General features: G+C 40.6%; 2 protein-coding genes across 3 annotated transcripts; one reads left to right on the top strand and one right to left on the bottom strand.

Moving 5' to 3' along the window:
- Positions 1–51,133: 51,133 nt before the first annotated feature.
- On the top strand, positions 51,134–57,071 carry VGLL2 (vestigial like family member 2). Of its 2 annotated transcripts, XM_053974327.1 has the most exons (4): positions 51,134–51,214; positions 53,401–53,692; positions 55,442–55,960; positions 57,031–57,071. In XM_053974327.1, the coding sequence occupies exons 1-4, from the start codon at positions 51,134–51,136 to the stop codon at positions 57,069–57,071; spliced, it is 933 nt and encodes a 310-aa protein (XP_053830302.1). The 2 variants fall into 2 exon arrangements, with proteins under 2 accessions (XP_053830302.1, XP_053830303.1); XM_053974328.1 differs by lacking the exon at positions 55,442–55,960.
- A 12,879-nt stretch (positions 57,072–69,950) lies between these two features.
- ROS1 (ROS proto-oncogene 1, receptor tyrosine kinase) lies at positions 69,951–138,536 on the bottom strand. The gene is made up of 44 exons (XM_053973624.1): positions 138,414–138,536; positions 136,673–136,726; positions 135,073–135,132; positions 134,374–134,400; positions 131,505–131,565; positions 130,763–130,911; positions 129,451–129,589; positions 128,767–128,968; positions 128,008–128,084; positions 125,712–125,834; positions 124,582–124,766; positions 123,313–123,410; positions 122,266–122,777; positions 121,447–121,659; positions 120,478–120,588; positions 119,814–119,995; positions 118,666–118,857; positions 113,590–113,690; positions 111,797–112,011; positions 111,257–111,414; positions 110,526–110,688; positions 109,492–109,754; positions 108,607–108,670; positions 107,814–108,016; positions 107,113–107,324; positions 106,446–106,732; positions 105,357–105,533; positions 103,351–103,568; positions 102,789–102,930; positions 98,564–98,796; positions 97,573–97,749; positions 96,432–96,606; positions 95,837–95,954; positions 93,661–93,848; positions 92,919–93,011; positions 92,412–92,547; positions 91,839–92,001; positions 91,506–91,570; positions 88,661–88,790; positions 87,570–87,667; positions 86,759–86,962; positions 85,515–85,649; positions 80,216–80,379; positions 69,951–70,152 (listed from the first exon to the last, which is right to left on the bottom strand). Exons 1-44 carry the CDS (start codon positions 138,534–138,536, stop codon positions 70,007–70,009), a joined length of 6,936 nt encoding a protein of 2,311 aa, XP_053829599.1. The 3' UTR covers positions 69,951–70,006.
- Between the last annotated feature and the right edge of the window lie 5,643 nt (positions 138,537–144,179).

The following is a 144,179-nucleotide window of genomic DNA, read 5'->3' as shown; positions in this document are numbered from 1 at the left end:
TGAAGAGTTGGTATTTTAATCCAGCACCATTGCCAAAGTATAGTCTTGGTAACTTTTCACTGACCAAATTTTCCCTTACACTTGGAGCTTAAACATGGCATGCTCTCTTGAGTAAACTGGAATGTTCATCTTGGACCAGAGAAACTTGGAAGCCAGTCCTGGGTCCCACTCCAACATTTACCTCAAGTTTCCTCTGAGGTCCGAATGCTGGACTTTCAAAAGTGCTGCGAGCCTGGGTACAATTTGTTTGGCACATTTGGGCCCAGGATTCCAAATGTATGTTCAGTTCTTCTTACACACAAACTAGCCCTATAAAGCCTATTTGTTAATAGAGTTCTCTTGAAAATACTGTCTTTAGGCTCTCATAACTTCTGCTTTCAGGAAAGGTGGAATTGTAACAGAAACAGAACAGATAGGCTCTAGATTGCCTACGATGCTGATCTCTTCTATAAGACAATGATGTATACAAGACAATGTAATGAAAATTGAGTGTTCTTCCTTATTGTGCAGGAAGAGATGTTGCAGTGTTCCTGCACTGCTGGATGTGGAGGTGCAGCCATAGGGCCAGAGGCTGAATGCATTTCACAGTCCATGCCATGGTCTGCATTTCACTGCATGACTTTCCTCAAAGGTCATGGGCCTTCAGCTAAAAACACCCTACATCACTGTAATGAGGATGAGCATATAGGTTTCCCTCAGTCACTGTATGTTGACAGTCTCTGGCAGCTGTAGCAGATCTGTGTTCTCATCCTGGAGTCGGAAAAAGGGAGTCATGAGCCAGACAATGAGGAACTCAGGGAAACTCCTTAGTTTTCCTGAATTCTTGCACAGATTTTCCTTAAGGGCACAAGGCTGTGACAACAAGGATCTCTAAACACATACTAAGTGACTGTGTAAATGGCACCTGTGTGATGAAAACGTGAGATAGAAATTAAAAAAGAGTTAAGTGAGTACCAGCCTTGATAAACTGTGTCCCTAGGTCAGGGGCAGGCTTAAAGTAGACACAGCAAGAGACTTTAGTTCAGACCAGGGCTCCTAAATGCTGAGTTCTCCTTTCATGATTGACCTTGCACAATGAGGTTCACTGGGGGGAGAGAGGTGCTGTGCAAGAGTCTCCATGTGCTCCCAAAGGCAGCATCCCCACCTTGCTGCAATGGATGTGTCAGACCCAGAAGCAGCTACTGCATTCTGCAGCTGAGGGAGTTTGGGTTAAACTCTAAAGGGCAGGATGGCAACAGACACCTCTCCCACCAGAGCAACAGGAGAACATGGTAGACAGATACCAACCAGTTTTGTGTTGTGTTACCTCCTTTAGGAACCAGAGGACCAGGAGCTTCTGAGCTTAGAAAATAAGGCAGACTGAGATTTCTTTGCACACAGAATCCCTGTGGCATCTTTGCTATTCCTGGAAGCCAAAAAAATCCTCATGATTTTTGAAGGAATGATGCAAGTTAGAGAAAAAGTATGTATTGGTACACATACAGCTGATCTCTCAAAATATTTTAACTATATAGTTGCTGATTAGAATTTTAAAAGTTTCTTAAGTTGTACAATTACAATGTAATTATTTGTTTTGGAAGCACGTATAGATGAATAAGTCAGAATTGTGTATACCTTTCATTTTCTGATTTTGAGATGCTTCAGCTTCCTGCAAGGAAGTGAGAAGTAGTCTCTAGAAAAACATCTTCTCCTACCAGAAAACAGAGACCAAGCCTAGTGGCCATGCTCCTAGTGGCATGTACCAGCACTTGTACATAACTTAGTAATTTGCCACATGAACACATCTTATGCACTGAGGATATCCTTGATTTCACTTGACTTGAGTGGATGCAAAAAACCCAGTCAGCAAAAATAGCAAGATCAAGGTCATATTTATTATTGACTACTAAGTTTAGGTGCAAAATGAAACCAACCCAGAGATGTTTTTTCTTAGTATAGCAAAAAGAAGCTAAATTTGAGTGCATTTCATGAATTCAGTATTCTTTTTGACACGTTAGATACTCTGGTTTGTTGAGCTCTACCACTGTGTCCTTCCAAGTCTTCAGTTCACGTGCTCACTTCTGGTACACTAAATCCATCCTATATGTCTGTTATAAATAGGGTACTGCACATACAGCAAATGCAGCCCCCACTACACACCCTTGCATGATCTCTTCAAATAGCACACATATTCTCACGCTATATTTAGTGCTACATCCACGGTAACATATCACCACATCATTATATACAAAATGTCTTCATAAAAACAAACATTGGAGCAGAGAAATGGGTCTCTTCAGCCTGCATTGAAGTCTACCAAGCCACAAAGTCCTAACAAAACTTGTATTTTACTTAGTTTAATTCTGATTACATAAATTTTTAAAGGTTTTCCTAGTTTGTGAAACTCCCAAACAAATTCAAATTACAGTTCTCTGCTGATATTACTCCAGATAGTGCTACTACATGTGAGTCTAGCAACATGAATAAGCTGTTCAGATAATTTTTATGGTTGCATATTGCCTTCTGGTTTGAATTTTGGACTGTATGGATCAACATACTGGCAACTTGATCACCTAGTAAAGATGAAACAGTCCATAAAAATGGAGCAGTAACCTCCTTCCAACCCCCAAGTAAGAAATCTGGACTAAGGTGCTGCTCTCAGATATTGCATCAACCTAAAAAAAGATATGAGCATGAGAGGATGCACAGCAATGCTGGCTGACACAGTAGTCTACAGACTGAGCACACCAGCATTTTGTCATCTTTCTCTTTTTTCCTGCTGTAGGTATCATAGAATAAAGGAATCTTAAGAGGAGGTCTCAGGGAAGATAATAGCAGGGATATGCAGAACATGGATAACTGTGTGGTCAAGAGCATCTTGAAACTGAGCATGTGATGGCAGCAGGGCCCAAATGGAGAAGGAAGTTAATACCTGAGAGCAATTAAGATCTGTTGAGGTAGGATAAAAATGTCCAGGAAGGACCCTGAGTTTGAGGCATTTAATGCAGCAGAAAGCATGGGGAATTGTTGGAGGCTTCGTAGGGAAGTGCTGTCCAGGGAACTTGACATGCCAAGGAATGGTCATTACAGCAACACTGATGAAACAGGATGGTGTCTCCTCAAGACCAGCTGTCCTGGTTCTGGCCAGGACGAGGTAATTTTTTGCAGTAGACAGAAGGGGGCATGGCCAGGACACAGAGGTTGCTCTGTAACACCTCATGTCATTTTGATGGGATTGGAGAAGAGCCACATAGCACGGTAGAGGAAGTAGTCAGCTATTGTAGGGTGTTAATTCTTTGAGATGTGAGCAATCACGTGTGAATCACTCACTTTTTTTTTTCCTTTTTATTTGATGTTTCCAGTAAATCGTTCTTATCTCAACTCATGATCTTTACCCTTTGTGCCTCCAATATTCCTCTCCAGCCTGCTGCAGTGGGAGGAGGGAATGAGCGAACAGTGCACGGTTTGGAGAGGCTCAGTGGGAACACTAAATTGGGGAATACCGTTCCTAAACCACGACACCAGGTAAGATAATTTTGCAGTAACAAAAGTTGCATTGTGAACGGGAAAGGGTACATTTTAGATGAATTATACAGCAAAATACCATCAGCTAAGGTACCCCTCTGTAGCAGCCTAACCCAGCTGAAGTCCTGATGCTCTCTTCCTGCATGGATACTACAGTCCGTGAAACCTCACACTGAGGTTCTTCAGGGAACCTACACAGCTGAAAACCAAATCTTCCAAAAACATCTGTTTTGTCTTGAAGCAGCAGGACTCACTGAAGTGCCTGACACATTGCACGAAGCACGAACAGAGTAAGAGAGGGAGGAAGAACATGGGACTGGCATCAGGATGGGCACAGCAGCTACCAGGAGATTCGACGTGTGTCATCTGGCATTCACGCCTCTGCCAAAAGCTGAGAGAATGGAAGGCTGAGAATGGTACTGACCACAGGACAATATACTGGTATAGTGTTAGAAAAAGGTATAGAAAGTAAAAGAGTCATTTTTAGCTAGAGAAATCCTGAAACAGTGACTAAACAATCCATTAAGTATTATAGGGAGAGAAGAAAATATTTGATCTGGGCAGAAGAAAGGTTAGGAATTAAAAGGTAGATCTGTATATTATTGTTTAAGTTGTCACTGCCCTGAAAGCAACAGTCAGAAAGATGGATTTCTTAGCTCCTACCTGCAGTCCCTTGTCTTTATAACCATGATATTACCTTACCACATCCCATTAGTAATGTTTTCTTTAAAGCCTATTATGGAGAATGAGTTGAAATTCCCAAATTTCGTGTTATTATTGCTGTCATTTCTGATCTTTGGTTTTTGCAAGAAGCCTGTTTTTTAAAATGCTCCAAAACCAACTTAAACTGGGCTTAAACTCATTACTTCTGTAGTTAATTCCACTCAAAGATTTCATCCAGTCATGCTTTTTCCTTAGCTACGAAGAGTTTTATTAGGAACCATTAACTTTGTTGGCTTAAAAGAAACTGCTCCAGCTGAGATAGTTTCTAAAATACTCAAAAGATTTTTCATGGAGGCTGAGATGAGAGCTTTAAATTTGATTCAGAAACAAGGGAGCAAGTAGTTCTGTGGAATATATACACACTGTGGTCCCACTAAGAAGCCCAGCTGCTGGCTGCTGTGCAGATCATTACTTTGAAAAAATCTTGAGTGACTCTCAAAGTAACCCCCCAAAAAATAAGTAAAGATAAAAAATAAGTAAAAATTTTACTAAAAATAAGTAAAGAAGAAATTAGATAATAAGGGCAGGAAGAAATGTAGTGAGCAAACATGAGGAATGCTTATAGTCCAAGATTAAAGCATGCTAAATAACTCACATAAACAAGTTTAAATTAAGATAATTGCAATTGCATGGACTTCAAGATGTTATCTTCCCATCATGACAGAAGACGTTTTCACAATGCTAAATTAAAAGCAAACGAAGAAAACAAAGGTTTTGTAAGTAAAATACTGGAATTCTATTAACCTTTTGTCTTAGAAGAGACACCCACCACAAACCTCTGACAGAGACAGGTGCTGGTGCCCTGACAAAGCACTTCTCAGCCAACTACTCAGAGCATAACCCACACACTCAGAGCTGCACACCACACTTCTGCAGAGGACAGCAGGGCAGCCCAGATAAAACCAGTATCAATCTACTTTGCAGTAGGTTCCTCTTCTGACCTAGACTTGGCAGCTGCATCACTGACTTCAGCCTAGGAGGTGACCTCAGCCAAGTGGATCTGGAGCAGAAAGCTGGTCTGGAGCAGCTGAAGAAGACAATGGAGGAAGCTCAACTGTTGGTCCCTGTATCAGTCGATATGTAGCACAAATCACACTGTACAAGGTCTTATTTCAGTTTTCAGTAGCTGCACTAGCCCTAAGATGTTATTGCACCCCTGATAATTAGTTGCCATGTTCACTGCTGAGCATGTCTTGTGAAAAATCTGTCCTCTGCTTGAGGTCAGATTCAGCACATTCAGTAAGGATGTAATTAGCTCTTACTGGTGTCCTTCTTTGCAGGAAGAAGCTTGGGGTGAGTGTGGTTTACATACAATTTGGAAAGGGCTGTGCTTTAAATTAAAAAAAAATCATGTCTAATAGGAGAAGGGCTGTAAGAACACTGAGATTTTCACAGCACTTTTTCAGATACCTCTGAGTATATTTTACAGACAAGGTTCTTCTGAACTGTAACAGTTTCTTTCATAAGTATATATTGTCAGACATCTGTACCCTGGTTCATAAGCTACCCTTGATCATCCAAAAAAAGCAGTCTTATTCTTAACACAGTTTAAGAACACAGAAACAGATTCGTTTATCAAAAACTGACCTTCAAACCTTCACTCAGTCTATTTTTAGGACAAGGAAAATGCACTATAACTAACCCATTCATACTGTGGAATAAATTCTGAGATTGTCTCTTGTGCCCTCTGGAAAGTCTTCTTATGTACAGGCCTGAAATTGAAAGTAAAAGCTGAGCAGATTTCAGTAGCTGAAATCATGTTAAGAAGCTAGCCCATTCCCTTTAATATCTCTAATAAATTTCTCCCAACAAAATGTAGTACAGGCATCACAGTTGTAAGCTTTTACTCAAATCTCAGTCTTTAAATACTGGACTATCTGGCCATATGCTCTCATGTATTTCAAGGGCATAACGTGACTTCTTTCCACTTTAGGGTCCCAGTGGACTGGATTATGAACCAGCTGTGCCTGGCAAGCAAGGACCTGGAGCAAGACAAGTGGCCTCAGCATCACCCCTCAGCTGTGGAAAGCACACAGAAGTGCATGTGCAGAGAGGTGCTTCCCAGAGTCTCATGTTCAGCTGCAACAATTCCTCACAGCCTGTCTCTTGTGTGTTTGTGTGTGCGGGTGTGTGTGTGTGCGACCTCCATTCCCATACAGCAAAAAGCCTTTGCAGCCTGACAACATTATATCTCTGATCTGACAGTGTCTAGATGGAGGTGGTGCATGAATCTGGCATGTCCTAGGAGTATCCAAGGTAGTTCTGTGGGACTATCAGATTAAACACAGGATCAAGGCTGAGGACCTCCCAGTTTAAATGATTCTTCATTCTCTTGTTCAGGCTCCTGAGCATACGGGATACTGACCCAGAAACTCATCGTCAGTAATTCCTGGCAAGAATGTTTACTCTGGTTAAAAATTCAAATCCAGACTACTGTTTCACTCACCTTTTCCTTTTATTTTTTTTTTTTTTTCTTTTAACCTGAAGACAGGCTGGATGGGGAAGGAGAAGTGCCATGTGAAGAGACAGGCTGTATTATCATCCTGGTACAGACATCGGAACATCCAGCCATGAGAAGCAAAGTTTTATTGAACCAAACTTTATCATCTTGTCAGCTAAACATTTTACTCCAAGACTGAATCTAAAAGAGAAAAGCTTTGTTTTGCACTTGCTATTACTACTCAGTGGGCCAGCATTCCCAATTTAATTAATAATTTGGCTTCTTCAATTTCAGGCCTCCAAATCAACCCCTGGAACCCTTCCTAGGGCTTTCCTTGACATGGACACATGGAGTTTTGCTTCTTGACCATGATAACAAGCCACAGAGTACAGAGGGATGCTTTGTGCTCTATGATTTTGGGACCAAAGTGATACATTCAGACTGCCTGTTATGGCACTCACGTTCAAAAGGGCTATTTCAGCTGCCAACTGTCTAAAGCTGCCAGATGCTGGATGAAGAAAGAAGTAAACACCACACATGAGTTACACATACAGAAATACACCCTTCGGGTACAACCTGTGTCTCTTGCCACCAGTGGTAGCTAGCCCACAGTGCTGGGGAGAAAAGTTTGTCTGCACATATGGTTGTCTCTGCTTGACTGGAGGCACTTCTTTGGCCATTCCATTGTCTAGGTTACGATGTCTGTGGACAGCTACAGCAATTTTGGTAAAGTCACTCCTTGTCTCTATCCCTCAGTTGCCCCATCCACATAACTCACGTCAAATATTCTTGAAGCTGCAACTATATGGTGTGATTAATTAATTAATGAAAGCATTGTAGATCTTCAGAGAGAAGGAGCTGACAGAGTCCAGCAGGATCATTATTATTACCACAAAGTCAACATCACATATTCAGTGATGAAAGCCTCTCCGAGGAGCATTGCAAACCTATTGCTGGAATTAACACTCCCGCTCAAATTTGATAGTACCTTTTTTAGAGGATTTTCATTTGTATTCACAGAAAAACATAAATAAGTGCTCAGGCTGGCCAATCTATTTCCTCTGTAACTGGCAGCATTCACAGTCACTTTATTGTATGAAATAATGTCTTGGGTTTTCCTCCCTCTACCTTGCTTGTGCCTGACCTTCCATTAAAAGTTGCTTGGAAACTGCTTAGAGAATAGTCAGTGGTGCTTCTTATTGATATCTTCCTTTTGTGATTTCTTTGCTATTCTATCTTTTTGTGTTCTTTCCTTGAAGCTTTTTATGCTAGATGAAGATGAAAAGAAACCAGAGAATCAAAGCCTAACATTTTTCTTTTTAAAAGGAACAGGAAAACCATACTGCCTGTATACATTGACATGCTAAAGAATAAAGAAATGCTCTTCTAATAAATGCTCCAGCCAGTTTTTAATGCACATGTTATTATCAAGCAGCTTACACATTATTTTTAGCATCTTGGTAATTAGAAACAGGACATATAAAGTATGTTATGCCCCTAAATACACCCTGTAATTGCCATTGTACAGAAATGATGGAAAGTGGGCACCACTATGACAGCCATTTTATCAGAGAGGCTTTGTAAGCGTAGTTAGAGCTGTCTCCTAAAAAAAGGCTGGAGAAGTGGCTCAGAGTATTAGCCAGTGGACACCAGAGATCATGGTGGATAGTAGGAATTTAAGCAGCAGACTGAGGGAACTCAGATTCCCTTCTCCTCTGCTCATGGGAGTGTAGATATGGAATTATCAGGGACCTTCTCTGGGACCAGAAGCGGCGAGGGCTCTCCTAGGGTGAAGGGAAGGACCTGGAAGCCAGAGTTGTCCCACAACCCCAGCCAGGAGCAGAGTAGCATGGGAGTGGTTGGGTGCAGTCAGTCTGCAAATAGTCCAGCAAAGGACTGCCAGAACAGTTAGGTGTATGGAGCATCCAAGAAAAAAAGGAAAAACAGAGCGAGATGTGTTTTTCTGGCCTGGAGAAGACAAATCAAGTAGGTGAATCTAACAGCAGTCTTCTAGCAGTGTATCTACAGGGGGCTGTGGAGATGATAGAGACAGAGATAAAAGTGAAAGGACAAGAGGCAGCAGTCACAAGTGCAGCAGAAGTGCTGGGTGGACTTGAGGAAAATGTCTTTCATGACCAGCACTGACACACTTGCCCAGAAAAGCTGGTGAACCTCCATTCTTGAAAATTTGGCTTGATAAGTCTTGGGAAAGCTGTCCACACATGTCTTTAGTGAAGATCTTGATAGTCATTTGAGAGAAAGTGATTTTTTTGCATAGGAATGTATTTCACCGTGCTTTGCATGAACTTTCAGCCTTCAGCTTTTGGCCACATGCTTGCTCAATACTTCTACACTAGGACACAAAAAATGTCTCCATACAGGGCTGAAAATAGCTTTTCAGGTCTAAAGAGTTAATTACCTAAATAGTTAAATAGCAGGTCTAGGTAGTTTTCTCCCATAAATATTTGTCTTTATTCACTGAACTACATCAGATGCAGGTTGGTGCTAGGGCTTGTGATTGTCATAGGCAAATAGCACAGTACTGGAAAGAACACATAGTAAAGCCTGAATCTGACTTTATTAAAATCCATGACAAAATTCCACCTTTTGTCTAAATAACATTTCTGACCTTGGTCATAAACTTCCATGTATAACTATTACTGGAAAGGAAAACCCCAATGAAAATGCCTAGACTTTATAAATGAAGAGGAAGTACTTATTCTTTAAGATCTCTTCCAATTTTCTCTATGAAGAGTAGTGATAATACAACTTTTCATTAGTATAGTATTCTTCAAAATCATAGGATTTTAAAATTTTTATATCATGTTCATATTTCCTCATTTTCCTCATTTGCAAGGAGAAAGTGCCAAATATGATGTATTTGTAAGTGATTCTAATTTTTTTTTTTCACATGCTTGTTCTTTTCGGAACCACAGATACTGCTTTCTTGAAGATTTCTGACCAGTATGCACATTTTAATGTGATGTAGCATTTAGAAATAAGACAGTAAATTTAACCAGGAAGCAGTCCTTCTGTAAAGGAGTCTGAAAATAGCACTTCAATATATGTGGAACTTAAGTCAGACTTTTTTTAACTTAATTTTCCCAAATTTAACTCATTGAATCCTTTATCTAAGGCTTTTGATCATGGTTCTTGGTTGATCACAGTCTGATCACGTGCAAACAAAAGGTTACATCAATTCACAGATGTCAACATGCAGCTCTTATCTGTTTCAGTCCAGAAATTCCAGGAAATTATCACATGGAGTTCTCTGCGTGCCCTTCCAGAGCACAGTCTTTCAGGCTAATCTGTAAGATAGTGATTTGGGTCAGATCTACGCATATTAAAGTGTTTATTTCCCAGGAGAGAAATAGCTCAGCCCCTTGACTCTGGGAAAATTGTATTTTATTTTCTAAGTTTCTCTAGTTTTGTTCTCTTCTATTGTCCTCAGGTTTCCATATAGCTGGCTGGGGTTACCTCTTAGTTATTTTAATAAATGGGCATAATGCCGGCAAAAGTTCTTCTCAAAACCACAGTCCAACTCTGACTTGAGTCTGAAGAGAGGTTTTTACTCACAAAGTACTTCAGGGATACTGTTTTGAAAAATCAGACAAGAATGGCAGAATATTCTGGAGTTGGGAGGGATCCATGAGGATCATTGAGTCCAACTAGTAAGTGAACAGATCATATGGGGATCAAAACCGCGGCCTTGGCATTACTAGATGTTTTCTTTTTTTTTATGTATTTGCAGAATATCTTTTCTAATACCTTCAGGTCTAATATTTTGTATATACATCCTTTTCAAAAACAATATAGGAATCCTATATCTACTCCTCTGCACACAATTGGCAGTAAATTTTGATATCAGCTTTTTTTTTTTTTTTTTAGTGGAAACAGAGCAAAGGTCTATTGCAATCAAAGAGCACTAACTATTGGGAGAGCTTCAAACTTCTACATTTTTCTTAGTCTGGAAATGAATTTTGCTTTATTTTACTGCCCTACTTACTCTTAAGTACCTTCTAGGTACATCTCACCTGTTTCATAACAGAGGCTATGCTCAGGTCACCACAGACTCAGACTCAGAGATGCCGTGCCCAAATCCCTGGCAGGACAAGCAACTAAAATAACATGGAGGAATAGGATCTGTGTTGGTAGAAATCATCGACCATCTCCCTTCTGGGATAAAGTCTAACAAGAGAACATGAAAAATTTATGCAGCTAGGCAGGTCCTGCTCCACAGGTCATGGAACTCATGCGCTTCCATGCAGCCAGCCTTTCCCAGTGGGTGAACAATTTCTGTCCTCCAGGCCTTGTTTCCTCAGCTTGCACAAGGTTCTTCAAACTTCAGATTTAGGTGTCTCTCCTAATTAGTGATCATTTCACTCTGTCTTCAAAAGCCATTGGATTTTGATTAGCCAGCAAATAAAAATGGCTTCATTTTCTCCTCTGGGTACATATTTCCTCTGTCTCCTTGGCAATTAATTGAGTAGGCGAATAATAGTCGGTGCACTTTAACAGCCCCTGTGAGGAAGGCAATACCAGCCTGGTCACCAGAAGAACCTCACTACCATTAAGCACTTAGAAAATCTCATCCTCCAAAGGGAGAGAGAAGCTAGATCAGTGCACCCTGTTACATGGAACCCTGATGGCTCCTGTGCAGCTGGAGCATGGAAAACACAGCATGCAGCCTGGCTTTGTTGTGGATACTCATTCTTCCATGGAGATGTCAGTCTGGAAGCTGCTATAAGAGGGAATCAGAAAACATATTCTTGTTTCTCCTTAATCAAATGTGAAAATACTTACCTTTGGAGAAGTCTAGACTAATTCCACTGAAAATGATGAAGTGGTTCTAGCATGCCTTGCAGACAGAAATCTGCAAATCAATGAGATATCCTTCCTTTTATTTATTATTACTCCTAAGATGTTGTGCATGTCAACAGCAAGTTTTTTCCAGGGCAGAATGAGGGCAGAAGAAGTCCCCCAAATGTTTTGCTATTCTCAGCACAGTGTTTAGGCAACACATATGTGAGAACAGTGAATGAATATGCCAACCATCTCATCACACAAATCAGGCAAAATGCAGAATGTGAAATCAAATAGGTATTACATTTGTCCTGTGATGAAGACATCAAGAACAGGGAGTACTGGATAGTTTCCAGTTTATCTTGATACATTGTGCCTTATTGAAATACTGCTAGCACAGAAAACTTGCTGTCATGCTTCCCAATGAGGTGCTGAGTTCAGAGGAACAAGCTGGAGGAAAGAAACCTTTCAGCAAGTGCCGTTTTTTGAATTCTCTTGGCCTTGGAGTGTATTAAGGCATTGTATATTAAGTGTAAGCAGATCCATGTACATATAATTAAATTGACATCAAGAGGTGCTGAACTTGTTTCCACAGTACTTAAAGCAGGCCTTCAGCTTTCATAGGGATGAGAGGTGTTTCTGTCATTAGCTTCAGGCAAGACCTGAATGCCAAACTCTCTGAATGCAGCAAAGTGTGTACAGTGATTCAACAAGCAGAAGTATTTTTAAACACATTCTGGAATCCTTTTTATTGTCCAGTCCTGTTTGTTGGATTGCAATAGAAAACACCGAGAGTTTTCATGGGATGTCAATGATCAGGAGATGCTTTGTTGCCAGTGACATTTGTGCATCTCTCTAGATGTATTAAAATACTAGAAACAGAATGCTGTGAAGATTAATGATTCATCATCAACAGCCACCAGGATACAAAGTTAATTGACACCCACTGGCGCATCGTGGGCACAGCCATGAACATTTCCCTTTCACATAGGCTCCCATCTGTACACAGGTGGGCACAGAAATCAGCTCTTGTATTTTTCCTCTCTTCTGAGAAAGGATCCCTACAACATAAACTATTTCTCTTCTCTGTAGCAGTTTAAAACTAATTAGTAACTTCTGCTTTTAAGAGTGTTGGCATTATGAAATTGATCTGGCAACTGGTCTGCTTTCTACTCTCCAGTCTCTACCAGTTATGCTCATGAAATAAAACCTGCTTATGCATGTTGCCAGTCTCAGGACCTTGTATTATCAATCCTACAGGAGAAAGGCAGGCTTCCTTTTGCTTTGTGTTCATCCCTAGCTGCATTACCAACAGCAGAAATTTGAACATAACCACACTCTGCACCCAGTGAAGAGCAGCTAGGAGAGGTTTCAGCAGACAAATCACTGTTTTGTGCAGTCAACTCCCCATGATTACCACTACTGACATTTTTCTTCTGTGTAATTAATTCAGCATCACAAGCTGCTCAATACTGAACAGTTCTATATTTTCTACTATTCTACTACTTTTAGTTATGACCCCATAACTAAACTGGAGGACTAAGAAGCACAGATTGAGACAGAGGCCTCATATTCACTCAATGGAGGTTGAAGTTGATGAGAAAAGAAAGCAGAGAGAAGGGAAACAAAGACTTTGGGACTTTAAATTACTTCTTTAGGGATATGCAGGAAGCATGGGTGTGCCACAGAGCAAAAATAAAATTAGCTGTCACCTGATGTCATGCTCTAATTTGACACAGCAATACTGACTTTAGGAGGCAAGTGCAATCCTAGAGCATCATGGTTTTAATAGTTTAAAGGATCCATTTTCCATTGATTTCAGAACAATGCTGACTCAGTCCAGAAGTTCTGCGTAAAGGCAAAAAGCTCAAGTATTAATTCTTTAAGCCCCATATTTTATCTCAGCTGTGTGATCTCACCTGCAGAAATACCATAATCTCCACCTTCTTTAATAACTACCATAACCTTTTTCCCTGAAAAATTTACTCCAGTGGATGGTTCCTTATTTCCATATTACTGCTAATCTGACAAAGGCAGCTGTAGGTGCGAATAGATCAGTGCAACTAGGTCTGCCTTCTTTTCCCCAAGGCAATCTGAGACCAACCTTTGCTGACATACTCAACACTTTAGTCCAACAAAGGCGTGGGGAATTCTTGTGCTCCTCTATCACTGGGGTGATGCCTTGCTTTGGTTTAAAATATTTGTTAGCATCACTCATGGGTGACAAATAGATGATCACCTTGGCAATGTCTTCATTGCCTCAAGATTTGAAAAGATGAGAGGTGATATTTTTCCAAAGTTTATTGACGGTACTGTTTTTGTGAGTGCTTTCCATTAGGAAAAGACAAGAAGAAAGCAAAACTGTGACAAGGCAAGATAAATTTATGTCCTGTGCTAAAGAGTGATCTTATTACTAATGGGCTCTTTCCCATTTCTTTTTCCCTAGTGTCATCATGTCTCAGCCCCCACTGATCTCTCCTGCAGCCCTACAATTTCCCCTTCCTACCATGAGGCCCTGCTCCAACGCCCAGCAGGCTGCTCTGTCCCAGTCCCCTGCCTGCCTGCTGGGAGCAGCTGTTGGGCCAGCAGATGCCTCTGAGACCTCTGAAAGCCTCCTCCCAGGCCCCAGCCACCCTGGCCAGGGGCCAGGAGCTGCTGACACCACCAGACCCATAGGAAAGGAGGAAGGAGGTACATTCCCTGCTGGCACACTGCCCAGCTCTGCACCAGGTGGGGCAACTGGGAAGGGTATGTCACAGGGGCAGGAGCTGGCCCCTCACTCTGCCAGCAGCAGAGCAGCCTTCCCCAGAGACAATTTCATCTGGATTTCCTATCTACCTATAAAATGTTACCAGATGCAGGGATGGGATGATAGATCTTTTAAGGCTTTTAAGGCAGAAGGTCTCAAAGTGTGTGTGCCCACAGTCTTACTGCTGCTGCTGCTGCTACCAGCTCAAGAAAGGGACATGGAGTCCTCAATACTGCCAGTTGCCAACAGGGCTGGGAGAAGAAAAGAACTCAAAGAATACCTGAAAGGAATGCAAGGAATACCAAGAGACTTGCCAAAATACAGGATGCATCACTACCAGTAGCACTCCAGTGGATGCTTATGCATTTATTTTGAGATAGAGTATGGGAAGCATTAAATGGGACTGGGATCTTATAATTATAGTGTTCAGTTTGGATTGTAGAACTAGTGAGCAGCACCCATCTGCAGCCTTTTACTAATGAATGGGCAAGAGCATCAACCATACAATACACAGTTGTTAGAAGGAACTTAAAAGACGCCCACAAGAAGACTAGAAGAAAGACAAAAAGCAGTCTCTGTTAAAACAGAAGTAATGGATAATTTAAAAAAAAATGAGGGTCCTACTTTACTGTAATTTAGTCATCCTCCTAAGGATCCTAAGCCAACAGGGTAACAGATTTTGTTTGTGCCTCTGAAGGCAGTATCCAAGTGGTTTGAAAAGGATGCCTGATCAGCTTCTGTTCCATTCACTGCTTTTATTGCTTTTTCTGCTGGGATCTGTCATGCCAGGACCTCACTCCATACCGGGGGTCACACTAGCGCTTGTGTCCGGCAGACATAACTGTCCACAGTTATGGAGCTGAGAGGTGGCTGTGCTGCCGTGATACTGCAGGTGCAGCTCCCTGGACCTTGGGCACTACCAGGCATGGATCCTGAAATGGGTCACAACACACACCTGGGGCAGGAGCAGACAGACTGGAGCACTGGGGTGTTGCAGCTTCTCTGATTTGTCTGAGTTTCCTCACAGGTGGATGTGGTGAGAGGTGTAGGCTGAGAAGCCAGGTTTGGGGGAAAGGAGAACTCCTAAGTACTTTGCTGAATTGAAGCTTTAGGACTCTGTCAGGCTATGGAGAACATGTGTGCTGTCTGAGTGTCTACAGTGCACACTGGAAGGAGGAAAACACGTGACTTAATTAGTGCTGTGGTAAATTACGTGCCAGAGCTGTAACGGTGGAGCTGGGAGGTGGCAAAGGATAGTGATAAGTGTGCACAGGATTGCCCATTCCTTGTAGAGAGCCTGCTCCCTACTCCTCACTCTCCATCTTGCCTCTGCCAGCTCAGCTCACCCCGAGCATGCAAAGGCTGCACAGAACCCAGAGCAGCCCCTTGTTAGCCCATTGGTTTCTCCACCTTTCCCACGGGGGAAGATCACTGCCTGGGGGCCATCCCTGGCTCTCACTGGCACAGCCACATGCCCAATGGCACCAGGCTGGGCGCTGCCCAAGGTCTGCGGTGTAGCCGGCCCCCCGCTGCTGGGGCTCGCTGCCTGATGCTCAGCTGTCCCGTGCAGCAGCCCCAGGGCTTGGGTTACAGGACAGTTTCTAACTTTGTGCCTGTCCCAAGGCATCAGGGCAGAGGCACATGATTTTTAATTTATGAGGACACCCATAGAGCTGTCACTTTCAAGGCAGGTGTTGAGAAACTGGCAGCGGGCCCGAGCAAAGAAAAAGACTGACCTCACCCTGAAATAATGGTGGCCAACATGGTCACAGGACAGAGAGTATTGACATAAGCAGACTTTAAAAATAACTAGGTCATCCTGCTAGACTAGCTCACTGTCTTATACGAAGAAGCCATGAGGTACCAATTTATAGTAAAAGTAGGAGTGTAAACAGCTATTCAAGGGGTTGAACAAATGTGTAGCATTTTGAGTCATTATTTTATTTTGCTTTTTTAATTCTTCTGCCCAAATCAAGTGCTAAGTCACCACTAGACATAGCATCAGAATAAGGCAAGCTTTTAAGGTCCATGCATGGCAATAGCACTGGACAATGGGCAGCTGTTGTTGTACGGTGGTCACTGCTCTGTGTTGTGGCTGCAGCCACCTCACTTCGGATCTAAGTCAAGGCAAAAATCTAAAATGACTGTTGGACTAGATAATCCTCGTAGGCCTCTTCCAGCTGAACTATTCCAGTCTGAAAACGAAGCAAAGGTCACAAACAAATAAACATTTTGTTGCAGAGGAAAGTCAGTGAATATGTGTTAATAGAATCTGGCCTTAGGAAAAAAAGGAGAGGAAATCCAGAGAGGAAATTACTATTTCTTTACTTAATCCAAGCTTTGGAAAAAAATCTTAAAGCAGACTGTTCTCCATTCAGATTTGAGGTGGGGCTGAGTGCTTTCAGACAAATGCTGGTTTGCAAAACACACTTCACACCTCCTACGATCAGGGCATTTCATTGCAATTCCTAAGAGGCGAGAAACAAGATTTGGCTTAGACAGACACCTCAAATAGTTCCAGTAATTATGAGAGTTACAAGGCCAATAGTGACTTAGGTTTTGACATCTACATCCACAATCACCTATTCCTAGATTTCTGGCACCCATTTAATTCCACACGCAGTTGAAGAGTGCTTACTGCTGCTCCTGCCTTCTTCATCTCTGTCTGGCATTGGAGAGAAAGTGTGATTTTCTTCTAGAAAACTCTTTTACAATAACTCTTTCATACCACTTGAACAGTGCAAAGGGAGAGGACAAGAATAGACTAGATACTTGCTACTGCAGCTCTGTGAGAATACAGACACCGCATGCTCAGGAACACAAAAATTAAATTCATGTGCTGGTTAACACTATTGCTTTTGTCAACAGTATAAGTTAAAAGCAAACTCTTCTCAGTCTTTGCTTCCTAAAAGAAAACTGCTCCTCAGCAAGAGCTTACAGTCCCCTTGTAGTCAACCAAACTGTTTTTCTCAGCCAGGAAAAGAGAAACAAATAATTACAACATGGAAAACACTTGCTTTTGCTTTGACCAAGCATGGCTTTGAGTCAGCTGTTAAAGGTTTGTCACATGGTGACCGTTCCTCATCTGAGTAACTAGCAAGCTACCATAAAAAGTCCAGTATAGTTGGCATTAGGTTGTTTGTCAAGCTTGTAAGGCAGTTTTCTAAATCAAGACATCATATTACCAGAGGTCAATAGATTGTAATTTCATGCTTGATTATTTTCATGCTCCTTCTAAAAAGTACTTATTAATTTTCAATTTCTCAACTAAGCCTTAAAGATATCAAAAATATTTTGCTCCAGTAGAACACCTATTCTGCTGCTTTGCTTGTTCAGCTTTAGCATTCTCAGCTCGTCGCCCCAGGAAAAGGCAACACTGTGTCCTCTGTACCATGTTCAATTTAAATCTCATTTTTTCCATTGCAACTAGCATCACGAGCATAACTCCTATCTTTTCAGTTGTGGAAGACTTCTGTAGCTCAGCCCTGAGCAGCAAAAATATTTAAAATTAACCGGGGGAATAAAACTGAGTATGCATTTTAATGCCTTTTTTTTTATCTTTTCTGGTACCCATTTTATAAGACAGACTGAGAACAGGCCCTAAGGAGTTTGCAGCATTTCATGACAAATTGTAATTGACAGGCCAATTAAAGAAGAAATACCCTCAACAAAGCAGATTCTGTGAGCCCAAACATGTTATTAAAGTGACAGGCCACCTAATTAGCTTCAAATGGAATTAGGAGCTTGTTTCATGTTTCTTTTCCAGTAATATGGCCCTCCCAATTATCCGTATCCTGTTTCATTCATTTTGACTGTAAACACCTTTCCAATATAACAGATCCTTTCTTAATCAGTGTACTGCAGATGAGATTTGAAAAAGCCATGGTGCTATTGTTCTCACTTGGGGTATCCCTCTTTGGTGTTCTCCCTGCTGCAGCACAGCTGAGAATTATGTTGACCAGCCAAATGATTATAATTTCTCGATAAGTAATTGGGAAAAAAATGTCCCAATAAATGGCATTCCTAGGCATGTCAAAGAGTGATTATAGGCTGCCACAGATCAACAGTGGAGTCTACAAGGTGCAGACAATGTAAATTCTGAGATAGCTGTAATTTGCCAATTTAGCCATATCAGTAGATACTTTTCATAGTATCTGTCCCAGAAGGATATATATTTCAAATGATCTTTTAGTTGCTTGGCTTGCATGTATTACATTCAGAGAAAGGAAACTAAGCTGGGCTTTGATAGCTCAGCTGAAATAAACCCTGGTAAGTGTTTTTGACCCTGCAGCAAGAAACAATTAAACAAGGCATACAGAGGATATTAAAGTCTTGACTCTTCAAGTTAGTGACACATTTGGTGGTGATGACAGTCTAGGGGCAGGAAGATCCAATCTTGTACTTAATACTCATTAGTCCAAGGCTCCATGAGAATCTTTTACCAAGCATAAATGACTTCTCTAGATAATACCTATCTGACTGTTAATTATACCACTTGGTGTGGTATTAACCTTCCAAATATTGGCTAAAACAATATTAATATTTTTTAAATTCCAATATTTGGCTTACATCTGATTATGTAGTTTTCCTATGTATGTGCACCTAATAGGTTCTATATTCTTAGTTAAAGTAGAAGAACAAGTATCCCTGAACCTCTCTAGACTTGTGCTGCTAAATTGCTTAGCAAAAGGTGAAATTAACTATTTAGAATTTTGGGAGTAGGGAAAACTTTTCAAAATCATTTTACTGAAAATGCACAAGGGAGGGGCCAGTTGAGTAGTTCTCACAATAATGATCTATAACCAGGAAAGCAACCCTGGGACAGGGGGGACACAGAGTCTCTCCAGGCTCAACTCCATAATTTATCTGTTAAGTTCTTAAGTAGAGAAGGACTGAATTCAGTGATTCAGCTACCCAGTGAGCCCTTCTTTACCTCATGTCCAGGGAGAAGTGGTATGGCAGGGATGTGAAATTTGGTTGGAAATGCTTTCTTAAATGGCCAAAAAATATTTCTGGGCAAACTCACTAAAAAACCATACAAATAATAGTTCATTTTTGCTAAACCTGATCACAGTTGTGAGTCAACAATGATCCAAAATAAATGATCCAGGCAGGTGGAAGCGTTGCATTTTGGAGTTTTGTGCCAGACTACCTATACATAAATAAACTCCAAACAATAGCCAGTGTTGCTGGGTAGCCACTTGATGCTTCACAGTTATTCTCATTATGTTACAGGTTAAGTAGGTTACATGTTTGAAGGCAGCCTACCAGCAGACATTTTGATTAGCTATTTCCAGGCTGAAATCACCCACACAGTTCACTTCTTGATAATTAATTCTATGCAGCACATGTATTTTTGCAGTCACAGAAAAGCTGTTGTAATGATCTTGACACACTTGTTAAGATTATATCAAAATTTGTATGAAAGGAAGGATTCCATCTCTTTCTATTTTTATTGATAATATATATCCTCTACTCAAAGAGCAAGAGATTTAATTTTGGAAGGGCATGGTATTCTCAAGCAAAGATGATCATAGAAGTAAGATGTTGCTTGGTGGAAACACTAATATACTTCCAAGACTGTGTCAGGCAGAAGAGCATCTGAATTATTTTACACATCTGCCATTTTCTGACTATATACTGACATAATGTTGATATACTGTGCGTATGTTGATTAAAATCTGTTGTACGAAAGTGAAAACATACAGTAGCCCATGCTTATTTTTGCCTTCCATGTCTAATTGACTGGCAACACCAGTGGAGAGATGAGAACAGTGCTACTGATTTAAAGGAAATTTCCCCACTTGCTCCTAAACATTTTTCCTTGCTATGAATGCAGTCGATGAAACAGTAATACTGGGTTTGAGCCCAGTGGCTGCAAGTGTTCTGCTTGGAACCAGAGCTCCAACTTCCCTAAGAATGCTCCCAGTTTGCATTTAAGTCTTCCCAGTATATCCAGTTCCCCAGTTGCTCCTGTAGTCACTGAAGCAACTTAGTCACTAAAGAAGAATTTTATGGAAGTGCTTTTTATAGTTAAAATTCCTTTGCCAGCCTATCATATTTTTTCCATACTCTTTCTTTTTTCCTTCCCCCTTATTGTTGCAATCAGGGATATTTTCAGCTCAAATTATTATGAGGAGAAGGATACAACATAAATATCAAAGGTCTTGTACACCAAACTAGGTCCAGAAGATTTTTCCCTACCATGACAGACAGTTAGGTGGCCAAGAAAATAATAAATCTGATGCATGCAAAGCAGATGGCCTGGAATGCCTCATTACTCACAGGTGAGTGTGGGATTCACTAAATCCTCATGGCGTCCCAGGAAACTGCTTTTCTCCATAGTCTTCACTCATAAAACTTTGCAGCTTTTCTATAGACTATCTTTTTTTTCTTTCCTATACCTTCTCCTTTTTCTCCAGCACTCTGTAGTAATTTTTTTTTCTTTTTTTTTTTTTTTTTTGCCAGCCCAGAATTCCTTTGTCCTGTCTGCTTTCTGAGGCTACTTTTTCCCTTTAAGTATTCAGGGCCCTCTGTGTCTGGAGCTTCAGGGTGCTCTGTAACCTGAATTAGGCTGGCAGTGTTGCAGTTGTAAAGCTAAGCTTGACAAAAAAAGTTACACTGGTACCAACAAAGTAATAAAGCTTATTTCCAATTATTTCCAAGCTTATTTCCAATTATTAGAGGTGGCACCAATCTCAAAATTTGAATTTTGACCAGGAAGAACATACAGAAGTGTTTCTACCTGATATCCCCAATACATAAAGTGTTCAGATATTCAAAGTGTTCATATGGTGCAGTGTTCAATGTCCAATACAGAATTAGTTGAGATGTTCAGAATTAGAAACCTGCAGTGCATGCTCATCTGCAGATATTTTCCTTCATTAAAATATCCTCTCTTTCATTAACTGCAGTAATTTGTGCTGTTCTTTTACAGAAAGGTTTGCCCAAAGTGCTGTTACTCTTTAACTTCTCCTATATCCCTAAGGATTATGTAAACTGTTACCAACTCTAATGCAGCAAACATCTATTATTAAAATTTTTTTTCACTGAGGAAACATAAGCAAAAGTTGTTTAGTTTTCTGTGGGAATCAAATCAAGCTTACAGATCCATTCACTGCATTGGGTAGCAAAAAGAAAGTCAGAAAGTCAGCAGTCTAAAGTGCTGTTAGAAACTCTATTTGGAAAGATTTCTGGGATTTCGAGAAATACCTTTAGAAAGAAATCACTGTGGTACTGCTCTTTCTCACAAACATGTGAATTGATTGAAAAAAAAAAGCACCATACATCTCTGGGAAGTAAGACTTGGGAGGATGAAGTGGAATGGATACCTCTCAGTGGACATCTTGTAGGCTCACATTTCACAACCCTGTCTGTTCCCATCAGTTCCAGTTGCTAGATTAGTTCCTATTAAGTGTTCCATTTAACTCCCTATTAAGTGTTCCATTTAATTCCCTCCCCTGTACCTTTTATGCCACACTGTTCCTCAGAGGACAACTTGATCTAAAACAAATATGACTTGCATATGAGATTGTGTTTTGACATAGCCACATAAAAGGTTTTTTGCATATTACAATGAGAAGACCAGTGGTAAAAGTCTCACAACTTAGTACCATCCATAAGATAAATACACTTAGATGTTAAAAAACTTCATTTGGGGAATTAATATGACAGCTTTTGGGAAATAGGAACAGCTATATATGTGAAATAACATATATGGAAGTACTTATTAGTTCTTTAAATTAAAATATAAGTGGCTTTTTTATTTGGTGAAATACATTGCACCATTTAAATAAGGGCACAAAGTTGCACATTCCCTGGCTCTGTGCACTACAATCTTCACTACTAGAAGCATTTAACTACCTATTCAAGAGCCCTTCCTTAAATGCAGGTGTATATAGCGATACTTAAGCATAGGTTAGGTCCTTTTCTCAACTGCCATTCAGCTTTTTAAACTTAAAATACCTGTTCATTTTGTGCAGAAATAATTAGCTGTCATCACCTCTTGTGACCTAATTAAAAGATAGGATTCAGTTTGGTTGAGGTCAAAGCTGCTGAGGGCAACCAGGCTGGCACATTCTAGTAGGGAATAAACCATCCTGGTCTCAGCATTTACCTGGAAGCCTTTCATATGTAAATCCCAGGTGCAAGTGAGGTCAACCTTGGCAGCAGTAAAGCAGTTGTTGCCTCTCTGAACTGCAGCCCAGCAGGGAAAATGAGTTGGTGGTCTCAGCCCAGGTGGCTGTTCATGGCAAAAATCCCCAGCATAAATTATATCCTTGATGGCAGAAGTCACATCAGAAACAACCAGGACAAAATTATGCAGGAAAACACATAGGCCAGCACAGGACCACCCCCCCTCTAAACAGGAGGGGAAGGAGTAAAGGGAAAAGTTTCTGTAGCAAGTCATACAAACGAGTAAGCATAGTAGGAATTAGTGACAGAGTTCAGGCTGTATTTTTTTAGATGCACAATGTCCAAAGAAAACCTGAGACACTTCTCTAGACAAAGCTAAATTTTGCACAAGGAGAGAAACAGAACACAGCACACTATATGGGCATTCTGGAAATATTAAGCATACTCTAACAAATTCTAAGGTACAGTTGAAAGAGAAAAAACTGGTCCTGTGTTCCTGTAGGACAGATGAGGAGCTAGTGACTTAATAACTTGCTCCTGCATCACCTAGAAAATCTTCATCACAAATGAAAGTGAAAGTTCAGGACTACCACTTTCATCCCCTCTGAATTCTTATCAGCAAATGCATAAGTACTGCAAAGGCTAACTCACAGTCAATTTTTCTTTAATTCACCAGATGACAAAGATATGGAAGGAAGAAGCAGCAGAAAATTTCCTTTCCCCACCTCTGAGGGAGAAGGGAAACTGTTTTCTTTTATCAGAAAGATCCAAAATGGTTATGGCTGATTATGCAGGGACGCTCAAAAAAGGAAAAGCACCAGCTATTAGATAACCCTCCAGCTCCTCTCCTCTGGCTGAAGCATGTGTTCCCACATCTCTCATGCACATTCCTAGCCACCAATAACTAATTACTTTCAGACCTGCCTCCTTTGCCTAAAAATGACAGATGTCAGTGGTCTAGCACAGGTCTGCCCGGATTATTCCCCTGTTGTCCCAGCCTCTGCCTGGCCGCCCCTGCAGGAGCCTGGCCAGCATGGTGAGTTAAGCCTAAGATTCTCAGGATTCCCCACAACATAACAGCAATGCTTCAGAGAGTTTCTGCAGCTTGTTATGGGGGATGCCATGCATGGTTACCAGAGGGTATATTTTCATTTAGTCTGAATGCTTGGCACCCTCGGACCGTAAACAGAAGCCTAGGTAGGAATAGATGGAATTATTTACTTACACTTCCAGTGATGAAAATGATTAGTCAATTAACTTTACTAATATACAGTATCTTGTGAGAAGATAAGATGTCAACAGGCAAAACTAGCCTCCAGGTCATGTCAGAAAGAACAAGCCCTCTGATATTTACAGTGATTTATGGTGAACTATGACAAGTATGAAAATTATGAGAGTTGCCTTTTATGTTTACATTTGTGCATTTTTCTTTGGATATTTCTGATGATAAGCAGATTAGTGCAGCTACTTATAATTTGATATCATTGACAGGAAAGCTTTCAGCCTGGAGAGATATTCTGCAGCCCCAACTTCCTGTACTACAAGAGGCTGAGGGCACCAATATCTTCAAGGGGAAAATGGCAGCTAAAAAGCTAAAATTGGCCACAATGACATTACAGGGAGGTAATGAAAAAAAAACCAAGTCCAGATGAAAAAAGTTCACAACATGAGATAGGTTCAATTAGTTATTCAGTTCATTTAAGTAGTCCAACTGGACAATTATAGATGGGTATCAATTCCATTACATAAGCATGAAGCAATGTGTTCATGAGCTTCTATTTGTGCATCACTGTATCCACCCGGGATGTCTAAATCTCTTTTCAGTTCACTTCTACATGAGAGTTACTGGGCTATGGTCCTGCATGTGTTATGCACACCGTACAACATAATCTCTTGGTGTCTCAAACCATGGAGGTGCTTCAAGTTGCCTCCAACTGATGGGCCAGCACAGGAAGTGAACATGGTATGAACATGGATAGCCTTGACCAGAGGTTTACATTCATTCTATGCAACTGCAACTTCACCCTCTCACTGTGCACGTCCACCATCCTTAGTCTAATCTGCTTCTCTGATTCTACCAAAAGAAATAGAACCCTAGAAATTACAATCAAGCAACAGGGTTCCCTCACACACATCTATGTGAGTGAAAATATTTAAGGAATTAATTTAACAAACATTCTTTGGATCAAAACTGTCCCAAATCCTCAGCTTGGCAAAAGTCATGTGAGGAGTTCTGCCTCTGTGAACCCTCCATGTCTTTGATTTCAGTGGGCTGTTTTGGTGGAGAGTAAATCCAAGTATTATGCTCTCCAGAGATCATCCTTTAGAGATTTCCCTTTAACATTCACATTCCATCTTTGGTGAGAGCCACTCAAAACAGTTTGGACTCTCTAAAATATCAGGAATCCTTTCAGAAACAAAGGTGATTCACTCCAGCTGATGACCAGCACATAGTCCAGAACACGAGGAGCAATGTGCCTATGCTTGTCCATATAACTATAAGCCCAAAACCTGCCTGCATTTTTCTGGCCAACTCTGTACATCCAAACATCTTTTTTGCTGTAGCACCAACAACTCTGGCCTAGAATCAGCAGCAAGCATATTACTTGGACCTGATTCTACCCTGAACTTTTCTCACATATCTATAAAGAAGTTAGAAGAAGGTTCAAAGCACAGTCTACCTTAGCACAGACAGAGCTGTCATCTGCAATTTAATTATTTCCATTGGAGGCTACTTACAAAGCTATCCAGTCCCTGGCATCCCCAGATATCAGCTGTGAAGAAAACGACACATCTCAACACTCCCAAAGCTTGAATTTAGATCTAAACTTTGAGCAAGTTCACAAGCATAAAGATCATGCAAAAAAACTCTCACCTGAGTGAATCCTGAGCATTAGCCAAGCACAGTCACAATTTCTTCAGGGTACAGCAGCTTTCAGGTGAGTGAAGGGAAAGAGGCAAGGCTACACCACTGGTTTTTTCCTTCTCTTACAGCCGCCGCACGTTCCATCCAGTGACATCCTCTCTGCCAACAACTTCACAGAGGTATGGCACAACTGCTGGACCCCTTTAGGCTGCTTAAAGGTCTGAGGGTCTGGAAGAAAATCTAGAAACTACAAGGAAAAAAAAGCTATTTTGTTCACCCTTACTTTTTTTTTCTGGGAATGTCTGCCAAAAGAAATTGGAAAGCTTTGAAAAAAAAAGTTTGAAGGAAACATTTTCCACATAGAAAAGGTATTTTTTCTTGGAAGAAAAAGTAAGAGAACCTCTAGTGTCTTTTTCTTTAAGGATGTAGCTACTGAACTTCAAGCAATCAATAATCTATCTATAAAATTAAGCCTTCCACATGATGTTACTCCACTGAAAAGCTTGCAGCTTTGAGTTATTAAAATTCCTCTATTCCTTAGGTCAAATGGCTTAGTCTTGTGTAGTGTTAGCAATACAAAAACATCTCCACATACAAGTTCATGAAGTAAAGCTGAGTATTAGCTATTAGATCAGTCTTTATTATTTAAACCCAAAGAACACGTACACAAACACGAATTTCTTAGGAAGGGGTGATGTAGTTAAACAAGCACATAAAAGAGATTACTATTCTTGCAAAACTTTAATCTCTTGTATTCTTAAATCAGCCAGGATTAAGCATTTGTATTTCCACTACTTCTAGCAGAAACATGCACTTATTCATCTAACTAGAGTATAATTGACATTCTCAAAATTAGGAAAATTTTCTTTTGGTAACCAGTAAGTAGCCCACATTGGCATTTCAACATTTAGTTATTAGAAAATAAATAACTGCAAGAAAACCTGGAAAACCCTGTGGAGGAATGCTACTTCAAAACTTACAGAAACTTTGCACCTCCAACTCTAACTAGAAGCCAGAAGAAATTAACCAGGGCATCAAAAATTACATTCAATATGCTGCTGAACAAATAAGCTGTTTTGACCTCTTAGTTTAACCATGTATATAAGAGGGAGATAATGTCCTATTTTATTAAGCAGTGGCTATCTGAGAAGTTGAATGAAAGAAGAATCAAAGATTCCTGTTCCGTAAGAAAAACAACCATTGCCAGGATAATAGAAATCTCCCTCCTTTTCTTGATGGAAAGGAAGAAAACAAGAAATTAAGTCACTGATTCCAAGGAGTACTGGGCCTTATCTGTTGTCAGGAATATCTACACAAATCACTTGGAGGCAGGTCGCTGTGTTCTGCCAAATTGCAAGTAACAGAAATAATGTAAAATAAAAAAGTGAGCTGCTCATATGAGCTCAGTTATCGTAGACTAGGTCCTGAGAACAGTAACTCGGAATGGGAATAAGGGCTGGGGAAGTACCCATCATTGGGTACAGTCACAGTCTTATTAAACACCCAGTTCTCACCCCCTCCATGGATAAGTCACGCACAGTAAGTCATGGGGTAAAAAAATCCAGCACCAATATGAACAAAAAGCAAACAATGTTAATTTCTTCACATATTGTGGTAGAGACCAGTTATTCATTTTAAAAGCCAAAGTATGCCATGTCGTCTTATGTTTTACAGATCCAGCTCAGCAAAATGTCTTATCTTTAAACACGGGCTTCAACCCCAAGAAAAAGTTAGCTGTTTGAAAGCCTAGCATGATTAGTGCCAGAAATGAGAGTGTTTCAGAAGCGTGCGATACATACTACTATAAAAGTGTAACTTTGCAGGACAGCAACAGGCACCTCTCCTCTTACACAAGGCAGCTGCTCCAGAAATATACCCTTGTTTACTGCCGGCAGCGCGCACACAGAGCATCCGCCTCCGCTCCTGCGCCGCGTGTAACGAGGGGGTGCGTGCCTGCCCAATCCTCCTGTCAGCAGATCTTCTCGGTTTTCACTTCTTCTTTGCTACTTTGCAAACTCTCAGCTATTTTTTCCCGAGCTGTAACACGGGGGCTCTTAGAGATTATTGCCATTCTCCCCCTGCCTGTCATACACCTTGTTTCCAAGTATGGTCACTATGAGGGGACTGTCGCTTGGAGCCTTTGTGGAAAATTAATGGCAGACAGGAAAGGGCAAAAAAGACAGGACAGATGGCTCTGTCACCACCACCAGCCTGATGCCATGAGAACTCTTCAGTGCCTTTGCAAATGCCACTCTGTTCTGCAGACTTTACTCTGAAGTTGATCCAATTCCATCCTTGGCAGCTGTCTTTCTTCTTTTTTATAAGATTTTTCCTTGTCCTTTGACTTCCCAGGCTCATCCATGTGGTGAATTCAAAAGGTCAGTTTTTAAATTAGTGACTGGGTGCTGATGGTCTGAAATACTGTTTAACTATAAACCTATTGGCATCCTGCTAGAAGTAGTGTTGAATAGTGTTGTTAATAGGGCTTGTTTACTTGTTGGTTAAAATCCAAATCGGGTCAGCTGAGACTCGAAGATGCAGTGAGTAATCTTCTAATTCAAGTAAGCAAATGGAGTGATGTCACCTCACTTTATTCTTTAAATGGCATTCTGTCTAGTTTCACTTTCACAGTGAAACACACACCCGTAGTATATTGGGTGCACACTGGAAGCACAAAGACATGCCTCTCCTTATGTGAGCGGTGCCAGACAAATTGTGGTTTGGTTTATGCACATACTTGAGGAAAGATACGCTTCGGATTTTATGTGTTTAAAACATGACAAGCAGGGTAAATAAATTGTGATGTGACATTGCCAGGACATATAGTCAGAGTCTGCAGAAAGAAAGCTAATCCCTCTGGAGGACTGGGGTTATAATCCCTAGTTATGTAGTTTCAACCTATACGATTGTATTTATAGGAGAAGTTCTACATTGGATACATCCCAACACGGTTTGCTGTTAGACAAGAACAAGAACAATTCATGTGTTTGCAAAGCCTGGCATGTTTGTACAATTTTGTTAATTTGGGGAAAGCATTTCCAGGTTTGGTCAAAATTTTAAAAACAGGGAGAGCTAGCCTGATGACCAGAAGAGCAGGTGCGATGGTGTGATTCAGGGTGGAACCATTTGTCTAAGTGTGAAAATGTGTTACAGTCCCAAATTTATAGACGGTATTTAACTGTGGCCACTTGATGTGAGGGAATACCTGAGATTTTGAATATTGTGGGAGCATTAGTGGGAATTCTGAGGCAGAAGCAAACAAACCATTTCTCTCAAGGGATTCTTGCCATTCCCGTATCTCTGAAGGTACAGGCGGTTTCCCTAATACCAGGTATAGCCCCTGCTTGATGTCAGCTTTTCCCATGCTGGTTTTGTATTGCACATCAACACTACTGAGTACTGGAAAGTTCTTTGCTGGAAACATAGTGACAGATTGCTTTCAGGAAGTCAGCTGACACCCACCTACTGCAGTGGAAAGAGTTTTCTCTGTTACTGTGAGTCTGGAGGGAGAGGGATTGCCATCATACCAGTATATCATGCATAGTCAATAATGTCATTCCTTAGGGAGAAGCCTGCTATTTCACATGCTCAAATTTTTTTCTGCCTAATCAAACTCATCTTCAAGACTGATTGAATGAAATGTTACAATGTTGAAGTTTTAATATAAAAAGAAGATTCAATATGGGCAAAAAAAAATTACTCATTCTGTAGAGACAGGTTACAACTATGCCTTAATATGAAGTATTAAAAAAATCTACATTATCTGCCTTGATAATGGACCTGAAATAACTGAGCTTGTACTATGTTGTAGTACAGAAGCTGCCAGCTCCAAGCTTTATGACTTTAAGGCACATACCAAAGACCACTTCGTGACAGTCTGCAACAGGGGTAAACCCTGTTTTTATGAAAACAGAAACTGAGCAAGGTATGAAGCAGCAGGATTTCAGGACTATTAAGGATGAAGCACTTTTCCTGTCATAAAGATGTCATTGATTACTTTTCTAGATTCACCTGAATGATTCAATATTCCTCCTGGTTTTTTGAGCAAGAAGAAGATGTAGCTGAGTTATGCTGTTTTCAGCAGACTTCACGTCTGCTTTGTGTTCAGACAGATTAGGATGAGAGCGACTTTTGTCATTTGCATTTTACAAGGCAAGACAATGTACAGTGGCAATGCCACTTATGAAGTTAAACAGAGAAAGGTGCAAGTCATTGTATGCCAACAAGTCTGTTTAACAAAAGGTGGTCCTTTTGTTAGGCCTTATTATTGAAAGCCAAGTCTGGGCTTCACTGATATGTCAGTGCTCAATGCCATGAACAATAAACACGCTGCTCAGATGCAAAGCATGCTGTAGACATCACTATTGAATCTGTTGTAATCAAAACAGGGTCCCATAGTCATCCACTTCCAGGCCTGGAAACACCTGTTTGTGTGTTCTGCATCCTGTCCTAACTTTAGTCAGAGTCTGAAAGCAAAAAAAGATTGCTGAGAAGGGCATAAAAAACTAACTGCTGTCCAATATTCACACTTGGTAGTGGATATGCTGAATATGGGAGGTGCCCTGCCATAGTCCTTCATGAAAGAGCTTTAAACTGTGAATGTAGGTGTAATTTCACGTCTTACATTGATGAAACAGGCAGCTTCCACACTCCCTAAATTCACTGAGGGTCACCATCTTTGTCTTTTCCAGGATGGAACAGTATATCTACCTTCCTTTCCTGATATGCCCCATGATCTCTGTTCCTCTTTCTTCTTATTTTTCTTGAAACTTTCCCCAACACATTACCCCTACTCCCCCTCTTTGACTACTTAAGTATTCTGTCCTTCCTTTGTCCGGCTGCATGACTTGGCTTTCTCAGCCCTGGCCTAGACATGGTGTTTTTACTTGTTGTCCTTGCAGAATATAAATAATAAAGTGTTGTCAATAGAAGACAAGCATGGGACTTCTGTTTTTGTACGTGGAGGCTTTTGTTCATGCTTCCACCTGCTAGATATCACTTAGACATATCAAAATGCATTGGATAATTTCCTACTATTACATTTCCTTGTCAACAAATGCTATAATCCCCACAGGAAAGTTATGTCATGATGAATGGGAGGGAAGAGTCCTCTGTAATCTTCCTGGGAGGACAGACACTGTGCCATTCCTTAGCTTCTCTTTCACGTCTCAGTGGCATGGCCTCCTTGGCAGTGTTTAATTCTTATTTTGTGTTCCCTTTTTATATGGCAACAAATATATGTCACCACCGTGAGATCTTAGGAAATGGCTGCAGAAGGAGTTTAGGAATATCAGGTTCTTAAGCAATTCACAAAGCCTAACATGAGGTTACATTTTCCAGGCTGCAAGCCTGAGTCAGGTGCTTGATGGAAGGTAACCAAATAGCATCTGCCAACTTAGAAAGTACTTTTGGAAAACAAAGGTGTTGTTAGAGTAAGCCCAGAGTTATTTGCATAAAATTGGACTGCAGTTCCTCCTCTAGGCAGCAAGCCTTGGTGCTGTGAAGAGCCTACATGAGGCTTAATGAAAGAACAAGGCAAATAAAATGTGCTTGTGATTTTAATAATTTCATTTAACAGATAGAGGAAGAAAGAACATGTTCCCAGAAAGACCCTCAAATCTGAAAATGAGATTTGAATTTTGGTGGCGATTCCTCATCAGCAATGCATGGGTGATAAGATCAGGATCAAGACTGTCCACTTTAGGAAAAGACAAATCCATTATGAAGAGAGAGATGGAGACTTCCTACTTAAACAGGTTCAGCTGGGAATAAAGTATGTGCTCCCTGGACTGCAGGCTAGAAAGGAGAGTGCAACCTGGACATATAGCCAAAGTGGACCAAGAAGAGCTCCAGAAACAAATGAGGGTAGATACAGTGCCTCTTCCCCTCAGCCATGTCTCCCGTTTTCTCCTATTTCCTACTCCACTCAACTTTCTGGAAGAGCAATGCAAGCACTGCCAGTACTGTGGTCAGAGAAAAGAAAGCAGAGATTAAAAAATGGATTAAGTCTCTCCATGTTCACTACACCAAAATTTAAAAGTAACACTAATGAGCTGCTGCTACAGATTAATTGGAGAATGAGATCACACCATCTCTCTTTTCTGCTAACAATAAGTCTGTATTGATAAGCAGAGACCAAGACCCTGCCTTTCACAGAATGCTATCCTGTGGATCAAAAGTGATGCAGAGGCAGGGACAGTCATGTCACAGTGACAGTGGACCCATTTCTGTGCCTATCTGACAAACAGCTGCCTTGTACTCGTTGTAGTCTGGGGAACACAGGAGGGCAAGGGTTGCTCAACACAGCACCTTGCCAATCTTCTCATCAGGTACACTGTATTGCAGCAAGACCTGCAAATAAGGTCATGCACAGTGGCTCAGAAGTTCAGGGTAACTAAATATCAGAGAGGAGGGGGATAAGAATGGGGCTGCTGCATGGCCCTGGCAGAGAAAGTGTTACATATGAGGGCTGTATGAACATGATATACATATGCCATTAGGAAGAGAAGAAGCTTAGAATAGACAGGCTACCTAGGAGGACAGAAGCAAGGTGTTAGATAACAAGTCATTAAATGTCAGGTGAATAAAAGTGTCTTCTACACTAGGTCAGGTGAGTGCCAATTAATTCTGCCTGTGTTGGCAAGAGGGGTAAGAACTTACATCTGGTCTTGAAAAGCAGTTCCATGAGGTTGAACAAGATGACTATTGCCTGGACATTTAGAGCAAGAGACATGGTTTGCATGACGTGATGGTTACAATACCTTTCTGAGGCACATTTAGGCCTTATGAACAATAAACAGGGAAAACTTCCCAGAGTGCCCCTGTCCCTGGTGGGGGGTTGGGAATGTTGGAACTTGTTGGTCTTTAAGATCCTTTAGAACCTAAACTATTCAATTCTATGATTCTAAAACCATAGAGTCTGTTACTGAAATTACAGGATAGGAAATCAAAGTAGTCAGACTATTGACTTGAATGACATCTGTAATAGAAGAAAATTATCGAAAGGTAAAGCTGATGTAAAATGTAGTGTGTGAGTGCAGCTTAAGGAAAAATGGGTGGTGAAGCACCATTTCTCCCCTAAGGCAAAGTGCAGCCAAGGGCATGATTGCCTCTAGGCTCACCTTCCTGCTCACTAGAATTTGGAATGTACTGTTTCTTCATTCATCTTTACCTGTTCTCTGACACCAAAGATGCAGTACTCTAATATTTCGTCAAAAAGCCTGCATTACAATGGTAAGCTCATGGATAACCATCACCTCTCACCATACAATTGGTTCTTGTTATCCAAAAGAAACGTTCTAAAAGAGAAGGCAGCTGATCCCAATTTGATTTGACTCAATGATCTGAGGTCTTTTCCAACCTCTATAATTCTATACTCTATAATTCTTACATTTTATTAATCCATTTGAAAATACTATTTAGCTACCTATTCATTAATTTGTTCTTGGAAGAGCTCAAGAATCAGAAAACTCATGCTTATATTTCAGGGCTACAGAGTAGAGAAAGTCCAGAAAGGTTCATGAACAGTTCTGAACATGAAGAAGTTCCTCTGGTCAGCCGAAACTTGTCATCTCTTGGGAACAGTTCCTTGAGAAGTGAGCAAGAATTGATTAAAGATCTCCACTCTACAGAAGATTTAAGCAAGAATTGAACTATGATAATAATTCACAGAAGATTGCAGGTGCTGTATTAAAATTGCTTTTCTTTCCTCCATTTCACCAGCTCCCTTTGTCAGGAATTATGCAGGAAAGGGCTTTTTCCAGGAAAGAGTTCTCTTGATGGCATGCTTGCAGGAACAAATGTAGAGAATGAGCATATTTTTAAAGCACTGCCTCCATGATAAGTTTAATATGCTGTTCTAGCAAACCAATGGAAATAATTTACCCATATTTCAAATTGGCCCTGAGAGTTCAGAGTATCACTTGGCCACCATCAACTTTTATTATTTGATCTGACTCTTAAAACACTAGCAGTTGCAATTAGTCAATATATGTATCCAGAAAGACAAGCGTCAATAATGTCAGCCAAAAGAGATATGTGAGTAGCTTCTGTATATAGATGACATTTGTTACTACTGTGGAGACTGAGATGAATAGCTGTGTGTGAGCAGGATCTTCATGTCTGCATAAGAGCACCTTAATGACAGTTTGGCCATCTACACTGGTAGACATTTTTAAACATTTCAGGGAGCCACAATTACTGTGCTGCTTAACTCACTGAGCACACTCAGTCAACATTAAACTCTTGCTATAGGAAGGACAAAAGAAAGCAGGAAACAACTCAGAGGCAACAAGAAATAGCACCTGGGCCAACACTACTCAGGACAACTGGTAATAGAAAGTGGGAAAAGTGAAACCCAAAAGCAACAAGAATGGATTTTAAAAAATTGTACAAAGCCCCCCTACTCAATTGAACCCTCTATGTCTGAAATTATTTAGCATCTCAAATCAAATACTTAATGTGGAGGCTATAGGATTTAAGGAAGAATTAATCTTAGCTGGGAAACAAAGGATAGTGAGGGTTGCTAAATGGAGGGGAGACCCCAGTAATGAGGATGCTGAATAGCAGTTACTGACACTTTCTATGCATTGATCTTCACTGGCAAGAACAGCCCTCAGGCATCTCTGACCCAGGAAACCAGAGTAAAGGAATGCTGGAAGGAAGACTTTCCCTTGGTCAAGAAGGATTGGTTTGGAGAATATCTAGGCAAACTTTATATCCACAAGTCCATTGGACTTGATAGGATGCATCCACAAGTGCTGAGAGAGCTGGCAGACTAAAGCCAGTCATTCACAGTCATCTTTGAACACTCACAGAATATGGGAGAGATGCTTGAGGACTGGAAGAATGAAAATGTAATCCCAGTTTTCAAAAAGAACAAGAAGGATGACCCAGGGAACTACTGACCCATCAGCCTTACCTCAGTCCCTGGAAAGGTGATGGAGAACCTCATTCTAGAGGCCGTCTCTCTCCATATGGATGACAAGAAGTTGATCAAGAGTAGTCAGCTTTGGTTCACCAAAGGTAAATCCCTCTTGACCAACCCAATTGCCTTCTGTGACGTGGCAGCTACCTGGATGGATGAGGGGAGAGCAGTGGATACTGAGTTTAGTAAGGATTTTGACACTGTCACAAGATTCTCGTAGGCAAACTCAGGAAGTGTGGCCTGGATGAGTGGACAGTGAGGTGATTGAGAACTGGCTGAACAGCAGATCCCAGAGGGTCATGATCAGTGGCACAGGGTCTGGTTGGAAGCCTGTCACTGGTGGTGTCCCCACGGGTCGATACTGGGCCCAGAATTGTTTAACTTATCCATCACTTACTTGGATGAAGGGGAGTTGCCACCTCAACAAGTTCTCTGAAGACCTGGAATGGCCAATATTCCAGGGTTCTGGGCAGCGCTTCAGCAGGACCTCAACAGGTTGGAGAGATGGGCAGAGAGGAACTGTCTGAAACTCAACAAAGACAAATGCAGGGTCCTGCACTTGGGGGAAATATACCTCATGCTCCAGTACAGGTTGGGGCTGACCTGCTGGAAAGCAGCTCTGAAGAGAAGGACTTGGGGATCCCTGTGGACAACAAGTTGTTCATGAGCCAGCAGTGTCCTTGTGGCCAAGAAGGCCAATGGCATCCTGGGGTGCATTATGAAGAGCATTCCTAGCAGGTCAAAAGAGGTGAACCTGCCCCTCTACTCAGCCCTGGTGACGCCACATCTGGAGTGCTGTGTCCTGTTCTGGACTCCTTAGTAGGAGAGAGACATGGAGTTCCTGGGGCTGGTCCAGCAGAGAGCTACAAAAGGGACTAGAACATCTCTCTTATGAGGAAAGGCTGAGAGAGTTGGGCCTGAGTCTCAAGAAGAGATGACTGAGAGGGGGCATCATCAATGTCTATCAGTATCTGAAGGGGGTGCCAAGAGGATGGCACCAGGCTCTGCTGGGTGGTGCCAAGCAACAGGACAAGAGGCAATGGGCAGAAACTGATGCACAGGAAGTTCCATGTGAATGTGAGGAAGAACTTCTTTACTGTGCGGGTGACTGGTATAAGTTGCTCAAAGAGGTTATGGAGTCTTTCTCATTGGACATATTCAAGCATCACCTGGACACAATCCTGTTCCGTGTGCTCTAGGATGACTCTGCTTCAGCAGGGAGGTTGGACCAGATGATTACTGTGGTTCCTTCCAAATATACCCATTTGTACACACTTTTTGAAACTCTATATTCTATTCTATTAAAACATTTTATATGACTTGACTGAAACATACAGAGGAAAATATTTAAATCTTAAGATTTAACATCTCACCAGTGAGAATGTAATTATAATCACAAACCAGGTCCAACTCTGTCAGTCCTCTAACCCTGCTCCACTTGGTCACAGTCCCTTTGCTAACTGGACAGGTTGCTTCTGCCTTGCCTGGAATTTTCTTGATCTTCTCTTCTGAGTGACAGCTGTTGGCACTCTGCAAGCATGGGAATTTGCTGGCATATTGTGGGTTAGACAGAGAACTTGATGGAGAAGAGCAGAAAAGCCAGGTGAGACCCTGCTAACTGAGAGTGAAGACCACAGTAAAGAGAAAGAAGAGGAAAGTGGTTTTTCCACCAGACCTGAAGGTCTAATGTTTTATTTTCTGTACAAATAGTAACCAACCCATGAGCTGTTTTCTGCCTGGACCATATTGATGAACTTGATTGCAGTGGCAAGGTGTTAAAACACTCACACATGCGCTGACACTTAGCAATAAGTAAATTCGGGTGCCAACAGTCACAGCCACTTTTCCATGGTGTCAAGTAGAAGGCAGAAATATCCCAGATAATTACTTCCTTGGGGTTGTGGCTAATGCTTTAGTCCCCATATCCTTCCATCTGGCTCTGCCTGGGCGTAGTTAGCATGAGAACCACACTGGGTGCAGACCTGGAGTCAGCTGCACCTTACTGTGCCCAGAGCCCAAGATAGGGCTGGGAATACTGTGCTGAAGTGTCTGACATAGATCTGCCTTGGCATCCTCCCATCCAAAGGGTAGCACATGTTGTCACACCTGAGTTGGCACCTGGAGTTTCTCTGCCCCTGCAACATCACTTATGCCCACAAACAATAAGCAGCCCATGAGTAACCGATGCACTTCCAGTGGCTTCAAAGCTTTTGTTAGACTGGAATAATTTAAAATACCAGATTGTTAATAGCAACAAACATTTGCAAAAGCACATTTTGTTACTGCTCTGTTCTTTAGTAAGTGTATTTCTTATTAATTTCAAGTAATCTGCTTTCTGCTATAACTGAAGGTCTCTTGGAAATTTCTGCTTGAGCAATGTGTCGAGGAGAGGAGAGGAGAGGAGAGGAGAGGAGAGGAGAGGAGAGGAGAGGAGAGGAGAGGAGAGGAGAGGAGAGGAGAGGAGAGGAGAGGAGAGGAGAGGAGAGGAGAGGAGAGGAGAGGAGAGGAGAGGAGAGGAGAGGAGAGGAGAGGAGAGGAGAGGAGAGGAGAGGAGAGGAGAGGAGAGGAGAGGAGAGGAGAGGAGAGGAGAGGAGAGGAGAGGAGAGGAGAGGAGAGGAGAGGAGAGGAGAGGAGAGGAGAGGAGAGGAGGATGTATTAAATTGAGCTATTCAAAGATTTAAAAGACTGACTTGATTGGTTAGTTGTGCAATGCAAGGGCCCATTACACGACAGAAGGGATTAGTTTGCATGACATCAGCATCAGACTCCTTGGTTCAGTGCTGTTATTGAGAAACACAGATGTCAAGGGTGATGAAAGAAGGCTACAGTGCCTACATGAAAATGCATGTTCATTTCTTAAGCTCTCTACAATTATTAAGACATCAACCACTACCATAGCCTGCTCACGCAGCCTAATATTCCCTGGCTGATTTCTTGGGTATACCTCAACATGTAGAAAAGGTTTAGGAAGGGATTTCAAGGACAGCCAGTGGTCTTCATTAATGGATTCAATGAGGGTATCTCTAGGGAAGTACAATAAAGCCCAGAGAACCTTATGAGATTTTGACAGACAGACTGCCATGACCAGTGTCGTTGGTCAAGCAGATGAAGGTAGGTGTGATAAGAGCAGAAGCAAGTATAATGGCTGTAAGAGTACTGCATTCAAGAAGGTCATCCAAATGTGCACAAGCATTTAACTGTCTTGTTTTTGACAAATGGAAAATGCCTCCTTGTTAACCACCTAATCTGTTGCTGTTTCAATTGGAAATAAACTTTCCCAACAAAAGTATAGCTCTGTGTAAACCAGATGTCTTGGTTCATTATTCTCAGAAATTTTCCATCATACAACTATATAATGACAGGGTGAGGAGCCAGGGCTATGGATATCTACCATGAAAAAAATAATGGCATAATCTTCTCTTTAGCAATCATTATAGGAAGTCTTTGGTCAGAAGGAAGCCAGAAAATCCTACTAAGTCTTCTCCATGAAGTAGATCAGCTGCTATCTGAATTATAGAAGCCCAAACTGATGAATTACACATGTCGCTGACATTAAATCTTGGTGTGTCTAGATCTTTTCTGGTTTTTAAATATGTCTACCCTCTGTTGGAGAGTCAACATGTGTTGTCACAGGTCAGTTGCCTAATTTTAACCACTAGTGGGGCTTGCTTATCCTGGGCCAGAAATAGGAAGCTGAGTGATGGTCATATGTCTGACAAGGAGCCGGGCAGTGGGCCAAAACACATTTGAGCTGGATGGAATTTCTTGCCACTGTGAAAATGCAGTGCTAAATCTTCCTCCCCCACTCGCCTCTTTACACACAAGTGGATCCCTCTAGTACAGTGAACTGTCACCCGAAACTAACAAGGAGGATGTGTCTCCCAGCAATCTGAGCTTAGGTCAAAAGTTCACCACTTGCCAGCCCCCTATGCCAACTTGGACCAAGATTTCTGGAATGGTTAGAAAAATATTTTAATGTAATTCACCTTGCTATGCTATTTCATTAATAACCTCTAAAAATGCAAAGAGTGTGGCCTTAAAATTCCTTGACATCCTCAGCATATGACTAATAATAATGAAACTTTCTTGCTGTCGGCAGAGCGACTCTGTGAATGCTCTGTTTTCCCTGGAGTTTCATGGGGCCTTTAGCAAATGCAGTACATTTGCCATGTCCATTTTTTACAGCACAGTAACCGCTGTTCAGCCAGGCTTGCCTGAGCTGGCTCTTTGTCCACCCCACCACACTGCACTCTCCTTTCTCCCTGCACTGTGCTATTTTTCTCACAAGAATATTTTTTACAGGCATAATTTGGACGTGCGTGAAATACTCTTTTACATGTTATGTCTTTCTTATTTTCTCTATATTAGCTCTGAGTCCAGCCTCTCACTGTCTACCAAAATATGTCATCCATGCAAGGCATGGGGTTGTTACCAGCCCGAGACTGTGTGTGCTGAGTGAAAAGGGCTCAGTCCTCAGACTGGGACAGACCGTGTCTGACATGCCATTATATAACATGAAACCAATGTATACAAGACTGTCTTCAAGAGTACATTTTACAGAGATCCCTATCTCTATATCTTGCTCAAACATTTCTTTCTAAAATAGCCTTTGGGGAGTCAGTAGATCAGACTCTGTTCGCTGGGGGTAAATCCAGGGCTGCAGGATTGCTTTCCAAGTCACATCTGCACCCAGGCTTCTAGGACCAGTACTTCATAAAACACGGGATGGTATCTAGAATTAAAGTAAATCTAGATTAAATTTTTCTCTTTGCTCCTGATTTTGCCTCAATGGTAAAAGCAGAGCAGCGTCAAAATGTTTTTATTCTCAACACCTCCAAACTAGTAAGGAAACAGAAATCTCCTCATCATAATTTTTTTAGAAGCCTGTAGCAAGGCACAATTATGGCCCGTACAGTGTATTCCTTATCAATCCTTGATAGGTCTGTCTCTGCTGCATATCCAAATCTAACAGGATCATGTTCCACAGGTACCAGTTGGCATCTGAGTATTTAGAGATGCCATGCTAGATGACTGGAATAGATCCTTTACCCTACCGAAGCCTCCTTTGGACCTGGGAGGTCTACAGAAACATAGTTTTTATTTGGATCTGATCGTTTTCCCACCATGAGAAGCAGCTGAGATCTAATCAAGAGTGCTACCATAAAGCATGAGATTTATGAGAGGTTGTAATCCAAACATAGTCTCTCCAACAAGCTTAGCCAGAGGAACAGTTCCTTGATGGCTGTCCCTTGCCATGAACAATTGCCCAGCCACTCTATTTTGCATCCAGTGATCTGTTCATACCACACTCACAGCACACCAGAGGCACACAGGCAGGTTCAGAAAAGTGTAGTAAGGAGAAGTGACTAAAAACTATTTATATGATGACCTTCCACCACATTAACTATAAATTATCCCTTTCCCAATTAATTCCATTTCTTTCCTAACCCAGCCCCGTGCCTGTCTCAATTAACAGTTCATTTTTAGATTAAGTTTGTGCCATATGCACTGAGAGTTTGTTTCCAAAAACTTCACACACTAGCAGATGTAATCTTCTAGCACAGGTGAGACTGACCAGTGAAAGAGTTTTCCAGAGGTGAAATGAGTGTGGATTATTTTTTCCACAATGTTTCCATGTTTGCTCAGTATTTTCCTATTTGTTCAAAAATTTGGCTCAGGAAAAAAACTGAAACATTCCAACCTGCTCTAGAGGTAAGTAAAAACTAAAGAAAAAAACCCCAACATTTATCATGACAGATTAATGACATTTTAAAGTCCAGAATATTCATGAACAGATGCAAATATTTATAGCCCCAGTTGCCTTAAATTTTGTAATAACAAACAAATTAGATTTTTGGAGTGAATTTTTCATGGCATAGACATCTAATTTGATTTGTAGAAAACAGACAAAGAATAGGTTTCCTCTAAAGTATGTGCCACTGTTACACATCCACCAGACATTGCCACATGAACATGAGCAGTGCTTTTGGGTTTTTCTACACAGGTTTTGGCCAAAGTCTCCAATCACCTAGTTGTATGTGGTGCAGGAGCAGCTGCAGTCTGAGGGGATTGGAAGTGTTCCCTTGCAGGGGCTTTCTGGGAGCACCTACTTTCCATGACCTCGAGGAGAGAAAGAAAGACCTGCTTCTGGCATCTTCTGGATTCAGAGAAGCGTCAGCTGCTGGCCTGGCCACACTCTTCATGTTGAGGCAGTTCTTCAACTGAATGTTAGTTTTACAATTTTTTAAGAAAAGCACCCCTTTCCCAATTTTTTAGTGAATAATTTCATAATTTCTGAAAATCTTCATCTTCAGACTTTCATTATGGTTATCAAAGAAGAAAAAAAGACTATTTGTGTGCATATCTATCTATCTAGCTAGCTAGCTAGCTAGCTATCTAGCTATCTCTCTATCTCTCTGTTTACATACACATATGTGTGTGCATGTGTATTTGCATACATGAACATGCATGCACTTTTTAACCACTTTTACTGCCTCCTTCACAAGGAACTGTCCATCTGTGACAGCATGTCAGAATGTGTTTATCTGACCTTACATCCCGTGTGACTCATACACCAGTGGTGTGCCATTCTGAACAGCCACAAGCCCCATTTACCCAGAAAAGCCAAATGTACATGTACTGTATGCAAGCTGATCAGTGGAAAGTAGTCAATACATATAAACCAATCAGTATAACAGTCTTTTAAGAGAGCTGTGCATGTAACAAGGGCTTCTTTAGGCTCATTCTTACTGCACTTGCTGTTGGCCCACAGTGCCAACCCTCAATCACCATGCTGCTGGAATCTTCTTCTGAAAACCAAGCCTATTCCTGCACTCATTTTCTTCTCCCTTCCCTGCCTATAGCAAAGCATTTCCTTGTTTCCAGCGCTGCTGCTCACTGGGGGTCAGGGAGTCTGTGAAGCTGGAAGCCTCAGGGCACATGGGAGCAGGCTGTTAGAAGCATTTTTCACACATCAACAAGACCTGCCCTGTGTAGTTTTACATAGCGTGGTGTGAAAAAAGGTTGTAACAGCCAGCTGGCCATCCACACCAGGAATGCTGCTTATGCAGTCCTGAGATGAGGGTGCAGCTTCCTAGGAAAATGTCCAAATCCAAACTGGGCCTGCAGAAGTGAAGTACACCTGCTGAAGGCACACATAGAGTGAAGTCTCACCACAGAAACTGAAGGAACCACGCTGGGATCACCAGCTGGCTCCAGATAAAAGGGTGGAAAGGAGGACTCTGGCAGAGAAGAGAGACATAAGCTGAAAGTTCTCCCCTTTGACAGAAGGATCATCACAAAAAAACAACAGCATCGGGGAAATCTCTGTCAAAACTATCAAATGCAACAGAACTAAAGGGTGATCAGTTACAGTGCTTATAGTAATTAACGTGTGATAGGGATTTTTAAAGGTGTTCCAAAAGTTCCAAATACAGGTAGATTTCCAGTCCTTCTTGAAAATGAATTTTTGAAAAATGAGAGAAAATTATTAACTCAGTAGAGCTGTGGGAAATTAGTGGTTTAGGTTTTGATCAATTGTTTCTACAAAAGACAACAGCAACCTGGGAACCTTATGAGTCCCTGTAAAAGACTGGAAGTGAATTTTGTCCATGAAACTGCTGCATATTAGCTGTCAGGCTACCCAACACCCCCAAATGGCAAAATGCTCTTTCCTGTTTTTGATTTAGAAGTTTCCCAAACTTATCTCTTAGATCTGAAGGTATGGCTTATAGATATTAGCTGCTCAGCTTCTCTTTCCATTATATCCCTCTCAAGTTGTCTCTGCTGAGGTATTTAATAATTTTGAGAAATTTATATAATAGGCTAGTAGGTAGGTAATTAGATATTAAATGGATAGCTAATCTTGGTAGAAATAGTCTAGCAGATATGTAAACTACACCTTTCAAAACATTTGGAGCTCTTCAGTGTGAAAAACACTACATATTTTGGGCATATTTTCACACATATTTTAAATATTTTTTATTCTTTCTTAAGAGCAAAAGTATTGACTCTTTTTGTTGATAAAGAAACTTGTATCTGATTTGCATTTTAGGACAAATTGTAAGTACAGAACACTGTTGAAGAAACAAATGTGCTGGTAAAGAGATAGAAAAGTGCCTTTTTACTAAGTCAGTGAGGATGGTAATTTTTTCTGCTTAGTGTTTCATGTTTGTGTGAAATCTCTACTTAGCATGTGTTCTCTGAGATGCAGAAGAAAATATTGTTCTGGCTAAAGCACGTAAAACTAGTTGGATAAAACCATGCAGTGTCAGGATGCCCTGAATACCCTTTGGAAAATTCATTTTACCCTTGTGCCAGCTTTCTCTCATCTATGCAAAAGCTGTGAGGCAGCATTACTGATTTAGGAGATTAACACATACAATTCATGGAGTAGGAGTCATCTTGCTTTTCTCATGTAAGAGGAGCATACAGAAGGGTACCACAAGGCAGTTGCTTTTAGGATTGTGATGGAAGGATCCATGAGCAGGGCAATCTGGAGAACACTGAACTGATGGACCCTATTTCTCCGAGGCAACTGACTTTTGACACTGTGCCAGGACAATGCACAAAAGTAACATGAGAGAGAAATTGCAACCAACTTCTGAAGCTCCAGTGAAGAGCAGGGCACACACCACAACCTGTCTGCAAGCAGAAAAGAAGCAGTGTAACCACAATTCCGCACGTGTAGAATGCAGGACAAGAGAGAACATAGGAGCAAATAGGTTATATGACATCTTTTCTGACACTGGCTTCAAACACCATAACTGCACTTGCAGGTCATTGGAGCGTGGCACCTGGTGTGTTTTGCTGAATGATAAAATTTGTCCTCCACGATGAGAACACACTCACCTGGGAAAGAGCACAACACCCAGTAATGGGTGTGTGGTTTCCCCCAGGGCATGGCAGCAAGCTGTGCTCCATGTGGGAAGAGGCAGGAGCCAGGAGCAGGGTGTCCCATGCGGCAGGAATGTGAAGACTGTGGAGTTTGCTTGGTGCTGGAAGGCGAGAGACTGAAATATGGTTTGGCACGTGCTGGCTGGAGCCACACGCTGAAAGACAAGCTCCTGTCCTTGGGCGTGCAGGGGGCTGGGACAAGGCACACTGCATGTGGGAGAGAAAAGAGCTGTAAGGGGTTCCTGAGTACCTCTATCTTCCTCTGGAGCATGGAGCTGATGGCAGGCTTTCCCCAACAGCTTTTTCTTGAGTGTCTCTGGTTGCCCTGGAAATCACACTCAGCTGCTGCTTCAGCAGCTATCTGCCTTCCCCAGGAAGGTGCACAAGGGCTCCTGTAGGCAGCAGCAAAACCACTGCACAGCAAAACCACTAAAACCTACTTCCAGCCTATTCCCAGGCTGGAAGTAAAGGAGCAAATCAGGACAAGAGGCACACAGGGACAAAATTGTCCCTGTCACCAACAATAGACAGTATAACAAAAATTGATGCCTTAATGGTGGACAGGCCAGTTTACTTAATGCAGCAGTTGTATTATTTCAACAGATAGGGATTCAGAAATAACTTTGAGCTACCTTTCTGTTGCCCTCTGCATTTGGCCAGATCTTCAGCTTTCATACTCTCCTTTGCAATAAACCATGCTCCCATCTCACCAGAGAACTATCTGTATCAATTTCTGAAAAATGTCATTCAAAAATCATGCCAGATTCTGAGGCTAAATGAGTCCTGTCTATTAATTTCTTGTGAAGCAGCAGCTCCAAGTATGTGCCAAACCATGTGCTTGGCTCTTACAAGCTATATACAGAACCTCAACAAAATTAAAAGGTAATTTTTAATGCTTTCCTCAGTTGGGCTGTCTTTCTGAAATGAAAATTGCATTATGTTACCTTGCTATAAAAACTGGATCTGCATTTCAAAAACTTGATTTCTTAGAATAGTATCTCCATCAATTTAGCTCAGTAGACAAAAAGTTTCTTAATGCACACAAGTCTTCTTCAGCAGAGGTATGAGAATGGCTTACTTTCTCTAAGCTCTTGGCTCTTGCCTGCTGTGCCAGCTCACTGGCTGATTCATGTGTATGTGTAAAACTCTTGGCAGTTCAGGGAAGTGAACTCATGCCCACCTCAGCATGAGAAGAGATTCTTCTTTAAAAAGTAGGACCATCCTGCATGAAGATCCCCGCACACGAGCCCTGATATGAGCATTATGATTTGCCTTTGAAGGTGTGCTTTTGGTGTGGGATTTCATTTCATTCATGCTTATTCTAATAATTTTGTGTGCAAGCAAGGGCATGGGGCACAAACTACATGTCCTCAATAGAGTCTGGAGCATTGCTATTTATTATTGCTATAGTAAGTCATCTGCATACTAATATCTTATCTTTCCATATTAAAAGAGGTGAATTTGCAGAGATAGCAATACGAGACTACATCAGAATTCCCATCTGGGCTACAATATGACTGTGTATACAATGTTTTTCAGTGGACTGAACTGCAATATCTAGATATTATGAAAATCAAATGACATATTCTTTTATCCCCTTCTCCCTCCTACAGTGCATACCTGTAGTGTCAGTATACTTGTTGATTCTTTTCTAATAGTTTTCCTCACTCCTTCGTGTCTGTTTTTCAAGCCTCGTTTCTGAAGATGGAGTTGGATTTTGCAGCTGTGAGGACTAAGTTCTCTATTAAATACAACCATTTTTTAAAAAATTACATGTAGGCTCTGTGCAATTTCATAAAGTCAGGATATTTTCCAGGCTCCCTATTTACACTTAAACCAGGAGCTACATTATTTGGGGCACACATTCCACACAATGAGAACACAATTCCCTGTAGCATGGCTCCACCTCCAGTATTTTGCTATGAATTTTCTTTTTATTTTATTTTGCAATTTTGGTCCTTAATATATATGCTGTTACCATTTTCTAGTGGCATTCTCTCAAAGCTTAGCCAAAGACACACTGCATAAAACAGAAGTGAAGCAGTGAGCTCCTTCTGTATAATATAATATTGCCCACCCTGAGCAATTAAAGTTTCCACTTGAGGAAGACTTAATCACGGAAGTAAATGAGAGTCTTTCTTTTCCTCATCCCAGCTTCATATTGCTGGTGGTAGTATACTAAAGTCTGTACAGACATTAAAAGACACATACCTTACCTGTTTGTGCTCTGCTGAAAACCTGATTTTCTTGTTCCTTGCATCGAGCCACTTACTCTCTCAAGCTGCAGTCTTCCTCTGCCACCTACCTCCCTCTGTCTGAAATATTGTCTAAAAGAGTGGAAAGAAAGATGCTTCTAAAATGAAAGCATTCACAGGAATTAAAGCCTTTGTATAAAACCACTTTCTTTTTCAAAACAAAACTTGCAAAGGTATGACTGTGCAATCAAAATCACTGAGACTGGACATTGCTAGGGATATATATCACAATTACATCAGGAGTTTAGTGCCTATATTAATAGGGCTGGTGCTTAAGAAACCTCGAAAGAGTGCAGACACAACCTTTTTCTGCTTTCACACAAAAGCAATTAAAAAAAAAAAGTAAAATAAAACATAAATTGCTCCTGTTTTGTGCATGGAGGTGATTGTTAAGGAAACTTTTCACTGAAATTACATTACTGCTCTGAGCAGAGAAAAGAAAATGTGTTGTAGACATTACATGTAAATACAAAAAATATATATCTTGGTGAATGGATCTCAGAACAAGCCAGATTCATCTTCTGGTGGGTCAGTGCTGAGAGGGGGAAAGAGGTGCACACTAATTCAGCTCAGATCTGAATGTGCCAAAACACCTGCATCAGAAAAGCTGCTGCCTCTGCCTCTGAGGGCAAAACAGAGTCTGTTCCTATGCTGACTTGGGAAAGAAAAACTTCCATGAACTTTCCTGTCACAAAATCAAGCCCTAAATTCAATGCAGTCAGTGTGTTCTCACACGTGTGAATGTATTCCCTCATGACAGCCCTGGATTTCCCTTCGAGCCCTGCATAATGATCTCTTCATCTGCCGCCATCAGTAGAGGAGAGACAGGTGATGCCTCTGGCCCGTCAGGGCTGGGCAGGACGGGTGAGTGACACGTACCAGATGCTGCACCCTGAGCTGGGCTGCAGCTCCCCTGGAAATACATCATGGAGTAAAAATCACCGCGTACATTCCAGCTGCTGCACAGCGCGTCACTGGAGCAGACGTGCTATCACATGTACAAACGCACACTAAATAGTATCCGTGCATGGGGTTAATTAGCAGCTAACCGTTAGTTCTTAGAGATGTAGGGGGAAAAAAGAAAAGGGGAAAAAAATCATACCTTCAAAGGAAGATCAAAATTAACTATACAAGGTCTCTGAGATTGAAACACAGGTTTTTCAGGACAGTGAAGGAGACAATGAAGTCAGTGATATGTGTCTCTGATTTTTACTTTGTGTTTTACTGTATTTATAATACTGACTTTTTATCTTTAATGTCAGTTAATTCAGTATCTACAAAAACTACCAAGCCAGAAGCTCTTGAGCCTAAAGTCTTCTGGATTAATACAGACCCAGAGGCTGGACCTCAAAAACATCCCTGAGAACACCATGGTAACAGTTGCCAAGCCCTAAAAAACAAAAAGCTTTTAGGGATGTGCAGCACAAAGACTGACAAGATAAGAAAGAGGAACAGCATTATCTATCTTAATTTCATCCAGATTTGACCCACATAAACTCACAAGCAGTGCATTCAGCTATAAGTAAAGTATGTGCTGAGTCCTACAGGCCTTAAAGAGTAAAGTAGAGAGCAGGAATAGGAAGACTAGTGAAACTGAACTTATCATCTCATGGAGGAGGCATTACACAATATAAGTGATACATGCAGCAAGTAGACAAAAAATACAAGAAACAAGTCAACACACAATCTTCAGTATTTAGAAATAAGACTACTGCCACATAGGAGTACAGTATATGAACACTGTTAGGAATATTTGTGGAGTGGATTTATAGGATTCCTTTATGGACTGTGCAAGATGATCATTATTAAATTGAAAGTTGATATGAAATCACCCCAATAAATTTAGCAGGTAACATAGTAACAAGAAGACTGGTGAGTAAAGTGAGAACTGGGACATTTGGCAATACCTGAGCCCATCGCTGAGTCTCTTGGCATTCTCAAGAGCAAATAGCACATGAATGGAGCTGTTTGAAGAGTTGCACATCTACGACCAAGGAAGACAAGTGATGGAAAATGTTTTAGAAAGGATGACTAATACAAGACATCATGAGCAGATGTCATAGGCTCACATGGGACCATCACAGTTTTCAGCCCAGTTACTTGAAATCTCAGTCAGATATACGAGAGTTTAGAAGAAATTCCAGGATGTTTCCAATACCATTGGCTCCTCACCACCAAGCAGTCCAGATCTTTTATGTACTTGTAGTATCAAAACTGAAAATACAGTGGTCATCACAGTGGGAGAGCACATCAGTGTCATGTCTTTAAAATCGTGTTATGGCAAAAAAACCCAATAGTTATAAGCATCAGTTGCAAAGAAGGTACTTCTCAGCAAGAGAAGCATTAGAAAGATAACAAATCCTTGCCTCAATATTTTTAGAACAATGTTAAAAAATTACATAGGTTGCAAATAAATGGTACCAAAACTATTAGAGGAATCACAGTAGAAAGTTAAGGAGCTCCATCTATTTTGGCAGGAAAAAATATTATATGGAATAAAATCAATTTCATAAGAGAAAATATTGCATTCAAAAGGGCTGTTTAGATAAGTGAACTAAGGCATTACATGAACCAACAGCTGGAGGCTGAAGCCAAGCCAACCCAAGCTGGAAGAGAAAAACACTGAAGGCTGCTAAGCAGAGCGGCAAACGGCTGCAGCGAGGGCTGGATTCTCCAGCCACCTCATGGTATCTTCGATTTGGAAAAGCATGCCTTACTGGAAACAGTGAAAGTCTCCCTGAGCTTCTAAAGAAGTATATTATGAACAGCAAGAATGATATATGTGGTATGACTGAAAAAACAGAAATGTCCCTTCTGGATGATAAATACTTAATTCTTTAATTGAACGTGATACTCAGTGCTCAAACCTTCACACACCAGGGGCTGCCAGGCTAGCACTGGATGTAGGATTTCCAGGGAAGGTGAGCAACTAATGTGGCCAGTGCTACCACGTTTTTCTCCCAGTCTTTCTGAATGTTGATGTTTTGTTTCATGATATGTTTGCTTGTCTAGTGAACCATTCACAGTAGTACCCAATTCTTTTTTTATAAAAAGTTCCAACTTAGCTAGAACACTGACTTGCTTTGTAGGAATGTTTTCTGAGGCAAGTTGTAGATTTCTGCATCTCGCTGTATATCAGGACCTATCATTCTTTATTCTGAACAAGACTTTCTTTTCATATTACTGCTGTGAAATATTTACCAGTGTATGGCTTAGGAGTAGGCCCATGCCAGTGCTGTGATGGGACACAGCCACTTCTTTACCCATGTCCTTTCTAAAACTGTGCTTTCCTTCACTGCTGTCATAATTTTCTCTCTGAGGTAACTCAGCTGTTTCTTTCCAAGTTTTTGTAATTCCTTATGTGACTCAACCCACCTAAAATTCTTTAGTTAAGACCAAGGAAGATTGTTTTTATAGAATTGTAAATGCACAGTGAGATCATTAGTGAATATAATTTCTGACCCTGGGTTCCCAGGATGATTTCCTATACCAGGACTAATTTCACAGACTTACAGACTTTTTGCCACCAAAGAGGCAAAATACTGCCAGCATTTTTGCATGAATGTTTTTATTGCTCTGCATTAAGACACTGAAGTTTACTTGTATCTTACACTGCATAGTTTTACAGCCAAATAACTGTTTATAAAAGAGACTTAATTCATACCAAGCCACATCAGAGCCAATTCCCCCAGCATATACTTGAGCGTGAGGTAAAACCCCTGAGTTCAGCCCTCAAGGAGAGATTCTCCAGGGTACGCAAGCTAGACCGTCTGCCACACTGCAGCACCCAGCCACACGTTGCTGTTACACTTTGGGTTTTTCCACACAAGTGAATGCTCAGCCTTGGCCAGTGTTAGGTCCTACCTTTGCTATGGCACAGAGTCCTGGTGAAGTGCTGGTCCGAAGAGCAGGAGGGAATTCTGTGTCTTTGGAACAGGTGCGCATTGGATTTACCCTCTGAGAAATGGGCTTTTTTTTGGAACCTTGCCAACAACACCTTTGAAACAGGCACGAGTTTGTGTGCTGGGAAAGCTCCCTGCCTCTCACAAGCAGGGACACAGAGGAGAAGTGAGATCCTCTTGTTCCAAGGGAGATCCCTCAGTCTCTCACTGTGAGGAGAGAAGGGCTGTTCTTTAGCAGACTGCTTTAATTTGGACCCCAGCCACAGAGTGAGTCCTTCCCTCTACTGTGATTATTTGCTTACTGCTCAGGATAAATACAAATATAAGTTACATTTCTTATTTTAAAGCCTAATACCCAGAGGTCATCCCCTCCTTTTCTTGACCACCAACACAAAATTGGCTCTGATGGGGGAAGGAACAACACTGAGGCAGAACCCACAGCCACAGTATTTCAGGCTGCAGTACAGTGTGAAAAACAAATTTCCCAAACTCACAAGAATACGGAGAAAGAAATTTGTTTAAATATGAATTTTAAACCTTGCACCTGGTTCAGAAAACATTGAAACATGATCATCAGGCACTGAAATATGACTTTGGTGAATGACATGTATTCAAAACAATTTCTAGCACTTGGAATATAAAAATTGCATTTTGAAGAAAACAAAATAGAGTCAATGTTTAGTTTTAAATATGACATTTTTCTGCTAAAATTAGTTTAAATATTTCCAGGTCTTCAAAATTCAAAGTGCTCATTCTTTTCAGATTTCCCCCAACACTTCCATAACCAATCAGCATTTAAAAACTGAGAAATATTCTTTTTCTTGCATTTTCTATATTTTTTCTGCTTTATTACAGGTGCTTAAAAGAAAACAAGATGTGTCTCTTCTCACAGTAGTTGTGACCTGTACCATGAAGCTGAACATTTCAAAGAGTTGATATTGAAATGAGAACTTACATCTCTGTTAAAATATAATCTGCCTCCTATGCAACTCCTGTAAAATGATGAGCAGTGAAGATACATTCACCTATTTACAACTTTGTGTGTTGTACTCAGCAGAAAGCCAGGGAGTAAATCCAGTTTACCTTCGCGATAATTTGTTGTTTTGACGTGACTTTGCCCTCGGCGTTGTTTTAGTTTCTATTAAATGCAAAAGCATCGCTGTTCCCGGGATTTGTAATGATTTAAAAGTTTCTGGGGAGATTATTCGTCGGGAGCAACTGGTTTTTCCTCCTTCGGTTTATCAGACCTCTCAACTCCGGTAGTTTTGGTGGTGGCATTTTCCGGTGGACGCCGGACTTGGTGGAATTTGGATGGGGTCACCCAGATCCCTGCCTTTCCCGGAGTTCCACTTCGCCCGGGCAGTAGCGGGGGCCGACGAGGTGGGGGACGGCAGGGGCATCCTCCCCGGGGGCAGCGGGGCAGCACCCGGCACAGGAGGCACGTGGAATGCAATGAAATAAATGAAATACAATCAAAAGCAGCGGGAGATGGGTTGACTCGCTGGGTAAGCCCCTATCTTCTGCCGACCCCCAGTTCCCCCCGCACACCGCCAGTCTCCTGCGTGGCCGGAGCTCCCCCTGCGCCTCGAGCCCCGCTGCTCCCGGGCAGTCCCGGCTGCGGAACCGGGGTCTCCCTGTTCCCTCCGCCTCTGCCACCCGCCGGGCCCGGGGCTGAAATTCCCCCGGCGGCCGGGGAGCCCCTCCAGTCCCGGCGTATTTGCGGGAGGGAGCCACGCTATAGGAAGGGCGGAAGGCAGGGAAAGAAGGCAGGGAGGGGGTGTCAGCAAAGCCCAGCGCGTCCTCATCCCCCCTCACTCCTCCCACCAGTGCGTGGTGCCTCTTAACCCGCGGGAACCTCCCTCCCTCGAAGCATTACTCCACTTTGCAGAACTCGAGTTGATGAGAAAAAAAATACTTCTCGGCCGCGGCCAGCCATGAGCTGTTTGGATGTTATGTACCAAGTCTACGGTCCTTCCCAGCCCTACTTCGCAGCAGCCTACAGCCCCTACCACCAGGTACGTGTAGGGGACAGCGGTGAAGAGGCAGAAGGTGGGAGGGGTATCGTCTGGAGGATGGCCATCTGGGGCCTCACCAAAGGGAAAAAGGGAAAAGGAGAAGGGGAGGGGAAAGGGGGGGCGGGAGGGGGGGAGATCTGGGAGCCTGCGATGGTGAGCGGAGCAGAACCGCATCCCACCTTGGCGCGGGGCTCGGCAGGGTACGTACCCCGGCGGCAAACGACGGGCTACGGGATGCCTTTGAAGAGAGGGGACGATTTTAACCCTCAGAAGGATTTTTAGGGGGTTTGTTTGCTTGTTTGTTTGTTTTTAAATGTTTGCTTGTTTATTTTCTTTACCGGGACGGGCTACTTCCGAGCGCGGCGGGTCGGGGTAGCGATGTGTGTGGGGACCATCGGGAACTGAGATGCCGGGCTTCACGGGGCATCGTTCACCCCTGCGCGCCGGCATCCCGGCTGCTGCCACGGAAGCCTCTTGGTGCAGAGATTTTACTCCGGAGGGGTGCTCCGGAGTTACGCTCTGGAAGTGGGGGAGGAGAGAGAGACGGGAGGTTGCGGAGTTCGCCCGGTTTGGTGGTGGCGGAGGAAATCACGGCCGCGAAGGGGAGCAAGGGCTACAGGATGCTCCCTTCTGCCGGGGCGCTCTCGGCGGCGGCGGGACTCCGGGACGTCCCCCGGCCCCCGCGGCTGTCGGCAGCGGCCGTCGCCTGCGAGACCCGCGGGTGCTTCGCGAACTGCAGCCACGTCCCGCCGCCTCACTGCGTGTAGCTCTGCTCGGGCGGTCGCGGGTATCAGCTAATCCCGAGGTTTCAAGAAAAGGATGGCTCCGGCCACGGGGATGTTTCGGGCACGCACGGCCCGTGGTGCGCTGGCGCCGGGATGCGCACGGTCCCGCGTGGGTCAGGCTGTGCTCCCCAGGCTGCACCTGCTGCACACTGCTTTCCTTTTAACCCTTCTGCGTTCCCAGTTTTCCCCTCGCCCTTACCCCTTCCAAAAATTAATTCCTTCCTCCCCCAGCATAACGAAAAAGGGGATGGATATAGAGAACGGCGCCCCGGGCCTGAGCAGGGTGAAGCCCCAGCCGTGCAGCGGGCCGGGACCAGCGGCGTGGCGGTCCCTCTGCCCCCTCCAGCGCCCGGCAGCGGGGCCCAAGACCCGTCACAAAAGACAGATAATGTCTTTCCCCACCTTGCTTTCCCTCCCACTACCCTCTCAACCCCCGGCTTATGACATTATTAAGGGGGATGACCATTACCTCAATGGCCGAACAGGGAGCCAAGCGGAAAGGCGGTCGTCGCGACGAGTGACATTATCAAATATATCGCGTGTCTTGGCCCAAGACTCTGCCCCGTCTTCTCGGTTCTTCCCCGCCGGCCGCCTGCCCCAAGGCTCTGCCCACGGCGGCCAAGCTCGGGCTCCGCGTCCCATCGCTTATTGCTAAGAAACTCTCAGCAGCTGCAGACACGCTAACGCGCGTGAAGACGGGAAACATCCGGCAAACTTCACAATGCCCGCTGTTTTCCCACTCGGCGGAGTCCAGTAAAAGGGGATTAATCTTGTAGTAAATACCTGGAGCTTCTTGGTGTCCAGAGAAATGCTGAGTTTTGCCCTGAAGTGTGTTTGAGACTGTCAGTCTTTTTCCCCCCTCTTTGCTTCAACCTCGGTGCTGTGGGTCACAGGACACTCTTTGCATCACATAGATTTTCGGAGCCGGGGACCGAGCGGCTCTCGCCTTCCAGCTGCCGGCTCTGCTCCGTGGGTGCTGGGCCGTCGCCCGCCCTTGCCCCCGTATTGCAGCCCCTTGGAGGCCGCCGTCCGCACCGGAGCCAGCTGCAAAGAGCCTTTTTTTGCAGGGCTTGGTGCGGGGGACCCAGCGGTGTGACCCCCGCCCGGCCGCGCCTTCCCCACCCGGCGGCTGTCTTGCTCCATCCCCTTTGGCACCTGTGGGTTTCGGTCCCTCAGCCCTATTTGCAGTCCCTTCACTGCCCCCGGACTACAGAGGGCGATATGGGGGCGTGGGGATTGTGGTGTATGCCGAGGGGACGGCGGGCAGCCGAGGACCAGACTTGGCATCCTCTCGGAAAGCCCGCGGGAGAGGGCTGGGCGCTGCACGCCGGATGGCACAGGGCGGGCCAGCGCACCTTGGTGTGCTGCGTGACCGGCTCCGTTTTCTTTCCTTCCCTGCAGAAACTGGCCTTTTACTCCAAAATGCAGGAAGCTCCGGAGAGCAGCAGCAGCGCCAGCGCCGGCAGCTCCTTCTCCAGCCACGCCGCGGCCAGCATCAAGGAGGAGGATTGCAGCCCCGAGAAGGAGCGACCCCCCGAGGCCGAGTATATCAGCTCCCGCTGTGTCCTCTTCACCTACTTCCAGGGGGACATCAGCGCCGTGGTGGATGAGCACTTCAGCCGGGCGCTCAGCCAGCCCAGCAGCTTCTCCCTCGGCAGCGCGAAGGCGGCGCGGAACGCGGGCTCCTGGCGGGGTGAGCGCCCAGCGCGGCGCGGGGGGCGCGGGGGATGTGTGGGGCGGCGGAGGGACCCTCTGGGCCGGCACATCGTCCTCGCCTCGGCTCCGCATCCCGGCTCCCTCCTTCCTCCCACCAGCGGCTGGTGCCCGGCGGTGGCATCCCTCCTCCGAGGCTAGGAGCTGCCAGCTGCTTGGCCCTTTTAGGGTAAAAAGGGAAGAATAAAGCCCTTCAGATTATGCAGGGAGGCCACGGCTCAGGGGGAAAACAGCCTGAGAGGCAGTCGGGCAAAACAAATTGTCTTGTCACTGCAGGTGCTTTACCTGGAGAGGATTACCACCCAACTAGCCATGGAGTGACTCCCAAACTGTGACTGTGACCAGTGTATTCCCCGTTGACCCCAGCTTTCAGTTTAGAATGTTCATAGTGATGGGAGCAAAATAAAAACAAATGTGGGAACAATCCCATCAGCTTCCCAACCTCAAAAAAAAAAAAAAAAAAAAAAAAGTGGTGCGTGTCCCTGTATCTTGCCCTGCATGTATCACCACCTCAGTTGCTGCTGAAATGCTAACAAGAACTCTTACATTTCTGAAAACAAGGGCTTGCAGATCTGCCCAAGGCAATGTGCTGTCAAGGCCAAGGCCATGGCTTATGCACAGATCTCCATATCCATGCCCGATTCACACTGGATAGGCCCACGAGGGTAGTCAGGGAAGAGGGGAATATCCTTCTCCACACTCCATCTGCCAGAATTAGGGCTGGCACTTCCTTGTGGGCAGTCTTAGTAACCCTCCCTCACAGGGCCACCTGCTCGGACAGGGCTGGTTTCCCAGACCTTGCACAGATTGCTGTCTGTAGTGTCTAAGAATATTTCACGGGTGAGAGATATTTGGTGCTGGAATTGATGGCAGTAGAGGAGGTTTTTTTGCTCATGATGAACTGCTTCCCCTTCTCCCAAGCAATGCCAAGGCTCAGAGCTGACATACTTCCCTGGCAAAAAAATTATTAGGAACATAGTTTTATTTCTTTCAGGAACAGTGTGCATTCCCAATTAATCATACATAACATCTCTTTGTCATGTATATGTATATAATAATCACCAGTCCATCTTGCATGTTGCTAACTGGGCTAAGAAAATGTAGGGTCTTTGTCTTTGCCCTGCCAATCTCCAGCAAGTTCTGCTGAGTCTGTCTGAGAGTCCCAGACAATCTGACAATATACCTAAGAAACAGATGATGGTAATAGGTGGAGAATTGCCCCCAGATATTTGAGTAATTCAAACTTGTCATTAGTCACATCTCTCACTGTTCCTGACCACTTTGCTACTGCACTGAGGCAGCAGCCGCTTTCCAGGAAGTGTTGGGCATAAACGCTTAGATGAGGAGATTATTACAATAACAAACAAGAAAAAGCCAAACCTGCAAATTTAAGTGGCGTATAGTAGCCCTCAGTTTCCACTACTGAAGAAAAGAGATGTTTCTTTTGCCTTAGGTAACAACCTTTTGCCCACCTACATAGTAAGAAAAAGCTGGAGGATATAGTTGCTGCTTCATGGATAAGCCATAGGATAGATGTCTTGGATGTTTAGTTGGAGAGGAATATGTATTTGTTTGGAGCAAGTTCTCATGCTTGCCAGTTTTTCATGGAATAAAGGGAATGAAAGGACTGGTTTGGGTGGATCAGGGAGGGACAGAACCCTAGGGAAAGGAGATCAAATCCTATGGCGTGTGCTTATTGCTGACTTTCTTTCCCACTTCCTTCACCCAGATGGCTCCTTCCCAATGAGCCAGCGCATCTTCCCGCCATCCTTCTGGAACAGCACGTACCAGCCCTCCTCGGTCCCAGCCAGCCTGAGCAGCCCTCTGGCAGCTGCCGCCCACAGCGAGCTGCCCTTCGCTGCTGCCACCGACCCCTACGCGCCCACCTCTCTGCACGGCCACCTGCACCAGGGCGGCCCCGAGCCCTGGCACCACGCCCACCACCACCACCACCACCACCACCATCACCACCCCTACATTGGGACACAGAGCACTGCCTACCCCCGCCCCACCGCCATGCACGAGGTCTATGGGCCCCACTTCGACCCCCGCTACGGCTCGCTCCTGGTGCCCACCGCCTCCGTCCGCCCCCACCGCCTCACCCCTGCATCCGTATCCACACCAGTCAGCCCCCCCTGTGAACTGGGCAAGACCGAAGCGGGTGCTGCCGCGGCCTGGACGACACCGGGCCCCTTTCCCAATGCAACGGGAGACATGGCACAGAGCATTGGCCTTAATGTGGACACAGGTAATGAGCTGCTCGCAATCCCTCCAGGTCCCCTGGCTCAGCTGCACCCCTGCTCCCTGATTCCACACCAACCATAGCAGTAGGGAAGGACTCGTGGGGGGTGGCTGAGGTTCTGCTGTGGGGGAATGAAGTGAGGGTGGAAGCCCCATGTGTGACACCTGAGCTGTACCCTGGGTGCTCTTCTTGGGCTGTCAGGCCAGGCAAGTGAGGAAGGATGGGACAGGCCAACACATCACATCTCCACAACATTATTTGAATTTCTGATGCCTTCAAACATTCCCTGAGGCTACGTGTTGCTTTGAGGTACTTTTGTCCGGGCCCTGGTCTTGCTCCTGCATTGAGCAGTGAGAGCTATGAGCAGAATGGAGCAGCCCCAAAGGTCACTGCTTGGCCCCATCCACGTGCTGCCCCGAGGGGTCATTTCTAGACACCATGTAGGTTCACAAACTAGCTCCTCTCCTTATTTACCTTTTCCTTCCAGTTTTTGAGATGAAAGCACAATTGCATTTGCTGAGCAAAAAAAGGCAGAGGTCTTCCCCTGGTAGTGCCTGTTGGGGTGTCTGGAACCAAGGCTGTGGCTGTCATGCTGACAAAAATGGGTATGTAGGCACAGTCAGCAGTGACAGAACTTAAGTCAGTGATTGTGAAGGGAAGGAAAGTCTGCTCCATGCTGGTTTCATTATTGCAGCCACTAATGGCTCCTTATGATGTCCTCACTTTAAGCAGGAGGGAGTTCTCCAATCTGGTTTGGGCTCTTCTCCTTGTTTCACAGCCTTCTGGGGCTCTGGAGATCCCATGCTTTAAACTGATCTCAGCTGGCAAGAATTGCAATTTGTTTTCATCTGTTCTTAAATGCCTGTACCTATTTTTCTTCCTTTTTTTTTTTTTTTTCTTCTTTCCATTCTCAGGTTTGCAACCTCAGGATAAAAGCAAGGATCTGTACTGGTTTTAGAGCTGTCCTTCACTCTTCTTCCCCTGGCTCTCCCCTGTAGCTCTCTACCCATTAGACATGGTGGCATTCAGAGCTGAAATCGGGTCAGTTTGTAACAGCTTCTGATCTTGGTTTGCAGCTCGCCGTTACTCCTTCTGTGGAGGATCCCTTCTGAGCTGATGTGCTGACTCAAAGACTCTCAGATCCCCCCTTGCCCTTTTCCAAGCCCACCATGGCCCTGCTGCTCGGGGAAAGACAACGGGATTTAAAAGGACCTGGCATTGCAAGGGTGGTACTTTAGACTTACTTCGGAGAGGAAAGTCGTTCTGTTGCAAGAAGAGAGCCAAAGACATTGAACTTCTATTTAAGCAGACTCTACACCCAGACCTGCAGCCAGACTACTCTGAAAGAGTCAAATGACATCATGGACGGTGATGCAAAACCACTGGCCTTCATACAGGCAACAGAGGAAACTGTGGGGGTTTTTTAGTGGTGTGAATATTTTTTTATGGCAGTGAAAGTTATTTCTTGAATGGAACCATGGGAAAGCTACTCAGCAGTTTTGAACTGGATTTTTATTTTGCATTATAGAAAAGTAAAAGGAGAAGAAATTGGAACTCATGAACATTTTCAGACTATCAAGGAACTGGTCAGATTTTTTAGCTTTGTCGTTGTGAGTGGCAAGTATCTGACTGAGGCCACCTGCCCTGGACTTACAGATATGCAGCTGTTCCCCTCACAACTGTTTAAATCCCAGAAAGACGAAAACCAAGGTGGCACTTCTCAGAGTTTGGCACATTGCATTGGCTGTATAACAGTTGTTTGGTTGGGGGTGGGGTTGTTTGTTTGGTTTTGGTTGGGTTTTGGTGGTTTTTTTTCTTTTTTCCTTTTTTTTTTCTTTTTACAATAAACATTTTATGGTGGAAGTTAAACCCTCTTAAAGCAGAGGGGGAAAGGAATCCGATGAAGAATGGCTCACCTCCAACCCAACATCCTTTAAAGGGAACAGCAGAACGAAAAGTACGTGATGGACATTAGTTCTGAGTTGCCTCTAACACTTCCCTTTGTCTACTTGTTTCTGTCATTTTGCCACTTTAGTAGCTCTTTTGTTTGGGGTTTTTTGAAAGGGGGAAATAGATATTTAACAGTAGCAAAGCTGTATTAAAGGTATTTCCTTCATTCATCCTATGTACTTTAATTAAGAATTAAAGCTAAATAGGAGAAATTAGGCAAACTGGAAACTTCAGGATGAAGCAGAGAATTTATCTCTCGTATGGATGAAGTGAGTTATTCTATTATTTTGCATGAAAGATAAATAGAAATTCAGCTGAAAACAGCTGAAACTATTTTCTTGGTGAGTAAAATACACAGTGATAAATACAAAAGATAAGAAAATATGACACCATTTTAGAGTATGGTGTGGCTGTAAGATTGGTTAAAGTAAGGGAGCTGCTCCATATGTCTTCAGCTAGGAGAGGGGACTGTGGCATATAGAACTGCTATTGCAGTGGTAAATTAAAATGTTACTACCAGGTGATAAATAATGAAACAGGGCAGAAATGGCACTTATCCTACACTTAAAAGCTGACTTTTTTTATAGACAAAACATCTGATCCCAATACTACTGTGTTTTGGGGTTTTGCTCTGTTTGGGTTTTTTCTCTTAATGTAATGTCTTCGAAGCTGACAAATTTTAAAGCATATAGTAGGAAATTCCTAACATTACCCCCTGACACTGGGAGAAGTGGTAGAAAATGAACTTTTGTGCTGCGATCCGAGTTTTTACCTTCAAAACTCTCACAAAATTTGGCATCGTGTTCACCATGTCTCAAGAGTGAAGTTATGAATAACCCAAAGTTGCTTCTCCTAGGTTTGATGAAATCTCAGTTTCTGGGAAAGGATAGGAATCCTAACAGAAAGAGCTTGACAAAGCAGTGTGAGTACGTACAGTGAGAATCTGACTAGGTGCACCCCCATCCAGAGTTTAGCAAATGGCAGGGGGGACTTGCAGTGATTCCCTCAGCCAGACAAACCCACAGGCATTTTTTACTCAGCCTCCAAATTACTTATTAAACCAAAAACATTCTGAGGTGTTTATCAAGGAAGACGGCACCACCTTTTTGCAGGAGAAAAATTACTAAAAGCAGTGTTTAACTGCAGAAACTTAAAGTTAGCAGGGTCATTTTGTGAGCATTTTCCTGAGGGCTTTTTCAGGCTGTTTCTAAAGATTTTTTAAAAAAAAAAAAAGATAAATCTGAGTCTATGATTTGTTGTGCTTTACCACAATTATTTCTTTTTTCTTTCTTTTTTCCTCCCCTCTTCTCTGCAGTTCTTTATGAGGAGGGTTGAGTGACACAGCCCAAATTCATTTGGAAATATTCATGTAAGCATAAACAAGTCATTTGGCACATTGGCATTTACAATTCATTTTGATTGTGAATGTATTCAAGCACAAGAATTAATGCAATTAATCTATGAATATTGGTTTTGGCATTTGTTCTGTGGATATATTTTTTACTGTTTTATCATGAAAGCATCTAAACACAAAAGCCAAGACAGTGGCTCAAGGTGCTAAAAGTACAAGCAACTTTTTAAAAATGCTCCTACTCTGGTTGGACTGCAGCCTGAAAGCACACATGCCCTGTTTTGGCTAATCCTTGCAGTTTTGCTCACTCTGTGTTATTCTGACTCCTGAAGGAGCACCAACATTTAAGGCTTGGGCATTAGTCTTTGCAGTGCTGGTGCCACAGCTCCTAATGCAGTAACAGTGCACATGACCTCTGTGCCATTTCTCAAGTCTGTTTTACTCCTCTTTGCATCATAGGTCATTACTCCCTTAGTCATGAATGCTTGTAGAAAATCTGGAATTACAGAAGAAACCCTTCTTAGATGTTACGTAAATATTACCTGTCACATGTTTGTCACACACTGAAAGGGATGTGAGATCCCATCTCTGCAGCCTGGATGGCAGATCCTCCTGCTGTCCCTTTCTGAATGTCATGCACCACACTGTGCTTTCTAGCTGCCCACCTGACAAACAGACTAGCCCAGCTGGGACAGAAAAACAGACACAAACAACTTCAGACCCATTCGTACAGAGTCCAGCGAAGGAGGCAGAGGGACAGCATCTGGCAGTGCTGGACATAGCAAGGATATCTGCTGCTGCCCAAGGGCAAGATTGTCTTCTCCACAAGGAGTTTCCAAAATGAGTTCTGGAAGTATTCACCACAGGTATGTATTTCCCTTTCTGAAAATCAGCAAAGCATGAAGGAGTATTGTTTTAATGATCTCTGAGGTTTAAACTGATCTGTCAAGGGAAGGATGGAAGTGGGGATAGGGCATGGTATGTGTGGGTGCAGTCTCCACTTTATTTTAATGAGGTCTTTGCTTCAGTACAGCTGCAGTTGCAAGAATGAATCATTAAACTCTTAAATGCATATATGTGCCTCTACACTTACAGTCTAATGTTGGAGAGCTTTAGGATAGTGTTGCTTGCTTCTTACCTACCTTTCCAGTGTGTTTGCCATAGGAGCCCCCAGCAGAGGAGGAGGAAGGGAGGGGACAGAGGGTGAAACAGAGATTGAATTATCCCTTTTGCGTCCCCTAGACTGTGTGCTGCTGCCTCTGGGGAAATGTATCTGCCCTGTCTCCTCCTTGGGTCAGGAGCTGCCGACCCTTCTCACCTTCCCTTTGAAGTCATATTTAGGCTCACAAGACAGGCTCTAGTTAGGGCTTAAATGCTGGGCCCTTCTTAGAAGGGAGGAAAATGCTGCTGGTGGCTTTGGATGCAGCAGTGTTCTCTAACTGACAGTTGCTGTGCATCTTTTTCTGGGCAAGTGTTGTAATTAACATGTCCTTCTGATTACAGAAGGATGAGCCAGCTCTGTGGAGGATTGTAGTGTACTGGCTGTCTTCCCGGGACTGCCACCCAGAGGAGGAGTTGCAGCAGGGAAGGGAGAGAGTCCTATGGTTATTTTCAGGAGTGAGACATTGAAGAAAGAGAAAGAAAAAAGAAAGAAAAAGAAAAAGAAAAAGAAAAAGAAAAAGAAAAAGAAAAAGAAAAAGAAAAAGAAAAAGAAAAAGAAAAAGAAAAAGAAAAAGAAAAAGAAAAAGAAAAAGAAAAAGAAAAAGAAAAAAGAAAAAGAAAAAGAAAAAGAAGCAAAAAAAGTTTTCCTTCAGTCACTTCCCAAGCTTTGGGACTACAGCCTAGGGAACCATGCTGTTAATTTAGTTGCTAGCATGGTAACACTATTATCTAATCTGAATGTAGTGACAAACCTGGGTTCTTCATTTCTAGTCTTAAAGGAGGAGTTACTTTTGCAGTGCACCTTCTACTGCTTGCTTAGCCAGGTATAACCTGGGAATAATGCGCATCAAAGCTGTAAGTGCAAATTGTAGCAGAGAGTCCCTGGGGTGCTATGTCCCTATCCTTCTGCCCTTGGCCTCTCTGCATCAGGTCCTGCAAGAGATAGGGAAGGTGCTGGAAGAGCCCGTTCAGGAGTGCAGGAGTGTAGGAGTGCAGGGATGCAGAGAGCGCAAATGTAGATGTGCAGGTGTGCAGGGTGCAAGACTGTAGGAGTGTAAAAGCGCAGGGATGCAGGGTGCAGGTGTGCAGGGTACAGGAGTGTAGGGGTGCAGGTGTGCAGAAGTGAAGGGGTGTAGAGGTTCAGGGGGTGAAGATGTGCACTCTCCTGGGCCCCAGTCTTATGCATGGGCACTTCCATTCGCCATGCTCGGCTGCAGCCCACAAAAGCACAGGCTGGCCAAGGATGGGAGCATTTCTTTAGGTACATGCCAGTTGCTTATTCATTCATGGTAAAGGCAGGAAAAACACCTGGCAGGAGTGCTATCCCATTAGGAGATGTAATAGCATATTGGATATTACTGAGGGTACTCCATCTCCCTATGGCATGGCACATTTACTTCTGCCCTACCTGGCCTGGATACAGCTGCAAGGTGCCCTCCTCCCTCATCATACCCACCCCAACTTCTCCACTTCTCCTCTCCTTGACTTGTGTCCTCAGCCTGGACCCTGCATCTCATTTCCTCTCTGTTCTCCTGTCTCACCCAGGCTCTTCCCTCCTCCACTGAGTACTCTGCCCCCACACCACAGCAGCAAGTGTTAGGAGGGACACACACAGTTTCCTGACAATGTTGTTTGCATAGAATCAGTATTTACACAATAAATAGGGTTGAAATAACATGGGTCTTTTCAGGAAGAGCCAGTGCATTGGTCTCAATCCTGCATCAAACCTCTGTGGCAAGAACCAAGCCCTAGCCCCTGATTCTGATCCAGTGAAACAACTCCTTTTTTCCAGAAGCTGGGTCCTAAAGAACTGTGACAGAGCCAGTTGCACACAGACACAAATGATTATTCTCTCTTGACAGACCTACACAGCTCCCTCCTTGTATTTAACTGCAGTCCAAGTGAGCTGGATCAAGAAAGAGATACTTGATATCTGCTGTTTCCGTGGTTGAAATATTTGTGAAGTTAGCGCATAATCTGAAAGCAGAAGCTAATAAATTATAGGGTGCTAATTGGGGCCGGAGTGGAGCCGTCAATCATATTATCCTAAACACACAGAGACCCTCATAACCTAAAAAGGCAAGAAAGCCTCCAGGAACAGCTCCCAGTTGTCACTAGCCATGACCTCCACTTCAGTAACTGCACAGAGTCAAGGCAGAGAGTTTATTCTGCTAAGAAAATGCAAATCTTGTATTTAAGACAGCACTTTTATTTGATTTTGTTTGCACTCTTTGGGAGTGTATTTCCAAGAGAATGTTATTGTTTTCCTTTGCCACTTAACGTGACACTTCTGCCATTAAAAAAAAACTGTAGATCAGGTAAGAATTTGCAATTTTTATATTTGTATAGTCCTTAGAGTAACAGTCATAAGACTTTATTCACAGTTCAACCTCCTTGCACATAGGCTTGTTTCTTAAAAGCTATAATTCATATATCTTTTGTTGCTTCCCATGCCCCAGAAACATATATTCCACTTAAGACCTGCAGGATCCTGTGATCTGAGCCAAAACACAACTGTGCAAACATGGTAACTATAGGGTGTTTGCAGCTATGGTCAGTTTGTCACTGCTTTTTCTTATATTGCTTCCATCAAGATTAAGATTTACTCATAATATAAAACTGAATCAAAGAATTCTAAAGAGATTTTTAGTAACACGTTTGCCCAGAAATTTATTTCTATTTGTAGATAGGTAGGCATTCCAGAAAGCATTCCCTGAAGAAAACATCTGAATGGATCAGATCACCTCGAGAGCCGTCACATAGTGCACTCAGGACAATCAGGGGATCAGGCTCAGGCAGCATGGGCTTACAAAAGGCAGGTCTTGCTTGACTAATATGATCTCCTTCTATGGCAAGATGTCCCACTTAGTGGATGAGAAAAAGGCTGTGGATATGTTTATCTGGACTTTAGTAAAGCCTTTGACACTGTTTCCCACAGCATTCTCCTGAAGAATCTGGCTGCTCATAGCTTGGCTGGGGGTTTACCCAGCTCACTGGGTAAAAAGCTGGCTGGATGGCCAGGCCCAGAGAGCAGTGGTCAGTGGGGTTACGTCCAGAGGTCAGCAGACACAAGTGGTGACCCCAGGGTTCAGTACTGGGGCCAGTCCTATTTAATATCTTTATCAGTGACATGGATGAGGGAATTGAGTGTTGCCTCAGTCACTTTGCAGAGACCAAGCTGAGTGGGAATGTTGATCTGCTGTAGGGCAGGAAGACTCTGTGGAGGGGTCTGGAGAGGCCAGATCCATGGGCCAAGGCCAATCGTATGAGGTTCAACAAGGCCAAGTGGCGTGCCTTGCCCTTGGGTCAAAACAACCCCAGGCAGCACTACAGGCTGGGGGAAGAGTGGCTGGAAAACTGTCCAGAGGAAAAGGACCTGGGGGTGCTGGTTGGCATCCAACTGAACATGATCCAGCTGTGCCCAGGTGACCAAGAAGGCCAATGGCATCCTGGCTGGTGTCAGTAATTGTGTGGCCAGCAGCACCAGGGAAGGGATTATCCTTCTGTACTCAGCACTGGTGAGGCCATGCCTGGAATCCTGTATCCAGTTCTGGGCCCCTCACGACAAGAAGGACATTTAAGTGCTGGAGCATGACCAGAGAAGGGCAACAGAGCTGGTGAAGGGTCTGGAGCACAAGTCTTATAGGGAGCAGCTGAGGGAGCTGGGATTGCTTAGACTGGAGAAAAGGAGACTCAGAGGAGACTTTATCACTCTCTACAACTGCCTGAAAGGAAGCTGTAGTGAGGTGCCAGGCAACAAGTGGCAGGACAAGGGGATATATCTTCAAGCAGTGCAAGGGAGGCTCAGGTTGGATATTAGGAAGAATTTCTTCATGGAAAGGGTTGTCAAACACTGGAATGGATTGCTGTGGTGGCAGAGTCACTGTCCCTGGAAATGTCCAAGAAATGACATGACATGGTACTTAGTGCTATGATTTAGTTGACAAAGCGGTGGTTGGTCAAAAGTTGGATTCCATGATCTTGGAGATAATTTCCAACCTTGATTCTGTGAATCTGTGAAGGGCATCAGAGCTGGTGAAGAGTCTTGAGCATAAATCTTATGTGGAGCAGCTGAAGGAACTGGGATTATTTAGCCTGGAGAAAAGGAGGCTCAAGAGTAACCTTATCCTCTCTATGACTACCTGAAAGGAGGTTGTAAGAAGGTGGGGGTCTGTCTCTTCTCCTAAGTAAGAAGTGACAGAATGAGAGGAAACAGCATCAAGTTGCACCAGGGGAGGTTTAGGTTGGGTTTTATGGGACATTTCTTCTCAAAAAAGGCTGCCAAGCATTGGAACAGGCTGCCCAGGGAAGTGATGGAGTCACCATGCCTGGAAGTACTTAAAAGACGTGTAAATGTGGTGCTTAGGGACATTTAGTGCATTTGGAACTGCTGGGTTGATAGTTGAACTCAATGATCTTAGAAATCTTTTCCAACATAAATGATTCTATTCTATTCTAGAAAGAAAATCCAGCTATGTCAACAGAATTACAAAAGGTATTAATATCAAAAAAGGGAGTGGTTATTTTACAACTCTGTCCTTACAGTGAAAGATAGAAGGTAGCGCGGAATATCCTCCAAACTGAAGATGTCATACAAAGAAGTTAACACATCATAAAGAAGGTTATAAAGCAGTATCAGTTATGTCAGTAGCAATAACAACAATATTTTGGCATGTTCACTTGGCTTTGATACCCTGGGTTTCTGGCTATTTTTTAGAGTTAAAACATAATATCAGTTAGAGTTGCTAAGTGTCATTATAAATAGAGCCACAATTGTTGGAAAAAATCCAGCTGATTTGCAAGCTGCTGCAACTAGAAGTGTGTGTCCAACAAAGATTTTCAAAAATGAATTAAATGAAAGTGAGGTAAATTTGAATCTAAAGCTTGTCTTCACCATTAAAATGCATAGTCCTAAACCCAAATTAAAGAGAATCAATTTCACCTGCTTATGCTCAGTAAAGCCACACCTGAGGACTCAAATCATCACAGACAGCATGCCACAGATGTCAAGGAAAATTTAAAAAAAAGAGGAAATAACCTGGAGACATTAGTCAAGTCAAATAGATGGTAAAATTTTCTTTGCTGAAAACTGTTGTGGAAAGCAAGGGTGCAGTGACTTTGCTGTCAGGATATTTGTGCCCTTCTATACAAGTGGTGAGAGAAGCAAATTTTGAGGGACATTGTGATCCAGAGGGTGTTACTAGGCTCTGTTATCTAGGGTACCAGGAAAGCTGAGGAACAATAAGTTTAGTCTCAGTGCTGGACCCTGGCTTGAGGTTCTCAGACAGGTTAGGCTGAGGTGAACTTAGTCCTTGCCTTTCTTGTCCTCAGCACTTATGAGTTTCTGCAGGTAACGAAGACTAACAGAAAAAAATTGTGTTCGCAGTGTAGCTATACAACCTTCTGCTTTTCTGGTGGTAATTTTTAAGTTTCCCAAATCCTGTGATGCCATTGAATGAATGACAGTAAAGTCTCCCAGAGAAGATGAAGCCTGAATGTTAAATATAAAAAAGGCAAAGAAATCGTCTCAACACCCCAAGTTTTTCTGCCCAATGTGATAAAACCAAGGATGTCTTTTGCCTTTCATATCTCAACAAATCATCCTTTCAAGCTGTATAAATTTTCTCTTCAGACCTCTTGACAGCCACATTCCCATAGCTTATGTCACTGGGCACTCCCTCTATGGCACATGGGAATCAGAGAATGATCCTGCTAGAGCCTGGCATATCTCTCAGCTACATGAACATTTCCATAATTTTATCTTTGATCTAATAAGAACTCAATATTCTTGTCATAAAACATTGTTTTTATTTCATAATATCCTGATCATGGATCCCAAATAGAAAGCATGAGATATACAGGTTTTGGATAGCTCTGGTTATCAATATGTGCTGGCTCAAAATCTCTTGCAAGCAACCCTGAAAAACAGAAATGCATTGATGAAATGCACCTGTAGTAGACCTGAAAAGACTTAAAATTCAGAAGACTGAAAATTCTGCCTTAGTAAATAAGTAACATCTGCCATGGCCCTTCACATTTACAAAATAATTTGCAAACATTAATCAATCACCACAGCATTTTTTGTTTGGTTGTAGGAAATTCTAATCATAGGCAGAACTAGAATATTTTTCACCCTTTCATATGCATGTCAAGTCTGTAGACAAACCAGCTACAGACACACAATATACCCATGTCTATCCAAGCACAGCTCACAGTTCTGCCATGGCAATCTGATGCCACACACACAGCCCAGCATTGTGGGCTGTGTGTGTGGCATCATGCATGCAGCATGCTCACCATTGTTGCTCAGTGTTTGGGCTGGCATCAAGGAACACCGAAAAGCCTGAGACAGGAGCTAGCTATGGCCCAGAGACTCACCTGGGGCATCTCCAATCAGTGCCTGGGAGCACATGTCTCTTCTTCCCAGCAGCTTAGAGACTGTACTGGGTTGGAGTTTATTCACAGCAGCTCATCTTGTGTTGTATTTTAGATTTGCAACCAAAACAATACTGGTAACACTGTAATATTTTAGATATTGGTGAAAAGTGCCTGCACAGAATCAAAGCCTTCTCTGCTTCTCACTCTGTGCCTCCTCCCCAGTGAATAGACTGAATGTGCACAAGACATTGGAAGGGGACACAACCAGGCAGACGACTCAAATTAACCAAAGAGATATTCCATGCCATGAAATGACATGCTCAGCAATAAAATGGAGGGGACCTAAAGAGATTAGTCCTCTTTTATTTAGAAACCAGCTGGGCATAAGTCTAACTGTCTCAGGACAAATTTAAGCTAAACACTTGGAGACAGTTTTTATACTGCTGTACATCAGCTTAGCTCAACATATCTAACCTGATTTACAGCAGCTGAAAACTGAGTCCACATGCCTTATACTACCCTTATCTCACATAGAATCTTTCTGATAAACATTTATTTCCTTTAAATGATGTTATCACCTTTAAATCCATCTGTACTTATTTAAAATCTGTAGCCATGGAAGTCAAGACATTTGAACTCAAGGGTTTCTTGACTCTTTCCCTTGATCTGTGATAGAAGGAGGTAAAACTAGAGGTAAACACAGGCCAGGTAGTACCCATTTCCCCACCCAAGAGAGAATGTGTTTAAGAGGTCTTTCATTCTCATTCCTACTCTGTCAAAAAGTAGCATGAAAACTGCTGTCAGACCTGTCTGCTGGAAGGAAAAAAGTGACCTCCTGATGGAGAATAAGTGTTGCTGAAAAAAAATGTGAATCTTCAAGAAGAGTTTGAATGAAGAGATGAAGCAACACTTCAGTAAGACAGAGAAGGTGAAATAATGAAGATGTGTAAGGAGAAGGGTGATACAGAAATATGAGAGATTAAGAAACTCTCTTCAAGTAGAATCATGGGTAGATGCAAGTGAGGCTAAGTTTGCCTGCATCAAATTCAGCTTTACCACAACTCAGTGGAATAGTTGCATTTGCATACTTACTTCTCTAAGGCAGGAAAATGAGAACAATGGAGTTTTGGCCAGTGTATGGGTAGGGCCATGCTCAGAGCTCATCACTGAGCGTGACTCAGATGATTGCAATTACTGGGGAGGGTAGGTATTGTGTCTTCCACTGAATTCAACAAGTTATAGATCAGAATCCTCAAATTTGGATCAATAAGTTAATTTTTTATCATGTCCAATACATTTTTCATACTATCAGGTACAAAAGGTATAGATCACTGGTCAATATCCTAAGGTTTCATTTATTGGCAGTGTATTAAACTTGACACTTTTTTCTCATCATGCTGCGCTAAATATTTCATTAAAACTAGGCTTGCCTTGCAACACTTACAAAATGTGAACACAACAAGAATTACTCTCCCCTTTTCCCTTCCGTGCTGCTTTCTATATTTTTGACAGATTCAAGACCTGGAGGGCATTACTCCTGACTGCTCTCTGTCACTGACGCTCATCTTTCCCACTAACCCAGTTTACACATGTTGGTTAGGCTCTTCCATGATTCTTTTTTAATGTAGACCTACACAAAATTGAATTCACTTGGGATATCACATCACAGGTGCGTGAGAGGCCTGTGAAAGGTATTGTCTTGACAAAATTTTGGGAGGATTGAAAGTTTCTCCTGCTAAAGAAAAAGCTATCGTATGGAGTTCAAAACCTTTGCCTGTGGCTTGCTGACTGAGCAGTCTTCTTGACTTAAGTCAAACTATGCACACAGAACACATTCAGGTGTGGTGGCCACAGAAAAGGGATCCTCCTGGTTTCTGGCCACCACATGCCAAATGTTAGCAAACGTTAGTAATTTTTAAATTACTGAAATGGAAGGAATCACCATACAACCAATCAAGCAGCACTCAAAGAGGAAGGAAACATAAAACAGTATTTATTTGTTTATCCACTGCTCATGGCCTGGTGAGCATAGTGAAGAGCTGCAATTGTATTTATTAGCAAATCTGTCTTTTACAGTGATTTCTAGTTGAAGGAAAATATTTATATAATGCTTAAAAGAGTTTTTCAGGGAATTTGAAGAATCTTAATTCAAAATTAGGAATTTCTATTTCATTTTAGTAAAATGTTGAGACTTCAAATTTTTTTTTCATCTGTGTTGAATCTCCATTTAAGAAACTTTTGAAGCTTGATTGCAGTGGAGTTGCTTATTACAAATGTATACATTCTAACATCAGAACCTTTACTACTCTCCAGTGTGCCCCATTATCAAATATTTGCATAAAATTGTAGCATGTTTCTAGCTTCCTGAAAGACGTCAGTGAATAGCTCTGTATAATTTGCAAACTAATGCTCATGATGAAAGGTTAGAAAAAGCTTATTGCTGTCTTTTATTCAATAATTATTTGTATAAAATTCTATTATATACTTTGAGTTTATCTCCAAACACACTAAGGAAGAATACCTCCTTTCACCCAATATGATAAAAAATAAACAAGGATGATGAACATTCAAAAAGGAAAGGAGAAGAAATGTAAGAAAACAGGACTGTCTAGACTGTCAGATCAATTGCAACTTAATATGCAAGATGATTGCAAGCATTTGTTTAAATTAATTAGGAAACAGACCACCTACAGCAGTGGACAACCTGGACACCCTTCTTCAGCTGCTTTCTGATTTGGAGTTTATTGGTATTTATGTTGGCTTTTTTCAGTTTGTAAAATCCTGTTTGTGCACAGTGAAACTAGATTTCAGCTATTTGGTTTTCTTCATGAACAAGCTGGTCTGTTCTTTAAAGCAGCATGCCAGTACTCCCTTTTTGGAAGGGCTACCTTGTGCCTGAGGCATATGTGATTGCATAAACTTAATACCACAGTAAAATCCCTTACTGACTGGTACAAGTTTTTTTGCTTTAAACTATCTCCTGTGAAGCACCCAAACCATAACATGTAGAAAAGCAGAGGCTATGTAATCACTGTCTTATCCTGATACACAACATTCAGCACATATGTTTTCTGGTAGTTTTATTAAAGAGTTGCATTTTTTTTTCAGACACCTCTGTAACTATGATGACATGCAGAATATTTTCTTTGGCTTATGTCTCCTTTGATGAGTTTTTTCTCTTCTTTCACTCTCTTAAACAGTGGTAACCAGACTTAACTAATTTCAGCAGAATTGGTGCTTTCTTCATCTGGGTTGCCTTCTTTGACTAGTATCAAATAATTTAAGCCCTCTTGATTCCTTGTTTCCATTAGTGTGGCTGAAAGAATGCTGTCTGAATCTGCACATGGGATATCATTATCTGCGTTAAAAGAAAAAAAAAAAGGAAAGAAAAAAGAAAACAAAAGGGAAAAATATTCTTAAAAATAAAAGAAAAAAAAATACAACAACCCAGTAATATACATGTAGTATTAGAAAGCAAACAAAATCAGACAGCTGTTGGAGAAAGTTGGTCTAGTGACCTCATAAGAATGATGACTCAAATTTATTTTCTGCTATTGTCTGTGTAGACCAGAACTTTAAGTAAATCACTTGGGAAAGGTTGCTTATCAGTGTTCATACCTCCAGAGGCAGCAATACTGTCATGAATGCATGATTTGCTTCTTTTCCTTGTGAAGAAGCATAAAGCAAAAGTGATTTTAATCAGAACCTTTGTAGTAACCCTGCTAATAATACTGCTAAAGAGTTCTGTAACATTGGCAGTTTTCTATCGACAAAATCATTATATACTGTCTCTCTAGAGGACTAGTCTAGACTTCTGTCTCTCTAGTATTCTGCCCTTCCAGAAGCTTAAACTTGGCAATCCACTGTGCTTTTCACATTTTGAAAAACTTTCCATTTTCCCTAATTTGATGCAGTTTGCATATACCTAGTTGCTTGAAATTTTTTGCAGGGGATATAAATTTTTAAAAAGATAAAATTTTTTCACTAAGCGCTCAAGCTGTAACTGCTACTATTTTTTGCATTTATTTTTGTAATGTATACCTTCTTTTGTTACACTCTCTCCTTATTTTACTTCATAACTGAAAAATTAAGCATGTGACGTTCAGGGTTATCTGTTCAAAGAAATCACAAGCATTGTGCTATTCCACCAGGCAACACACAATTTATTATGTCACTATAATCACACATCTCCCCAAGCTATAAAGTTGGAAATTTATTCCACATGCTAGAGTCCATTAGCATAGGAAATATTATCAGGAAAAGCCTGAAAGAAAATTTTGATTTTAGAAACCTGTTAGCAAGATGGGGTTTGGGACACAGAGCAAACTGTGGTCACATACCACAGTGACTGACAGCAATGAGAAATCATTTGATACTCACTTTGTCAGTTCAGGGCTATTATGGCCATATTTAGTAATTCAATTCCAACTAAGCCTTTACCAACCAATTCAGCTCTTCTTTGTAGTTTTTTTTTTTTTTTTTTAATTTAATGGCAACTTTCAGGGACAAGTTGCTTTGGAAAGGGCACACAGGCAAATGCTGAGGGGACGTTTGCAGCAAACTCTTAAGAGGGAAATCTTAAAATAAGGACCCAAGTAAAACTGGGTATTTACAGACCAGACATATGCCGGCTGACCTGCCTAAGTATAGAACACTAGAGGAGCATTCAGATTTGTTTCCTGTATAAGTATCTGGAACTGATGAGGTGATGTTTACACAAATGTGAGTATGAGGTCACTGAGATATTTTTACCAGATATATAGATACATTACTAATTCTTTCCCCAACAGGTCTGAAGAACTACAGAATATATAAAATTTTATAATCCTTTTTCAGCTTATGCGCCACTGTGTTTCTCATTACAGAAAAAAAGAGCTAAAAAATCAAACACTTTGGTCTTGGGTTTACTTTTTGAGCTGTGGGAATGCAATAAGGAAGAAATACTATTTTTGCAGAATATTCTTATCATATCCAATGATGGAGGAAAAATATAATACTGATGACCTTTCTCCTATGACATGACATGTGTAAGATACATTGCCACTTTGACTGTACATTTTTGACTGGAAGTGCCCTTTCCTTCACTGTTGAGTCATCTCTTTCAGCACTGATGAAAGTTTAGCACCATTCTGCTATACAAGGCAAAGCTACACAAAGATCTCAAGTTATATAGGACAATGCTTGACTGTTATGTGAGTCAGCAAAGCAAACAAATTATTTTTGCTCATTTAATTGGAGCAGAAGAATGGATGGAGACAGAAAATACTAAAAATGAGCAATTGAAGAAAAAATCATGGTATGTTGTGAAATTCCACCAGAAATGTCAGGACTAGAAGCACCATCAGCACCCTGGGAAGCCATAAATCAATTCAGGGAATTCTGAATAATCTTTGGAAGGCCCTCCCAAAAAAATGTTACGAAATTGAAGGAAGATAGAAACAGGACTGGAGAGGCAGGCTGGTATATTTATGAGATATCATTATTTTCTTTTCAGTTTTAACATCGCTAAAATTAGTTGATTGATGTACAGTCATGCTGGGTTATACGTGAGTAAATGCAGGATAAACCATGTGATGTGATCCCCTCAGATTTCACAAGCAAAGCTGGGCTGAGTCAACAAAACACCCCAAGAGGAGACGTCCAAGGAGCACCTTCATGAAATCTGAAGTCATGCCGGAGAGTCAGCTCTGCAGGCTTGAATTCTGAGGTGTTGTCTACGCTGTGAAATGCTGCATAGTGTAGAGTTACCCAGGTTTGCTTTAAACAACCTACCTCAGGGTGCGAGGCAGGCTTGCTCTGTCAGTCCAGAGCTTCGTACAGCTTTGTTTTGAGGAGTACCCCACTGAGAAGCAGGATCCCACTGAGCTCTGTGCTGTAAAAGGGTGCTTCCTACAGCTAAAATGGCAAGTTCAAAGCTCTGCATTGTACTTGCACAGACACGTCTCAGGTCCTAAATGCACGTGGCTTTGACCTTGCTGAACACTTTTGCTGACACTTTTCCTTCTAGAGCTGTGATAAAGCTTAAAGCTTGTGCTTAGAACTTGTGCATAAAGCACATCTGAGCCAAACTGCAGGTAAATTAATTACATCATCTTTCTCCAGGGATAGGCAGAAGCTTGCTCTAGAGAGCCCCACATTAATTGACACACGAAACAATGATCGCCTGACTCATACTAAAGAGGAATAGAGTTTGCTTGCTTAGCCTCCTCTGAGAAGACCAGCCCTGACCTGATAAAATCTGTGCTTTCCCCTTCCCCATCCCAGCACCTCAGTCGGCTGCTTCCTGTCGCAGGGCAGCCGCAGTGCCGAGCCGGGCCGTGGGTCCTGTCTCACGACCGCAGAGTGCCTGTCCTTGCCTGCTTGGTAAACTCTGGGGGCTCACAACATATTTTGAAGTCCTGCCTGGAAGGGTGCAAATTTTTGTGATGTCTTGATAAGCAGATGAGGGGGTTTTGGTGTTTAAATTCAAGAAGGTGACAACATCTAAGAAGAGAAAGAATGTCAGTAGAAAAGCTGATTGGTTGAGACTGAATAAACTGATCTAGAGATGCTGATCTTATATTACAGCTATTTCAGGGCCAGACCCTCAGCTAGCATAAATTAATGAAGTTCCATTGAAACCAGTGGGGTGCCACCAATTTACACCAGCTAAGTAGCCAGCCTGAGACGTTACTAATTCCGGGTGACATAATCCCATATGATGCTTAGCACCTTCAGTACAGTAAGGTATTTAGAAGTCCAGCCACATTTCCTCTTTCTCATACATACTCTGTCCTTTGTCACTGCTACACAATGTATGTGGCAGTAAACAAGAGACTGGTTGACTTACTGGCATGGATGAAAGATATACCCCACAGCAAACACATTTGAGAGAAACACCTGCTGACATGTCTTTGTTAAGGGTGAAAATGGTGACTATTGAACCTTGACTTCTTTACCTCAGCCACGTTGGTTAGCTCAAGGAGACAGCTCCTGTGTAGAGAGTATTTTCCTGATACCTGATGGCCACCTGGAGCTGGAGGAGCTGTGTTTCAGTTTCTGCACATAGCCAGTAAGAATATAAATAGAACAAATATATATCCGTTTTAATACTCCACTCTGTATTATGTATCAGTGGAGATATATCTGTGTTTCCTGCCTAATGAAGCATATGATCTTGCATGGTTTGAGGGTGACTCACTGAGCTTTGCTATTCTGTCAGACACTAAAGGTGTTAAAAGTGAGAATTTTGTTCACCCTACATTTCCCCTGCACTAATCTGCTTGATGCAGTTCCTCTCTTTTTATTTTTAATGTATTTTTTAGAGAACTGTGTACTGAAATCTCTGTATCCTAGTAATTACAGATATAAACCTGTTTCTTGCCTAGTTTATTAAAATTTATAATATAAAGGCGCAAAAAAAAAAAAGTTCCACATTTGCTGCAATGCAGTAAGGCTATACAAATAGGAAAGCACTCCCTTTCTCCAGGTAACAAAACAGGATTCATTTTACCAAGTCTTAACCACCCAGGTCTTACATGCCCACTTTAAGCTCCTTGCCTAGGCTGTCTTTACAGTCAACAGAGAAAGGAGGAATGAATCGCTTTGTGGAGATGCTTAATCCACATCCTTGCCTTTACACATCAACATCCCCTGAATATGTCTACAAGTCTCTGGTGTCTGTCAAACAGCCTAGACACCCAGTGTAAATGCAGTTTTTATGTTTTAGTTGCCTATTTCTATCCACATCTGTCTACACAAATGTCAGCTCTTACAGTCTTACACCATCTGATTTTTGCTTTTGGTCTCTGGCAAAGTGTTGGTGTGACTTCACTTGCAGCATCATATGGCTCCTGTGCACTCTCTGGAATAAAACACCATTTGTCTGGAGTACAAATAAGAAATGATTACACCACCAAGCCCCTTTTACTTGCAGTGTTGTAACCACTCACTCTTTTTTGGAAGCAGCCTTTTCTCTGGCCTCTGCGGGCTTTGGGTCAGCCACTCACTAAGCTAAGAGGGAAAGATGATTACTGAATTTCAGAAAAATACAAAGGAGACTAGATATAAGGTTCTAAAAATGTTGCTTATCACCACATCTGCTTTGGAGAAGCTTCCATTTGTCCAAGTGATTATTTTACATTCAGAGGGGTGTGTGGAGTAGTTTTTAAAAGGCAGTTTGGTTTAGGAAAATAAACTGATGACTCCTACATGGGCAACAGAAAACAGGTACTCAGACAGTACAGAGTATAAACATATAATTAAAGATGAAATCGCTGATTCTAGCCTTAATATCAAGTCCTCTCAGTGCAAAATTTTGCAGAGAGATTTTAAAAAAATACAAATTAGAGCTTTAGCAAGTACCTAAACTGCTGAAGAAATAAATACACTGACTTTGAAAAGAAAAACAAAAAAAAAGAAACATTACTAAATTCTATCTCTTGTATCTTGCCATATTTTTCAAGCAATATATCCAGTTTAGGAATTTAAAAATCATGGTTTTGAGGGCAAATATGTTTATTTTGAGTCTTTTATCCTGGATTTTCTCCAACTGCCTGGCATCTCCTCTTGCCAGAGGAGCTTTTTTTTCTGAGCAATTAGGCATCTTTTCCATATAGGTCCAAAAGACATTGTGAGGAGTAGCCCTGATAAGAATAGTCCTTCTAAGTCATAAAGGCAAGAAGTCTTTCCAGCTGCTTAATGCCCAGTTGTCTGATGTCAGGAAAGGCGTTTGCCAAATCAAACAGGTGTTTCCATCTGTAAAGGGGCACTCACGGGACCTGAAAAGCTATATTGCTGTCTTATATGTGCAAATGTAAAAACTGATGTCTGAAAATAGATGGTCCAGTTATTTTTACAGCAATGCAGGGCCGTCCCTCTAGCATGCTGCACTTCTTGGAACTGGGGGAAGAACAGACTTTCTTTCAGCAATGAATGGGAACTCTGGTGACAGGGCCTGTGCTCAGTAAATTCCCATTGAATGTGTCTGGCTGGATAGTGCAGCCCTCACTCAAATAAATATTGTTACTGCTACTTTATGCCCAAAATCAAGGTCTTGGGAAAGTCTGTCAGAGCAAGAAGGAAAAACTCTAAACCAGTAGACCCTGATCCTGAGTTTGCTTCCCTCCCTTCCCGTGCAGCAGTGCCAGGAGGTGCTGGTATTGCTCAGGCATGTTTATTGACACTTGATGCCTGCTTTAGAACACAGCATGCGCCCCTTTGGCCATCTCCATGCTATCCTGCTAGCATGCTGTCCACTAGCAGCCTGTCTGTATTGGTTTACCCACACTTGCCATCTCTGTGTCATACTGCACTGGCATTAAGGTTATTGAGAAAATCTAATGTTTTTCAGCTCTCCCACCTATGAAAATCACTAACAGCATGCATGGACCTGCTAGAAGTGTGACTAGCCATGGGTAGGTAAGACTCAACAGAATTTGGAAGATGTATGATTCCCTGTAAGGCTAAGTATCTTAGCTATTTTGAGGCATGTAATTTCACTTTGCTTGACATTTGTCTCTTTCTTTTGAAACTAGGTCACCCAGTGAGAGCACGCATTTCTTGGCTGGAAGCTCGTGGTTGGAGTTTCATTACGTGCAAAGGCCAATGACCGTGTAGCATTTTTGGAAAATATTGTCGAGGACAATCCATCATGGAACAGACTTTGTTTTGTTGGATTTTTGGATTTTTGTTGGATTTGTTTGGATTATTTGTTTTGGCTGTCATCTTTCTACTATTACTATGAACACAAAAATACTCCACTTAGTCCCAGCTAAAAATGAATACAAATTTTAAAAATCACTAACTTATTATACAATGTGTTACAAATTACAGTCTGAGACATATTCCATGCCCCAAACTGTTTTTGACAGGGTCATAGTGGAGCACACATTTTAGTCTGGAAACTCAAGTAGAACCTGAATGGACTTTTCTTGCTTAAATCAATCTCACTTCTGGAGCCCAAGTCTTACTGAATTCCACTGTATGAGATTTATGTGGCAGGCAGAAAAACTGTCAAATTAATTTAAGGCTGGAGAGCTACAGAAAATTGACATGCACGTGTCCTTGATCAGAAAATTCAGCAACAATAAGACATCACAAGGACTCCAGAGCTTCAATCAAGTAAACAGAATAACATTTTAATGGGCTTATTAAGACTGTGCTTGGGGAAAGAGGGAGATAACCTACAGGTGAATTATAAATATACAGGAAAATTAGTATGGCATTATAAAGTAAAGAGCTAGTCAAGTGTTTGGTCTTTTAAAATAGCCTTTTAAATGGAAGGATGATATGTAGATGAATAAAATTCAAGCTACTCTGTTTCCTGAAGGGTATTTCCTATATGAGAATCACCAAATGAACCCAAGGAGAAGTTAAGAAGGACTTTTGAGAACTGAAGCATGAAAATATTGAATGGAAGCATGAAAACAGTTGCTTTGTCTTCTCCTCCCAATGCAGATCCAGCAATGGGTCTGTGGCAACAGCAGCTGGGCAGAACCTATGGAAAGGGAAGAATGAAAGGAAGCCAGAAGAGGGAACATGACAGCTGATGGGGAAAGGTCCAAGGCTCAGGAAGAGAGTGTGCCAAGTAGAAGTTCTGGCAGCCAAAGCTCTGCCATCACTGTAGTGCCCTGCTTACCACAGTGGGCCAGATTTTACCAAGTTATTATAAACAGGTTTAATGGAGTCTGATTCTAAAAGTGACTGCTGTCAACAGATTCTCTGACTAAAATTACATTATGGAGTACAGAGCTATTATTAAGACCACCCTTAAAGTCCATTATACTAGCATATTTTCTGCACTAAACTGATTTTTTTCAAATTTTTATCCTCCAAACTGACACTTTTCATGGAAGCCTCAATCCATGTTTTCCTTTGCAACTTGGTAATTTCTAAGAATATAACTTTTGTTCCCGGCAAATAAACAAAACAATGGCTTTTTTTCTATGACCTCTGCTGTGTGGCAGAACCTGAAATTTTGGCAAAATAGTGTTTCTTACATTAAGAATATGTGTTTTTCATCCCAGTGAAAGTAATTATTTGCTTAGATTGAGCAAGTCAACAGCTGGAGAAAGAGCAGGCTTATCTGACACATGCTAAGCAGAGACTTGCACTGAAACTAAAACACTTTCATGTTACATCTGTGCCAGGTGTATTCCACCACAAACACGGTGACCAATCTTACAGGTTCTTTCCCCAATTCCAAGCAGCAGAAAGGTAGGTTTCTCCAGAAATTTCAGCCCTACTAAAGATTTTGACAGATATTGATGTAATGCCACAAGAACTTCTAAACTCTCTTAGTTTTCATGTCTCTGTTGCCTGTGGTAAAGTTAGGGAACACAGAGAAGAGATGTCTATGCGAGGAAACCAAACCAGCTCAGGGGTGGGTGCAAGCAATTGAATCAGTACAGCCCTGTGTCCAGTGGATGCTGTGCTCCTGTAGCCATCTGAAAATTAAACATCTAGTCTGAGATACTATAGCTGAGATATTGGATAGTTTTGGACACTATCCTGAGTAATGTGTTTGGGAGGGACCCTGCTTGAGCAGGGATGTTGGACTGGGTGACTTCCAGTGGTCCCTTCCAGTCTCACCCACCCCGTGATTCTATGTGAACCAAATTAAATATGGCAAGTCACCTGGATGCCAGCCATCATCAGTGAAGAAAAGGCAAAAGGTGACCCCTTTTCTGCTGTGATACATACCCAAAAACCAGGAGCAGTCACTTCCTGCTTCTGACTGCAGAGCTACCTAGAAGAGTATCCTAGATGAGGCTCCTAGCCTGTAGACAGCTGCATTTAGGTGAGATAAAGTCCTTCCAAAATGTAAGACCTATTAGCTTGGGCATAGTGCCTAATTAATTGGCTGTAGTCCTTTCCTGAGCTAATGCCAGGCTTACATTTGTGCCAGACTGAGTATCTCTTTCCTAAATGTCATTATTGAGAGCTAAGATACCCCTAAAGAAACTAAAGAATTACACTATATGTAAATTGTACTTCATTATAGCATAAGGGTCCAAAATCAGCTGTTAAAAATGCATGAAATGATAGATTATCTGTGCTGGTCCCTTCATGTCTTTGTAAAGTTTTTAGTCTTGTAATGCAAACATGCCATGAACAGGCTGGATTTGACATAAAGAGAAACCACAATGGAAATAAACTGACATTTGTAAAGCTTCACCAAATGATAAAGATTAGCAAAATATCAAATTAAGTGACAACTGGACAATGCCAGTGAATTGAATATAGATAGTATCCTGAAGAAAAATGTCTGTTAGTTGTGCAGTTGAGTACTGTGTCATTCCTGGGATGGATGAGGAAGTTTTTAGGAAAACATGAAGTACTGAAGTATCAAAACTGTTTGTGAATCAGGGTGAATTTCTAGTTCAGTAACAATTTGTGAAGGGAAAAAAGAAAACCACAAAAAATCATCTCCAAAATGAAGCCTTTAGATATTTTAGAAACAGTCAGGTTTGGTTTTTCTAGAATGGAAAGTAGTTATTTTACCACTCAATATTTTTCATTATAAAACCATAGTATGCAAATAGATTAAATGAAAAAATTAACCTGTGAAACAAAACTGAAATATTTCAACTGATAAAAACTTTCTTTTTGTAGGATTAAGATAACATTGTTTACTAATATTGTTCAATTTTTCTCAATATTTAGTTAGTCAAGAATTACTGCAGGATGTGAATAGATTGCTATTCTGGCCCAGCCAGGATGTTCATTTCCAAATTTAGATGATTTACATCCCAGTTACACAGACAACTTCAAATTTAGCATTGTCTTTTTTCTTAATTCCTGTCTTCACAACCTTAATGATGTTCTTATATAACTGAGCTTTGTTGTGTCCCATATCTTAAGTATGTCTTCCCTAACATCACTTAGTTTATTCATTCACAGTATGCAGAGCATAGGCAAGACCTGAATCGATCAGGGTTTGGGCTTGCATAAAGGCTACCTTACTAGGGTGCCTAAATTATGCCTCCCTTGCAGGTGGCTGCTGAGCCAGTACTCCCAGAGTAGGTGCCTAATGGCCATGTTTAGCTCACGGATAGGGCATAGATGTCTTTGAAATTGGGACAGATTTCCACACAGAAGCCTTCTAAGGCTCTCCTGGCTCTGCAAGGAACTTAGGCATCTATTTTAGTGGAACAGGGTTGTGAACTACCAAGAATTCAGATGTAAATTGGATATCTCTGTGAGTCAGGCTTAATTACAACCTCATTTGGGCCTTTTTGCTTGGTAATCTTACACATCCTTCATCTATTTGGTTGTACCTCGCAGGCACAGAAAGAATCTTTACAAGTTCAGTATGATAGAGGTAAATCTTTGCTGTTTCCATGTAACAGCCAGAGAATTTGAGGCAGTGAAATGCAATGAAAAACATTTAGCTTACAGGGCAGAGGCCACAAGAATAGCAGGTGCTGGCCCAGACTCACCTTCAAAAGCTTCATTGATGACTCCAGTTGATGCCTCTTTGTCTTCAAGGCAGTGGATGAAGGACAGTGGAGAGTGTCTTATCTCTTGCAGTTTGTCATGAATATAAGAGAAAGTAGGTCTGTTATGAGGTTCTTGGGACCAGCATCTTGTCATTAAATCACATCTAAAAAAAAATTTAAATGCAAACTGAAATGATAATAGAGTCATTCATCTCAACATTTACCATAAAACATCTGGGAAGCAAGTTTGGCCTGAAAACTTTCTGTGTGGTACAAAGATTATCATCATGAGGCAATGAAAAACAAATTAAAGATAAAATTAAAGTCGAGAATAATTACTATAAAATATTTTAATTTTTCAAAGATGGATATTTTTGAGATTGGAAGCAGATATAACATGAAACAAAAAGACACATTTGCCATGAACATCTACTCTGACTGAAGAAGTCAGGAATACTTTATAAGAAAGTAGACGAGGAAATTCTCTCACAGAAAAAAAATTTAAAAAGCAAAACAAACAAACAAACAAAAAAACCAAACCAAACCAAACCAAAACAAAACAAAAAAAATAAGTGTAAAATCAGAAATGAACCTGAAGTTTTTGACTTATTTAATCCTCCTTCAACTCAAGCTACCTCACATTCGGAAGTTCAAAGCAAACCCTCCAGCACATGGGGAGTTAATTTCAAGTTCTACCTCCAGACCAAAACAAATAAGAATAAATTTTCCAAAGGCAAAAATGGTATGAAATTCCTATGGGTGCAGGGATTCCAGCCCACCTTGTACAGCACTATCACTACCATTAGTGGAAAATTTACCTCCTGTTTGTCTAAATGATAGGGTTGGTTTTTATTCCCTGCTCAAGATGAGTTTATACTACACAAAACCAAATCCTACAAAAGCCAGGGAGAGACATGCTGAAAACCAAAACACAGCCAACACCTGGACATGCTAAGTGTTGGGAGTGGAAAGAGGTCTCAAAGTCTCAAAACCAGAGAGCAGTCAGTGAAAGGCTGGTTCAGGAAGCTGCATCTGGAATGTGGAGCATTTACCTCTAAGCCTTAAGTACAAACCCTCCCCTGACAAACATCTTCCCAGACCTGCTGCTATGTGATACCAGGCGTTAATCTGTTATGTGAAATGAATTGGCTTGCTCAGATCCTCACTTATCCGTCTTAAAAAGATGACTGCTGTCCTTCACCACAACTGGGCATCTTAAAAAGCCCTTAATGACAGCTGAGAGGAATCACTTGACTTCTGATTTTTCAATGTTATTTTTCATTAAAATATTAGTGTCAAGTGAGAATGTGAGTAGAAAAATTGTTTCAAAGCCACTTTTCATCAACGTGTATTCTTGTGGTTTTCAAGTTGAACAGAGTAATTATGTTTTCTTCGAAAGGATTCTATGAAATTTTGAAAAGTTTCCGTTTTAAGAATTTTAAAAGTGGTATTGGCTTCCTAACACTCTGAATCACTTCATCTGCTTTCAGGTGTACTGGTTATTCATGACACTGGAAATATAGAAGGAAAATGACTGAATAGTTCTCAAAATAAGGTTAAATAACTGGTTTCCTTCTGCTGCCAGCAAAGTGTCTGTCACACTGAATTCCAGCCTTGAATGCTGGAAGCCAAACAATCTTCTTTCTGGTCATGCTTGTTGGTAGGATATCCAGGCAAATAAACATTAGTTCAGGTGCTGTGCTTCATCAGGTCTGCACTTGGGCTCTCATGAGCAGAGCCTTGTGGAAGAAACAGCCAGCCACTGACCAAGAAAGAAACAAGAAATTATACAAAGTCATAGACTCATTTTGGGTCGGAGGGGACCTTCAAGGATCATCTAGTCCAACCCACCAGCCATGTGCAGGGACATCTTCCACTACATCAGGTTGCTCAAAGCCCCACCCAACCTGGCCTTGAACAGCTCCAGGGATGGGATATCCACAGCTTCTCTAGGCAATCTTTTTCAGTGTTTCACCACCCTTATTGTAAAATAATTCTTTCTTATATGCAATCTAAATTTACCCTCTTTTCATTTATGAAACAAGAACATAGCAAGTGTGGAATATGAAGTTTTTGGGTTTTTTTTTTGTTTCCTATGACCAATCTCTGCCTTTCTAAATAACTATTTTTTACTGGACAATCTGCTTTATAAATCCATTCAGTTTTGCTATGGAGTAACAATATTAACTTCTGCTAAACTGTAATTCAGTACTGTAATTTTCTCATTTTAATTATATTCCATGTTTTTATTTCCTAAATCAAATTATTTGGTGATTGGCTTAAAATATCAGTACTGGTATTTTTCACTAAGTGTTTCATTCAGGTAGGCTTTAGGTTTCTAATGACAAAAACTTTCATGCTCTCTCAGAATGTATCTGCAAATTTTACACATACAGCTACTTGTGGCATGTAATTTAGCGTTTGAGGCATGCTGTGACATCCAAAGTTTTAAGTCATATGGCACAAATTTTCATTAGCTCAGAAATGCATGAGTATGAGACCACTCAAGAGGGAGAAAGATCGCTTAACATGCTAAGATATATGTAAGTGACAGATTGAATATATTCCTATATTTCTGGGGAGGCAAACATGGGCTAGCAAATAGTGCATCACTTCAACATGAGAAAGAGACCCAGAGAATTCCCCTACTTCATGGGGAAAGCCTGTCAGAAAGAAATGAAAAATGACAGTTCCAAACACAACATTAGCTAAAGGTTTATGTTAGGTTCAAGAGCTAACCTTTACACTAGATGTACACATACTAACCCACACTTCACACCTGTGTTTTATCTGGGGGCAACAACCAAATGTCCAACAGAGCTGCTTATGTGGGGCTGGTTAGAATTTGAGAGCCTGGAAAAGCAAAGAACTAATATTCAGTATCTGATATTGGAGGCAGAATGTGAACATTCCTGAAATGCATTATACTGCACAGAAGCTACAGGCATTACCAATTACTTTCTCACATGAAATGAGAAATACAATTGATGTGTGATTTTCTTAGAAAATGAGAAAATTTGTCATGATAAAGCGTCCCTGATTTCACCTGATGCATTCTGTGCAAAGCCTTCTTCTCTCTCACTCTCTTAATCCGTCCAGGGGATCATTGCCAGAAACAAATAGCAAAAAGCTTTTAGTTACCAAACTAAAATTTCTTATCAAAGTCAGTTGTATAAGTTTGCAGAGGACTGAACATTCCTGAAACTGCAACTTCAAGTCAGCAAATATCCTGATGCTTGTACAAGTTCTCTAGACTGTAATCCACAGCCTTTGAGGATTTGTTAAATTAGCTCAGTTTGGTCTAAACCTTGGCATTCTCTTGCATGCAAGCCTCATACCCCGTGGCTGTGCCAGATGTGGATCTCTGACTGCAAAAGTATTTACATTCATAGATCTAATTCATGGTGCAATATGTGTGTCTCATTTATACATCCCCAAGACCCTTTTTCAATTCTTTACCAAGCTTTATCTAGCCACAGCTCTCTGGGGAAAAGTAGGTGATTAGCTCCTGGAGTAACAACTTATGAAGGCAAGGGGAAGAATTTTTCTCCCTTCCAACAAATAACCCATTTCCTTTATGCTTTTACACCCTAAGGTTTCTGTGCCAGCCCTACTTGCACTTGCAGTGTAAGCCTATCACAGATTCCTAAACACTTCTCAGCTGAAGTACTTTGGCCTTTGAACTCTCTTCCTATCAGTGATGGTTTGTTTTGTCAAATGACAATGAGCAAGCCAAAGTGCTGAGGAGACAATTACTGACTGCTGATGTCCTGATGCAGGTTCAAAACCACAAGGAGGGAAGCAGGAATGTCAAGAATCCCGGCATGCCATTAATGACCTAGCAAAGCAGCAAAAAGCTGTTTACCTACTGACAGAAGCTGCATGCAGGTGCTGAGTGTTCACCAAATGAGATAAAAGATGGTACAAGAGTCTAAGCTCATCAGCTCTTTGGCTTTCAAAAACTACTATTAGGCACCGATCCTACAAGTTACAACAGGCAGAGCAGTATGTGAGATCCATCTGCTATGCTAAATTCAAGATCTGAGACCTTAAAAATTATTTCAAGCAAAGTTTTCTTGATTTTTCTGAAGATCTAGTCACTCATTTTAAGGCAATTTATGAGCCTTTGCTTAAGTTTGAATGTCAGACTAGTACGTGGATATAGCTGCCTCCTGTGCTTTTTTATTCACAGGACAGATGTTGGAAATTTTTTGAGGAAACCTTTCTCAGCAGAAAATATTGCACTTAAAATTTCTTTGGACTTTCATTTGTTCTGTGACTTCCAGTTTTCCCTCTGTTATTAAAATAAAATTCGAAGCTCTTCAATTCTTCAGTTCCTCCACGTGCTAAAGCTTGGTTTGGGGTTTTTCTGTGTTTTTTATTGCTAACATGGTATTTCAGCTATATCTGCATAATGATAAATAATCACCTTTTCCTAAGCTCAGAACATAGTTATCGGTGTAAGATCTATCATGGAGGTATTGGCTTGCCATTCACAGAATTATTCTCAAGTTTTTTCCTCAGTCCTGGGAGTAAGAATTGGTCACTTTCAGTAGCCTCTCCTATTTGTAGGACCAGCTGTCATGTGCATTGTTGTGACTGCTTTTGCTGAGTGAGTGATAAAGAAATTGAGACATGAAATTAGACAATACTGAATGATTGTTAAGCTCATGTTCTGCTTCCTCCTTTATACACCTCTATAATCGGTACAGGTTTGATCCACTGGATGTATTTATCTTATGCTGTTAATTGCAAGAATTTTGCAATTAAACCTGAGTTTTGTGCTCAAGACACAAACAGAAATTGAAGGATTTACTTATCCAGCCCAGCTAAAGACTAACCAGAGTTGCAGACTTCCCTTTTCCTGTACTGCGTCAGCTTTTCTTATTGGCTTTTTTGAGCTCACTCTAGAAAGGGAGGAGTTTATTTTTCACATATGTTCTAATACTAGCCTATTCCTGCATCTACCATTAATAAAGAGAGTTTTATCCACAGTCACGGACACATGATGTACAGAGACCAGTAAAGTCTTTCTTAGAGCCATCTTAACTTCTAACCAGTACCTTCAGGTACTCTCAGCCTGTTCTCACACTACTACCACATCCATGCCTTAAATTCTTATTCACAGGCTGGTCTACTGGATGAACTAGTAGCAGGTTGGCCAGTTTTATTGGAAACAAAATTGGAGGATGTTGGGCTCTTCATGGGCATGACCAACCTTCAAAATGATGACCAACTGGCAAAAAGCCTCTTGATTCTTATAAATATTATCAACAACATTTAAACAAAATTAACTTACAGGTCATCAGGACAATTGTTTGGAGATTCCAGCCTTCCTCCTGATCGTACATGGTGTAAAACTTCTATATTGGAGAAACCTGGATATGGCTGTTGACCCAAAGTCAATGTTTCCCACACTAGTATTCCAAAAGCCCTGAGAAACACCATGAAAAAAAAAAAAAAAAGAGAAAAATTAATAACCATAGCCATCATGAAATCTCCCTATTAACAGCTTGATTGAGTGTAACCTAAGAATAATACTCAGAAAAATTAGGAGTAAGACTTAATTTGGTTTTGTCCCTAAGCCAGCCTCTGGAATAGCTAAAATAAATGTGTAGAACTGAGATGCTTCCCCAGACTCACTGAGATGCAGGTCAGAAGACACTGAGTGCCCATATCTTCCCCGAGAAACACTCAGGTTCAACATGTCCTCATATAAACAAGTGTTCTGAAATCTCTGGAGGTGTGATTCAAAATGGAGAAAGACAAGTTCTTCCAAGCACCACTTGTGGAGCAATTATCATCTCCTTTGGTTTGGCACAGAGTACTAAACTACTTTCTTAGATAAGTGCAAGAGTAGCAGTCAAATAGATAGGTGCAGGTACTGGGGACTTGGACAAGGCCTGTGGGCGGAGTACGTGTGGCCACCGAAATCTAAACCTGTGTGAATATCAGGTTTCATGGATCTGGTTTATTCTAGGTATTTTTTTTTCCATGTCTCCCAACACACAGCTTCTTCACAATAAACACAAAGACACTCAAATACACACTTTTAGCAATCCTCCACCAAAAAAAGTGCTGTGACCTTCCCCTGACAATGCTGCAAAGTCTGGTCTTCAAAATAAAGAAGTCACTAGAAGAGCGTGAAACTGTAAGAGCAAAGTATTTGGCTGTTGGAAGGAAATGTCAATAAACCTAATGGAAAACAGAACAGCATGCAGGCAGTCAATTCACTCCTCAATCAACCAAAAATCACACTGTCGGCCTGGTACAACTGTAAAATTATTTGAGTGACACTACTAGCTCCTTCCAGACAAAATCCAAAGAGCTCAAAGCATAAAGAAATATGTCCATGAAATATACTGTCATGGTGTCAAATATTTCATTAGATCCTTGAATTTCACTTAGAAGAAACTTTGCCTGAGCTTAAAAATTATTAGAGATGACAATATACAACCCTGTAATTCCTCCCCTAAACCAATATTTTCTTGCTGCAGAATTTAGTATGGTTATTGCCACAGCTTTGTGGCTGCTATAACTCACCAGACATCAGAGCGACTTGTAAAGACACCATCAATAAGGCTTTCAGGAGCCATCCATCTGACAGGGAGTAGACCTTCTCCTCTTTTTCTGTAATAATCATTTTTATAGACATCTCTGGCAAGTCCAAAATCACCAATCTTTACTATCCGGGATGAACGCCCATATCCCTTCTCAGACACGAGGCAGTTGCGAGCAGCCAAGTCCCTGATTTGTAAGGCAGAGAAAAGAGGATGGAGTTAGCATTGCAGAAAAACTCAGGTCTGTAAGTCATCTGGCTCAATATTCTCTTCAGAGCAGTGCCAGCCCCAAGGTTGGATTAAGTAATTTAGGGCCTCACCTAGTTAAGTTTGGCATACCTTCAAGACTGGAGATGACGCAGCCCTTCTGGACAACCTGTTTCAGTGATGGTTCTGGGATGTTGTGAACAATATTATCTAATTTCCTTTGCTGTAATTTGTGCCTGTTGCTTCTCATCTTTTCCCTGTACCTCTCTGAGAAAAATCTGGGTCTATGTCCTCTAAAGCTACCCATTAGGCAGACAAAGACAGTACATGGATCTTCCACTTGTCCTTCTCTCTGTTGCACAGGATATGATTCTTGCCTAAGGTGCAGTGAGTCCTTGGTTCAGACCTTAGAGCAGCCCACCATTTTGGGAGAGAACTCTGAGTGATATTTAGCCTTAGATTTTACTCCAGTGCTCTCTCCTGTCATGTTAAATTGTGACATCTTTCTAGACATTTTTTCCTGGGTAAGATAATGAGTCCCAATACTGTGGGTAAACCTGGGAAGACTCAGGAAGTATGTTCTGTACCTGTGTATAAAATGCATTTTCTCTAAATAGACACAGCCTTTGCAAACATCCAAACATATATCCAAGAGGTCAGTGACTTTCAGCAAAGAGCTCTGGAGCTACAAGAAACAAAGACAGAAGTTAACTATTTCTTCCAGCTTTACCAACTCAGAATGACATACTCCCCATGCAAGACAGCCTTATTGAAATTTATTTCCCCATTTGAAATGTATAGGATTTTCCCAAAAGAGTTAAAGCACAGGTGCAAAATCTCTGTATGTCGATTGAGTGAATGCTAATTTGAAGGGTAAATTGCCAAATCACTGCACTGTAAGGAAGGAGAACACATCCTGTTTGATTTGCAGCTCAGAATGCCCTAGGACCTTCAGAGTTGTGGAAGAAATAGGGCTCTGAAAATTTCCTCCCTCTATCAGATCAGGTTTGTTTGTTGCTGTATTAATCAGTGTAACATATTTTTCTAGTAGAACATGTGCAGATACATTTCAGTAGAATTCAACACTGACTGAAGATTTGATCTGATTATGTAAATGAACTATGCAATTGCTATAATGCTATAAAATTTCATTTTGACCTCACGTCATACCATCCATATTCCTAATCCGCACACTAACTGGAGAAAAATTTACTTGAAGTTGTTTATTTATTCTTTTCTTTCCTTCTAAAGAATTTGAGGACACAGGCACAGGGACAGTGTATTCTTATATGCTTGGACTATGCCTCTGACATTAAGGATACTTGTTGTTATTCAAAGACAAAAAAAACCCCTCTATGATTCCTAATAAACCTCATACATAACCACCATTATTTATTACCACTTTCAAAAGGACAGTATATTATTTTCACAGTGAGAAATCAGCAGACATCTCATGACTGAAACCACAATTTTGGTCAGTGATCCAGTGACATTCAATCTTGTTCACAGCATCACTGATTGCAAGGTCAGCACTGAACACTGAGGTCCCAGGGTGTTAAGGATAAGCCAGGTCAGATCTTGCAAGTACAGCTGAATATCAGCATGGACTTTTAGAAAGGGAAAAACTGAGAAACTTTGGGCAGCTACGGGTTAAAATTATAATTCTTATAGTCTTCACCTTTTTCTTTCTGGCTCCTCGTAAATAGCTAAGTAGATCCCCTCCTTCCATCAGCTCCAGTATAAGATACTGAGGTTCATTTAACAGACACACACCAAGTAACTTCAGAATGTGGGGATGATCAAATTTGCTAAACAGAAGGAAACAAGTGTAAGATTACATATGAGAAATTCAGCTGGTTGATAGCTAACAGAGTATTTATGTTTGCAAGCAATGAATGAGCAGTTTGGCCTTTACAATCCCGCTTCTATGCATGTGATTCAGTAGCTCTCAGTGCCTGGATTTGCTCAGTCATGGGGAGAGTTCAGGGACATCCTTCCAAAACACAGGCTTACACTCTTTGACAGGCACTCTAATGCATGCACACATATTAAAAAGCACACTTTATCATATTTCCAGGAAGCAAAGTAGTCAAATGGCAATTTCTTCTAGAAATAAGATGATTCATCACCTGTACATTAAAGGTATCTACATTATTTTAATAGAGTATTTTTACTACTATATTTACAGTAGAATTGCTGATTCAGAGAAATACACAAAAGTAAAACACATGGTGCAATATATTATTTTCACAGTTCAGCAGGGGACAGTTTGTCACAGTACATTTGCAAGAGGAACAAAATACATATGAGTAATACTTCTAAGTATACTAGCAATTGTTTGTGTGTGTGTCTAAAACAGGGATTACCACAGAGCAATCAATACTTTCAGTACTACAAGTATTCTTCAAAGAATGAAGAATATTTATTGCCTCTGACAGTGCCTGTGTTTTCTGAAGCACTTCACTTGTGCTAGAAAATGGTTTTCCCCTCTCATGATGCGTGAAAGCACTTGCACAAGCAGTCAGAGAAACTTGACTCTGTTGGGAGAATTGATGGTGTCCAAAATGCTGTCAAATGCAGCAGTGTAAACAAACAAGAGAGGGACATTTTCCTTCTAATCTCTTTCAATTCACCTAATCTCAGGTGTGAGCAAAGACTCTTGCAAAAAGTGCGATTTAGAATTTGACAGTTCCCCCTGGCCCCTAGCACATACCTCTCAATCAGACAAACTTTGGCACTTTTAGGAACAAAAAGAGGGGAAAGAACACCTGGCACTTTCCTCTGCATCCAGTGCAGACCTTTCTCCACTGAACTATCATGCCTTACTTCCCAAGGGATAGGTCAGACACAAGAATTTCCTACATGCATTTGCACACAAACGACTCACCAATAACCAACATCAAATGACTTTTTGAAACAGAGGTGACTCACTTTTTCCTTTGCTGCATAGCAGTAAAAAGGAGCAAATAGTTCTGGATTAACTGAGCCAACATGTATAACATTACAAGCCAAATTTTAATGAACATCCAAAAAGGTAAGCAAAATAAAAGCTGCACCTACATATCTTACAATTTGCATCTCATATGCCTTATCTGTTTGTAAGCACTCAGATGCACTTGTTCTTCCTTTCTACCCTTGGTTTCATTTAGGAAACCTCAGAGATGAACACCAAGTGAAATCATTAAATCCTCCATGATGGAATTAAATAATTATTTTTAATATAAAAAAGTGACATATTCAAATAATATAAAATATATGTTATTGTTATTATTATTATTATTATTATTATTATTATTGCTATTATTATTGCTGTTTTTGTCATTGTTGCTGGTGGTGCTGGTGTTTTTAATTACTATGGGGATTATATAATACTTAAACTTTTCTATTATCATTATTTCTGCTTCATTGTATTGGTGTGCCTATGGGCCCATATCAATATTTACATTTAAATGCAAAAAGTTTTCAATTATATAGTCCTCCAGGATTCCTGGGTTTGGATTATTATCTGCAACAAGAACTGAGAGAGCCTCACAAATTTTAACTATGGGTTAATATAATTTCCCTACTACACAGGAAAAAGACCTTAATGTGTTTATGACTGCTAGGTAGACTGAAGATGGATTATGAGGAGTTTACACACAACTCTTACTCTTTATCATTAATTTGCACTTTAATGACATGGTCAAATTTTGGTTTTAACAAGCCTTTTACCTCATTCAGTTACAGTGTGAAAAGGCAGAACATGTAAATTGTATTTTTTAACTGTGTTACCACAAAAAAAATTTGAATGCTGTGAAAATCAATTTCCAGTTTAATCACACCACATTTTCTGCACAGAAATAAATCCTTCATTTTCAAAAAATTACTTCTACTTCTGCACGCGTGAAATAAAAGTCAAAGAAATGCAAAAGTGCATCCTGGAAACTAAACTACAATTTCAGTCTTATAGTACCAGTTGAAAACTTCAGTTGAACTTCTTGTTTCTGGGGACACTCTAGAAAACAAGATTTCCAGCTGAAACACAAACCTTATTATGTGAAATTCTTGCAGTGGTGACAGATGCATAATTTAACACTACCTCAATAGAAGGGGTATGTGGCAGCACCTAGTGGCACATTTTTAAAAAATATCTTCCGCTGTAAATTACAAGTTTAGGGCATCAATTTGTTCTGATTTGTTTCCTTCAGTAAAATGGGATGAGTCGAATTCTGACCATTGCCTTTAGCAACTAACTTGGTTTAGGGGAGCAAAGATACTGAAATACACCAGTAGAATCCCAAATAAATCCATTATATGAGCATATTGAACTTGCAGTCTATATCTTAAATTTTGCTTATTAGATGTATAGCTTTAGTTACATGATATTCATCAGTAGTGATTTACTTGTTTGACAGAAACAAGAACACCCCAAAAATGCTACAATAATATGTTTAGAGGAAAGTACTGCTTTCATTCCCCTGGAAAGCCACCACCCTCAGATGATACCAGCTCTGAAGGGTGCCCAGGGACAAAGCTGTCCCTACCTCATTAAGTGTGCCTCCTTCAAGAATTCACTCTTCTCGTGGTCTGTTGCACCCTTCTTCAAAGTCTGCTCAACAGAAAGCAGAAGTCTAGTAACATTTGGTCATCAACACTGTTACCACATGGTGCTTAAGTAAAATAATCAGACATAGATGTGTTCTTAAATACACATTATTATCCAGAAATCATTACAAGGCTGAGCTTTAAAAGATTAGCAAGAAACACTGCAAGGAAATACCCAGATCAGCCCAACACCCATTTCTCAGGTAACACCTCTGAGACAGATCTCTCTGCCCATCCCATTCTGTTGCAAGAGAACAGGATGTTGTGATTACCTTGACTGCTACTTTGGATTCTCCACTTCCATCTGCCAGGATATCTACTGCAGTCCCTTCATATACCTCTCCAAATGCTCCACTTCCTAACAATTTGTGTAAGTTGAGTTTGTCTTGAGGAAAAGCTGGCAGTGATTCAATCTCTGCTTGAGAAGGAAGAGTGCTACAAAACAGCAATACTAGTCACTTGTTCATACCTAAGGATGTCTGAAATTCTATCAAAATTCAAACGAAGCTGGTACTATTTGTCTCATCAGGTATATTTAAGGGGAGCTCAGGTGAGGCCTGGATGTTTTGTAAGTTCCTGGAAAACACCAGGTCTTCTTCCTTCCCTGTGCACTTGTGCTTCTTGCCAGTGTGACATGAAGGATGGGCTGGGGGCGATCCAGGCTGGGCTGTGTGCCAGAGGGGCAACATAGCAGGGCATACTTTAGAGCAGACCTGCCCTGCAGCAAACATGCAGCTCTTAACTCTACCTTGAGGTTTCAGGGATGAGTGCCCTGATGTAAACTGGTCCAGGGAAGACCTCTTCGATGTTTCTGTCCTGAAAATACATTTGCTCTGAGGACATACCGTACAGCATAGCAGGCATTGGCTAGTCCCACTGTCTCAGCCATCCCCCTGAGTTGAGCTAGTTCTTTATCTTCCTTGATAAACACTATCTGTCCAGGCAAGGCCGGTTTTCTGGATTTCAATCTTTGCTTCCATACTGGAATAGAAAAGGAGACCATTAGGTGCTTCACTCAGAAAGTAAGGTCAAGTTTTTATAAGGATACACACAAGTATTAGAGTTCCTTAAGCACTCCTGTGCTCTCCCTGCAGGTAATCAACAGCAAGAAATGCCTGAGGATGGAGTGAATTTCTATCCTGTCCTTCACATAATATGGTGATTTTGTCCTTCAAAAATATAATAAGCCATCTCTAGGGCCTCAAAGAATGAGAATATACAAATTCCTCCCAGCTCCCATCCTAGGCAGGGAGCATTTCCCTAAATCTGGAGGCCAATCATTTCCCACCATCTGAACTGCCTTTCACCAAGGCTTGGCAAACCAAGGGTAAACAAAAAACTCAATCACATACCAAAACCAAATAGCATGACCACAGCCAAACACAGCACAACAACTCCAACCACAGAAGCAATGGCAATGATGGTGCCCATGGACATCATATTATCTGTTAAAGAGAAAAGGAAATTTGTTTAATTACTGTGTATGCATGTGTAATACTGTGTGTGCAATGTCAATCCCATGGAGTGGAGCACTTCTGAGAGAACCCTTAAGCTCCCTGCTATGTAAAAGTCAAAACTCAAAGAACTGCACAAAGTTCTCTTGTAGGCTCTATGTGGATGTGTATTTGCTCAGACTAATCCTTCTCCCCCAGACTTCGGCCATTCCTGTCACCTAAGGTGTATGCAGAAATAGAAAATGCTGAACTGTTTCACTACTCAAGGTGGGATTTCCAAGAGCGCCTATAAAGTCCATTCTGTCTGAAGGCAAGAAGTAATTCTGATATCTTTACCCAATGTGTGAGCTTGCCTTTTTTCAAGAATCACATCATAAAGCAGAGTGGCAGAACCACGGAGACAAAGTGCTATAAATGAGCAGAAGCACTTTTCAGGCCCACTGTTCTGAGCAAAAGAACCTGGATGAGCACTAGCAGCAGGGGTCACCATATGAACATCACCACTTATTACCTATTAGAGACATTAGTTTACCTTTGCAGGAATATTGTTATTAAAATAGCCAGTCTCTGTTACTAAATTGATATGACTATTTAGAATAACAAAAAGAGGACTAACAGAATACAGAAGTACAAGACATACCTTCACTCAAAATTATATCCATGCTAATGTCACTATATTCACCAAGTCCCAGCACATTTGCAGCTGCTGCTCTGAACTGGAAAGTTCCTTCTAAGTTCTTGGCCTTCCATGTGCAAATACTGCCACAGGAGCCATTGTAAACCACCTCCCACGTGGACTTCACATCGCTGCTGTTGCCAGACTGTTTCCTGCAACATGCACAGCACGACACAGGAATGTCATTAATGCCACGAGGGCAGTTTACTGCTTCACCCTCAGCCCATTCTTTGCTTCAGTTTCATGGTTTTTGCAGCATTTCTCTGCCTGCATAAAGTTCGACCTGGTCATGGGATTCTGGCTACAGAGAAGAAAATTGTGCCATGCCATTTCAGCAGTGCTAGGAACCAAACATCTTTATCTTGGCATTGGAAATGAAATACTAGAACACTTGAGACACAAAATCCTGTTCAGTATATGCCTGATTCGCCTGTTACAGTATATGCCTCACAGGCAAGATTTCAAAACGTTCTTATTTAGCTTTCTGGCAAAAAAAAAAAAAATTATATGTTTCTACTGTGCTGGAGCTTTTTGCCCTTCCAGACCCAGAGTAATCCAGTGTCTCTTGTGCATCAGGTTTCACAAGCTAAATAGGAAGCAAGTCATTGGCAACGAAGATACCATTCTTTAGCTAGCCACTTTCCCATAGTATCTGCTGACTGCTGGGTGTATTTCTCCCTTTCCCCATTGGACTGAGATTGATTGCTCATAATAAATTCAGAGCTGATTATTCACCAACCAAAAGAAGACCACGTAACTAAACTTGAAAGGCCATATCTGAAATATCATTTCATGTCACACAACACCGTAGTACATCATGTGAAATGACCTTCATGAGCAAGTCATTCATTCTCCCAACACACTTTAATGAAGAAAAAAGGCCAAACACTTCTAAACCAGAAAGACATGGGAAAACTCATGCCCTTGGTGTGTACATGTTGCCACTAGAGCTGTATGAAAAACAGAGGTTGCTTAAAAGGGCAAGAATGCTGTGCAACTGACCTAACATTTTTCTACCTGGTGTGAAATCCAGTCAAAACCATCAGCCTGTGTACATTCAAGCTGCAAGAGAAAAGCTGACTACATTAAAAGACCACCTCAGTGATGCATTATGATTCCAGAGATGAATAAGAAGCTGGAGCTTGGATAGCACAGCAGCTAATGCACAGCCCTGGCACAGACCTTTTCTTATCCATCTGCAGCAAGTCAGGTACAGATTGTCTCCTGGCATATCAAAATTATTGTTTTCTCAGAGCATGTGTGTCAGTGCTCCTGCATGCTCACAGAACTGTAGGAAGCTTACAGCACCAGGAAAATATGTCTGGGTGAAAACTTATATAGGTAGAGCATTTCCAGCTCAGAGTAATGTCAGTCCTTAGCTTTCATAAGCACAGAGAAAGAAACAATGGCTGAGTTTAGAAAACTGCTTCCATCCACCAGTAATGACTTCAAACAATCACTGTAATATTTCAGAAGACAGATTCTCCTAATTTTAAAAGAATGCATTAATTAAACTTTGCACTAACTGCTTTAAAGAAATCTCTCCAGAGTCATGGTCAAAAACTTAGAAGTTCAAAGTCACTGCCCACAGCAATATACTCTAAGCTGCCCAATCAGCCCTTCCCAATGCCAGTGCAGGAATCAGAGTGACCTGGCACACTGGTGTGCCATCAATAGCCCAGGCAATTGGTATTTGATGACAGAGCACTTTAAAAATTACACAGTCATCCTACGTGAATGCAAATACTTTATTTCTGGCAATATTACAACACCTTTTTTAAGTCCTCTGAATACGAATATATTTGTACATATATTTTAGCCAAAAATACATACTACATGTAACTTGAGATTTGTGATTTGAAATTGTCTCTAAATCTTCTAATTCACTGACATTGATCCAAATACATAATTGTTTTTCAAGATTGCTCTGAAAATTTTACTGTTTATTTTCCTTCTGTGTTTTCCAGAATTTCTGGAAATTATAGGTACTTACTATATCTAAGAAAGAGATTTTAATGGGAAGGACCTTTTGCATCATATACATTTTGTTCTTTCCATCAGAGCCAACATGAAAAGCCCTGCACACCCAGATTTGTTCTGGGCTGCTACCTGTGGGAAGAGTTTCTCATGCATTCCTTACCTGCTCTCTAAGATGTAGTAAGTCAGTTTGCTTCCATTCTCATCAGCCTTTTCCCACTGTAGAGAGTTTTTGGAGTCTTCAGCTCTTTTAGGAACTCCTGGCTTACTGGGAACACCAGCTTAAGTCAAACAAGGGAAGAAACAGAACCTTTAAAATGTGTTTGTAGCATAACAAAGGGCCAACAGGCACAGAGAAAAATCTGATGTGCACAAGGGTGTTTAGACAAACAAAAGGAAGGAGGATCTATATTAATAATCCTTATAGAAAATGAATCCTCGGCCTTCTCTTTTTGATGGATAAATTCTAAAATTTTTACTCATATACAGCCTTTCACTAGTAATGAGTTCACTTGCATTATAAGCATTTTATTTTAGTTCCCCTTACTCTTTCCTCTGCTCCACTTGGAAATGCATCTCATTTCTTTCCCCCTATTACTTCTGAAGGTATGGTATTGTGTTATTTGTTTTTCAAACAAACAGAATTATTGGGTCTTAGTATAAGAAAATTCCCTGCTAAATTTTTGAAAATATTATGATTAATATTCACATCCTGCAAAAAAATCTTAAAATCTTGTTATCCTGTGTTCAGTGCTTACCTGTAGTTTTAAAGCTTGTTGAAGAGGAAGTGCTTTTCACTCCTGTAATGTAAACTACTGTTACTTTTACAAAGTAGTTGGTCCAAGGCTGAGTTCCAGTGAGGTTGCACTTGTAAATATGATTTCCTACACATGTAGTGTTCACAGGAGAAAACCAGTCACTTTTTGTTGGCCACTAGAGAAATAAAATATCATTATGGTCAACTTTCTTGCTCTGATGAAAGTGTGTCACAGTTCTATTCCTGGGTAGATTAACTACTTTGCCACCTCTTAATATCATAGTGGAAACATGACGCAGGTGCTCTTTCAACCATGGGACTTTGTCCTCTCAGTGACCAAGGACACAAACCCTAATTTTCTTCTTTGTTTTCAGGAATCCTGCAAGTCTTGGCAGTAACAAAGAACAGATTAAGTGCCTGCTTTACACAGCCAAAAGGAGCCTTCCCCTTATATTTCTGGATCATTGTGCCCATCATGAGTTCAGCTTGCCATGATGCAATTGAAAGGAGGTGGCTTAGTGGAATTGTGATGTGACATTTATTTTAGGGCAGCGAAATCCTTGGTGTAGGTCTATTGAATCTGATTCTCTGTAGTAAAGAATCTGCATGATCTAGTTGAGGACATGACTTTTTCTGCATCCAGTGGTTCAGCTGCTGAAGTCTGAAATTTCCATGCATGCTGCTCTCACTGCAGTGCTTACTTCTTACTCCTTGGATCTCATGTTCTCTGTGGCACCAGATACTAGGTTGTAGCTAATATTTATTGCCTTTTCTTCTTTTTCTTGTGCGGGGCAGACATAGGATTTGCAACTGCAATCCCAGTTGGGGCAGGGCAGTGTGGAAACAGGGATAGGACTGCTGAAACAGGAGACTCAGAAGGAATTCTGGTGAGGTCATCCAGGATGTCCTTTGGCACTATGGAGTACTAAATGCTACAGCCATACTCCTCCTTGTTCCTGGCAAATGCTGACTCCATCCTGCCCCTGCTGAGCAGCTAAGACTGACATCACCGTGCCCAAATTATCCACTGAGACTCTTCATGTACATCCTGCCACCCACCCTATCCTGCTTACCAGGCCAGAGTAGGTTAAATTTTCTCTGATCTGAAGAAAGCCCACCCCAAAACTTAGAGGAATTTTTACCTTACGCAGCAAAAACCAGAAGCTGGTTTCACTGATGTGAAGAGGAGCTCTCCATTCTAGCTGGAAGCTGGTATTTCTGGGGACTATGTTGATAGGTGCAGCTGGAGTCTCAAATGTTTTTGCAATGACAGGGACACTTTCAGAAAACCAGTTCTCATCAGGATGAAAAGCAAGAACCTAGTAAGGCAATGGATGAACTGTACAATACCAGAGCAGTTGGAAAGGCAGCTTTGCTTTTGCAACACCAAGTTTGGAAGATCAAAGTTTCAAATGACAGTATTCAGACAATAGAGATTAAGGTGTAGAAAGATTTTGCACGTTATAGCTGCAAGGTTATATATCTTCAGGCTGAAAGTTCCTGTCCAGGAGTACTCTTCCACAGAGACTCTTAGTTTCTCATCTCAGATTTTTACCAAATCCCTCCTCTTTATAGATCTTTCTTAAATGCCACACACTCTTACACAGACATGCAGATGTCACATCACATATTAGGCAGTGTTTTAGAACCACAGAAACACAAAGTCAAGAGGTGCCTTAGCACATTGCTTTTCACTAAGCCACAGGCAAATATGATCTGTTAGGTATGCATACTTGGATACACACATACAGATATTTAGGTATGTGTGTGTATACATATTACCCCTTATATTATCCAAATCATTAACAAAAGCCCAAAATCAAATTAGGACCTACAGATACCCTCCTGCCATCATCTGAAAGTTCTCCCAGCTGAGTAAATCACTCTATTTGTGATACCCAGAGCACATTCTGCAGACAACGTATTGGTTACTTCTGAAAATGCCACTCTGATCATGGACCTGCTGTCCAGATGCATCATTTATTGTTTTGTTAAGCCTTCATCTGTAAAGGGAGAAGCAGTGCATTTTGTTCTTATGAATCCACATGGCATACTTTCATTTGTCTGCTTTGCAGAAGAGAAGTCTAAAGATTTGCAGGTTGAACAAACCAGTAAAACTACTTGCAATTATACCTTGAATGAATTATTTGTTCCAGACTGGAGACCACTGACAGACCAGGCAAGCATCCCATTTGAAAATTCACTTTTTCGTAAAGGTGTCGCTGGGACAGGAGGCAGTAAATTGACAGAGATTTGATAGCGGATGGATTCAAGAGGTCCATTTGGCTTCAGAGGTTCACTCCAAGATATGTTGATGGTGGTGTCAGACAAAACTAATGTTTTAATAGTGTTAACTGCCTCTGGGACTGAAACAGAAAGAAAAATTAATCTCCCTTTTAGAGTAGTCAAGAAATGTCACCAAGGAAAGAAAAGAAGGGCGTCAGTGTATTACTATGATTCATTCACAGAACTGAAACTCTACACATGTAAAACTCAGTCAGCAGTGGACAAGTTCAAAATATTTTGAGGGACTTTTAGTATCTTCTTGGCTATCCTAATACGCAAGCAGACAAAAAACCCAAAAAACTGAACAACAACAGGAAAACAGCTGCTGCCCCATACCTCTACATTTACAGTCATATCACTGAATTCCTGCTCCTTCTTAGTTTCCTAATCAGGGTCTCAGATGTGAGTTTAATATCATGCTTACTTAATATGCACACCAAAAAAATGCCTGTGCACTATTCCAACTGGAAAGTCTTTTCTTGAACAGAAACTTATGAGGGAAGAAAACCCAAAACTAAGCATTATTTCCCATAAATTAAAATTTTGCTCAGAAATAGAGTCTGGCTGAGCTGTGTAAGGAAGAAATTGGTTTGCTGGTCAGATGTCTATACCAGCTGGTTAATCATTAATTGTTCTGGAAAGGTCAACCCTTCCTTTGAAGCTTCAATATCATGGACCTCGTAATGGTATATGGCATGTTCCTACTCTGTATAAAAAATTCTTTATTTCCTATTAAGCTGTCCAGAGAGGTAAAAAGTTAACAAGTATTTAACACTATTTACATTCCCAACATAACACTATTTATGTTCCCAACATATCAAAATTATGAGTCCATATGTTTTAATTCATATCCTAGTAGCAAAACTACAGATTATTTAATGAAATATACAGAAACTAGACTAAGAAAGGACAAATTTCTTATTTGTCCAGCTAAAACATATGTGGAGTAAGAGTGACACTCTGTGGCAAGAGCAATGCATTGTCGTCCTCTTTTTTTCATTCCCTCTATCTTGCTATTTGATGGAAAGCATAAATTATTCCAGGCTTCTTTCACTTCATTAGAGAATTGAGAAAAAGGCATTGAGGGAATTCACACAGCTTCAGAGGTGTTAAATAGTGTACACACTTCAAGAGGCTCTAGCAGCATCTGATTACAATTTAAACTGGCAGTTACATTCATGAAATTGAGAACATAAGTGTCAGGACACATATACCTTCTATTTACAGCTGGCTGGAAGTTTTTCAACAAATTGTGTAAAGCTCTGAATGCTGATACAAGTATCTATTCAAAATACTCAGTGTTTGTAGGCTAGGGTGAGGTGAGGGTTTTTGTTGATTTGGTTTACTTTTTGTCTAAGACTTGATTTCCATCCAGATTTTTCATTTTGTCCCAACTAGAGAAGCCTGTTCTGAGTTTCATGTTTCATTTTAACATTAGACTAAAAAATTCCATTTGAGTGGAGCAATCCAGTCTCCTATTTCGTACTCTACCTTTATGTTTCATCACGGAAAGGGTGTACATTGCTTCAGGATAGCACAGTTTACATAAAAAAGTAATTGTGTCAATTCTTTCCACATCCCAATAGTATTTAATGTTATTCAATCAATGCGTCACACAAATTTTATATTGCAGATGTGGAATCCCATGCAAAGAATTGAAATCTATTCATAGAAGGCCAGAATTGTTGGGTAGTTTTGGGTTTTTGATTGTTCGTTTTTCTCCACAGACTCCATAGCAAGGTTGAATCATCAAGGTTGGAAGAGACCTTTCAGATCATTAAATCCAACTGTCAACCAAAGCTACCACTGTAACCCCTAAACCACTAAACCACATCACCCAACACCAGGTGCCTCAAAATACCTCCAGGGATGATGAATCCACCACCTCCCTGGGAAACTTATTCCAGTGCCTGACCGCCTGAACAGTGTAAACATTTTTTTGATGTCTAATCTGTATCTCCCATCTCAGATAAAGGCCATTGCCTACAGTCCTCTCACTGCAGGCATGGTAGAAGAGACCAGTATTCTCACAATATTCAGAGATCCAGATAGGATGGGACCCTATTTGCTTTATGGTGCAGATGCTAAGGGATCTGACTGTTAAGAGGAAAATACCCAGCATAGTTGAACTAGAAACTCTCAAAGTATAGCATGTCTGGATTCCATGAGAAGGGTGGCAATATGCCTGCACCTCTTGTTTCACTTCCATTTGAAAGATAAAAAGTTCACCTTAAATAGAGGGTTTTTAAGGGAAAAAAAATGTGACTACTCCCAGGATAAAAAAAAAAAAAAAACAAAACAGGGAATGATCTGTGCATAAGAGAAGGCACTGGCGGCTCACAGGTGATGCTCTCCTCTGGACAATGGTGGCAAAAAGAGACTGATTATTCTATGAATGAACCTTTAAAGAAATCTTTAAAGAGTGCATCCCTAAGGAAAGGAAAAGGGAAAACAGAACTCCTGGAGTGTACTTGTTGACAGGTATTCTGGATAAAATATTTTCTTGGGCACAGTTGATCACTAGGGGAAAGAGACATTGAGGAAAGTAAGAAAAACGCAGTGGTGGCTGTCTGTACTTCAATTTCAGTTATTCCATCAACTTCTGAAGCAGCCAAAATCCAAGGAGAGATAAAAAGAGGTAAAGGAAAACCTTAGGAGTTCTGCTGTGGCTCCCTCACTGCATGTCACAGCAATATCCACATGCACAGTTGTGCAGCCTGCACGGCTCTGTGCCAGCCACAGCCAGCCCTGATGCAGCTGGGCTAAGGGAGCCAAGGGCCGGAGGCTGCTGTGCCTCTCAGTTTCACTCCCTTTCCCTCTCTCAAAAAAAGAACTGCTCCAACTCTGCAGAACAAGACCCAGGCAAGAAAACTAATGAAGATGGCGGCTGCAGCATTCCCACATCCCAGTGAGTTCAACACCAATTATTCCTGGGTACCACCTCCCCAGTCTTCCAGCAAAGCACAGGTATGCTGTCATGTAGACTTGGCTATAATTCTGACTCTCTGATTAGGAATTAAGAGAGGTGCCTGATGGCTTTGGAAGTGAAGAGTTTATGTAGATCAAGGTGACACTGGCTGGTGGCACCAGGAACAACAGAGCAAAACTGACTCAAGAGAAGAGCGAGCACTATGTCCACTATGGGAAATATCTACCTCTTATAATGGCTTTCTGTGTTTTCAGCAAGAGAGTTCAGCAGAAGCACTGAGAAAGTTATCTGAAGAGGAGCACAAAGGCAGCACCTCATAAAGACAAGTGTGCATGTACAAAATTACACATGCAAAACAAGAAAAAGTGCTGAGCAAGGTAGTTCTATTGGCTTGGGCTGCAACACATGCAAAAGCATAGCATGCACCTTTTGTGTGATCCTTTTCTTTCTGGAAGACATCAAGAGCTTCAAGGAGACTGGCACAGTAGCTGCCCCACAGCTGAGGTAGAGTGAAGCAGGGAATGAGTAGAAGCATCTTCCTGAGCTAATAGAGGTATTTACAAGCATGGGAGGCATCTAGCTCAGACTGTAGTATTCTCAAAGAACAAGGACTGAAAGGGCACATCAAAATTCTTGAAATCAACTGAAAATGAGCTGTTTTCATTCAGGCCAAAAGTGAAAATGTATCGTCGTCTTTTCAGCCTGGTTCACAACTAAACAAATCTCTATTACCCTTAGAAAGAGCAATCATGAGAGTGACATCAAGCCAAGGGAAAAAATCTTAACATTGAATGAATGCATAACACAGATATTTAAACATACATAACCACACATACATTCAAATACAACTTACTTAAAGATGTGGTGCAAGGCAGAAACTGCAACTGTTTAGTCATTTTTAACCATAATTTATCTTTCCTCAGGAAGCAAATAAGCCAAAATATTAAAGAATATATACAAATATATTGAATGAATCTTTCAAATTCATCAAGTTTTCTTGCCAAAACCTTGCAAAGATCTACCCAGGTTATATTTTAAAGAGATTATTTGTCCACTTTCTGATTTACAACCCAAACTTGCATACACCTTTCTCTAACTGAGATGAGAACTCTGTTCAAATTCAGAATAAAATATGAAACAAACCTCCATACAGAGTTGTGCCAACTATGCCTTCTCCCACAGGCAGCACTTCCTCATCTGAATAGTAGTTTTTTACTGCAACTTGTATGGCATAACTTGAAAATGGCTGTAGGTTCTCTAAGACAGCAATAGGACCCTGATATTCCTGTAAGTCAAAACCAGATAATAAATGTGCATTCTTAGAAAAGAGAGTCATATGTCAACCCAATCATCTGTCAATGAAATGTGTGTTAAAAAAGTAATGCACTAGTGGTTTTGCATTGTAATACACTTTAGTGTTTAAAAAAAGAATGTTAGAATCACAGTTTCAGTAATAGGTCCCTACAGAAAAGAAAGCACATACCAAAAAACAAGACAAAAAGTAGGGGGGTTCTTGCACAGAGGAAAATTAAGGAATTTACCACTTACCAAATACCATAGAGAAAGGACAATTACTGTTGGGATGTAGAAATGGAAAAACTCACTGACAGAAAGGTACAGAAAGGTTCATAAAATCACTAAAAGTGATATCACATTCCCTGTTTATAGATGATATCCCATGCATTTCTGTGTGAAGTAGCCATACCAATGTTTTTTGCTGTGGAGCAGACAAACATTGTCTTGAGTTCCTGCAGATGTTTGTCATTTGTCTGGAAAATACCAGATACGTCGGTGTAGGCTGGGATATGCCAGGGCAGAGCTGCTGTGGTGTGACAGATGGCAAGCTTAATGTAAAACTCGTGTTAGTCATAGCAAGGATAGTAGGTTTCTCAGTGTCTGGCAAGAGAATCAGGCATCTTTTATCTAGGAAAGGCATCAAAAGATTAAAAATTAAAATTATGGCTGGACCAATCCAAACTTGCATGGGATTCTACCAACATTCATATGAGAAAGCATAGCTACAAATTATTCTTTCTATTCTCACAAAGAAACAGAAGAAAATTCCACCTTTATTTGATTACTTTCATGGACACAGAAATAGTGGTACTCAGAGAAACACTTATTTATCTTTAACAAGATAAAACTTTTATTAAAGAATTTAGGTTCTTCTTGAAGTAAAAGATGTAGTTTTTACAATTTGCTATATCTTTGTAGAAGATGTAGCAAATTGTAGTTTCTGTGTTGTCAGAGCAGTACATACAGATGAGCCCAAACTTGCCTGTTACAGGAAAGACAGATATGCTGCATAGACATTGCCTTTCTCTAGCAATTAAATGTTATCTGGTTTTTTTCTTCCAAACAGCTTTCCATATGTAATGTAAAAACAGATAATGAGGGACAAATCTGGGAGGCAGAAAAGGAGTCTGGAGAAAATTCCTCATCACTTGATGTACTTTCAAAAACAAAATAAAAATAAATTAAATTGACTTCCTGCTAAGAAGGAAGAAATTTAGGCATGTGCACAGGGAAGGAGGTACAAGGACCAGTTCTAGCCCTTCAGCCACAACAACTGACCTCATAGTTAGGATATTTTCTCCCAAAGTGAGCAACCCTGCCATTGCTACCAAAGTCAGGTTCATGCATATTCCTCCAAATATATTTGGAGCTGTCAATGTAAATTAGAAAATCTCCATGGGGATCTCTGGATAGAAATAATCCATTTGAACTGAAATTTGGTTCTTCCCTTTCTGCACCAGCCAAGCCTGGAACTCTTGCAGGAAACCCTGTCCCTGGGGATAGGGATTGGCACATTCTGTACCAGGGCCAAACCAGGTTCCTACACCAAAGCCAAGCCCACACAGATCTCATGAGAACAAACATGCCCAGAGTGCTGGCAAGAATAGCCTGAGCATTGGTCAAAGCAGCCACAGGCAGGCATGACTGTACCAGCTATTCAAAAGAATGTGAATTTTTTTTATTCCAAAGAGGTTCATCTTGTTAAAATATTCATTTGTATATTTGCCAGTTTTTTTTATGCAGAATTGGAGTTCAATAATTATTTTGAATATATTCATCATGCTAGTAGGTGTTCTAAACCTCTGCATTTACAGATAATCCCTATCGGTACCATGAATCTTAATTTTCTATTAAAACTAATGTTTTATTTATTTCATCATCATTCTACAATGGTTTGTTTAAAACATTAGGAGTTCTAAGTGAAGCCTGGGTCTACTATAATGTAACCTGTAGTTGTCTCTTGGGTACTTCATTATAAATCACTTTAATAAGCAGAGTTCTTATCTCTTTATCTTTGGAAGGACAGACCTTTGTTTTAGTTTTGAACAAACTCAGAAATCTGTGTCACAACAGGGATCACTATCAAACTCTTGCTACAACACTGTGGAATATGTTAGCTCTTTTTCTGTGCTGTAACATGCACCACCTTTTCTCAATCTCCATGCCTGACACAACTTTGAAAATAGGCATAGTTTGGCATTAACAAACAGGGGAAATGTTCATCATCATGACCTTCCATTGTATCCAACACAAGGCCAGTCCTTATATTCATCCTTTTTAAAATGTGCAAATGGTTTCTCTGTAGCAGGTACCTAAATCCATGAAGCATACTTTACATAAATACACACCTGCAACTTAAATACATGCTCTGATAAAAACTGGTTACATTCACAAAACAACCCAAATCCACTCTACCTGGATATGATTGTGCTGCTGAGCTGTAAGCTAAGATTTTCAGTGTGTGGTTTGCTCTCTTGTGAAGAAAGTGTCTTCTGCTTTCTTTATTTGCTAGCCAAATTTCAGTGTATTCCTTTGTTTCAACGGTCCAGTATATAAATTTCTTATCTGCAGTCAAGCTGCCAATTTTATTACCTGTGGGAAAACATTGGATTAATAAGTTTTATAGTCAGCCCTGATGAGATGATTTTACAAGAGCAGATGGGTGCTTGTATTCAGAGTGACTCAATATAGCCATCTTGGCCATACCATATCCTCAATGACCTCCCCTTGAGAAGAAATTTCTGATATTTTCCAGCGGGTCTCATGAAGCTGAGACACTGCTATTCCAGTTTACAGGTGTAGATTTGAAGGTGTTTAATTACCCATAATTATGAGAACTGCTATTCAATTAACAAACAAAAGCAATAAAACACGAAAGAAAGAGGTGTCTAAAGAAACTTTGATCTTTTTTCCAAGATAAAAACCACCGTGATCTGCCATCTCTCAGGAGCAACTAAGACAGCTCATCTGGTAACAGAGCAGCTTTACCAGCATGCCTCCAAAACTGAGCTGAAAACTGAGCAACCAAAAGTGTTATTATCACAAGAAGTGAAACATGGATAACTTGTCATACAAGACCCTACCTGCGTGAAGTACCTTCCCGACATGATTAAGCCATTTTCAGGCATAAGTTGCTGCTGTATCTTTTCATTGGGATAAACTGCAATAGGTGTAGCTAATACAAAACCCTAGCAAAATAATGTGTTAATATTCTAAGTGCAATCTATTGACAAGCAGCACTTGAGGCCGTAGATTTCTTTTACATCTTACTAGAATATGCACTTGCATCAAGTAAACATCTTCACACTGCTCTTTTTCCTAGTTTGTATGAACAGGGTACACAACTGGAAACACAGAACACAAACATTTTGTCCATATTGACTACAGATGAATCAGTTTTATAAACAAAGTGCTTCATGAATGCTATTTTCTGACATGAATGTTGTTTGAAGTAAGAGACAGCAAGAATCACAAACTATCTAGAAAAATAAAAGACACTCAGACCTTGAATACTTGGTATTTTGATAGTTCTCCAGCAGTGGCAACCATCCACATCTGAGGCCCATATTTCATCTCTTCCTCTGATGAAAAGCAGCTGGGGATTTTTGGAGTCAGACACATCTATACTCATAGGTCTTCCTAGCTCTGCTTCTGTGACGTTACAGGTACAGTAGCTGCTCGTCTGTTTTTTTACCAAGCCATGTCCCAAGATGTGGTGCACGGTTTTGTTCAGAATATCATAATAAAACATGCGGCTGCCATTGTCAAACTCTTCCATCCAGTACAAGCGGCTATCAAAGAAAATGCATTGCTTTCAGTAGGAAAAGTTCAACCTCACCAATCTAAATGCAAATTCTGGACAAAATAGTTACTGTAAAGAATTGTTTGCTGGTGCTGACCTTCATTTGCATTACTCATATAGAAGAACCTATCAGTATTTAAGCATAATTTGAAATCTTTACTCAAACACAGACATCTTTTTGAAATTAGGTATGTCCAAGCCCAACTAGCAGTACTGAAGTGGCACTACATCCAAAACTTTCTGAGAATTACATAATGCCAAAACTCATCCACTATAAAAAGTCCTTTTTGGTACTTAAGAGTTCAAGTTTTAGTGAAAATCATGTCTAAAAATTGCTTTTAAAAAAGTTATTAGTAGTATGTGCCTTACCTTAAGAAAGGATATGATAATAGAGATGATACAGTTGAATTACTTTTGCTGAGCTGCTTGTTCAAGGCTTTTAGATATTTTTTCTTGAGCTCAAGATCAATAAAAAATATTTGAGTTTCATTCTGTGGTGTTTTCAGGGCAACAAAGAGATGTCTTGCAATCCAGTCAACTGTGATGGCTGTGACATTGTGAAGATGCACATCTTTGAAAAACTTAAGAAAAAAAATTTTAAAGGACAGAATTTTCCAACCTGATGTTAAGACATTATGAAAACCAATTTGGTTCTGAAAGAAAAATGTCTACTTGGGAAGTAGAAGTCAAAATACAAAGACGTGTCATGGATTGGCAATATCTTTAGACAAATCAAAACTATTGTTTCACAAATATCAATTGTTGTTTCCTCATTCTTGAAATTAGAATGATGTCAATAAAATAAAATTAAATTAAATGTAATACAAAATACATATTTCTTGTATTTACTGGTATGAATTTTAAATTGAACATCTGATAAAAATATCTTATCAACAAAGCACATGTCAGTAAACCATTTATGATTATTAGGACAACTTCAACAATAGCATACTCTGGTCATCATTTTTACTTTTTCAAAAACACAGTTAGCCATAAAATAATGGAAATAATGGTCACATAATGATATTTTTCCTAGATTCTCTCAAGTAAGGGAGTGAACACAGGAATACCTGAAACATTGAAGCATTCTGTATATTCAGAATAAAAAGAGAATCTTCAGTGATATGGTATGCTTTGTCATCGTTAGCAGTATAACAGATGTCCTTTACATTAGTCTTTGCTGAAATTTCCCATATGGTATGACCACTGTCTATGTCGGTAAGAAACAACTTGCTGGCAGAAATAGTTATTAGAGTTGGGATAGGGAAAAGATCTGGAAGGAAAAGAGCACAGCACAATTAACAAAAAACCCATCCTAGATAAACACAGTTGTTCATAAGGAAAGCAAGTATGAGATACAAATAAACAATGGGTCTGAACTTATTATATTTGGTTGCATGCCACAGTAAATAAATAAAGTAATGAGATGCCCTCTTGTCATTGCAGTGAAACTACTAAGTTATTTTCAGTGGCATTGTGAATGCTTACCTAACAAATTTAAGCACAGTAAAACAGATTTGCTCATTTAATTACCTTTAACAGAAAAACTAGAACTATATTATGATCTCTAGCAGAATACAGATTACAGGTGAAAACCTACTGTTCCTTGCTACCCTGGAGTTGTATAGAAAAGATAATTCAGCATAGTTTTGAGGAAAGGTTTGAAATTCCCAAAATTTAGTCTAATGATAAAGACTGTGTTAATCTTTGGTATCAGAGGATGTAACCATTTCTTCCTTTGTGTCTGCTGTTTTATGTTACATAAAGTGTTGGAGGCTATTTATCAGATTGCCAAATTCTTGTACTGTCATTTTCACCAGCTATTGCACACAAACCATGAGATGGCAACTAAATCATCCATACCTGATGAATTCCTCTCTGTCATATCAGACAAAGGTCCTGGACCTACAGAGGTGAAGGCCTGCACCTATGGGACAGGAGATTGATACCTATGTTAAGTAACAGCATAAATGACTGCACTTGAGAGCCTTTAGAGTCAACAGAAACAAAACCCCTGTCTGACTTATGTCATCTAGAAACATTAGTGTGTACTCTGTTTGACATAAGGCTGTGTTGGTCAGTTCAAAGGCTACATTCAAGTTGAGACCGAGGCTATGAAGAGAACTTTAAGCAGTGGCCCAGAGATTGACAATCCACACTGCATCTAACACTTAGAGCTAAAAGGACTCCAGACAGTCTTTTTGTTTCCTTTCCCAGCCTGGAACAATTCCTACTATTTGTTGATCTTGCAACCAACACGCTGTTCTCTCTTATTAGTATCTGGTCTGTTACATGCTCTCATAGTTTTAACTTGTCTTTCAAGCACACATTCTGTCTGTTCCAAAACATTTATCCCAATGAATATCCGACTCCTTGACAAGTTTTGAACTGGAAGTCTCTTTCCATGGAAGTCACATGAGTCCTTGAATTTCTCAAACTGTGGCTCTGTTCTAAAGGCCTGTCACTCTCCACCAGATCAGGTGAATCTGTGTTCAAATTGCAGTTTCTAGCAATGGCTTGGGGAAACCTCTGGAAAAGTTTCTTTTTGGGCTTCACCATTAAGTGAACAACATGATACACAGAGAGGTTAAGCCAGGTATCCATGGGTGAGTCAGCAAATCAGCAGTTCTACAAACAGAAACCACAAGCTCTTGCCCCAAGCCATAAAACATCTCCCAGGCAAACACATCAGACTGCACAGATAACATCTACCATCTAGCACGAGACAAGCTTAGTAATTTTTCATACCTGAAACCTTACTGTGAGGCTGGGAAGAACATCCTTGAGAGAAAACTGCATCTGGGTGGGTTTAACATTGCTTTCAATCCACTCCAGGAAAGTGCTGGCAGTGCTGCTCTGATTCACTATCTGATAGTAAACCCTGAACTGCATTAATATTCCATTATCCCTTTCAGGTCTGTCCCACCTGAACTCCACAAGGACTTTCCCATCACTTCCATGTAGGTTATTTTGTAACACATATATTCTAGGGTTCCTAGGGGCTGAAGGAACTGTATAAAAAAATAAAGATAAAATACACAGAACAAAATACTCCTGTTAAAACACAAACCCTACCTCATAACTAATTCTACAGAAGATTATCTAAAACTTAATGGTTATTCCTTTCTGTTTTTCCTTGATGTGAAGCTATCTGATTTTAACTTGCCTAGCCAAAAGAAAGAGCAGTATAAACAGGAAAAAAATTGCACTACTGCAATGAGATTGGGACATATTTATTTAGCTAAGTCCTGTATGTAACTATGGGGCTGTAAAAATTTTTACAACACAGAGCATATTCTATCCCCTCTACTATTCACTTCAAAATCTACTGCATCTCACAAGCTTTCTCAGTGCTTCAGTCACTCAACACTGTATTTTAGCTAACTTAATTTTGACATGCATAAGAACAAAAATAAACACTGAAGCAAGTGTAAAATGCGCATAACATCTTTTAAAAATCTACTAAGTGGTTAAGATATTGCATGCAGCCTTTCGTGTTCATTGTAATGAATTCAGTTTCTCTTTCTTGCTCATAGTCACAGGCACATGCTGGATATATTGTCCTGCATTTTTCTGTTCTGAATTCAATTACTTCAATTGTCTGCATTTATGTATGCAATAGATGATTGCCAAAGATGCTCAGAAACATGTCCTTGCAACTCTGCCTGCAGCTAACTAGCTCTGAAAGCTGCTCATCCTTCACCAGGGTTTCACTTGCTGACATTGAGCTGCTCCCAGTACCCATTACACATGAGGAAGAGGATGTAAAATTTTAGGAGTACCTCCTTCAGGGGCTCGAAGGGATACAGATGTCATTGGTGCCTTGCCCCAGTATGTGTACGGAGTGACAGTAAAATCAAAGAGTGCAAATGGCTCCAACCAATCCACTCGGTAGGATGGCACTGTCAGATTATGGGGTTGAAGGCATCCTTCACTCTCCAGAGACTGCAAATGAAATTAAACAGAACAAAATAATTATTCCTGCTCAAAAGACCTTAAGTTTTCCAAAATTCCCTCACCAAACTGGTCACCTAAATCAAAACACAGCTTCTCTTCCTGTGAGTGGTCATTGTTTCACCAGCTCCTGTGGCACTGTAGTGATGGGTAGTGATGTGCCAGCAATCTACCCTTTGAATTTAAAGTAAAGCTTGCCAAATGCACTAAAGTGGGGATGAAGGCTAGATTTCACATTCAAGCAAAGTCTGTCCCACTGTCATCTCAGGGGACATTTCTTTTTCTGAGTTACTTTGAGAGGCTTTCTCACAAATTTTTGATCACTGTGATCTCCTTGCCTGGCTATTCACATCCCAGCCACTAGCCCAGAGCTACTGCTGACTGTAGTGGTGGAGAAACTGGACAACTTGCACTGTGTTTGCAATTTAGTTTGGTTCTTGACCAATTTGTAAATGCCAGAGAAGAAACAAACTCCATTTCTTTTTAAAAATAGATGTATCAGATAGTACATGCAGTAATACACATAGATTATAGGGAGGGATTGCATCAATATCCTCACTTGTAGAGCTTTGGATCCCACGCAGTAAAAGACAGTTCCCCATTCCACCTCTGTGGAGGGACTCCAAGTGATGTGGAAACTTGTGAAATTTCCTTTAATTCTGAAAGAAGATTCTGGCACTGAATCTGGAATCACTTTTGGTGTAGAAGAAAAATTTCCTGTCCATAAACAGAAGAAATAATAATAAGCTAAGGAATGTGAGGATTAGATGGACTATTCAAACGTGACTTAGAACATGAAAGTAAATCCTGTAAGCCAACATTAAATAGAAACAATAACAACAACACATATTCTTTTTATCCATACATATACCATCAGCTTTTATAATAGCATATTATCCTGATATATTTATCAGGTGATATATATATACATATATCAGGTGTATCCTGATATATTTATTAATAAGTTATTAATATATTTATTAATAAGTTGCTCTTGACCTTATCTTTTGTCAAATGCCTAAATAATTTCAAGAATGAAGAATTTCAGACTGACAGTGAATACCTTTATTGAGGAGTTTAGATAAAGAAAATATTGTACCTGGCAAAGGTTTAAGTGATGCCTGAACAAGGGTAAAGGCTGTAAACTGTGCTGGTTGTGAGAAGGGAATGCTAAGGCTCTGATTGACTTCCTGCACTGTAATCAACTGAAGCCTATTAATCCAGAACAGACGACCACTGTAGTATTCCAGTGCACCCTGAGATATTTCTGAAGTACTCCATGCTGCAAATTCCGTGATGATGGCATTACTACAACTGTGGAAACAAGTATGAAATTAGCAAACTGATAGCCCACATGTAGAGGCAACAGATTTATGCAATGTTTGACATATTTTTAAGTTCCTTATAGTTCAAGTTCTTAATACTTATAATTCAAATTCTAAAAGGTAAGAGACAGGAAGTCAAATCAAAAATTTTTCTTTAAGCTCTTTAAAGCAGAACACTTTTCAGAATATGAGGCATTGCAAAAAGAACAAAAATACCTTCATTCTCTTTATTTCACTGGAAAACAATTATAAAATGGTTTAAAATTCTCCTGCATAGGTGCAAAAAAATGAATATTTTGAAAAATCAGCCCACCTTCTCTTAGCAATTCCACTGAATTTTCACTTCCAGTGAAGTCTACCTCAGAGCATGGGATTCATTCTACTTCACTGCATCAGGAACCCAGATTTATTTGACCCTGCTAGTTTCCTTCCATTATTTACTAAGATCTATTAACATTTTTCTTCACTGGGATCACTGGTGATTTAATCTGCATTGTATATTGTATGTCAAAACTTACAGGCCTTTTTAGGTCCTAATTTATCTTGGTAAGAGATAAAATATGTGGTAAGAAGTGTCATTTTACCATCTCAGAAATGTCTTTGAGCTTAGACACATGCCATCCAAAACAAATTTGGAAAAGCTTTGACACACCATCAGGTCCATTAGGATGGATCACTTCTAATCTCTGTATTCTGGCATGCCAGGGACCATGATTTATGGCTGCCAATTGGTTCATAATGGAGCTGTATGTTCCAGATAAAATTAATCAACCCATTTTGATTCTTTAAGTGTTTACCATTAATCATAGCAAGTCTATCTAAAGCCAGTCTAGAAAATTCATCTGATTCCACACAAAGCCAGCCTGCAACATTATGGGCACATGTAAATACAGATGCTGCTCTATTAAGTTTAAGCAGTTTAATCTGATGCTTGAAAAAAATTAAAATAATCACATTCTCCACATGCAAGGGACCAAAAACATAATTTCACAAACTATTATGCATTATACACTTTGCACTTAGAGAAAAACCACCATTTTTCTCAAGGCTTTAGTATATAATCAAGATAACCCATAAACATTGTTATGTTTTGTCTTATTGAACTTTGCCTTTCTGGAGTTATGCAGCCATTTCACATTCATGATCAAGAGGAAAGCCTGCTGAGTACTGTTTGCTCAAGTGAGAAAGTGGTGTCAGTTCAAGTCCTGAGATTTGTGAAAGATGAGGCAGTTACAGAGCTGCAGGCACTTGGAAACTGTCAAGTGTTGTAAATGCCAAGATAAAGTAGACAATAAGCAGCAATTATTTCCTAAAGCTAAGTCTAAAAATTGATGAGCATGATCTCAGTTCAGTTGACGTCCCATACCTTGTTTCTCTCACTGTAAAACTGTGTTATCAACCACCACAACATGTGGCTTGCCATCAGCTAGCCATGATCATTACCTCTTCTTTTTGTTTGTTGTTAAATTAGTAAATAATGTGCCCAGCACTGAACAAATTTTTCTTAAAGAGTATGACAAAAACTAGAAAATACAGACTTTCTTATCTCTGCTATGCATTTACTTACCCTTCTTTGCAGAGAGAAGCTCTGTATAGGTTTAGATATAGACTATCTTGCACAAGCCAGTAAAGAAAACCATAGGTGAGATCCAAAGTTACACCAACCACCTAAGAAAAAACAGTCCAAATAGCAATTTGAACACATTTTCACTTCTGAAATGAGCACCCTTAGGCATAACAGTTGTCTAGACAACATCATGAGTAGCTCTTTATTGGCAAAAATAGCATTACTACCATGAATGTTTATTCTGACACAAAAAGAGATTGCACTAGAAAATAATCAGGTCCTTGGTGGACACCTATTTATAGGAGCTGATGATTTTCTAGATCACATTTTTTTAACACCTGTCACAGTGTTCATCCCTGGAGTTTCCGAATACCTCAGATATGATGGCAACAGCATATCAAGTGCTTAGTGGAACTACCTATCAAAATCTCCAAAATACATCTGGTATTTTAACATTCTTTGTCTGAAACAGGTGGGTGATATTGAGTCTGAAAGTCCGAATCACCTTTTGAAAAAAGTATTTCAGGTCTTTTGATTTTGCTTTCCAGCTTTGATTTAATACATAAACAGTTAAAACATTGCATTACTTATGGAAAATAGATGCAGAACTTTAATTCATTTATTTGATTAAGCAGGAAATTTGAATATTTAAATTTTTGTAAATAATTTATTATTAAATAAAGCAGGGGAGGAAATTAAACAATCTTCCTGTTCATTGCTTCAGTGTTTCATCTTCCTTTAAGGGAGGTGAAAGATTTGTTGTTTCTTTTTAATAGGACTAATATTCAAAATAGATTTTTCTTGTTTCTGCAGTAAACAACAGGTTCAATACCATATGCAACAGTAATAAAAATCAGACATTTTATAATCTGGTCTGTGAATAAAAAATAATTTGCTTCCATAAGTTAGTCTGCTAAATGTTATCAAGTTTAGTCTATTTTATATCATTAGTACAGCTAACAAGTTGTTTGGGGCCTCTCTGAACATGTTTTCCAGCAGCTCTCAAACTTCTTATGCAAACACTAGTCATAACTATTCTCTTATAAGCTTAAATTTCCATTATGTATGTAAGTGGAACAGCCTTTTTTTCCCTAACTCTTCATTAATAAACTGCAGAAGATGATGACAGGAAAGCAAATGCTATATCACTTAGTTGTCTGTTGCTCCTTATGCAATCACATTCTTGACATATTTCTGTTGACATTGTATGTCAGAAAATCAAGGTTTGAATGATTGCTCCTGTAGGTTGTCTTGTTAAAAATATCTCACAGCGTGTATGTGCCCAAGTGTATATTTAGTCAGCTGTGCTATATTTTATCCCATTTACCTATTCTCCCTCCCATGCTCAACACCAAAAGACATCTTCCTGAATTTATGTTGCTTTTTTGAACATTTGGGTCCTTCTTCCTTGCCCCTTTTTTTTTTTTTCTGCAGCTATTACATTTTCCTATAGATGAGTCCATCTTCTTTATCCTGACCCCTGTATCATCATTATTAAAAGGCAAATAAATATTTGTACTATTCATTTTCAGGAGTTAGGCACTAGTTTAACACCTCCCTTCTCTGATGCTTCAAAAACAGGCAAGCACTTCCCAGCTCATGAGAGGTACTAGTCTCTCGGCACGAAATGTATTTGTGATGGTGCAATGTAACTGAACATCATGAGATGCAGGATAAACTTAGCTATTTGAAACACCCTTTGACTAAAAACATTGAAACCACACCTAAAGGATCCTGGCCCCACTTCCATATAATGCACTTTGCTGCTCCCTTATAAAGCTACTTTTGTTCTAGTCATACTGTACAGTGTAAACAACTTACTAAGAGCTTTGGAAATTCTATGCCAGATCCTAAGTTGGAATAAATCAGAGTAGCTCTGCTCAAATCAATCAAGCTCTGCCAATACACCCCAACTGTGCTAAACAATTGATCAGAAAATAAAATAAAAGGATTTTATTTTTAGCTCCTGCCAAAGAAATTAGACTTTCAAAGCTCTGCCTTTGTATTTGTTTGGGAAACCTGCCATTTTACAGTAGGCTCTTCTATTCCTATTCCTATTCCTATTCCTAGCATTCAGATTTCAAGCTAAAAGAAAGTACAGCTACAAACTGCTGAAGATCCAGCTGAACAGCAATTCTTTATTAGGAAAACAGATGGTGAATACCAGTAAGAACCACTTACATGGAGAACATACTTTAACTGTTGAATAACAGCAATTAACTATTACATCTGTTTTTTAATATTGAAGACATGCTCTTTTCAGGTAAAGGACTTCATTGTGCAAGGAAAATATATATTAGTACTTGTGCAAACATATATTTGCCTCTTGATATTGAGTCAATAACAACCACCTCAACAATTCCACCATTAAAGAATGCTGTGCTGTCCTTTTTTTCCTAATAGTTTTATTCTGAGATTTATTTTCATAAAGAAACACCTGTCAGCTACAACTGGTCACTCCTCAATCTAGACATTTGTACTTGGCTTTTTGCCTATGTGCATCACAGCAGGAGGCTGAGTTCAGAAGTCAGTGCATAGATTAGGGCAGCAGAGAAGCAGGAGAGATGTTTGCTTGTAGGAGGTGTGAATAAGTGAATGGTTGAAGGCTGGTATCACTGACATAGAGAAAGGTGCAGAAAAAAAAATGACAGGACCAGACAAGCAGTCCTACTGCTGCCAAGGTTCTTGAAAGCAAGAACAAGAAATTTGAGGTTAGCATAAGGCAATCCAGAGAAGCAAGTAGAGAATCAAAAGAGAAGGGCAACAAAGTTGAGGTTTGCCACTTAGAATAAACTGGAACATGTTGGTCCTTTGCCACAGATCATCTAGAAGATATGTCCAAGCCCAAGTGCGCCACTGAGCTTGGACAAAATATATCTTTCCATGGAGACAGTCCACACCAGCCAGCTTCCACAGAGAGGTAGGGAGGCTAATACTGGAAGATAGATTGGTCCTTTCCAGCACAGACCTTTCTCTCACGTACAAAAGTTTTACAGTTCTTGTGTATGCAAAATTACAAGTGTAGTAGGTGGAACACCAGAACCTGCCTTCCTACTTCCCAAGCCCTCATAAAAGTAAAACATTTGTGAGATTAGCTGGCCTTTTGGAATATTAATTCCCTTTCATGGACTAAACCAGGCCTAGCTTTTTTTTTATAATCAGAGAAACACCAATTTTTTTTCTTTCGGGAACAGAAAGTTAAGTGTTCTGGGGAATGATACAAAGCGAACTAAGAGAGATAGATCTCTAAACCTGGAAAGGATCTCTAATGGACAACCTGGCTTCAGGTTAAATGGGAGTAAATTTGTAGGACAGGTGGAATTTTTAAAGGAAGGAAGGAAGGAAGAGAGGAAGGAATATGCTAAGACTGTAACAGGTCTTTTCATGAGGAGAATACTCAGTCTCAGAGCTCTTCCATTGCGTAGGCAACACCAAATTCCACCTACCAAGAATGAGGTCAAATCTCACATGGTGGCAGAGGCAGGATGGATTTGGAGAAGATCACAGTGATCTATGAGGAGCCAGCAGTGAACCAAGTTTTTAAGAGACTTGATAGGACACCAGAGAGGGGTGAATGCTGAAGAAAGGCATCGGAGAAGTCAGTAGAGATATGGAGATTTTCTTGGCGGGCCTCAGAGCATAACAAAATGTCTCCGGGTAGGAAAAGGGAGCTAATGCGCCTCCATGAACTACAGGATCTTTGGTGAGCTATTGGTGGAAATAGCATCTCTATTTTCCCTCTCCTTTCTTCTTCTGCATGGGACCCATTCTTCACCCTATTACAACTAAAACAACAATGTTCCATCCCTTTTTCCCCCCTGTGCTGCCCACTGTCTTTATTCACTCTTGCAAGAAGCCCCCTCCTCCCTGAGGAGCTGCTCTGCTCAGCACCAGCCTCTTCACAGCCCTCTGGAGCTCCTCATGAGCTTTGCACTCTTGCTTTGCTCTCTGGGCAAAGCAAGAGTGGCCAAGCTGGGACCAGGCCTGTGTCTGCCATGGGCAAGGGATAAAGAGAGGACAGGGAAGGGAAGGGAAGGGAAGGGAAGGGAAGGGAAGGGAAGGGAAGGGAAGGGAAGGGAAGGGAAGGGAAGGGAAGGGAAGGGAAGGGAAGGGAAGGGAAGGGAAGGGAAGGGAAGGGAAGGGAAGGGAAGGGAAGGGAAGGGAAGGGAAGGGAAGGGAAGGGAAGGGAAGGGAAGGGAAGGGAAGGGAAGGGAAGGGAAGGGAAGGGAAGGGAAGGGAAGGGAAGGGAAGGGAAGGGAAGGGAAGGGAAGGGAAGGGAAGGGAAGGGAAGGGAAGGGAAGGGAAGGGAAGGGAAGGGAAGGGAAGGGAAGGGAAGGGAAGGGAAGGGAAGGGAAGGGAAGGGAAGGGAAGGGAAGGGAAGGGAAGGGAAGGGAAGGGAAGGGAAGGGAAGGGAAGGGAAGGGAAGGGAAGGGAAGGGAAGGGAAGGGAAGGGAAGGGAAGGGAAGGGAAGGGAAGGGAAGGGAAGGGAAGGGAAGGGAAGGGAAGGGAAGGGAAGGGAAGGGAAGGGGTAGACTGAGGAAGGAGAGCCTTGACAATCCTCAGGGTGTTGATCTTGGTGCTCCTGCCACCACATGAGGGACAGGATCAGGCAGGATGGAGACTGTTGGTGGCAGATGTGGCACCTTCGCCAGCACTGTGGCAGCAGCAGCAGCAAGCTGTGCCAGGCTGCAGCAGGGACAGATGCCATTCCCTCTCTCTCAACACCATGGCTAAAGCCTGTTTCTGTAACAGCACTTCTGCAACCTCAAATGCAACCCTGGTAAGTGCTAAGCCTCAAAAGTGGCCCTGCCAGGTCCTGTAAGCTGGGGAGCATCAAAAAAGAGGCAGGATGCTATGAAGCTCTGGATCCATATTTTGATGTGAAAGCCAGAAGTGACCATTAGACTTAAATAATTTGGAAAAAAAGAACCTTTCACACGTGGGAAGGAACAGCATTACAACCACAATTTTGACAGCTATGAACACTGACTGTAGTCAAGAGATCTAAATACTAAAACGCACACCACCCCTCCACCCCACCTCTCACCGAAAGAAAGAAAAGTAAAAATCAGTCACCTGTTTACCAGAAAACTGTAGCTGCTCTTGTAACATGAGATACTCCTCTCCATTCAATCTTGTGCTCTCCACTGAATACATCGTGGCCCAGTACAAATAGCCATTTACTGAATCCACAACTAGATCCTTCACTGGGAACACAACATGAGCTACAACATCTATATGGCCTCCCCATAGTGATTTTCTGTAGATCTAGAGACAAAAGAATTTACTTTAGCATCACATCTAAATCATCAGCTATGATCAGCTGAGTGTACATTAATGACTTTTCCACAGCTGTTTATCAAAATACTGTGCAAGCCTTCAGCTTTCAAAGCCTAAACCTTTTGCATTTGAAGTAAAAGGATGAAGAATAATTCAAAATTATTAGTTCATTTTTGCCAGAAAGTAACAAAAGAAAAAAGCTGAAATAGCTTTTTCCCTTCGCTTTCCCAGTTTTGGCAGCCTTCTGTCTGACAGAACTTCTCACCCACTTCATATTCACTATTCACAAGTGTGAATGAGGGTGCAAGGCAGTGTGAAATCTGGCTTCCTAGATCCAGTTTTTAAAACAGCTTCTGACTTTGCACTTACAAGAAATGAAAGGCATAATTTGACAGCACTGCATAAATTAGCACTACAATTTTGAAGTCAGATACCTTTTAAATAATTCACATGTCAGTGTTCCTGATATGAGAGTGTACAAAGTGCAATTGTAATTATTTTTTAACTGCAGTGATCTGCAAAATATCACAGAGCAGAGGTCAACCTTGAAAATCTCTGTGTAAACAAATAGTGCCAAATTTGATTAAAATAAAGTCCATCTACTTCTTGGCTGAGATCAACAGGGCAGCCTCCATTTTCACCATCTTCATTTATTTTCACAATGTTGAATCCAACAAAACTGATGATAGCATGTTTGATTTGCCTGTTTTGCACCTGGTGAAGTCAGTATCCTGCATTAGTGAATGTTAGTGGATATTTTACCCCAAAATTTTGTATAACTGTGGGAAATCACTTAAGGAAAGAAAGGCCTCCTTGTTTTACACTATAATAGCAAATGTATCTCAGGTTGCAAGAAGTAGGGATTATTTTCCCAAATACTGCCTTACAGTCTTTATTGTTGACTTAAGGGATTTTTTTCTTTTAAGAAATGAAGCTATACCTACCGTATTTGCTTTGCCAGCCCAATACAAGCATTGACCCAACCAATCAAAGGCCAACATCCTTGCATTTCTGACATCAGATACATAAGTGTTCTCATTGGTACCCTTTCTTTTGTTCAATGTCCAGGTCTGAACTTCCCCCATGGAATTAATCCAATAAAGAGTGTTATTACACCAATCGAGGTCTTGAAGAAAGAAGAAAGATGTTAAGCATTACACAAACCATTGTTTTAAAGAATAAAAAGCATTCAGGCACTTCAGCTTTTTAAAAATCAATACAAATGCACAGTTAGGCTCAGCTAATGTGAAGGTAGATGCTTCATTATAAGAAATAATGTACATGTATTGTACATATATAGCCCTGATTATTACAAATGTATGACATATATTGGGATGCTGGAGACAGACTTATTTAGTTCAGAGGGTTGATTTTAGCTTTGCTGTAACTGTGGTAATGTCAGAAGGGTTTCACCAAGGATTAATTTGACTCATAAAATAGAAGAAAGGGGATGAACCCAAAAGGTTGGCTCAGTGAAGCTGCTGTACTGCACTGCACGCCTTCAAGTCTAGAGAACTCTTATCTTTCAGTGCTGTTGGTGAAATTTATGGAGAGCTAACAAATGCCAAAAAGTCTGTAGCTGCAGCATGCAATTTGTTTAATACGTACCTGAAACATTTCTTATATGTGGATAGAGGAGTTCTCCTTGCCTGTAGCTATCCAGTCGCTGCTTCCAGAGACCCTCAGGCCCCACAGCCAATATATATGGTTCTTCTTCAGCTACAAAGGAAGAAAACTGCAGTTGTGCACACCAACAAGCAATTTATGTATAATATTTGTATTTCAATAGCAGTGGTTGCTGTTTCTGGAAAGTTACAAAAGCACCTCTATAACCGTCCCTGTCCTAAGGAATAAAGGACAAAGAAGAAATGCGTGAACATGTCATAATTTGAGAAATTCAAAGATTCAGGGCAGCTTCAGATCCAGAACAATAAGGCAATTTGGAATCCTGTTAGATGCTGAAAATACACTGTGGGTTTGGACCTGTCCGTATCAAAGTCAGGTAAAAGTCACCCCTAAGCCAGTCCAGCACCTTAAACTCGAAGCTATTTTCCCCTCAGACTTAGGTTAATTTGGGTGAACAAGGCTTCAAAAAACATTCCAAAGACATGGAAATCTCAGACATTTTGGACACATCCATTTCCCCTGATTATCTATGCTCAAACCAAGGATTTTCAGCATTTGGTGAGCTGCAATTTTCCTTGAATTGTCTTTGACCCTCAGGACATTGCACAAACCACTTCATCATAGAAAGTTCTTTATAGAGCAATGAAAAGGGATAACACCTATTTTACCATATCAAACAATATTTTTGATAGAGTATTTGATTTGCATTAGAAAAATGTAGATATGTACTAATGTTAATGCATTTTTAATATTTAATATCATTATTCTTTGAAAATCTTACCACTTTAAATAAAAGCAAATTTACTTATCCTGTGTTCTTTAATATTGCTAAGAAAAACTTTTTTGTGCCCCTTATTTTGCAGTCTTTTCCCAAAGTGTGTGCCTCACTAGGTGGAAAGATTTATACACACTTAGTTCTCCATTTTTCCTGTGTGACAAAGCAATTCTCACCTTCTTCTAAAGTTGTTCCTCTAAATGACTCTGACCATGGCCCTGCACCAGCAGGAGACACAGCTCTGATTAACACCTCATATGCTGTGAAGCTGGCCAGCCCCTTCACTACAAGCCTTGTGTTACTAATATTGGAAACAACCCATTCCTCCTCAAATGGGTGCTGAGGTGACATTTTCACATCGTAGGTCCAGTTCTGCCAAGCAGATAAACCTGTGTGAAGCAAATAATCGTGTTAGCAAAGAGTAAATGCTTGTAACTGGTGATATACATCCTTTGAGAAAGATATACATTGAAGACTCCTTTCAAAAACGCCAATACCAGTGGAATTAGGAAAGGGATACATTAAAAATTTATACTTGTCCCCTCTGGCCCCATGCTTCAATTCTCCATGAAGAATTAAATTAGAACAAAAATTTTCCTTGGCCAGGTGATTTTCTGCTATTCAAAACATATGCACAGAGGGTAGAAACCATAGCATAGTCACTGATCAAAAGTCATTACAACTCTGCCATGCTTTTTTATGTGATACCAGTACCCAGCATTACTGCTACTCCATAACATATTTAAGATCAAGCTTTGCTTAAAATCCTTGCAGGAGGCATATGAGTTGGCAACACAAACTTGTGCTAATTTAGACAATTTAGCTCTTTTACTGGCAAATTATGGGCTAAATTTTTGAAACAGAGGTAATTCCATTACTTTCATCTGGATCTGCTATTGAAGTCACTAAAGCCCAAATCAAGAAAAGGGAAAGCAGAAAATTATTTCTCTAGAAAGAAAAGAAGTGGTCCTTCAGGGAGAATCAACTGAACTTACTGGTTCCAATTGTGTGTTCAGGTGGTCTCCAGGTGATCACTGCTCGGTCCAATCCAAATAGAGCCGTGACAAGACGAGGAGCAGTTGGTAAAGGAAAAGGCTGAGTTGATGGCCCATAGAAAACCAAGTTGCCAATGCCAAAGTACTCTGGGTACACCAAATTGCAGTCCACGATGTATTCATTGAAGCTAGAACTTCCCACTGTAGAGATCTCCTCGTAGAAAACTGCTGAGCCATCTGTGACTGTAAATGTGTTATCCTTATAAACGAAGCTCTCCATGTCATTAAATGGCACATGTGATCGCAGTGTGTGAAACTCTGAGCCATCAAGAAAACCTGACACAAAGGCCTGTTCTGTTTTGTTGAAGAAAATGAGTCTCTTAGATTGGAAGTTGATCATGAAGGTTCTCAGAGCATTGGATCTCACCACCAGTGAAGCTGCAGAGGCAATGCCAGGAAGGAGTGGAAGGTTTGCTCTGTATATGCCGTCCTCCAGGAGACAGAAGATATAACTGGCCACAGAGCAAAATGAACCCAAATAAACACAGTACAAGAAGTCTGTAGAGCCACAAATATTTTAGCAGCTAAGACATGTGCCTGTCTTTATGCACAATAGAAAAATGCTTTTGGCATTATTAATATATATATGGTGGGAAAGTAGATACATCAGTTTTTACTTTCTGAGAATTTGCATAGCAGATTATTGGAGAATATTCTTCTATAATACCTTAAATGCTAAGCATGAACATTTAAAATTCATAGAGCTTCATATTCATAAAGGCATGAAATTTCTGAAACTCAAATTTCTGTATTGGAAAAGCTTTATCTCTTCTGCTAATGCCCTAAAGAAGAAAATGTATGAAACAATACTTCATGGCACCTCTCTTGCTCCAATTGTTTTGTAGTTTGTTATTTCTTGCTAATTGCACTTTTGTTTTGTTAACTTAGGTCCTTGAAACAGGAACCTAGATGACTAATGAAGTGAAGAAAATTAGAGAGGAGCTTTATAGCACCTTTGGCACCAAGTGCTCAAAGGAGTTCACTTACCCATTATAGGGATCAGCTATAACCTTCCTAGGGGATGTCACGTAAAGAGGAGTGATGTCTTCAGCTACCGTGCAGTTCTCTAAGTGGCAGACATGTATCTGGGGAATGAGAAGAAAAACGGGTGATGCATTCATAGGGTGTTTGCTAATGAGTGGAGAAGCTGACCTGAGATTCCTTCAGGGGATCAAGAGAATGAAACACCTCTCTCATAGTCCTAGGTCCTTCTGGGCTCCTGAGTGTTCAGTCAGCCAAGTATAACCCTTGTACACAAAGCCATGACAGCTTACCCTGAAGCTGTCAGTCATACCTCTAAGCTGGAGGGAAAATCGTACATCCAACTTCCTATACTCAATTTGGAGGGTATAGGCAAACTGTACTTTGAAAATGATCTGGCAGGGAAGGGAAGTGCTTTTCTGATCCTGGAAGCAATACCTTGGAATTCAGACATCTCTGCCATCAGTCTGTTCATCTACAGCTCATTTGTATCTTTTCATCACTACTACTTTTCCTGCTCCCTGTTCCCTGTGCAGTAAGCAAAAGATCAAACATGGCAAGAGGATTAAAAAAATAAAAATCCCCCACTAACCATTATGGGCAGGTTTCTAGTCCTTTGTACATTAGAGGATTACATGGGTACATGCAAAGTAAAAATCCCCCACTAACCATTATGGGCTGGTTTCTAGTCCTTTGTACATTAGAGGATTACATGGGTACAGGCAAAGTCTGACCATTAGTGTAACTGATGTTTTATGAGTAGGAAAACCAGTGCAGGGTTAATCTCCATTTTTACTTCAAACTGAAGCAGAGGTAATCTGAGCTGTTGCTATTGTATGAACACTTAATATATTTTGTCAGTTATGACATACAGTAAAATCATTGTCTAGTTATCTGACCACCTTCCTGAGGCAGAGTAGGACATGAACAGAGTAGATGGGTAACCAAGAGAAATGGTGTGCCAATACTGGATATAAGGAGGGTGTGAAGTCAGTTTCAAAAACAAATTAAAACCAAAACACTTACGTCCTAAGGAGAAAAATAAGGCAAGGAGCCAGAGTTCCACATAGGGTGTTTACTTTAAATGTGACCTCATGGTCAAGCCTTTCTTCTTTTTTAAATTACTAAATATGTGAATATTAATGTTATATTAAAATATTTTCATAATTATATTTTGTGTATACATATCTATACATAAATCATATTTTTCCATGTAAAATTAATCATGTAATGGTTCAAATTAAGCAAGAAATTAATTAAGCACTAGAGCATTACCTTTTCATTCATGACAAAGTATATCTTCTGGTAAAGCCAGTCTACTGAGATGGACACAATATTCCCCCAGCCAGCATAAAAGAGCATTAGGTCAGATACATCAGACATATTTGCAATGCCTTTCACCCAGATAGAATTCCCTTCAGAGAAATAGACAACTTGCTGATAAATATTCACAGAAATACCTAAAAATAGAAAGATACATGCACACAGATAATATAAAAAAAGTTTCCATTTTTCAGTTAGTTTTTTCCTTGCCTTAAAAATATGTATTTTTCAGTCTGCAATCCACCATTATCATCATCATCAGAGAAAGGTTAACTGTTTTTTCTCCTCACTTCTAGTCTTCTTTCAGATAACAAGGAAACATTCCCATTTGCTATGTAAGTGACATTATTATAGAGAATTGCCCTTCAGAAAGGTAATCAAAGAGAGGACATGTAATATGCAAACTGACACTGATTGCCCCTCTACAGGTCAAACAGCTGCAGCTGGCATCTCCTGACAAAGCACCATTCACTCTAGGACTCAAACTTGACATAATCTGTGCCACCTCTGCACTATCAAAGGTTATTAAATGAGGGCAACATTCTTTCTCTGGAGCCTTTGTGGCTCTGAGAAATTTGGTAGATAAACTCAGATTTCCACACTGTCACCAAGGACCAGTGTAGATAAGAAACATTGGAGTGGTGAGTAATTTGAGATAACATGGTTATCTGGTGACAGCTGCCATATGCCTCATTAGTATGCCAACATATTGGCCCTATCTTTTAGCACTCAGCATTATTTTATTCAGAAGTTTGAACTACTTCATTTCCCCATATTCATGTTGAGAAAAAGTAGATATTAATTGCAGGAAAACATGGATTCATCTTACCTCAATTTAGATACCTACAGTGTAAAAAATGAACCAGCTGCCTAGATACAGTGAAGAAACAGTTGCTCTGGGGAGAACCATTTATTGCTTCCTAATGCCTGTCAAATCATGTCCTGAAAGTTCCTATTTCTCCTGATAGACTATAAAGGGAGACTAGATACTGTCTCAAGCTATGTGAGGTGCATCCTGTCCTTGGTGTAAAGAGGTCTTAGTCGCACGTGATAGAAAAGGAGAGAGCCCAATCTGATTTTACCTGTGATGTTGTGGTGTATAGTACCATCTGGCAGACACTGAGCAGCTTCGAGGAAATGTCCTGTGTATCTCTTCCTTAAAGACTCTCTTCTGGATAGGAAGAGCCATGCTCCTTTTTCCTTAACTAGCAAACAGAGAAATTCAGAATTTAGATGACCACAGCACGTTGCTAACTCAGATACATCATTAATAGACGTGCATGTGCATATGTACCCAAATTATGTTATGTCTGTATGTATGAACGTATTACAGTACCAGTGACAGACCAAAACTTAAACTCTCTGAGTGTTGAAAGTACATGGAATTATTCACCATTACAGTTGATTCTGGCTCCTCACACAGGTGAGAACAGGCCATGTGAATTTTATACCATCATTCTTGCAACAATAGTCAGTTCCCTAGTGAGGGAAAGTAAGCTGGAGCAAATGAAGCTTTATTGACTTGAGGAAATGAAGGCACTAAGACATCCGTGTGACTTCAAGATGAAGCAGAAATAGGATATTTAACCCCTCTGGACTTCTTTGAAAACCCCAGTCAAACTAGAATATCCTCCCACAGAGCTAGAGAAAAGCAAGGCAAGTCTGTTTATTTCAGGCGTTTTATTGTAATGATTAGTGATTTATTCAAAAAGAAGTACCTATCACAGACAAAGATGATAATGGGATAATTATCTCTCTGTTTCAAAGGTGATAAACTTATTAATTTTTTCTAATAAAGTCACAGAATTTAAAGTCAACAAGGATAGTTTTGGTCACATAAACTGATTTCATGCTTGTAAAGGCCCAAGTAATTTACAACAAAACCTCTGCAGTAAATCTGTACTTTCTGTCTGGGCTGTACCTAGCCCTGGGAAAGATAGCTTGCCTCACTTCTGAATCTCAGATCCTTGGAAATCTAGCACACACCCTGCTAAATTGATTGCTACCTTCATTTTTAAAGATGGTGTATTATTTCAAGTATGATTTTGGCTAACTTCCATCAGCAAACAATCTTTCCCTTTTTTTTCTCCTCTCCAGTTTAAGCAGCTGTCTGCAATCAGATATCATTTCCTCATAGGGATATCACAAAACTGTGATCAAATACTGTCTTAATTTATTTCCAGATAATCTGCATAGTTTGAGCTGTGTGTATTTCTCACATGACGCACTGTGAGTAATTTCAATAATGATGCCTTCAGAGCAAAGTACAAGAGGACAATATTACCTCTTTATCCCTTTTCAAGTAATGTTTCTTGCAATCAACAGCAGCAATCAGATTCTTTCCCCGACCCTTCTCAGGGCTCAGATCTACACAGCTCAGTGTCTGATGCAGTAACACCATTTCTGGACATGATACATGAGGATGGGCTGTTCCTGTTTGTGTTAGCACAGAGAGAAAGCATGTGCCTGTGCAATTCAGGGGGAAACAACTGAAATGTTATGTGGTGACTAGTAAGGGGGTGATTCCCCACCCCCATAAGGTGGGGGCTTGGGGGTGATAGGGTTTGTTTATTTATTTGTTTCTTTGTTTTCTACCTTAAATTAATTGCTTGGCAATTTGATTGACATAGTGAACACAGTCCAGACTTTTCAAAAATGACACAGATATTTATAACTCAGGGTCAGCCAACCCTAGAGCAAACCTCTGTGGAGTAGTAAGTAAGGAAAAATCAGTATGTCTGAGCTAACACACACAGCCAAAAAAAACCCCCAATATTTTAAAAAGCAGTAGAGAAGCAAGTTCAGTTCCTCTAACCAATGGCAATTTAGAGATAGTCTTGAAGTGTTTTCATAAGGCTGAAGCATTTCCAGGTGTTTGACAACTGAATCTTTTCATGAGAAGGGAAGTATTTTATTTTCTTTCCTAAAAGAACATTTTGATAACATCGATTTCACTCTTATTTGTGTTCTATCTCAACATGTATCTTTCTCTGCCAATTAATCAATAATTCTGCAATTCTTTGAGTAATAGCTATAGCGCATCATTACCTTCAATATTAATTAGTTGATACAGTAAAACAAATACCTCCATGAAAGAGCAAAAATGAAGTTGGTATGATTTCATGGATTTGGCTTGAGATAATTGAGAATTTTTGACAAAAGAGTTTCACGTTAAGTGACCATTCCCATGCTGTGCTGCCTTATCATATCCACAGCTGAAGAACAGGACCCTCTCTGATGTACTATTGATTCCCCAGCGTACAACTCCTTGACATATTCACAGTCTAAATATTTGTACTTCTGCCAGGAATGTGGCAGGCCAGGGAACACGAGTTTGTCCCCAGGAACAGACAGTGGTAAGGACTCTGCCACTCGTACCTTTGGATGCCGGGGTTGTGACGTTGGCTTCGGCAGGGGGTCCAGCACCAACCTCATTAACTGCCACAATGCTGAACCTATGGTACACCAAAGAGACAGGTTTTGGTCGGCAGGTTTCTTTTGAAAGATTGCCTGAGAAACATTTTATCCAGTAGGGAAGCTGGTACAGAAGTGCTTGACTTTCAGAAAATGCCCGTTTAAATATAATGTCTGGGAAAATTTAGAATAAAAACAAACCAACCAAAGTCTGAATTGCCAAAAGGCCAAACAACAACAGAATCTTCTAAATTTCTATTCAAAATAAGTTTTCAGACTTAGAATAGCAACTCAGCTTCATTTCAAAGGAAGATCTGTATTTACCAGTGCAAGCAGAATGCAGACCTCTGCATTTAATAAAAATGAAGACATTTATCCAGATGCTTACAGGACTAGAGAAGACCACTCTATATTTCTCCTGCTATACTAAAAACATGCCACACAAGCCTAAAAAAATATAACACAGCAGCTAAGAAAATGCAGCCTCCCAGCCCTATATCCAGTTGCTTTTCCTTCCTCACCATCTGACTTCTGCAAAAGCAGCCAAATTACCTAGGATAACTCTGTTACCTCAACGAAGGTGCCCATGCTTTTGGCAAGGATGTAAGTAAATAGCAAAATTGTGCAGAAGTGGTATTAAGGCATATTCGGTGCTATCTGGGCAAGAAGTGTGACCTCATACCTAGCCACACTTCAGATACCTGGTATCTTTTCTTTTTGTACCTGTAAGTGGTGTTTGGGAAGGTGGAGTAGAACTGAAAGCTGTGCCCTCTTGAGGCTCTCAGCAATTCATGATTCTCACTGGTCAGGAGCAAGTTATAGCCAATAATCAATCCATTCGGAAAAAGAGGTGGAGACCAACTAACTTCAACAGTGTTTGGACTTGAACTCTGAATGTCTTTAATGACAGGAGCTGTTGCAGGAACTGCAAGACAGAAATATCTGACTCCGATACTTGATTAAGACATTAATTGATTTTGATTTTTAAATACATTTTTAGGTTTCACACCAGTTAATTCATTTATACACCAATAAACATTATTAGGGACAGTTAACATTCCAGCAGCATTTCAGCTTTTTTTTAATGTTCAGGAAAACAGGACTGCATTTCAATCAAATACATGCATAATTATGTACAAACGTATCCCATGTGCCCTCACGATTTTGTCCATGTACTTTTCTGTGCTTGCTTTTAAAATCAAAAGCAGGGAGAAGCCCTAAATCTTCTAGGTCAAACAAAAAGAACCTATAGTTTTTTTTAGTTTGGTCTTCTGCAGCTACCCAAGAGACAACACACACATGGTTCTAAAGATTAGGCACCAAAGTTTTCTGCCAAAGAAACAACATTGAAAGTCAAATGTTTCTGTTAAGGTCCTGAAAGATGGAATTAATAGTGAAATTCATTACCTCCAAAAGCATGTGTCCAGTAGCTGGGGCTAGGTGGAGAATGGAGCTGCAGCTGAGACGTAATGATCCAAACTACTTGAAACAAGTATTCTGTGAAGGCCTGAAGGTCTTTGACAGTAAATGAAGTTTCAGATACTACCTAGATAAATGCACAAACACAACTGGGCTTTTCCTTCCTCCAGCTGCAGATACTATGTAGGGTATTATGAGGGCAAAAGAGGTCTCATACAACAACATACATATTTCAAGATAAAAATGAGCAGCATCCTAAGTTTAATTAAGAGGAAATTCTAAAAATTATTTTCAACATAAACATTGATTTTCCATCTCTTCAGAACATTTTCTCTTCTCTTTCCTCAGAACATGGCACCAATTCTCAGTAATGAGCAGGTGGATCAAAGGATTGATGCAATATAATAGTAAATTTTAAGAAAAAAGTACAAAAAAAAAAAAACCTGAAATAGTAGCATATTACAAGCAATGTATTTGAAACATATACCACAGGTTTCAGATACAAAGGATCCTAGTTACACTGAAATATTTATTGTCTGAAGTAATTGTTCCCTATTATTTCATCAATGATTCATTCAGAATAACTTCCTGCTTAGCAAATTATCTTTACCTTTGATTTGTGGCACCAACTTGTCATGCCCTGTAAATTGGTCCAATAGAGATGATGGCAAGATTACAAGTGTACAGGTGACGCAAAAGAACAAATTATGAGAATAACTCTACTGAGTCAGAACAAAGGTCTTTCTAGCCAAGTATTGTGCTTTGACAAGAACCAAAAAAAAATTCTCTAGGGGAATGAATTAAAAAAAGAGAGAAGAAAGCCTAGAGCCATACTTCTCCTGAATATTCTCATTGGCATTTCACAAGCATGACTCAACATGAAACAATGGGAATATTTGCATTTAGTAGAACTTGATATTTTCTCTGCTAATTTTTCCAGTCACTTTTCAAACCCTATTTAGTAATTTTAGCAATTTTAATATTCAGGAGTTTAAATTTAGCAATTTAACATCCACACATGCCAGGAAATAGCTGAACATTTCAACTACCCATTCAGTGAGGAAATAGTTTTGTTAGTTTTGAACCTACTACCTGCTAGTTTCCATCAAGGTCCCTAGTTCCTATACTAGAGGAAATGGGGAATAATCCCCAGCTTCTCAGCTTCCCCATGCCGCTCATGATTTTGAGTACTCTTTCGTGTACCTAACATATTAACCAATATCTTTCTAAAAAAAAAAAAAAAAAAGGAGCAGAGAAGAGCCAATTTCCTTGCAAAGTAAAAGCAGGTGTCCTCCCTTACCTCTGTGTACCTCCAGTCACCAGGGAGCTTGTTGAACTTCCACTGGATAACATATTTCACCCCAGAGATGTTAGCTGCCTTCCACCCTAATGTGACACTGTGGTTTCCAATGACAGATGCAAATGGTGCACTTGGTTTGTTCAAGTAGCCTGAGGGGAAAATACAATATAACAGTAAGAAAAAGTCTTTCATGGCAATCCCTGCATCTCAAAGGTAAAAACCTTTTACCTCACACACCTAAAAGCTGCAAAGCCCATAAAAACACATAAAAGAATATATTGGAAATGTTGCTGAGTAACTCATATGGCATTTTAAAGACAGTTTGATAAGTCAGATAGAAATGGGCCACGTTCAATGTGAGCAATTGTGACTACTACCCCATACTTGTATAAGTGCATTTTTAGTTACAGCTACTTAGTAAAATTTTTCTGAATAGAAACATAGAGAAGGCATGAGAGACTTCTGAAAATATTTTCAAGGGGACTATTTCAATAGCACTGTATTGGCCCAAGGTATCGTCTTAAACAGTTGAGACTGGGTTCAAAAAGTCTTATGTCCATGAAAGGGAGGGAAAAATGTTTTACTCCAATACTCAGTGTATGTATTAAAAGAAAAAAATGGTAGTTTTCTGATTAATGAAAATACTCAAGACATTCCTATTCTTTAAATAAATCCAGATCATAGAACAAGACTATGAATTTATCAGACTGTCAATTGGACACAGGACTCTATTCAGACTTACTTAGTGCTTCAACTCCATATGCATCCTCTGCACGGCTACAGCCAAACTTACAGGAAACTGTCTGTGTAGGGCACAGAACTCACTGGTTAGCTTTGTGTAAAGGCTTCCTTCCACAATCATGCAGACACATTTTAAATACATACAAATTCTGTGGACATTTTGCAAATACACAAACCCTGTGGAAATAATTACTTTAAATCTAAAAAATAGCACTACCATGAACTCACTCCAAGGATTTTCTTGAGAACCTTTTCATCAACTCACTGGGCCCCGAATTAAAGGTTTCCTCCTTACATACTGTCCCCTTGTGGAAAGCATGAACACGGGGCTACATTACAGTTGGAAATAGACTTCAGTGATTACCATGGAGTTAGGAAGACAAGGTTTTTAGCTAGTTACTAATATATTCCACATGTTGCATTTCACCCTTTCCTGCTTCATGTATTCCCTATGAATGAGGCACATTCTTACAATGTATTTCCAGTGAATTTTCAAAATAGCTGAAATTGGCAATTTTTTAGAGCAGCCATGCCCAATTCACACTTCCTTTTCATCAGCTACTCCTTCTGTTACAGTTGTGCCTACAAGCTGCAAACATAACAAATACCCCAGGGCAATGAGCTTCACACTGACATCCTAAGAACAGAAAATTCCTGTTTTCAGTTCAGGTAGGGAAGATTAATATAGTGTTATCCTGCTTTTTATGTAGAGAACTTAAGAAGAAGTAGAAACATGTTCTAGGTGGGTTTCAGTAGGTTTAAAATTACATGCAAGACTGAGTCTCCTGGAAATCCAAACCTTTTGAGAAGTGGTGATTTGAGCTTTTCTAGGCAGGAAGTTTATTTGGACTTATTTTATTCTGCAAGTTCATTCAGCCTTTAAAATCTTGAAGTTTGCTCCATACAGCAGCAACCTTTCAAGTGATAATCAACATTTAGATAATTCAGAAGCAATTCATTATGGCAAGTGAGGGAAGTTTTTTAATTGCTCTTCCTATGATTTGAGGAAACACACTTCCAGCACCCTATGAAAACTGATAAGACATGTTATTTCAGACAACACAGTTGCAACCAAGACAGATTTGAAAACCTGCTTAGCTGTATATTCCTATATACATTATGTCACATCTAGACATTCAGTGCCAAGTGCAACGACTTATCTTTTTTTTCCAATATTTTCATATTCAGAGAAATAAAATAATTCCATGTAAATTATCAAATTATCATCACTGTTAGCAGGTGAAAATTCAGGTATTAGTAGTTATCTAGTGTACAGTGTAGCTTTAATTTATGAGTAATATTTTTTTTTAAGGGGTAGTGTCCCCAGATTACATGCCGCTTCATAATGCTTTCTGCCTCATTGAACACAGGTATTTCTGAACATTTGTTATTTGTTTTGTTATTCTTTCTTTTGATTTTTGTCTGAACCTGAACCGTGAATGCAATTTTTGCTTGAGGTAAGAGGATTGCTAAGGCTCCTAACCTTAAATTTTGGGGGAAATTTGCCAGCTGCTCTACTTGAGAACAATAAATACTCATATTTTCTCCATATATCAGCAATGTTCTTATATAAGCCACAGTCTGATGTCTTTTCTTGTGACTGTTCCCATGAAATTCAGTGGCAATCCCCTGTTCCTAGGTGGAAGGAGAAATGCTACCAGATTTCAGTCCCAAGGCAGATTCAGACAACAGAATTGAGCTAATGCCAAAGAAAAGTCCCACCCTTACTCCCACTCCTTTGCTCTGCAGGCTGCAATGACCTGATCCTCTGGATGCAGTGACACAATTCATGCCTGACATGTGGGTAGTCAAGTCAGTCAGCTGATCCAGTGGAAAGATAATCCCAAAAAAGCCCTTGCAGAGTCAGCATATTTAAGTGGCATATTGTGTGACCAGACGGGCAAAAAAAAAAAAACCCAACACAAAAGCAACAAAACCCCCACACTCATTTTATGTTTCTACAAAAGTAATTTGGTTACTTCTTGGACTGTTCCTACACTCCAAAACCCCCATTTAGTGCATTAGTAAACCTTTGTCATCATCACAATTGGATAGACTAAAAGCTAATAAAAAAAAAAAAATCCTTTCAATCAAATTTCCAGGTTGCCAGTGGGTTTGTATTCTACTCATGACTCTCTCCAGCTTCTCCACCACCGCCTTGAAATGTGTTGCTTCCATCTGGGATCAGCCTTCATCCTGAGGTCTCAGGATGAGACAGTGCCAAACACAATCTTTCAATCATCTCATCCCCATCCTATCCTATCCTACACTCTACGTTCATGCTGAAAACACCCATCTCTTTACCAGCACTTTGTTGACCCATACTCATCACTGTGAACACCAGTCCATCCACAGCACTCCTTGCTTGAGGTCTCTTTCTAAGGGGCCAAATGTTGCCCCTTACTGAATTGCATTTTATTTCATTTAGGCTCTATCCAGGCAAGAGTTTTGTCTTCTAGCTCCCACTCTTTGTTTCCACTTCTAGCCAAGCTGGTATCATACCAGCCATAACAAGTATTCTCTCTGGATAGTCTTTGATGGAATTAAAGAAAAACTGGATAAACAACACTCTTTGGAGAGCATAGTTTACATAAGTTTACATGGTTTACATAAGTCTGTCCTGCTTCATAATAATGAGATTAGTTTGCTTTCTTTACAGCAATGCTCTTTGTCACACAGCAGTTTTTAATGCAAACCTGTCCTTGGTCATCATGCTGAAAAGTAACTCATTCTTCAGCTTTAGGGAGTACAAAACAATTACACCTGAACTGATAAGTTTTGTATCTACACTGTATTTCTTAGCACTGTGTGGACATAGCAATCACTGAAATAGTGATTTTTTTGTACTGCTCTGATAGCATTTAACTTACCTCACATGCTCTAGTGTATGTCTCATTCTGCCAAGAAACAAATTAATAAAATGTGGGGTCAGCATAAATATAATGACAGAGTATTTCAAACGGATAATACCAATTTATTAGAATTTCTTACAGTGAAAGTACATTACAAAACCTTATCACTGGCAAATAATGAAAGAAGGAAAGCCCACACTTGAAAAACAGAAAGTCAACATTAGAGTGATGCTAAGGTTGAATAAGATTCAGGTGTTCAAGAGATGCAGAAAAATTAGAAGTTTAAAAGCTATCATGGCAGTTTTCCCAGACCAATGCTAGTTCTCAGCCACCTGATTTAGTATAAACAAGAAATCAATCTACTGAGGGCCATGTGCTTCATTTACATCTGCATGCAAGTCTGAAACAGCCCCAGCAGAGTAAAATCCTGAGAAGCACTAGTGCATTCTCACTGTTTAAAAATCTGTGTTGAGCTTAATGAACTGGAAAATATATATATTCTGACAAACTCAATGAAAACTTTTGATATTAGAGGCAACTGGAATAACAATTACTAATTTTCCAAAACAGAATTTATAAGGGAGAGAGAAAAAATGTAGACATTACATCTTTTCACAGAAACACTGCTCTGATTGGATTTTGAATGTCTGCCATTGGATACAATACTTGACAGGCTGGAGACAAGTGTTATTGAGCCAAAGCTCAGGTAATACTCACACATTTCAGTGGACAGTCAGTTTGCACGGTTGCATTCCAAAACTGACATCCCTGTGTACACTGCAAAGACAGAGGATGGCTTTAAAAATGACTTTGAAAGCAGAATTCCAAAGGCAAGGGTTACTCCAGCAGTAGCGATACATTAAAGGTACATACGGGTATTGTAAGTACTCAGATCCTACAGTAAGAGAGTTATGTTGTATAGTGTTCTTCTCCATGTAAATCCAAATGCAAAGTAAAACAAATTCAGTCTTGTTCTGGGAATGGGTTTACTCAGCCAGCTACGATGTGGCAAGCACTCCCACCATCCCAGCTTTGTTTTACCACTTGCTGTGCAGAAGCAGCAGATATGCATTGTGCAGGACAGCAAAGCACAGAGGAAAGCTGTTCAGCACAAGCACTCCCATATGTGCTTGCCAATAGGCATTGGCTTTAAAACTATGAGTTTTCAGAGAAATAATAAATATTATGTTGTTCAGTTTTGATGTTGGACCTCTCTTGTTTATGCTGTCCCATCTACTTCTTAGTGATTGTGATGGTTTTTCTTTTTAAAGGGAAGCTGGAACAACTTTAGAAGCGGAAGACTGATACTGAGTGTTGCAAAGCCTCATGAAAAATATAGTCAAAACTTGATAACACTGAGCAAAGATACTCAGTAACTTAAACAGGTGAGTCAACCTTGCTATGTATTGTAGTGACAAGGAAGACTTTTATGGTCCCAGCATCATAAATGGCCCAGTGTCACTAGATACCAGGTGCTGAGTGGCTGCTTGCCACTAGTCTGTGGCAAATTCTCCACCACTCTTCAAAGAATATGTATAATCACTGATACTGAAATTGGCAGGAAAAAACTTTCTAACACAATCGGAGCCATTAGAAAGCAGGCATTCTTTATCTGTGCAGGACACGCAGAAAGATACCTCCTTATTTCTGTGTGTGTTGTGAGACTTTACAACAAAGTATTTATCTACTATAATCATACCTATAAATTGTGTTTCTTATCTAATACATAAACATCACTTTCCTAGAGCTGAAAATTTTTATTCTCTATGTTATTTATCACCACCAGCTTGAATTGCATTTGCAGTCTGAACTAGGAAATCAGCTAAAGTCCTCCAAGAATGCTCCTATGAAAAGCTCAGGTTAAGCCCCCATGACAGACACAACCATTTGAAGTCCTAGAGAACTCTAAATGTTCAACAATTATAAGTTTTCTTACACTGAATCACTGAGAAAACTAAATAAACTACTTAACTGTACAGAGGAAACTGAATAAGACAGTCTTAATGATTTGCATGTTGGAGGCAACACTAGTTTTGACTCATTGTCTCAAAAATTAGAGGTTATGCACTTTGTAGATCACAAATGTGAACATAACTCACAGCAGAGATCATCACCCTTTACACATTTTCTTTAAATAAAAAATATAGCCATGTCTTTAATAATTTGGACCAAATCTACCCACTCAACTTAGTGACATGCTAGACAGGCAACTGTGCACATTTTCATGAATTCTTTGAAAATACGATCATTGTACCAATTGTACTCAAATCGTAGGAACATAAAATGTCAGTAATTAACAAAGTAAACCATTACTCACCGCTCCAGTGATGTCACTAACATTGCAAAGGTTAGTAATTCCAAGTTCTCCTTCCTGTAGGAAAATATATAATTTTTTAAAAGACTCAAAATATTTCCCCAAAATTCTTTGATTAAAACACACTAAGTCATTGGCTTCTTGTAAACCAAATTTTCTTTGGCTGATGCTTCCTCATCTGGAGAAATTTATTGTTGATAAGTAGCTTCTCACTTGATTTCCGAGATACCATCAGACATTGGCAGAATCAGTTAATGTTAGTCAATCTGCGGTAGGAATTTGGCTCTTACCTTCCCATTCTGGTTCACTGAGTCAATAACAAATGCTTCACAAATATGTTGGGCTTAAATGACAAAGCCAAGTGGCTTTGACCTCTTGGGAGTGGAAAGACCTTTCTTCAAGCTAAATGCCTTTGTCTGGCCACCTTTTGAAGGAGTTTTACGCAGCCATATGGTGATCGCCACCACCCTTCCTCTCCTGCCAAAAGTGCTCTCCAGCAAACGTGCCTGCTTTTTCACATCATTCAAAGTGTGCAAAACCTATCACTGTCACTGAAGTGCAAATGATTTGAGACAACCTTAGAGAAGCTGAATGGCAGCTCATAAATTTTTGACCTGAAACCAGGTAAGAGCAGTCTTAATAAAGCAATTCTCTGGAAGAAATTTTCAGTACATTGGGTACACCATGAAAATAGTTAGAATCAAAGCTGTCACAAAAAAAAAAAAAAAAAAAAAAAAAAAAAATTGAACACAACAAGTAGACCAAAGGAGAAAAATAAAATCTACAGCTTTCATACTCAGAGATTATATTTTTCACACCTGAATCAATAAATTCACTGAACATAAATGTGATTTTCCTGTCTTTCAAAGCTGAAAGGAAGAGCAGCTGATTTCTTATTCTGAATTAATTTAAACTCAAATCAAAGGATCCCCATTAAAGTTATCATTGCATGATAGGTTTCCATCAGGGAAGACAATTAACTCTTTGACTGGTGCAAGAGCTTCAAATAGTTTTAAAGGAACTGTCAGGGAAGTGTATGAAATAAAGTAGAGTAGGTGATAGTTCGCTGCAGCAGGTTTCCACAATTAGCACCAAGGCACAAAATGTCTTTTTTACAAAGCAAAGATACACAGTGCTCTAAAACACATCAACATGTTTCTGGCAAATAGAAGCAAGGAGGCAACTCCTGAAGGCAGAATAATTGTCTAGATTTCAGAGGTTTTGCTTATCTTTGTCTTGCATTCATAGAATGTATTTCACACTATTCCAAGGAATATTAAGTATAAAACTAAGGATCTGACGGCTAATTTTAATACTTACAGAATTACCCACAATTTAAACCAGGTAACGTAAAAATTAAGCTGCAACTAGGTTCAGGTTAGCTGTGTGTGTCACAGAAAGAAAATTTCTTGTGACTTTTCAGCTTTCCTCGATTATATAACAGAAGTCCTGGACTAGACTGAAATGAATTAATAAAGTGAATAAACTGAAAGAATAGAAGTTTATCTTCCCCACCCTCCAGGGTTTTTAGCATTTATAGTAATTGCATGCAGTCAGAGTAGTGGGATTTGTTCCTTACCAGATTCCACAAATTCAAATGTTAAACATTAATTCTCAAACTCTGCTCTTAATAAAACACATTCTTTAGAGAAATTTTGAAAACACTGACATGTAATATGAAGTTCTTACAGTGCTAACAACAATCTGTATTTCAAAAGACTAGGTACAGGTTTTGAAAACTTACCAGGTTACTTGTACATAAGTTTTGACAATTCCTTGAAAAAGCACAGTACACTGCAGAAATCCATAGGCAGCAAAAAGCAGTAAGCCTTTTTAGAGGGAAAACCCACAGGCAATTGTTCTTCATAACTTAAATAATTTCATCTGGTAATTTGCCTCTTCCCTTGACTCAGCCATACAAACTCCTTTTAGTTTAGGTGACAGAGATACAACTGTGAAATTTCTGCATGTCAGATCATTAAAATATTTTCTGAATCCTTGTTTACACTCTGCTCCTTCAACAACTTCTCAGCTTCCTGGAGCATTTGTCTTGAAGTTACGCAACCTCTATTTCATAGTTTCTTATTAAGCCACTGAAACAAAAGAGTTGACAAATGAAAGTCAGTGTATCAACTTACACAAATATCATAAACGTAAAAAGGAAACTAAGTGCAATGCTTTTAATCAGGTGCTCCAAGCCACACGGAAACAAGGAAACAGTGGGAAAAAAACAGCCTAATGTTAATTTTGACTAGATTAAGCTATTTCTAAATATTTGCATGTGGATGCAACTAAGAAAATTTGTTGGTGATGATGAATAACTGTTAGAATACCATTGGTCATATCAGACATGGTAAAAATTTTAATTAATTCTTTATTTGAATGCCTGTTTCCAAATGTTCCATTTCCGCATTAAAATACCACGCAGAACAGACCCGTGTCTGCCTTCAGATGCAATCTAGACACAAACTAACCAGAGCCAATTTCCTAGGGGTTCACTAGATGAGGAGGCACAATTGTACAAGTAAGTTTGCATCCATATCATGGAAGAAGAATGAAGCTGATAGATAAATCATGTGTCTGATTTAAAGAGTGGTCAAGAGTCTTATGTAAAGTTGAAGACTCATATTAAAGAGGACCGTGAAAAGTCAAGCCTTAAGCTTGACTTTGACACATCCAGGCTCTGTTCTGTGGTACATCTGTGCTGTACCAGCAGAGATATCCACAGAGTAATTCCCCAGTAGAAGATTGATCCAGCTTACACACACACCCCCCCATATATATATATATATATATATATATATATATATATACAAATGCCATGTTATTTTGTGCATGTGTATTACTCATTACAAATCAAAGGTGCTACTTTATAAATAACACAGAACTTTGATGATCAGTTGAGGCTGGCACATCCTATTACTACTGCTTAGAGAGGGTACCTGCTTCTCCACCATACCTTTCCAAGCCGCATTCACTTGCCAAGGAAACATTTCTGCACTCATGCAGTAAAATAGGCCGAGGAACTGGTTAACACTAACCCTGCAACAGCATAGGTAAATTGGTTGGCATTAACCTGATGCTGTTTTTTTTCTGGCTCAGGCTCTAGTAGAATCCCTTGTGCTGTTCTGTCCATGCATTGAAATGAGTAAATGCACTAAGGCAGGAGGAAAGGGAGAGAGGAAAGCCAGGCTGGAGACAGACAGTGAATATTGGGAAGAATGTGGCTCAATGTGGTGCAAGGAAGGAAAGGCTTTTAGGACCAGGTTCCTCCCTTTTCTTCCAGTTGCCCTGGGAAGCATTGAGGGGTTTCCTTGTGCATTATCTCAGCCTCCTCACCACTGCTCTAGGGAGCTTCCAGATGAGAGTAAGGCACATCTAGGGTGAGAGTTGCTTTCAGCTAAGGGCTTTCAGCTACACAGGTGTGGGGGAATTACCACCCAATTTGCTTGTCACTTCTCCACTCCAGAAGGATGCTGCCCCCATTCCAGCCCATGAGAAAAGCTGCTCAAGAAGGAGCTCCTTGGATCCAGCCAAAATAAGCCAGTTTAGTCTGACTGCTTAAATAAAAGTCTCTGCTAATCCAGCTCATCTTGGCTGAAGAAGTTTCATCAGAGCTCACGTGACCAGCGACACTGAAGAGGAAGCTGATGACAGACAGATGGAAGCTGCAATTTCGTCCTGAAGCAAAGAACTTTGGCTTTGGATAGCTAGGAGATTTAGGACCTTCAGGATTTGGTCTCCAGGACTTTTAGGTCTATACTAGTAAATTCAATGTACCCACATCAGTACCCTAGCAAGTGGCATGGGATAACCCACATCCACACTTTAAAAATCTCTCATAATCCAAGAGAAGATAGATACAGCTGAAATACCTATGGGCAATGGCCACAGGTATTAGATTTACTATATCCCAAACTGTTCCCAGATATTATTTGTGCTAGTGCTGATGTGGATTATAATCAGACAGAGGGTTCAACAACTGATCTATGTGGTCACTCAGGATTAAGAATGCTGGCTGGCATGGATTTAAATCACTAACTTGGATGCAGTGAAGGTAAAAAAAAATATGCCTAAATTCAAACTTAAAAAAAAATTATTTTAATGGCATTTAAATAGTCAATTTTTAAAAAAATTTGTTTTGGGTTTTTTTTTAAAAGAACTGTTTGATTATTAGGATGTCTAACATGTTTTTTCAGGATGTATAGGGAGAAGCACTGGGAGAAGAGAAAGACAGTATCATAGAATCAATATAGTTGGAAAAGACTTCCAAGATCACTGAGTCCAATCTTTGACTGCACACCACCATACCAACTAAACCATAGCACTAAATGCCATGTCCACAGGTTTCTTGAATGCTCCCAGGGACATGACTCCACCAGGTTAAGAACCAGGTTAACTCCTGATGAGGAATATAATCAAGGTGCATCTTAGTCTGAAGAAAAAGTCCACAGCACCGTAATAATAACAAAACAGTATTTGGCTTTTCAGACAAGGAAATTTGGTTACTATCCAATGCACATAACGAACCCTTTGTAACTGGAAAGCTTGGCTGTTACTGATGAGGATAATTCTTGTCAGTGAGTCTTTGCATACTCATATAGGGGTAGTGCACACATGCCTCGCACAAATGGGCTCTAACCATTGCACTTAGTTAATAAAATAGTAATATTAAAGACACTATTCAAACGAACTACTCAAATGGTACAGAAATTTTTCTTAAACTTTCAACACTGTTTTCCACCAGGTGTCACTGTAACATTCCATAAACCACGACTTTCAAAGAAAAAAAGCACTGAAATATCTCCTTTCTTATTTACCTTCCTTTGAACACATTGGGAGAACAAATAGTAGCAGTCACCTGAGTCTTCAGGTTTTTAACCTGAATTTCAGGAATTCTACAAGAAGAGAGCACTTATGGGCTTTAGAAGCCGAACTTTAAAAGGACCGTTTGCAATATCTGTAAATAACAAAGCATTACATGTAACTTTTAAGTACATCACTTCCATTACACTGCACCCTGACATGGAACTAGGGATCCAAATTTTATGAGATATCATTAATAAACCTAGTCCTTTATATTATAGATCTCCTTACAGAATATAATTATCTCAAAGAGCAGCACAAGGAAGATGTGTTTGCAGACCAACACACCTGCAAGGGAGAAGACTGAGAATTAAGAGAAAAATAGAGAAAAGAAAACTTGATCACAATTCCCTACCGGGACAGAAGTACATATCAGAGCTCTTTGCAAACTATGGATTCACCTTTCAAGTTCTTTTGAGTCTCTTGTAAGAAAAATAGAACTATGTACAGATAAATGGTCAGCCCTGATAGCAATGAGTAAGGGCTATCATACCTTGAGGAGAAACATGTACATTGTTACTGCCAGTAAAGTGAGTAACTAACACCTTTTTTATATCTGAAATTATCATGATCCATAAAAACAAATCTTTCCTGTACAAGAACATGCACAAGACTGTGCATATGTACACATGAATGGTATAATATAAGCAGACAAAGGATCAAAGACACACAGCTTTAGTGCTTTGCTGCACTTACAGTAGAAGATTAAAATTATTGGCTCAAGGTGGGTTGACAGCCTCCTCTACCATTCACCCCAGTGCCCAGCCACAGGCTGTTGCACATACAGCCAGAAAGATCAGCTGGGAAACACATTCTGGGCTGCCTAAAGGTTACAGCCCAACACATTAACATAAACTGATGGCAACTTCAGCTTATTTTAATAGTACAGGACAAAAGCTCTCAAATGGTCAGCTCCCAGCTGATCCAGACCTGGAGTTGTGCCATCATTCCTGCCCTTGTGACAGCAACCTCCATCACAAAGTTTGGCCAAAAAACTCAACATAATACCCACTCCAGCAATCTCATTTTAATCTCCTCCCACGTTTGAGTCAGGCACCTAAAATCTCATCAAATGAAACAATTGTCTATGTCCTGCCGCTTAAACACATCTGTGCACAGTTCCACAAAACAGCAGCACACAGCAGGAATTGGCAGGACAACAAAAACTGAACATGGGATGGCAGGCAGGGGGACACCCAAAGCCCACAGATGTTTGTGTCTAATCTGGGCTGTTTGTGTCCAGTCACACAGCACTAAAAATTCCTTGAAGATAGACCACCGTTCATGAGTCCTATCTTGATGGGAACGAAAGTGGGGAGCAGTGAGAAAGGACAGACTGTCAATCCCTCAACCAGCCTACAGGGCAGAGCAATGAAAAGGAAAATCTCTGCTTTTACTTATCAGTTTCTACCTTCTTTGTTTTGGGGAGGTCATCTTGAAAAATTACTCTGATGTGAAGTACTCACTAAGTGATGATGGAATTTCACTCTTTTCCAAAGATCATAGATTATTCTCATTTTCCCTCCAGCAATGGGCCCCCACTAGATTTTGAATTTCTTAGTAAAGTAAGTGAACAAGGACCCTTAGGGCAAAAAGCTTCCCTCCACTGCCCTGATCTCCCTCCTTCCCCTTTCATTTGTTAGTGCAACTGCTAAGACAGCTGTTTGTCTGGCAATAGCAGCCAGTCGGTCAGGGAGTGCTGTGAACAAACAAGGGAAGGCCATACAAGAGAAACCCCCTGGAGTCTGGCTCAAGATTTATATCTATCTCTGCAGATTAGGAAAGTGGGGTTGGGGGGGGCGGGGAGAAACAGACTGTTAAACTGGATCAAATTGGAAAGACAGTCATGCATGAGATCCTTAGCTAAACCAGTCAGGAGACAGGGATTTGCTTCTATTGATCTACAGTAATGATGACTGGAGAAATGTCTCATTAAACGATGCACAATGATGGATTTCAGACTAGGCAAATTTGAGCTGTAGAGATTAACAGGAAGAGATGTAAAAGCTAGGTCAGGATAGAAAAGATAAGGAATGCTAAAAGGTAACATGGATCTATAAATACTTTGCTAAAAATTCAAATCTAAAAGAAAAATAATATATTAGGGCTTATTAAACTATGTTTGTGTGATCATCATACACAACATTAGGAGAGACAGTGAGCACAAAGCAACAATAAAAACCCTGCTGTTAAGTAGGTAAAGCTTGCACTTCTTTTTGTATTTTTTTTAAAGAGGGTGAGTTGGCAAAGTATTTGCAAAGTTATTTAGTGATTTGTTCAACTGTGTTATCTATTAGATATCTCCTGATTATTATTAATCAAATGTGCTGTCTGAAATTTGAAGAAAACTAAATTTCAACATACACAAGTAGCAGGCAGTGCAACAGTGTGAGTGTAAAATGGCCTGATGCAGGATGTCTGAAGACGATTGCATGAAAAAGATGTGCAAAGGGTTTTAGAGGGAAACAGAAAGAAAGAAGATTGCATACCACAGAGGGACTGACTTATTGCTCTGAGCATGTAGATCAGTGTGTAAGAAGATATAAAATCAAGATTAGGAGAAAAAGACAAAAGGTGCAGAAGCAGTAGTGCAGATTACACCATCTTCAATCTTTGTAAAGATCTTCAGAATAGTCACGTGTTC

Source organism: Vidua macroura, chromosome 3 (assembly GCF_024509145.1).
Source record: "Vidua macroura isolate BioBank_ID:100142 chromosome 3, ASM2450914v1, whole genome shotgun sequence".
In the NCBI taxonomy this organism is placed as follows: domain Eukaryota; kingdom Metazoa; phylum Chordata; class Aves; order Passeriformes; family Viduidae; genus Vidua; species Vidua macroura.
This window is presented reverse-complemented; position numbering and strand designations above follow the sequence as displayed.

Bases quoted from the DNA above. Each gene is read 5' to 3' on its own strand.
- VGLL2 (XM_053974327.1), top strand. From the start codon at position 51,134: ATGAGCTGTTTGGATGTTATGTACCAAGTCTACGGTCCTTCCCAGCCC. The intron at 51,215-53,400 runs GTACGTGTAGGG...CCTTCCCTGCAG, and splicing joins CCTACAGCCCCTACCACCAG to AAACTGGCCTTTTACTCCAA. The intron at 55,961-57,030 runs GTAATGAGCTGC...CTTGGTTTGCAG, and splicing joins TGGCCTTAATGTGGACACAG to CTCGCCGTTACTCCTTCTGT.
- ROS1 (XM_053973624.1), bottom strand. From the start codon at position 138,536: ATGAAGAACAATTGCCTGTGGGTTTTCCCTCTAAAAAGGCTTACTGCT. The intron at 122,778-123,312 runs GTAAGTGAACTC...CTCTGTGGCCAG, and splicing joins ATAGCTGATCCCTATAATGG to TTATATCTTCTGTCTCCTGG. The intron at 118,858-119,813 runs GTAGGTATAGCT...TTTTGTCTCTAG, and splicing joins GGGCTGGCAAAGCAAATACG to ATCTACAGAAAATCACTATG.